We start from the raw sequence: 144,179 nt of genomic DNA on the forward strand, positions 1-144,179 counted from the left end.
CTAGCGTTCTTCCTCAAATAGAAGCCTGCAAAAAAACTTGTTTTTGGTAAATGTGAAGGATATTACAAGGTAAAAGTACATCTATCCTTGAAATTTTTGGTTTGAAAATTCATTAAAACTGTAAATATGGGGATTGAAAGATTATGAATTATGTTGTACTCACTTTTGTTTTAGTTGGAATCGAAAATTTAGCTAGCATGTTGATATGGCGGCTTAATTGCAATGTGAAGGAGATGAGTTTGTATGAGTAAAGGTATTTTTGAAAAAATGTATTGAAAGAATCTATTTTGGTAGCATATGTTTAAATGGGTCTAAAAATGTAAAGATGCCTATCTATTGAACCAGTTTTATAAATTTTCCAAAAATAAATCTATGTAATTTTAATTATATAAATTCAGAAATTTCTTGTGAGGATTTTTTCGGGGATCTACCAGGGGTTTTTTCGGTGGCGGGGCGGGGATCCCCATAATTCGAGGATAGTAACCCCGCCCCTACCCACATTTAGTCTTCGGGCACCTACCCCAACCCAACCCAAATATTTTGATGATTCTCAGCATACGTTAGTTCAAATCCCTATTAGTTTCGAGGATCTTTGTCTTATTGTCACCCTTACGGTAAGGTTTCACTTGCTTGAGAAGGAGAAGTAATATTCGTTAAAATAAGTTTTTTTTAAAAGAACAAGAAGCAGAAAAAACAAAGAATCTAGTTCAAAATTAATCTCGAACGAACGCCAGCAAGGTCTTCTTGCAACACATCAACAATAAAAGAAGGGATGCCCTCCAGTAAAATGAGTCCAAGCTGACTATGATGCGCTTCTTTTGCAAGTCTATCCGCAACACGTTATTTCAAAAATAAAAATACCTAAATCTTTCACCTCGTCATTTTCAATTAAAGATGAAAGATATATTAACAATGTTAAAAGGCACATTTATATAAAAGCATCACTAAACCCTAATTGAATGATTTGCTTTTAGAACTTTTAATATGTGTTTACTAAACACTTATCAGTTTTATGTGGCAAGTAAAGAGAACTCGTGTTATGCTTCCACAGATGGTGTAGTGCGTGATGAATGGGGAGCTGGCTAAGTGGTTTTGCCTGTAATGTAGGCATTTGTACTACTGCTCTTCTTGAGCTTTGAGGGTTTATTACGGCTTGGAGTTGGCATGGAAGAAGGGCTTCTGACTCGTTTTAGAGATTGATTCTCAATTCGTCATTTACCTTCTATATGACTTGGACCAGCCATCACATATGTATTTTTAGTTGATTAATGGGTGCAAAACTCCCCGTCTAAATTAACAGCGGAATGAGCTGTGCTTGGACGGATCATTTTTAGATAAAACCTGCCGGGTCCGGTCCTGCCGGATCATGAACAGGTCATAGCAATGCCAAATTGGCTCTTAAAATTGCTTAGACTATAATCAATTCTTTGAGGTTATTAATGGTCATGTTTGAATTTTAGTAATCATAATGTGGTGATTTTTATGTTATATTTCGAAGATTAGTGACCATAATGTAAGGTGGTGGTAAGTTAAGTGGCCATGTATGTAATTTGTCCGTAACCTTAATGTCCAAAACCCTGGAACCCGACCAAAACCCTGAAGAATTCAAATCCAATTATCTTTGGGTTAGGGGATTTCGGAACCGTACGCCTCATCTCCCGTCGCCCGTCGCTGAGGACGAGAAGCGTAGAAGAGTTATTCGGCCTTTTTGCTTCTGCCTTCTCCATCTCTTCGGCGAAACATAATTTAATTGAAATCGAAGGTACTATGAGTTATCCATCGGGGTTTTCTTAATTCTTTTTCTTAGTCCTTGTTTATGAAGCAGATTAGGTGTAAATATTGAATAATTAACGGTTTAAACTTTTTGTGAAGTGCTATAATTGCTCAAATTCTTCGTTTCGTTATATTTTTGTACTTATGGCGATATTTACTTCAGTTAATAAAACTAGAAAACTAGAAAATCACGAGCTGTATATTGATAGTGGGATTTCCCCTGAGTGTCCGTGAGGTATTGCTTTTATGGAAAATCAGGTTAGGTCGATGTTTATTATCATTTTTCTCTCCGGATTTTAGATGTGGATTTGTTGAAATTACTAGGGACTGGTTGTTTAAATGTTTCTCCCAGTTAATTTACTTGTGCAAATGGGTTGTTTGATCATAAAGAAGTGAAATGAAGGTTGATTGGTTATAAATTCTAACTTCTTAGAAATTTTCAGTGGAGAATCATGGAACCTACGTATGGACATTCAACAGAAAAATTAGCTTCAGGGGATGCATTAGATGATAAGAAAATTATTCTTAATAATCCCTTTTTGCATGATCTTCTATGATGGCATTAATGGTTTGCAGGTTATCTCAATTATTGCAATGGTAGCACTGGCAATTTTGGTTACAAATCTTGTGTTTTTCAATTATTCCCTCTCCAACTATTTTTCTAGGCTAAGAAGGGGTTGAGAAGTGGGAAGCGTTTCTTGAATCAGTTTAAGTTGTTTAAAAACTTAAAATCCCCCTTTTTCCGAGTGCCGTTAGTCTTTTTTCTTTAACCAGATTTTCAGGCATTCTTCCAATTATGGTATGTGCAGTTTGAGTTCATGATATGTGAGCCTGTATGTAGTTTGAGCTGATATACAAAATTAATGTTTGATGGAAGTACGTAGGAAAAATTGTGTTCTGAAACAATTTTGGAAACAGGTTGAACCGTATAGTGATCTATTTGTGTTTGGGGAAGCCTCAGCCCCTTCCGCCCCTGTTCCAGAAATGAGAGTCAAGCTGTGAACAAGGACGGAAAAAAAGTACACATTGGGACGACAGAGGAAGTGTTCTCTTCACTTTTGCGCGATTCTGTGCATTGTAAATGACTGATTAAGGAATATGCTTTTTATTTGATGAGTTGTTTTCTCGTTTCTCTTCACAAAATTCCTCACCCTTTCCTATTTGTTATCTGCTCCATCTTTAGTTCTTTTTTTCTTCGGATCTTCATTTTCCTTTCTTTTTATTGACAGGCTTCATAGCTTCTCTGGTGTTTACACTGCTTGGATTACAATGCAAGGATTGAATGTAACTGAAGCTGATTTGGTGGTGTATGTACATCCATGCCAAAGCAAAAATGTCCCTGAAGCTATACTTCGCGAGCTCAGCTCCTTACTCTTCAAGTTCGTCCTTCTTATCCTCGTTCCTTTTCTTTCCTAACGGGTTTTGCTTATTGTTGGTTGCTTATTCTTATTTTCAGCTGTCTATTTGTCTTTAAGTTTTGTTTATTTATTTTGTTTGGTGGTGCTGCAATTAAATTTGAAAACTGTTGATGCTTTAAGCTGAAAATTGAACTTTTGGATGTTATCTTTAGAAATCGTTAACCTTAATCTCCTATGTAGCTAATCTTTTTTCTTATTGCTTATTCAACTAACTGTTGCTGTGTTTTCCTTATTGCGATATAGGTTCAATGAAACTTTTGATGGTGTTGTTTTGGCTTATTCTGTCGATCCTCCGGATAAAGTAGCCAGAATTCTTTCTGGTGTTCATCCATATTTTGGTGTGAGACTGAAAGCTCAACTACTGCTTTTCTCTCCAAAGCCAGATATGCAATTAGGTACTTCATCTATTTTCATTACTTATATATTTAGTTGATTTCAATTCAATAATCCAATCATTTTGTTTCGCTTTTGCTATACTTTTTAGCAAGTCAATCACATTTAAACAAACAATTAAATAAAACTTAATTTCTCTGCTTTTGTTTATAGAATTGAGTCATAGTCTCATAGACGAAGAATGGCAGTCTCTTTGGTTTTTCTGCAATATGGCTCTAACAATTAGTCCTTCACAATTGATTTTTGTCACTTACAGAGGGGAAGGTAGTGAAAGTTACACGAGAATCAATTCACACAATTATTCTTGGATTTTCATCTGCTATTATAACAGATAAAGAGATCCGTGATGAATTTAGATATAAACGTGTAGGTAAATTTATGTTGTTTTTCTCTGAATTCCATAGAATGTAGCTTACTGTATATACCATTAGTGAGAAAATCTCTTATACTCCCGGTGCAATACACTCGTCCAATCAAATAATGCCACTTGTACATGTTTATTTCTCAATACCAATTATTTCCCATGAATTGGTGTGGTACCGTCCTGCTTTTGATTGGTTGGCTGTATTACACTCAGTGTATAGTAGAAGTTCTCACCATTAGTTAAGTTCTCACTTAGATACATTTTATTTTTTGACAGAAACATGGCAAGGGTTTGTACGTTAGTCAATTAGACAAACATCATGCGATAAAGGTTGGAACTGTGATACGCTTTGTAGTCAAGAGGTTGGTTATTCTGCACGTGTACTGTTTTCATTTCTATAAAAATATTGGATTGCAATCAATTTGAAATGATTATTATTCTCATGCATGGCTTTTTCCATAATGTGTGAAAATATATTAGAATTAAATTTGATTTATGATATACCTTATTTTATTAACTTGACCTGTTTCATATATGATTTGACATGGTTTGGCGAAAGCTATATTTTGGCTCCTGTACTTGCCTAAACTTCTTTAATGAGCCCCTCTACTCTGATTTGGAATTAGTTACAGATTTATTAGCCAAATAGTTGTTAAAAGCGTGCCTTACACAAGGCTCAAGATAGTGAACCTTGATTGCACGGCGCAGTTTAAAAGGTTCTCGCCTTGTGCGCCTCGCTTGGGCTTTGGAGCTTGAGTCAAGGCGCGCCTTAGTAACATATACTGTTTTCACTAAGGTTTTTTTTTTTGGTACTTTTTTGTGTAAAACAAATGGTGAATAATCTCAACCACTAAAAAAAAAAAGGGCGGCCCGGTCGCACTACGCGTCCCCGTTGAGCGAGGGTCCGGGGAGGGGTTCCACCACAAGGGTGTATTGGGGGCAAGCCTTTCCCTGCCAATTTATTTGGCAAGAGGCCGCTCCTAAGACTCGAACCCATGACCTCTTGGTCACACGACAACAACATTTACCGTTGCGCCAAGGCTGAACCACTCAACAACAACAACAACAACAGAGTCTTAGTCCCGAAATGATTCGGGGTCGGCTAACATGAACCATCATATAAAAACCGTGAAATCAAGTCGTGTCAGCGACACAAATTCGCTCCCTCCACTCTGTCCTATCCACTACCATATTTTCCTCAATTCCCAGTAAACTCATATCACTCTCGATCACCCTCCTCCAAGTTTGCTTAGGTCTTCCCCTACCCCTCACCACTACATCCCTTTGCCACTCTTCGGTTCTCCTAACCGGCGCATCAAGCGCTCTACGTCTCACATGGCCAAACCACCTTAGTCGATTTTCTCTCATTTTATTCTCAATAGATGTGACCCCTACTTTTGTCCTAATTATTTCATTACGCACCCGATCCTTTCTCGTATGACCACACATCCATCTCAACATACGCATCTCCGCCACCGACATCTTATGGATGTGGCAGTGTTTCACTGCCCAACACTCCGTACCATATAACAATGCTGGTCTAATTGCCGTCCGGTAGAATTTTCCCTTCAATCTATTAGGCATGCCGGGGTCACAAAGGAAACCCGTAGCACTCTTCCACTTCGACCAACCAGCTTTAATCCTATGAGCAACATCTCCATCTATTTCTCCATCCGTTTGGATAATAGATCCTAAATACCGGAAGCAATCCGAGGCCTGAACAACTCTCCCATCTAGGGTGATTGTCCCTGCCTCCCTGCTCCTATGGCCGCCAAACTTACACTCCAAATATTCTGTCTTACTTCGGCTCAACTTAAAGCCTCTAGATTCTAGAGTTTGTCTCCATAGTTCCAACTTCCTCTCCACTCCTTCTTTCGTCTCATCGACCAACACAATATCATCTGCAAACAACATGCACCATTGTATACCATCTTGAAGTGAACTTGTTAGTTCATCCATAACGATGGCAAAAAGAAATGGGCTTAGTGCGGAACCTTGATGCACTCCAATCGTAATAGGAAACTCTTTAGTCTTCCCAACACTAGTACGTACACTCGTGCATACTCCCTCATACATGTCCTTTATGATGTCAATATATTTCCGCGAAATGCCTTTCCTTGTCAAGGCCCACCAAAGTACTTCCCTTGGTACCTTATCATATGCTGAACCACTAATCTAATTTAAATAAATTTAATCTCAACACTTGATCTACATAAGAATATCAAGAAACGTAAATATAGAAAGAAGACTAGAGAGGGATGAAGAGTAGAGTCACGCAAATAATAGTCTCCACTCATACAGAAACTACGACTCAAAAAACAGAAGAAACTGCAACGTAGTGAATGGTTATTAGTTTAGTAGCATTAATTAGGTACTTAGGTTAAGACGTTAAATGTATGGTAATGTCTCTATGAAGTATGAACTTAACTTCGTGTTTTTGACATTTAGTATTTTGTTTTTATGTGGTTTTGTCTTGCTTGTGTGATTATAAGTGTGCTTTTTTGGTTTATGCTTTAACTAGTAATAGAGTATGTATCATATATATTTTTTATTTTCCGCGCTTCGCATTCCTCAGGCGCGTGCCTGGAGCCTAGGCTCCAAGACCCCTTAGCGCTTAGTGCGCCTTGCGCCTTCAGCAACTATGATTAGGCAGGGGCCAAATTATGCAATAAATGAGTGTAGGTGAACTTATTGAAGAAATTTAGGCGAGTACACAGCCAAAATATGGTTTTTTTTCCAGATAGTTAAACTTCAACAAAAATAAAGTATCACCTGTAAAATTCATTAATGCTCTTGCTTGGTTATGGTTAATTTATTTATTGTCATTTGTGAATCTTTTTGCAGGTTGGATGAGGAAATAATGCTCATTTCAGGATCATTGATTCCTGTTCACACTGGAAGTGTTAGTTGGTTGGATGGGGATAGGAATAGTAGTAAAACTCACAGGTTTTCTACTCTAAAATTTGAACAAACTTGCTTGTTTATTTATGGCATAACACTCGATTTGTCTCCCCAAACTAAAGCTTCAAAGTCAATTAGCACCTTCAACTATCAAAATCATCAATCATGTCCCTAAACTAAGAAAAAATGATCAATTGAGTCCTCATAAAAAATTATTCAGTTGAACAGTTTCAGACCCTTTTTCCCAAACCGATTTTGAACCAACACAGAGATTATTACTGTCCATGTTAAATGGTCACATTTTCTCATTTTAGGATATGATGAAGTCTCAATCGATGATTTTTGCTTAGTTCAAGGACCTAATTAATGATTTTGACAGTTTAAAGTCCTAATTGACTTTGAAGTTTCGGTTTAAGAGGTCAAATGAGTGTTATGCCTTTATTTATTTGCAAAAAATATAAGTTCATGGATTGATTTGATATTTGATTGATGATATTGTAGGAGTAAGAAAAGATCAGAGCTTGATGGAGAAGTTGAAACGCAAGAGCATATGAACAAGTCAAAGAAGCATAAATATTTGTGAGGTTAATTAAATTTTGTTGACTGCTTTCTCCACAATCATTTTTTTTTCTGTTGTTATTTGATTGAATATAAAGATAAACATATTAGGAGTCGTTTTGGATAATTTTATTTTTTCTGAGGCTTTTTGCCTAAGCCTGTGTTTGGATAGTAAAATTTGTGGTTACTCCCGGAGATTTAGGTCCTGTTTGGGAATTAGCTGTTAGCTGATTACATTAGCTGTTTGTGTAGACATGTTTGGTAAAAATTAGCTGATTGGTAATAGCGGTTTGTGCAAAAAGATGAATAAGGGTATTAATTTTGGCGCAGGAGAAGAGGGAGTCTATCTATTAGGGTTGAAGAAGTCCATTAATTTTAATATTACAAAATGCTAATTGAAAAAGCTCATTTTAAGAGCTTTTTCTAAATTAGCGTTTTCATCCTGAAACTCTCTCCCAAACCTCTCTCCACCAAACACTCCAATTAGCGGTTTCAGTGGTTAAACCTCTAAAGTTTGTCAAAACCGCTATTTTTATCCCAAAACGCTCTTTACCAAACATGGTCTTAGAGTGAGATAGAGGTGGATGGAATGAAATTAGAGGTGACAATTTCATGTTTCGTGTTAAAATCGTGTTATCTTATTATATATGTTCCATATGGTTTTATATGTTATAAATGCTAGAAAAATGATTTCCGTGTCAATCATGTCGTGTCAGTCGGATTGGCTTTGTAATCGTGTTTTAGTGTCAGAAATTGTCACCCCTAAATGAAATTGGATATCTTGACTCTTGGAGGATGCCTTTTGTAAGTTGTGTTCAAGTTAGGGCTGTAATCGAGCCGGGGCCAACTCAGACTCCGCTCGTATTGATATGAAAGTTTTTCGAACATAAAACTGCATAGTTTTTAAACCTATAAAACTAAATTTTTCACACGACTATGTTGTTTTACATTTCCCCTCTATAGAAATGTTGTTATTAAAAAAAATAATCGAATGAAGTTTGCTCACGAGTATATTCATGAACATTATAATCGAGATTGTCCATGAACCTATAATCGAGTCTACTCACGAGCTTTCAAAACCGACTCGTTTATAAATTGACCCGAATGCAATCGAGCTTTTATTGAACCGAACATCGAGCTGTTCATGAATGGCTCATGAACGTCTCAGCTCATTTACAGTCCTGGTTCAAAGGACTTGAATGGGAAAAAAAAAAATTTGGTGAGCCACCATTTAGGCGTTAGACTATTAGATCCAAGTTTACAGGAATATTCATATGGATCTTAATAATCAAGTGAATTTGGTCATTCACCGTTAGATCTAGGCTTATTAAATCTAAGCTGCAGGATGCTTTGAATCTCAATCTTAGAATTCTAATAAGACTAGATCTAATGGTGCATGACCAAATACTGCATGGTCATTAAGGTCCATGTGATCAAAACCGCCAGGCTTATTAAATCTATAGTTGCTTTCACGTGGAACCTAATGATCATGTAAATTTGGTCATTTATCGTTAGATCTAGGCTGATTAAAATATAAACCTTAGGATGTTTTGAATCTCCCTCTTAGAATTTATTTAGCCTAGGTTTAACAGTAAATGACCAAATTTACGTGGTCATTAAGGTCCATGTGAGCACAACTGATTAAATTTAAGCTTTAGGATGGTTTTAGTCTCCTATATAGTTTCCTATATAGGTTTCTAATAAATTTAGATCTAATGGCGACTGGTCAAATCATATGAATGATCAAAAAAATAAATTTGGTGAGCCACCACTAGATCTAGGCTTATTGAATCTAAGCATCGAGATCATTTTAATCTTCACTTTAAGCTTTCAATAAGCTTAGATCTAACGGTGACCGGCTAAATTACGTGATTACTATAGTGATCAGAGACAATTGTGTCAATGCATTGTACTGTTACAATATTTTTCCGTGTCCAACATTAGGGGTAAGTTTTTAAAAAACGATATGAGAAAATCTACCAAGTTATATGAAAAAATAAAATAAAAGACATTCCAAGTCTATTAAATTTTGGATCTTTTATTTGGATATATTTAAGGGAAAAGTATAAAAATAAACCTTGTGGTTTGGCCTATTTTCGAACTGCACCCTTGTGGTTTAAAAGTTTACAAGTTGGTACCATGAACTTCATTCCGTTAGCAAACATATACCAAATTGACTAATGGTGTTAAAAGTCAAAGAGAAAAGAGTTAATTTGGTCCTTATATTTATTTATTTTATAAATTAACCTTTTTATTATCTAATTATCACAAATAATCCCCAAAATAAAAATTAAAAATCAAATACACCATCTTCTCAATCTCTTTAATTTTTTATTTTTATTCTTCTTTCTCTCCCTTCTCTCTCTCCTCTTTGTTAATTTCTCTCTCTAAAATCAATTGAATTTCTCCCTCTAAAAAAGAAACAAGCTCTCCAAATCAATATCAAGTCTTCTAAGATTTGAAGCATGAGTAACATTAACATTTCCAAAAGAAAACAGTCCAAGGTCTGCTAAATCAAAACAAACTCTAATCAATAACAGAAATAGAATTAGAGTGAGAGGGGAAGTGAAAGGAATTGGGTGGAATTAGAGTAAGATTAGGAGATGGAAACAAGGAATTAGAAGAAGTAGAAACAGAGGAAAGATTCATGTGAAGTAAATGATAACCTAGCTTTCCCCTCCAACTTCCTCGATGTTTTCTTCAATTGATCACACAGAAAGAGAGAGAGAGAGGAAGAAGAAAGTAAAAATGGATTCTTTTGGAGATGTGAATGACTACAGACAAAAATTTAGCAGACCTTGGACTGTTTTCTTTTGGAAATGTTAATGTTACTCAACCTTGAAATTTTAGAAGACTTGATATTGATTTGGAGAGATTGTTTCTTTTCTAGAGAGAGAAATTCAATTGATTTTAGAGAGAGAAATTAACAAAGAGGAGAGAGAGAGGAGAAAGAAAGAAGAACAAAAATAAGAAATTAAAGAGATGGAGAAGATGGTGTATTTGATTTTTAACTTTTATTTTGGGGTTTATTTGTGATAATTAGATAATAAGGGGAGTTAATTTATAAAATAAATAAATATAAGGACCAAATTAACTCTTTTCCCTTTGACTTTTAACACCGTTAGTCAATTTGGTATATGTTTGCTAACGGAATGAAGTTCATGGTACCAACTTATAAACTTTTAAACTATAGGGGTGCAGTTCGAAAATGGGCAAACCACAAGGTTTATTTTTGTACTTTTTCCTATATTTAACCCTCAATTATTTATTTTTGGTCTAATTAAGCTCTTGCTTGTCAAATTAGTTAGTGTGAACACCTGAATTAGTTAAAAAGACATTATTCATTTTATTAGTATCTGAAATTATATATTTTACAGAATGAATTAAGGTTTTTATAATTTCCTATGATCGGGTTACACATCAAAAATTGCTTTCAATATGAGAAAAATACAAATTTGAACACAAATGGATATCGGTTTGGTCATTTGGAGTTTAATGTTATAAAAGATAAGAGGTTTAATGTATCTAAATAAAAGATGAAGTGATCATGGCGCTTTTGAGCGGTAAAAACACCTAGAAGAACAAATTAGAGAAAATTGGACGGATTTTTAATTTTGAGCGTTTAAGCGAGGTTTAGAAGGTCTTGATTTTTAACATTGATTTTGTGTCGTGCTTTTGAATCACATGTAATAACCATGTGTCTTATATTAATGGAGATATTTAAACATATACGTGGGTATATTAATACTTTTCTAAATATTTTGTGATATTTTTAAATTGGTAAAAAACATAATTAAGCTCTTGAACTGTACATGTTTTAAGAATCAAATCGCTGATCAATTATTTTTCCACATTGAATACCTGATTATTGATTTTATTATGGATTTGGCTCTTATTTAACTTTTCCGTTGAGTTTAGGAGATGAGAAGATCGATTTGACGATTCTAATGTTGAAAATTATAAAATGGGAGAGGTGAAAATCGAGTTTGGAAGAATATACTGGAAATTAATTTTTACAATTTCGTTTTATCTTAATTTTTTATCTCTCCTAGTCAAGGAATCTTATTTTTATTTGTCCATGTCAATAAGTTGAATCGTCCTAACAATGTATGCAGTCCAAACTCAATGAAAAAGTTAAATAAGGGTCTAATCCATAATAGAATCAAAGATTTAATATGGAAAAATAAATGATCAGGGGCAAACGTTAAAATAGTCAAAGTTCAAAAATTTAATTATGCTTTTTGCCTTTTTAGTAAGTTTTTTTTATGGATTTAAATGAGTAAGTTAATCATGATTATTCAAAAGTAGATCTGTTCATGGGCCGGGTTTAACCGGGCTTTACATATAATTATCTTGTCCAAGTCCAACCCAGCCCACCTATATTTATATCAGGCTCGGGCCGGGCTTGACTATAAAAAGTAATTCCCAAGTCTGGCCCAACCCGTCCATCTAATATGCTAATATTAAAAAAATAATTTTTCTAATGTAATTATTTTAGGACTTTAGAGTAATTTAATTTTAGAATACACCACCAAATTTAGTAACAGGAGTAACAAATTTTTTTTTAAAATACACTACATATATATATACAATTAAAAATATTACTATATAATATAAAATCGGATCGGGCTGGGCTCACTTAGGATTTTGAGAGCAATCCCAAGTCCAACCCATTTTATGTGCGGGCTTGGACCGGGCCGGACCAAAGATCAAATATCAATGTCCAAGCCCAACCCATGAAGGACGGGTCTGGGTGGGTTGGCTTGCCCAACGGGCTCATGAACAGGTCTAATCAAAAGTCTTCCAATATCGGGATTCTTATAATATATTTACATATCTCATATAATGTAGGACAAAGTACAAAAGATGCTTGTGATTTAATTTATTTGTAAATTATAGTTTAAAAGTGCAATCGCCAAAGCCGACTATTCGAAAAGCAAAGAGGTCTTTCTCTGATCCTCTATTTGTTACCGGCTCTGCTCAAAGTCATGAGCTCATCTCAAACAAAAGATATAGGGGAGAGCAGGCCCAACTGCTTATAGCAGATTCATAAAACAAGAGAAATATCTCATTGTCTTTTCAGGCGGATGATCACTCCCCTGGCTTGGCCCAGAGCTCTCTTGTTGGAAAATAAGCCACTCTAGCTCGTCTTTTATCACATATCACAACCGCAGGGTAAACTAATAATTATTTAAAGTAAGGAATATGGTGTTAGGAATTCGTTTCAATATACCATTTTCACTTTAAAATGAAGAGTAAACCAAACCAAACCAAACAGACTCCAAAAATCTCTTAAAATGCTCTAACCCAATTTAAAAATTGGAATATAATCGTGTAATTGTTTACCAATGTTCTATCAAACTAGTACAAATATAACTATTTCTCAAATTGTAACTCAAATTTACAAGAAACACATGTAGATTAACAAGAATATTCACATGGACTTTATTGACTAAATAGATTTGATTATTCACCGTTAGATCTAGGTTTATTAAATCTAATCCGTAGGATGCTTTAAATGTCCACTTTAGAATTCTAAACAGCCTAGATCGAATGGTGAATGATCAAATAATGCATGGTCATTAAATCTAGGTTTATCAAATATTGCATGGTCATTCACCGTTAGATCTAGGTTTACTAAATCTAATTCGTAAGATGCTTTGAATGTCCACTTTAGAATTCTAAAAAACCTAAATCAAATACTGTATGGTCATTAAAGTCCATGGGATCAAAACCGATAAATTAATTAACGTCTCTCTCTTCTCTTCAACCGAACATGTAACCCACCTTTCATTTTAAGAATCAACGAAACCACATAAGGCGGGTTCACCATCCTCTCTGCACTCGCACCTCCATCAACGGCTACAATCTCGAACTCATAAACCACAGCCGCTACTATTGCTTTCATCTGAACATACGCCAAATCCTTCCCTAAACAACTCCTCGGCCCACAATGAAACACAGGGAATCTAAATTGATCCAACGGTTCATATTTCCCATCTCCGTTTAACCACCTCTCAGGTTTAAACTCCCTGCAATCATGGCCCCACACTCTCTCCATTCTCCCCATCGCATAAGCTGAGTAGTCAGCAAACCATCCCTGACCCACATGGGTCCCATCTGGTAACACATCATCATCCACCGTTGATCTTGAGTTTATCGGTACAGGTGGAAATAACCTCATCGTTTCTGATAGAGCCGCATGTAGATAATCCAGCTTCTTCAACTCATCGTAACTGAGTATTAATATCCTCGACGTAGCTTCCGCCGCCGCCGACGACGATGACGATGACGCTGCTTCAGTTAATTCGCGGTGAATCGACTCTGCAACATGAGGATTTCCGGCGATTAACCAGAAAAACCATGTCAAGGCGGTTGAGGTTGAATCTTTCCCGGCGAGAACGAAGCTGATGATTATATCTCTTAGAAACTTGATCTTGTGTTGTTCGTCTTCAAATTCCATAGTTGAACTTAAATGTATGAATCTTGATAATAGATCTTGATTATCGTCTTCTTCATGTAATTTTGATTTGATAATTTCCATGGCGAAATCATTGATAGTTTGAATAGCTTCTTTGAGTCGTTTCTCTGATCCGAGATTGAAGAATCTTTTGAGTTTCCAAAGAGGTGGAAACGGAGCTAAGAATCTAGAAAAGAAGCAAATCTCAACAGCATCATCAAAAGCTTTAGCGAAATTCAAATTAGGGATAAATTCAGGATCAACACCAAATGCGAGTTTACAGATGTTTGTAAAAGTGAATCTACTCAACAGATTCTGAAGATCGAAAACGGAATTATCATCGCAAAAATTAGATAAACAAGGAAAGAGGAAATCACTCAATTCGTAATTAACAACATCAGAGACGAAGAATCTGAGAGATTTAGTGTTGAATTCGTAACTAGAAATCTTACGCTGAGTGATCCAGAGATGAGAATCGACATTGAAGATGCCATAGCCAAGGAGTTCAAAGAGGACATTGAGGAACCGAGAGCCTTTTATGTAGTTTGAGAAGTTAGTAACAAGGAGATGCTGAAGATTGTTAGGGTTTGCAGTGCAGATGCCATGAGAGAGGTTGAGGAAGGAATTGACTTGGAGAGTTGAAGATGGGGTCTCGGAGAGCATCTCGGTGACCCAATCGTGGAAGCGGTGGCGGTTCCGGAGGAAACCAGGGAGGTTTCCGATTATAGGATAGGATTGTGGAGATGGAGCAGTTGTTTTTGGAGAAGGACGGCGAGTAGAGAAGAAGAGGAGGAGGAAGATGAGGAATGTGATGAAGAAGATGAACAAGTTGAGTTCAGACATTTTTTTTAATCAGAAATTTAATATTTTTGGATATTTTATGTGGCTGTGGAGAATATAGTGCATGGATAAAATTGGATTTCTTAATTATTATTATCCATAGTTTTCAGAATATAACAGATTTTCAACTCAAAAAATGTCAAACAAAATTTAAAATGTATTAAGTTTGAGGATTGATAGTGAAGTATTGCATTTTTACATTATCCTATGATGATAAAGTTTGGGCTTAACCCCTCAACTTATCCCAAAAAAAAAAAAAAAAAAAAACAACTTGATTGGCTTTCTGAACTTTCAAATTATTCCGATATCACATTGAACTTGCATAAAATATTCAGTTAGCCCCTTAAATTTGCATAAAATGTAATCAATTGATCACTCGGTCGCAAAAAGTAAGTTAAATGCGGAAGATGTATTGTACGAGTCTTAAAAAAGTAAAAAGACCAAAATCGGGGTATGCGGTTCTGATATTAGAGAAGGCAAGTTGTATAATTGAGCAAGTAATAATTTCATTTTTAATTTGTTTTTTAATTACGTTTTAAGATGCGTGGAATACATTTTCCGCATTTAACTTACTTTGTTGCGACTGAGTGATCAATTGATTACATTTTATATAAGTTTAGGGGGCTATTGGTACACTTTGAAAGTTTATAGAGCCAATCAAATTTTTTGGACAAGTTCAGGGTGCAAATGATATATTAAGCCTAAAGTTTGAGATACCAACAACAAAGATATTGGAATAGAAATACAATTAAGGTGTTATACCCATTTGTGTCGTTAAACTAAAGCTTCAAAATCAATTAGGATCTTAAATTATCAAAATCATTAATTATGTCTTTGAACTAAGTAAAAATCATTAATTGAGTCACTATCCTATTCTAAAATCAGAAACAGTGACTATTTGATAAAGACTCTAATAATATTTTTGTTGATTCAAAATGAGTTTGAGAAAGAATATATGAAATTGTTCAACCGAATGATTTTCAATAAGGTCTCAGTTAAAGATTTTTGTTTAGAATGGGGACTTAATTGATGATTTTTAGCTAGTTTAAGGATCTGAATGATGATTTTGATGGTTTAGGGTCCTAATTAACTTTGAAGCCATAATTTAAGGATCGAAATGGATGTTATACCTAAAATTAAGATAGTTGAGATTTTGGATAGTTTTTTTGAAACACTATATCTTCATTAGATGAAACAAGTACGACAAAGAAAACATAAGGAATAAAACCTTATAAGATCCATAAATGGACTAAAAATATTACAAAGAGTAAAAATAATCATAAAATATATTAAAAACACAAAAGAACAATAGAACATATACTTCTCGTCAATCAAAATCTATAAAAAAAAAAAGCATCTGCAATCCAATAATCATTATCTAGGTCATTTCGAACATTCAGATGAAATCTTTTCTTTTGTTACAACCACGTAGATCCATTGATCCATGGACAAGATAAACCATTTCCACTCGTGCTAAATTCGAAAAAAGTATAAACGATAAAATAATGGAAAGCATATATAATTTAGACGAATAAAGAGATAAAATGAAATGTATGAACACCAACGGAAAAGAAAAATAACAACAATAAAAAACACAATAAATCTAACCGGTTGGAGGAGGAAGAAGGAAGACAAACTTCCCTCTTCCTCTTCGAAGTGATTCACAAAATCCCATGTTGTTATGATTAGATAGGTAAGTATAAAATAATATATTTTATTATATTATGTTAATATATTATTTGTCTTCTGAATTTGTAAAAAAAAAAAGTTTGATTGATCTCTGAACTTTTAAAATATTTCAATAGTCCTATTCAATTTGTATAAAATGTTAATTAGGCTTATGAACTTGTGTAACATGTAATCAATTGACAACTCGGTTGCAAAAAAAATAAATTAAATACAGAAGATGTATTGTATGCGTCTTAAAAAAAACGACCAAAATCGGGGTAATGCGGTTCTAATATTAGAGAATACAAGTTTTATAGTTGATCAAAATAACTTCTTTTTTAATCTATTATTGAATTATGCAATAACATGCGGCGCGCGAGCGTACAATATGTTTACCGCATTTAACTTAATTTTTTTTTTGTAATAAAAAAATCAATTGAAGCTAACTGAATATTTTAAACAAATTGAGAAAGCTATCGAGAAATTCTAAAAAATTCAGTAGTTTAGACAATCTCATGGGTAAATAATTCAATGTCCTCTTTGATCTCCTTGACTATGGCATTTTAATGTTGATTCTCATCTCTGGATCACTCAGCATAAGATTTCTATTTTTTCAAAAGATTCAATAAACATGAAAAAAAATAATAGTTCCAGAATTAGTTATAAGTGTCATATATTCTCAAATAAAGTTAAAATATTGTGATATATTATATTTGGCTTAATACATAATTTGCCCTTCTGAACTTGTCTAAAAAGCTTGATTGGCTCCCTAAACTTTCAAATTATCTCGATAGCCCCTGAATTTGTATAAAATATTCAGTTAGCCATCTGAACTTGCGTAAAATGTAATCAATTGATCACTCGGTCGTAAAAAAAAAGTAAATTAAATGTGGAAGATATATTCCATGTATCTTAGAATGTTATTACATAATTCAAAAATAAATTAAAAATGAAGTTACTACTTACTCAAATATAAAATCTGCCTTCTCTAATATTAGAACCGCATACCTCGGTTTTGATCGTTTTACTTTTTTTAAGACTCGTGCATTATATATTCCGCATTTAACTTACTTTTTTGCAACCGAGTGATCAATTTATTACATTTTGTGCAAGTTAGGGGGCTAAATGAATATTTATGCAAGTTGAGGGGCTATCGGAATACTTTAAAAGTTCAAGGAGCCAATCAAGCTTTTTGGATCAGTTGAGAGGGCAAATGACGTATTAAGCCATTATATTTTAAAATAAAATGCAGAAAATATTTAAAATATAAATAAAAGTTAAAATTTATCAATTTATTTTTCTCCTTTTATAAAGGGCTAGATGTTTCATACTAGTTTTTGCTATAAGCCCAAAAGCCCAAAAGGACAAACAGAGGAAAAAAATGATAGAGCTCAGTATTCACATTTTCTAATCATCCAATCAGAGATGATTGTGATGACCCCTCATCACAGCACAGTGAAGTTATCATCATAGCTCTTATAAGAAATGCACCAGCCGGGAATCGAACCCGGGTCTGTACCGTGGCAGGGTACTATTCTACCACTAGACCACTGGTGCTTCATGTTTGTTCAGCCAATAAAATAGCATCTTTAGTTTATTTATTGCTGAGATAAGCATAATTCAATATATTCAGAAATCATTAGGTGGAGGGTAAATATTATTTACATAATAGTCATTTGACTCTCTAAACTAAAACTTCAAAATCAATTAGATCTTTAAACTATTAAAATCATCAATTAAATTCATAAAATAACAAAAAATCATCAATTGAATACATATTTTAAACAAAAATTATTAATTAATACCTCATCAAAAATCATTCAGTTAAACAATTTCAAATCTTCAAATTCGGATCTGTACTGTGGTGATGTACTAATCTACCACTAGACCGCTGGTACTTGTTGTTGATGAATGGATATTTATTAATTATAGTTTGGGTAAGTTTAATAGTTACCCTTCAATGGCTTACATAAATAAATATAATGTTTGTTGAAGTGAATTGAAATATTCCGTTTAAAAACTGTAAATTATATGCTCGCCATTTATATAAATTTTCTGTCAAACGTTAAGATATTTTATTTATTTTCATTATTATTATTAACAAAAATAAGAATCTTATTAAATTACCCTCAAACCAACTAGGAATAATAGAGGAAATAAATATATTATCCGTAGACATGATATACTTAGATATTAAGTAGGCAATCTCATTCGCAAACCAAACAACAAAAGCTATTGTAAATTCCACCTATTCATGGAGAAGATCACAACACTCTTGGATAATACCCCGAAACTCAGGTTAGTCTTGCTTGGTTGAATACAAGATATCCACAGCTACCTTTAGTGACGAATACAAGATTCGTCGATTGGGAAGACCGATTTTGCACGTGCGTGTTTTGTTAAATTAAACTTGCTCAAATTTTTTTCGTGTGTATACGTATTATAATCTGAGTGGTCAAGAATAATTTTTAAATATCACTGTAAAACTTCTAAAAATTAAGCTAGATTTTGTTTAAGATTCCTAACATGTAATTTTTTTTTTGTATTTAACAAAAAAATTGGATTTAAGGTAAAAATTATAAATTTGGATTTAGGGAAGACCTAACAGGTCCAAAAAAAAATTAAAAATTGGATTTGGGAAGGACCTAACACTTTGGGCCATGTTGAGGGTTCTAATTCAATACCCCATTAATATTTTTTGGAGACAATGGGACTAGAACCACCTTTGGTCAGGGTGGTTTTGGTAGCCGGAGGGGCCTAGGCCCCCCTATCTACGCCTCTGCCTTCACGTCCACCTTAAAGATAACATTCTACATATCAAGAGAAATAAGTCGCAATAAACTTTTGGTATGTTTGGTAAATAGAGGTTTGAGATAAATTAGTAGTTTTGAATCACTTTTAGAAGTTTGACTAGTCAATTAAAGGTTTGGTGAAAAATGTTTTCAAACAGTAGATTTGATTCAAACCGCTAATTTAGAAAAATCTAATTTTAGTAGTTTTTTCAAATGGAGGAATGGAACATTTATATTAAACATTTTTTAATTCCTAATCATTATTCTTAATATTGCCTATTTTTTTTTGGTAGGAAAGGAAAGAAAAAAAAAACAAACAAACAAAACAACTCAACCCGGGATCAGCCTAGAAAAACTGACCCCCACCACATCCTCCAAGATCAAAGAAGAAATGAAGCCCGGTGGAGAAGAAAAGGTAGAAAGACCCAACAAACCAGAGTGCCCTTCCATTGCAAGACGGTCCGCGACGCGGTTCTGCTCCCTATAAATATGAACAAACTTAATAGACTCAAAGGAGGACCCAATCCTTTTAATGCCTTTAATAATATTCAAGCTATTCCGGCAAACAGACTTGCCCTCAGAAATCATTTTAACCACTTCTTGGTTATCTGACTCAACCAGAAGCTTCTTCACCCCTAGATCCTTAGCCAGCTTCAGGCCAGAGAGAATCCCCCAAAGCTCTGCAGAAAAGGAAGAACCAATACTCAAATTCTGAGAGAAGCCAGAAACCCACCTGCCTCCATCGTCTCTAAGGACCCCTCCTACAGCAATTCTCCCGTCTCTCAGACAAGAACCATCAGTGTTGAGCTTAACCACACCTTCACTCGGCCTACACCAGCCTAAAAGATTGACCTCCTTCCTCTGAACCACCCTAGCTAAGGGGTCCTCACCAAAACTCTCAACCCAGGTACTAATCTTCTTAGAAAAGAAATCAATGACATTTGGCATAGAAACCACTCCTCCTCCAAAGATCTCCTCGTTCCGCCACCTCCAAGTCTGATGGCATACCGCCACAAAAAGAAGAACACCTTGATTCCCAGGCAGAAGAATCTCATTAATACCATCAACAAACCAATTATTTTCAGAATGGGCTAAAAAGGAAGGAAGCACATCCCTAGGGAGAATTCTTCTCCAAACCTCTAAACTTTTCTCACAATCCCTAAGAGCATTAAATATGTGAGAATTTATTTATTTTTTTTATTTTTTTTTTATTTTTGTTTGAAAATGTAAACAAATTGAAATTAATTGAATTGAAATCTACCAAAATGAGGTTTTATACATTTTTGAGAGATTTTAATTTCAACAATCTATATCAATTCAATAATATTTTATAGTTTTTATTTTTATTAAATTTTCAAGTATTATTTTTTCAATTGAATGTAGACTAATATTTATATTAAACTACCATTTTTTATTTAACTTTCATGTATTAATAAAGTTTTAAACTATAGGATATGTATATGACGATTTTTAAGATGTGATAAAAAAATGTGATATATGAAATCCTAATTTATTGCAAGAAAATTGTTAATAATCTTATTGTCAAACATAAAAATTTATATGTTCCACAAAATTGTGTTTGTTTAATTAGAAACTCACCATAAATTATTAAATAATAAATAATAAATATAAAAAATTGATTCTTTATTTGTTTCTGAAATAATATTACCAATCAGTTAAGTTTTATCAAACAATTAATCAAATATGTTAAACATAAATATAACTAGTTAACAGTTAACATCTAAACTCTGTTTGCTAAACAGAGCAGGTGTCTTGACACCATTGCTTTCACTAAACACACATCAAACAACCCTGCATAATAAAAGCTTAGCAAAAACACAAAGCTACCATCACTTTTCCTAACAATATCCACCGCTAGAAAAAAGCTTATTTGCATCGCGTTATCTAGAAACACAATACAACTAAGTCAATTGATTGTTAAAAAATTTCATCAATTGTGTTGAGTCTATATATTGAGCTGACACAATTTCTTAAATCAATTGCGTCGGCCTTACATAAGGCCAGCAAAATTGATTGATATATTAGTTGCGTCACTCGTTTAAAATGTGTGACACAATTTATGTCAATTGAGTTAGCTTTCATTAGGAGCCGATACGATTGTCCTGTAAATAACGAGATACAAAATCGCGGTTACAAATTAAATCCCTAAATTTTCTATTTCTCGTAAAATCTCTCAAACAGTCGAATTCTCTCATTCGTCTCCTCCATTGACCATCGTCACTTCAAGCGACCGCCACCTGTCGAGTGGCCACCGTCACTTCAAACAACCACCACTGACCGAGCGACACCGATTCTTGAGCCTCCAAAAAGTCCTCTCATCCTTGTATAGGCATCTCCTTATCTTTGCAAATTTTACTTCATCAATCTCCCTATTTTCAAAACTACAATCCTCTACTTAGCTAGGATATATAAATCTTATCTTCTACTTATGCTAAGATATATAACTTTTATCCTCTACTTATGATTGCCAAGTATGTTAAGATACATTATATTAAGTAGGCCTAATATATCATTTGCTTAGTGTACTTATCCAAAACTTCAACTGCCTCTAAATTTTCAAATGTTCTAAATGATCTTTTATTCTTATACAATTGTATTCAATAATCCTCTATTTCGCAATAGAATTTATTGAAAACCTATTGCAATCTATATTTGGCTTTAAAAATCTATTACACACCTATAGATGGTTCATTCGGACCTCCTATACACAAAATCGTTGATATTTCGTTTTTAATGAACGAGGTGGTATGCGTGTTATGGAAAAAAAAGCACGGGAGTTCGTTCGGTATGCCACCTCATCCGCCAAAGACGGAAAATCAACGATTTTATGTGTAGGAGGTCCGAATGAGCCAACTATAAGTGTGTGATATATCACAAGAAATCAGGTTGTTTGTGACAACAAATATTGTCACTTGGATTCCAATCAGCCGTGTCTAAAAATACCACTGCCGAAATCAACCTCCCAACCAAACACAGGCTGCTTCTCGATCCCTCTTCTGCAGGCACTACCAGACCCAAATCGATGCCAACATCTTCTTCTCCTTCGGCGCTGTCGTGCCCTCCCCTGTTCTCCATTTCCCCACTTCTGTGAATCTGCTCCCAAATCAATTCGGTACAGAAATCTCAGCCTTCTTCCGATTTGAATCGCCTCTTGACCCCTGGACGAAGACGGCGAAAACAATCCTGAGGAAGAATAGATTCCGTCGTTCGCTCAACCCTTATCCCCTAATCCCGACTCCGGCCACCCCAAAACTCACCCCCCAACTCCGATATTAGACATCCGGAGAGGCTAGATGGATCCGGCAATGGACGATAACTAAACAAACCCTAAAAAATAAGAGGTCGACGGAGACTAAGACTCCCACAGGTCGACGGAGACTCCTAAAAAAATAAGAGGAATTCTAAGTTAAAATTAGATAATAATGTTTTAATAAAAGTTTTAAGTTGTCAAAAAATTAAATTTTACATATTGTGTTATAACTATTAATTGAAACAAAAATATTTCAAATTTTTCTATCACAAATTAATAAATAATTTGTGACAATAATATTAGATAGTTACAAAATTATATTTTATAACAATTATAAATATATTGTCACATATTTATAATATTTTTATTACAAATATTAATTGTAACAAAAATATTTAGTTATAACTAAAATTTATTGACACAAAATTAATAAAGAAATTGTGATACTTTCTTTTAACTAGTCACAAAATACATATTTGTGATAATAATAAATGTGTTGTAACATTTTTTATATTTATTGTTACAATTATAATGGTCACATATAAATTTTAGTTACAAGTAAAGACTTCTTGTTATAAATTCATTTATTTATTTATTTTTGAAAAGAATTCATTTATTTATTTGTGATAATTTTATAAAAATCGTCACCCATTTAATTTTTGTGACAATTAAAAAATTAATATCATAAATAATATGCATTTTGTTACAACAATTTATGTGACGGTTAAATTATTGTCACATAAACAAGGATTTCTTGTAGTGATAGATTTTTAAAACCAACTATAGATGTACGATAAGTTTTTAAAGGAAACTATATATATATATGATAGGTTATTTTAAAAATTAAGGGTGTCATTAGATAAAACTTCTCAAATTTAAATGTATATATATATATTAAACCTTGTTTTATATGTTATTAACGCGAGAAAAAAATGATTATCATGTCACTCATGGTGGAATTGTCTCCCTAAATAATGTTTTCCAATGAGAAATTGCTATCTTCCTTTTTCATCTAGAGCCACGTGTCTCTATTTCTCCAAGATCTTTCTCCCGCGCGCGGTGCTCATTTTTTCTCATCTCTGAACAGTCAGGGTCTCTCTTCCTCTTCCTTCTTTTCTTTCTCCTTCACGATTCCATTTGCCTCTCGTAAAAGGTTGTTTTCTCTTTAACTGAACTTTCTCTCTCTAATATCCGATTTCCTTTTTTCGCAGGAAAATCTCCGCTGTTATGGTTAATTTTTATTTTTGTTTCCTCTCTTCTTTTCGTCTTTGATTTGCACAGGAAGGCGATTCCTCGCGCCAAGATCTATTCGAACGAACCGGTAAGCTCTTCCACATTATAATTATTATGTTATTGTTTTTCTCTTGGCTGGCTGGTTCTGTTTGGTTGATGAGAAAATCTCACTGCAGAATTTAAATTTTCATTTGAAATCTGTGGTTTGGATTTGTGATTTTTCTTTCCTTGAGAGCCATCGTGTGTTTTTGTCATTTCTATATAAGCAAAATCTGTAATCTAATCAAAGCGAGGAAAGAATGGATAGTAGTTTCAATTATGATTCAATAATTGCTTAGAAATTTATGCGTCTCTTTAATTTCTCGGAAAATAGTTATGTTTCTCTTCTCTTTCCCAAATTTCCTGAGTTTCCATACAATCTTGAAAAGCTAACTTAATAATCCATCTCCTCTGCCTCCTCTGTTCACTAGTTACGCAGGGAAGCTTACTGCTAGTAATTGATTGATAATGTCGTCTCTGAAATCGGGCCAACATACGGTGACGCGGAGTCCTTCTTGCATCAACGCCGCCGCCACCTTGTCCACGGAGGTTTTCGACGATGAGGATGTCCCTGCTTCTCTCGGGTCCATCCGCCCAATTCTCCGCGTTGCTAGCGAGATTGAACATGAGCGTCCCCGCGCGGCGTTTCTCTGTTAGTACCTTGCCATTTTATTTATTTTATTTTTTCCCGAGAGGAGCCATTTTGTTTACTTATTTATTCCCTGGATTTAGGTCGGTTTTATGCGTTTGCGAAATCGCATAGATTGGATGCTCTCTCAATTGGAAGAGACGTTAGACGGTTCAAGACATCCTTGCTGCAAAAACTAGCAAGGGTAAATTTCTAAATTATTTAATGCCTTCTGGTTCAATTATAGGATTAAACCTCTGTTTGGTGTCATTTTAGGAGATATATAGGGGGGAAGGGAGTAGTTTAAACTTATTTACATAGAAGGGGCTGTTTTTCTACCGTGGTTAAGGGGTTGTTCCCATTCCGGCGCACTAGGCGCCGGAATGAGTATCTTCTGCGCAAGTCAAACTTGCGCAGAGATTCCTAATAGGAATAGGTACCATTCCGGCGCGTGTGGCGCCGGAATGGTACCATATACCTGACAAAAGCTGCGACTGGTAGTCGCAGCTTTTGGAACTCTCCATCACGGCGCTCTGCACGCCGTGATGGAGACTATGCACTGCGCAAAGCTGTGCCTTGCGCAGTGCTGTGTATTCACGGGTCATTTGACCCGTGAATAATTATATTCTTCCCCCTTCTCCTTTAAAGAGAGAAGGAGGAAGAAGCTGAAGGCAGAGTTTATCTGCCTTCCGCTACAAAATTTTTTACCTGCTATTCCTCTTCTTTCTAAAAAAATATCACTTTCAATCCTTCTACTTTTTAATTCTTCATTTTCAGGTATGTCTTTTAATTTTGTTAATTATATTTAATTAAGTAAAACTTATAATTATACTTAAATATCTTAATGTATGTGTTTAATGTTTATAAATTATAACTTATGTTTAGAAAATTGTTTAATTTATGTGTTGTTATGCTTAGAAATTCTCTTAATTTATGATGTCTTATGCTAATAATATCCCTCCCTACTTTAATTTCGACTATGCTTGCAACTCTTATTTGAATTTCTTGTAAAGCTTTAATAATCTAACCAATATTAGGATCAGTTTAATATGGATCAAAACATAATTAAAATCCCAACTATGTCACTAAATTGCAAAACAAACTTATGAATCCAAAAAATTAAGAATTTAGTTTTGTCACTAAATTATGAATCCAACTATGTCACTAAATTATGTTTATAAACTCAAAAAATATATATAGTTTTGTTAAGAATTTAGTAATTAAATTGCACCAAATTGTTAAATGTAATGTAGTTATTAATATTAACCATAATTATACTTATAAACTTTACTAATTTTATGAAAATGTATATAGATTTGTTAAGAGTTTAGTGATTAATTTATATGATATTGTTAAATGTAGTGTATTTATTAATATAAACTCTAAATATTTAAAGAAAATATCTTAATATTTTTAGAATTATGCTTATAAACTGTAAATTAATATATAGTTTTGTTAAGAATTTAGTAATTAAATTTAACAAAATTGTTAAATGTAATGTAGTTATTAATATAAACTTTAAATTGTTTAAAAAAAACTAATAATATTAACCATAATTATACTTATAAACTATTAATTTTATGAAAATGTATATAGCTTTGTTAAGAGTTCAATAATTAATTTAGATGATATTGTAAAATGTAATGTTGTTCATTAATATAAACTTAACTTGTTAGGAAATCGCTTATATTTCTTTGAAGTACTGTTATAAACTCTAAAAATGTTATAAAAATACTTTCATTAAAAATAGAAATGTTATAAATTTATATAATATTTAGAATTATTTTTGTAAACTGTAAAAATATTTATAAATTGTATGTATTAAAAATGATAATGAAATTTTAATGGTATACTTGATAAAAGTAATGTGGATTGTGATTTATTGTCCATATTATTTTTAAATACGCCTACGAACTCTAATAATAGTATACAAAATTATAGTAACCAATATCTTAAAATGGTATAATAATGTTAGAAAATGGTAGATGTTAAAGTTATTGATATTTTATGTTTTATACATATAATGAGAATTGTCATATTATAATTTATAAAATGATGTATGTTGTGATTTTGTGCAGTTACTAACATTACATATTATAAATTCCAGCGCCAAATTGAGGTTAGTTAATTCTATCAAGTAAATATTATAATTTTAATATTATTTATTTTATTATTAATATTATATTTATTGTTAATATTATTGTTAAATTTTGTCTATAAACTCTAATAATGATTTACAAATGTTAGTCAAACAAAATTATAGTAACTAATATATAAAATGGTATAAAACGTTAGAAATGGGTATATGTAAGTTATTAGATTTATTGTTAATTTGGGAGGTATAATACAGATGTTTGATAAAAAAAATTTGCACCAAATAATGTGTGTTGTGATGATTGATATTAGTATAGGTAAAGTTAATAATATTTTAATGTAGGTAAAGTTAATGATATTTTAAGCCATATATATTATTGATATGAAGTTTATATTTGAACTGTGTAATTATATATTATTGATAAATATATATAGGTACAAGATAATGTCTGATTATATCTCCTACATAATTTATTGGGGTGGAAAGTTAGATCTTTCTACCACTACTTTGCAATACGATGCTTCATATAGTACGACAAGGAACAAACGTTTGAAATTTCATAATAGGCCGACATATGAGGCACTGGTGTCCAGAATATCAAGAGCAATAAGATTGGACGAAGATGAAAAGTTGACCCTCATTGTATATAAGTCACCTGGGTGTGGAGGATCATTAATGACCTTTTCATATTTTATGATATGTGCTGACGATGACATTGAAGTAATTTACGATAACTTGAGTTATATTCAAGGTTATCGCAATGTCGAGCTGTATGTTGAGTTTGAGCGGTTCACAGTTGAGAATAATGACAGATTAGGGGTCACCATGACAAACACAATTACTGATGAGAATCATCTTCAGATGACTTCTAATTGGGATGGTCATAGTCCATCAAATGTTGGTGGCATATATGATAATCCACATGATATGTCAAATGATTTCCTCCATTATGCAATGAGTAGTCCATTTGAGGTTGGTCCGAGTGTTCCATGTAGAGTCGGACAAAGTAGGTTAAACAAAGTTCAGACATATGGCGCAAGCAGTAGTGGACATCAAACATATGTCGCAAGCAGTAGTGGACATCAAACATATGGCGGAAGCAGTAGCGGACATCAAACATATGGTGGAAGCAGTAGCGGACAAATGGCGATGATTGAAGAAGTCGATATGGAAGAAGATGTTGATTTGGGTTGTATATCACCCGATGAACTTGGACCTGAAGATGATGATTTTGATCTTGCTGAATACAATGATGATGAGCTCAATGATGCACATGATGGGGATGGTAGAAGCAGCCAACCTGGGGTAGTAAATGTGACAATGGGAATGCTTGATTTGAATGTAGGAGTCCCTGAGGTGCCCTATTTTCATGGCGCACCAACAATACCGCCATTATCAGAATTTGTGTTTCCAGCTTCTCATTATATGAATCTTGCAGATTCAGACATTGGGTTGGGAGAACCGAGCTAAATTGATGGTATGGCAATATGGGATGGAGTATCCGAGCTGAAGGTAGGCATGGTATTTGTTGGGAAGCAAGATGTCCAAGCGGCAGTTAAGAGATATTCCATTAAAAGGAATGTCACTTTTGCTACATTAGAATCAAAACCCCAGAAGTATGCTGTGAAATGTATTGATGGAACCTGTCGTTGGAGGATGAGGGCGATTCTAAAAGAAAAACTAGGGTATTGGCTTATCACTAAGTATGGGGATCCGCATACTTGTATCGCATCTCTTCTCACACAGGATCACAATAAGCTCGATTCTAGCATAATAATGGGTTGTATATTGGAGATGCTTCGTGAGTCACCATCATTGCGAGTGAGTGCTATAATTGGGAATATAAGAACTCGATATCAATACACGATTTCTTATAAGAAAGCTTGGTTTGCCAAGAGCAAGGCATTATTGGCGATTTATGGAAATTGGGATGAATCATACAATAAATTGCCTCGCTACATGAACGCATTGAGTCATTACAATCCTGGTAGTGTCAGCGTGTTGATCGTGAATGAAGAGTCGAATTATCGTGTTCGCGTCTTCAAAAGACTTTTTTGGAGTTTCAGGCCATGTATTGAGGGGTTTAGGCATTGTCGTCCAGTTATAATGGTTGATGGTACTTTTTTGTACGGAAAGTATTGACACACATTATTGATCGCAACCGCATTCGATGGGAATCGACATATTCTCCCAATTGCTTTTGCACTAGTTGAGAGTGAGAATAAAGATAGTTGGGGATGGTTCATGCAATGCATACGTGAACATATCACGCAACGAGAAGGTCTATGTGTTATTTCCGATCGACATGTTGGAATTTTGTATGCAATGAATAGTGAAAACCATGGTTGGAGAGAACCATTGGCATACCATCGATATTGCCTTCGCCACTTCATGAGCAATTACAACACAAAATTTCACAATGTGACAATTAAAAATCTGATATGGACCGCTGGTACGTTGTCTTTCCATTAATATGTTGATATCTAGAAGCCATTTATTTCACTACTTAACTTAACCCATTTTTCACATAGGGTCTGAACCACAACCGCGGAAATTCACGAAGATAATGGATCGTATTAAGGTAATGGATAAGGAGTCATATAAGTGGATCATGGACAAACCGCTTGATCGATGGACTGTAGCATTTGATAACGGCACAAGATATGGAGAACACACCACCAATATAGCAGAATGTGTTAATGGTGTTTTGAAAGGGGTGCGTCAAATGCCCGTTAAAAGCATCGTGGAGCACACATTTATGAAGATGGTGTATTACTTTGACCTGCGACGCAAAATGTTTCATAAGTTAATTGGTCAAGGTAAGTGCAAGAAGTTCTTGGTTAGCAATGTGAAAAAGGCAAGTGGGCATAAAGTGACCAACTATGACAGCCGCACTGGGCTTTGCCATGTCCAAACGGGGTATGATCCATTAACAAAAAAGGGGAACAACACACAAAATGTTAACTTGCAGAAGAAGGAGTGTACATGCAATAAATTCCAAATGTTCCGGTACCCATGTTCTCATGCCATTGCATGTTGCTTGAATCTCCACATTGATTGGTGGCAGTACGTTGATAAAGCGTACTTATTAGAGGAGAATCTAAAAGTGTACCACCATTCATTTCAACCTATGGCACACGAAGATTATTGGCCAGAGTTTCCATCTGCAAAGGTTATTGCGAATCCAAATACTAAACGAAAGAAAAGAAGGCCAAAGTCAAGCAGAATAAGAAATGAAATGGATGTGAGGGAGAAAGGAACAACTTCGTATTCATGTAGTATATGTGGAAAAGACGGACACAACAAAAAGACATGTGTTGCAAGGGCTACCACTTCTACTTTGCCTAATTGATAGTCAAAGTTGTAATTGCATAATTTGTTGTTCGCCTTACAATATTTTTTGTAAATCAAGCACTTTTAATGTATGTGTATTAACTCCTAATTAAGCATGCTAATTTGGTATATTCATCATTTTTGTATTTTTATGGAATAGGTAATGGCAAATAGGCAATACAATCATTTCAATAACGGAGAACGATAAGTACGTTGATCCCACATGTGAAACATGGTATGGTCGAAAAAGACTGTTTTCTACGGTCCGAAGTTCATATTGGATGGGGCCCACCAATGCGGGACATATTTTTGAAGGATATCACAGTACAGATGTTCCTGCAAATTGCATTGTTGATGAGTATACACCACCTGGGTGGATGCGATTATGGGAAGTTAGATGTGAGCTTGAAGCATATTGTATATGTCACAATTTACCTAGACCTAGAGTCATATCATCAACATTGCCGAGGCGAACAGTTCAAGACATTGAAATTGTGAAAGAACAGTTGCAATGTGAAATTGATATTATGGAGATTCGCCTAGATAAATTACATGGTGAAGAAGTCACAACTCCTGAACCGTCAATTATAACATCAGATGTCAATTATAACATCAGATTTATCGTCTGACAGCGATGAAGACTTTCGAGGCTACTTACCATCTTGTTTGCCTCGTTGTTGTTACCACACGTTTCGTCTTTAGGATATGGTGAACATGTTTGTGTCATATCTTATTTGCTTCCGTGATATTTTATAATTGAAAGACTTATATTTTATGAATAATGAAAGATAATATATTGTAATTGTTCTTGTTTAAATTAGAAAGTAATCTCTTTATGTAGGTTTATTGAATATGCCGATAACATATACTCCTGGTGATATATATCGATGGATGGGACGAAAGTGGGCACTTGATGATGATTTTGTGTATCCTCTAGATCCGAGACAACATAACGCGGAAAATGTCATGTGTATAATGCAAGAAGAGTGGGAGTATCGAGTCAATGAGGCAGATGTTTTACGTGAAGATGCAACAACTTGGGGGGTGCGCAAGCCTTGTTTTAAGTCCATTAACATGCCTCGCACGACCAGTAATGAACTCCACTTAGCTCTTCATAGAATACGAGAAGAAAATAACCGTATTAAGATCAGACTAAACCGATTTGAAATGAGAAAACTAGCACGTGAATATGCTGAAGATGGTGACATAAATGAAGCACGTATATTCATGAGTTATGCCACAAGTCCAAATAATAGATCTGATATAGAAATGTCAGATGAGGAAATATGAAAAAAATACAAGCTTGTTTGTTAATTAACTATTTTCTATCATCAAATGACTATTTTGTTTGGTGTGGTTCTATGATGCAATTATGTGTATGATTTAGTTTGACTATGTTAGTTTGCATATATTCTAACATTATATAAATATTGAAGGTTGTTTAGGTGGAGGGCGATGACAACTAGAACTATTAACTGGTTGTTGGCGCCATTCAATGATGACTACCAAAATTGTCGTATAAGTGATCCACGCGAGTATTATTGTGGTTTGAGACGTGAATGGCCATACAGGTTTGCCGAATCAGAATTGCTAGCCAATGACTTACGTTCCTTGGGTGTTCAACTTGTACACCGTAGGTCTTTAAATATGCCAAGACGAAATGTCCGTGACTATGAAATGGCTGTGAAACGAATTCGGAATGAGAATAATAAAATGTTATTGAGGCGAACACGATACTATATGTTAAAATTGGCCAAAGAACATGCGATAGCTAATGGGAGAGAGTTGTCTTCTGTGTATGAACAAAGAATTTTATCAATTCGGCGCTACCAATCTGATGAGGAAATATCAGACGAAGAGTGAATAGTTATTTGTACTACAACTAATATATTTCAATTATGACAACTTTTTATAAATGTGAAATTAAGTTAAATTTATGGAATAGTCAAAGACCACATTTAAATGTGAAATTAAGTTACACTAGTTAGTCGCTCTTTTTTTAAATGTGAAATTAAGTTAAATTTAAATTGTACCAAATAAGTAACTATTTTCACTACTCAATTAAAGCTATGAGAATGAAATAAGGTACTATTCTCACTACTCAGTTTAAGGTACTAGAATTAAATAAGTTACTATTCTCACTACTCAATTTAAGCTATAAGAATGAAATAAGGTATTATTCTCACTACTCAATTTAAGGTACTAGAATGAAATAAGTTACTATTCTCACTACTCAATTTAAGTTGTATCAAATAAGTTACATTTAAATTAATACTCTCACTATTCAATAATGTCCCCCAGTTCCACAATGAGTGTTATACCGAATTCTATTACTTACTCTACGACCTTGTACGGCTGTTGGCCTTTGTATTTCTTCTGGGGCAACTTCTGATTCGTTCGCTATATTAACCACCCCTTAATTTTGCCAATAAAAAAAATTAATTGTATTAGTATAAATCATTGTAAATGAATTATTTAAATTTTGACTAGATCACAAATTTATTACCTGAATTTAACTCACTTTGCCCTTGGTCAAATCCAAAAAGTCCAGGACCATCAAAAAATTGTTGATCGCTAGACCCAGTGTTTGAAGGACCTCCATGATCATGTATGTTATAATCAAATTGGCTTGATGATGCAGCACTTGCGTATGCTGCAAATGCATTTGAACCAGATGCATATGCTGCAAAGGCACTTGAACCAGATGCATGTGTCCTAAATGCGGGTACGATATGATCATGAGGTGTATTGGTATACCCCTCATTATTACGCTGGGAATAATCAACCGGATTAAATTGTGGACTTGTATATGTCTCCATTGGATTAAATTGTGGATTTGGATACGTCATCATTGGATTTTGTGGATTTGGATAAGCCATTGGTGGTGTTGGGGTTGGTGTACTTTGGTATACTTGTTGAGAACTAGTTTCACCATACATAGGAAACAACATTGGGGGATCAATTTGTTGGATTCCGATAGGCGCCGGAAGATTAGGTATTGGTTCAACACGATCCTGAAAAGTACGCCGCCTACGTCTACCTTCACGTGTAGGCTCGAGAACTCTTGGAAAATTCAGAGTTGGGGGAGCACGTTGGGGAATATATGTATCAGCTAAGTTATGCTCTTGATTTAGAGCTCCAATCAAACTAGCTGCTCGTCCCCTAATAGCCTCTCTATTTACTTGTTGCTCAGGCAAATGATACATTGCCTGAAGACCATCTCCCTGTAAATTGAAACATAAGAACACACATTACGAATATATATATATATATATATACATTAAATCATTCAATATTTTATACATATACGTATCATTGCACCCCTGACACCTCCAGTAGGACTTATCCATCTTCTAGTCCGCAAAACATACCATTGCATGTATTCAGATTGAGGACCAAGTGGTCCTCTTAATCTCTGTGTGGTTGCTATAGAATTGTGTCGATCATTCCATTTCTCAATGAATACCCGATGTCGAACATCCCAAATTTCATCGGTATTATTGTGCAACTCAATAGTATGGAGCGACTGCACCTGCAACGGAATCCCTGGAATGGGTTGATCCATACCAAATTGTCGAAGACATCGATCAGGTTGATGATATTCGACAATTTGAAAACAAATTAAGGGTGCAACAGAACGCCACACTGATTGTCCAGCAACGCAATATGGTGGCAAATGATCGAGCACATTCTTGTATGGCTCCCAGCACATCTACAACATAACACAAAATTATCGTCAACATATTTATGAATATGATACATGTAATTTAAAAAAATTTACAAAGTCCAAACCTCATCTTGTTGTTGTTCATCCAAGGCCCTTCGAAATTCTTTCAAATCATGTGCCAACGCCAGATATTTCATATCTGGTCCTTTCCACCTACAATTTAAACAAATACACATATAACGATTTAACCAACTACACATATAACAACTTTTAATTAAATATTTACCTAAAAGAGTATGGCTTATCCATTGCAAAATGATTTTGTACACGAGGTGCAATCCTAGGAATTCTTTCACATGCCCACACTTGTAATAATTGTAAGCATCCACTGATTTGTGCAGTATCAGGTTTTGTTGCTTTACACATTTCTCTGTACAAGTGAGCTAGAGCAGCTGCACCCCATGCATATTCACCTGCCTCATCAAAATCGTGTAGTAATGCCAACCACATAAAATGCACATAACCACTGTTCTTCCCTCCAAATAATAAACCACCAATGACACGTAACAAGAATGCTCTTGCATAACATTCAACCGTATCTTCATCAGCATTAGGTGCCAAGTTTTGAAAATGTTCAGCTAACCATGATAATCTTATGGAGTTTCCCTTCATAGAACGTGGGGGAGGTACAACTCCTAAGTACAATTGACAAGTTAGTGGAAAGTCAAGGTTCGCAGTACCAGTTACTGCATTCCCATCTACACGTAAACCCGTCAATACCTCCACATCTTGTAAAGTAATGGTGGCTTCACCCACTGTTAGATGAAAAGTGTGTGTTTCTGGTCTCCACCGTTCAACCAAGGCAGTTATTAAGCTATAATCAACGCTTATTCCACCGACCTTTACAATACCCTCAAAGCCGGTCCGACGTATATAATTAAGAATTCTCGAGTCTACATTTGTATACATTTCACTGTTTGTTCCAACTTGACATCGCAATACTTTCACTCCATCCTGACCACAGTAGAACATGTCATCATATCAAGTTAAATATATCATACTTAATTTTGAAATAATTATTATTGGTTAATTTCTATTTCATTGATTACCTCATTTTGCCATATAAGTTGGGATCTATGAATACTTTGCATGTGTAAAACATCATCTAGAATTGGTCCTGGTTGCATTATTTGTGCTGCTCTCCTTGCATTTGCCATTTTAATATATGATACGCCTATATGATAAATAATCATAAAGTACAAAATCATTTATTAAACTAAATATAATCAAATTAATAAGAAAGTTCAAACTAATTTATTACACTTAATATAATAAGATTACATTACATTATTAATAAGTAGACTTAAAGTTCTCCCTATTACAATAATCGCGTTGCGATAATGGGATTGATTGTCTAACTCTACACATCATTTCTCTATATAATAAATTTTGTCTTGGGTTATCATCCTTGCAAACATATTCCAAATGAACTAAATTTAACGCCACCATTTTATAGTTTCTTACATTTATTGCTTCTATTATTTCATTATATGTTTTTTTGTATCTCCATGATAAACCTTCATACAAAATCTTTAACTTCCATTTCTCACGACCAACAGGATAACCGGTATTTATAATATCTTGGATTTCACTATTAATTCTCGTAATAAATTCCACTAGACTTCTACCACGTTGCATTTTCATCTCCTTCATTTTTTTTTATCTTTTGTCTAGCTTTTTCCTTTGCATAACGAGATACACATGCACGTGGAACTAGATATGATTTAGCCATCTATAAAACAAATAAATCATATAATGTAAGTTCATCATACCTTTTTACTTAATATTTTTAAATAAAACATAAAGTTAATTATAAATAAATATTTTAAAGAATTGATATTTTGAATAAAACATAGAGTTAATTACTTAATAAGTCCATTGTAATTATAAATATTATAAACTTATAAGATTTTCTAAGTATGAACTAATATTTCTAAGCATATTTATAAAATAAGAGATTTGTTAAGCATGCATTGACATTTCTAAACATAGTTATAAATTAATATATTTTTTAAACATTAATTAAATTTCTAACCATAATTAATAAACTAAGAGATATTCTAAGCATAAATGAAATATTCATAAATTAATATTTCTATGTATACTTAAGAATTAAGAGATTTTTTAAGTATAAATTAAAATTCCTAACCATAATTATAAACTAAAAGATATTTTAAGCATTATTTTATTTTGACATATTTCTAACCATAATTTTTTAAACTAAAAAATATTCTAACCATCATTATACATTTTGAGATATTCTAAGCATAAATTTTATTTGCTAAGCATAAATTTTCTAAACATAAATATAAATCAAAAGATTTTCCACATATAAATCAATATTTCTAAAGATACTTATAATTTAAGAGATTTTTTAACCATAAATTAATATTTCTAACCATAGTTATAAATTACAGATTTTCTAAGCATCAATTAATTTTTCTAAACATGCATATAATATTTCTATATATAAGTTATAAATTAAGAGATTTTATTACCATAAATTTATATTTATTAGCATAAGAACACATATATTAAGAAAATTTCTAAGCATAAGTTATAATTTATAAAAATTAAACGCATAAATTAAGATATTTAACTATAATTATAAGTTTTTCTTAATTAAAAGACATACCTGAAAATGAAGAATTAAAAAGTAGAAAGACTGAAAGTGATTTTTTTATGTAAGAAGAGGAAGAGCAGGAAAAGGAAGAGAGGAAGGTGGGAAAAAAAAAATTGGTAGCTGAAGGCAGAATTTAATCTGCCTTCAGCTTCTTCCTCCTTCTCTCTTTAGAGGAGAAGGGGAAGAACGGGTCAAATGACCCGTGAATCGAAGCACTGCGCAAGGCACAGCTTTGCGTAGTGCATAGTCTCCATCACGGCGTGCAGAGCGCCGTGATGGAGAGTTCCAAAAGCTGCGACTACTGGTCACAGCTTTTGTCAGGAATATGGTACCATTCCGGCGCCACACGCGCCAGAATGGTACCTATTCCTATTAGGAATCTCTGCGCAAGTTTGACTTGCGCAGAAGATACTCATTCCGGCGCCTAGTGCGCCGGAATGGGAACAACCCCTTAACCACGGTAGAAAAACAGCCCCTCCTATGTAAATAAGTTTAAACTACTCCCTTCCCCCTATATATCTCCTAAAATGACACCAAACAGAGGTTTAATTATATATGTTGTTTTTTATTTTAAAAGTTACACTCTGTATAAAACAATCACTTTTCAGAAATTGTATACAAAAAAAATGGGGTAATTGCTTGATATAATGTTCAATTTTAAAATCTTTCAGCAATGTCCTTTTTGCAAGGTAATATGAGAGCATGAAAGAGTTGTTGTGTTGGTGATATCAACTTAAGATTTTGAAAAATATTCTATACATAAATTTTGATACAGGCATCATGCCTGATTTGGATGACTTTTTTTTTTTTTTGAGATAATTGAAATAGATCTTTTTAGATTTTATTGGATTATGCATAAGTAAAGAGAGTTCTATCAGAACATAACGCATCCTATACATTTGTTCCTGAGATTTCTATAACTCACAAATGATCAATTTTTTATATTCTGCTGAAAAATATCGATAACAATTTGTTCTATTTAGAAGTTTATTACCGAAGTTCACAATTTTAACCCCATGTATAAAATTTAGCCTTACCTTGCCAATTAACAACAGATCCCCTCTGAAACATACTCAATCTACAAATATTTATGAACTATAGCACCGTCAAAAATGTATAGAAGCATCATTTACTTAGCTGCCCTTCCTTCTTTTTATACGAAGCCTTTTATAGAGTTGAAATATAAAAACATATTCTCTTTATGCCTCCTTCCTTCTTACTGCAAACATCTAATTTTTTTTTTCATTTCTCATAATTCTTGAGCCAAGCCCATTCTCCTTTTTCTTTTTTTTTTTTTAAAATACCCAAACCCATTCTAAGAAGGAACCATATTTCCGGGATTAACACATCACCTTTCTATTTTTATAACAAAATCTAGCTTGTTACAAATTGTAACTTACAATATTTTGTTAATCCATGTGTATGATTCATTCCTTTTCTGGTACCGATGTGTATATTCATTACAATTTTCCACAACTTGTTTTTACACTTTTTTTGTTTAACATTAAGAAAATTCATGTGAAATCTTACTCAGGACAACGCGTTTAGTGTTGCTGCACGGATTAAAGAGACTGATGAGCAGGAAATTGAGAGCGTTTATAGGCAGTACTATGATCAGTATATTACCTCAGTTGACCAGGGAACCAAGGACGATAGGTAAATGAATAATCAATGGCATATATTGGTGTTTGAATTATTGTTTATTACTCTCATTTTTTCCCTGTTGAGTAAATCCTCGCTAATTTCTTTACAGAGCTCAACTTGGAAAAGCCTATCCAATAGCAGGAGTTCTTTTTGAAGTTCTTTGTTGTGAGAATAAGACAGAGAAAGTTTTTGAAGTTCCTAAAGGTATGAAATGATATAAATATAATCCTAACGTTACAAGCAAGATCAATTTTTACCCGAAAATTTGAAAAACCTGTTTTGACTGTTATTTAACTATCAAATAGGATATTTTAAACAAATTTGTCGATAAAAACAGTTTCATATGTGTTTTTTTTTTTTAACTATATTAATATCACAGTAATAAAATTAACTTATATACAGCAGATTTAGTTTTTAGGATTTTATTATAATTTTTGTAATTTTGTTAGTAATACACTAAATATTTTAAACATAATCGATATTTGGAATGTCTAGAATGACAGACGGTTAATACCACTCAAACCAGTTTTTTTTTTCTAATTTTGGATAACCTAAGGCTAAAATTGAGAAATTTGTACCATTTTATAAGTTAGCTAAATTTACACTTTTTTTAAAACGTTACACTTAAATTTGTTCTTTATCTTTTCATTTTTTCTTTCGGTTCAATCTTGTATTGGTTCATTCTGAGTATGGTTCTTGCATTTAGGTTTGAGCAGATTATAGCTGCAGCTAGAGATGTCCAAGAAAGGAATGAAATTTTACGCACAACACAACATTCTCCCCCTGGGTTCTGCTGTTTCCTGAGAGGAGGCAAGGCCATATGATATCTCCCTCTTTCTGCATGTATGAGGTTTTACATTGTGTCATTTAATATGTTGTTCAAGCATATGTTCATTCCTAGAGTTTAGGCGTTAAGGACGAGAATTTCTATGGTGGACCGGGTGCAATGGATCCAACCAATAAAAAGAGAGAAGCATACTACCTTATTAGAAAATGATTGGTGTAAGGAAAGAAAGTGTCCAATTGCCATGTTTTTATTAGCAAGGTTCAATGGACCGGGACCATTGTAAAATTTCTCCGTTAAGGACATGTCTTTTGTGTGCATCCTTGGTGTTCAGCAACTCCTAATTTTTTTTTGTCGTGTAATAATACATCCGATTAATAAAAATTGTTTCCCATACCACTAAATGGCAGATAACTAGTGCAAAGAAAGAATATATACACACGTATGACATTAATTGACCAATCAGGTGTATTTGTTCCCGGAATACCGTAATTTCTTTTATCGCGGGTATGGCCAGTGTTGTATCTAGGATTGTTTGGTTGAGACCCCGAGTTGGTATGAATGTGTTAAATTGACCTTTAACGACCTCAAAATGAAAATATTCAAGAGTTAAAGTTGTTCAGAACGATATTTACTATGAAACTATTTTTTTTTATCTTTTAAAATCACAATTTTTGGAGTTTTTTTCTCTCAAATCCAATTTCCTTCCCCTAATCAAACACCACCTAAAGTTTTTAGAATATAATTAATTCTTTTTGGAACCGTCAGCGGTCATTTTGAGACGTTGATTGAAGTTCAGTGGTTATGGGTGTAACAAAGTATAAAGTTTAGTGATTTTTATGTTACATTTTGAAGTTCAGTAATCATACTGTGAAAATTGGTAAAGTTTAGCGACAGGATGTAATTTACATCTTATATATTTTTAGTTTGTAAAAATGTAAACTCCGGAAGTATGTGTGATTTGGTAAAATAGAACACATAATTAGCACATGAACAAAATTTTTTTTGTTACATTGGTGGGAAACCCCGAAAAAAACCTACCTACTAATTAGTCGAGGGAGAGAGATCCCCCGACCTATTACTAAGGAGAATATTATGGATGCTTGCAGGCGACACACCACACTCGTGATGACTCAAGGCTACAGATCCCGCGAAGTTAGTCATCCAATCAGCTGCGCGATTACCTTCCATATAGACGTGCTGAAGTTTAACGGTCCAATTTCGTGCCAATAGCTTTTTGCATTTCCTGAATAACCAAAAGTACTGATGTCGAGATTCATCATACTGCATAAGTCGCACCACCACCTGAGAATCCAGTTCCATAATAATCTCTCGAAAATCGTCTCTGCAAGCAAGTTCTAATCCGAAATATAGCCCCGATTATTCGGCTAAAACCGCCATGCAAATCCCCAAATTAGCCTAAAAGCCCCCACTCCACTGACCATTGCTCGCGCTCTCCATGTTATCCTTGCTTGCTCCATCGGAGTTAATTTTAACCCAACCAGTTTCAGTCGGCTTCCAACTCATATGAATCTCCAATTGCATTCTCTGACTACACCTTTAACGATGGAGAAAACATTGCAAAAAGAAAAAGCTTGGTCGCGTAGCAACTCCGGATAAAAAAACAGCAACTATTTTTATTTATTTTAGGGATAAATATTTAAATTTAATTCTAACGTTTTAAAGGAGTACAGATTTAGCTTAACGTATGAAATTGTTCAAATTTAACCCTATATTATAATAACTGTTATTTAATTGTCACTTCAAACCTTCCAAATGTTAATTATGTCTATGATATTTTATGTTACTAACACAATTACAAACTATATGTTAAAATGCTAACAACCAAGCCTTCTACGTATAAGTTAACCATACTTTTTTTTATTATTAAAGTGTCTAAAAATATTTACTATGTTATTAATATGGTTACAAATAACTAATAAAAAATGCAAGGAACTGCTACAATTTATCGATAAACTTGTTTGGAAAGTTCGAAGTGATAATTAAATAACAGTCAAACTAGTCTTTTCAATTTTTCAGTACGCATGGCTAAAATTGATCTTGTTTGAAAATGTTACTATTAAATTTTGATCATTTCGTATATTAGGGCTAAATCTGTATCTCTCTTAAAACGCTAGGTTTAGAAGAATAGTTGACAGACTATTATATATTGGTTTCACAAGACCAGACATAGCCTATGTAACAACAATTATCTCATAATGTTACAAGATTAAGTGGGTGAATTAGTGAAGATTTTGGAATCATAGGAAAGAAACCAATCTTAGGGTCTGTTTGTTTCACCTGCTCCTGTTTGTTGTTGCTGTTTGCTGTTTGATGTCTGCTGTTACTGATAGGTAACAGATATTGGTTGATTTTTCTGTAAAAAGCAGTTGTTTTGAATTTTTACCAAACATTTTTTTGTCTCATGTTTAGACTTAAAAGACAAAAGGCAGTTCTAAAAATTGAAAACAAATGGGCACTCACTTTACTATAATAATTCAGAAGCAATTATAATTGCTCAATCGTGTGGCAGATATGCTTGCGGGGTTTGGTCGAACAAGTCACCCTAAAAGATGGTGGAATACTGCTCCAAGTTTTTATTCTAATTTTCTTAGTGACATGCAAATGGCCGTCTAGCTTATAGATTTGGTTAATCTCTCTTTCTTCTCCCTTGTATGAATTTTTGGCTCCTTTTTAATAAATTGGGTCGGGAGTGGTGGTTCTATAGGGGATGCCAACATAGTTGGGATGTCCTGCTTCCACTCGCTCTCCTCCTCACCTTTAATTAAAAAAAAATCATAGAAATCGCTAAAAATCTTGTGTTTCATGACACAATTAAACATGTTGAAATTGATTGTCGTGTGATAAAAGATCACACACAATCTGTATATTCAAAATTTCAAATTGCAGATTGTTTCATAAAGGCTTTGAGTTCTCACATAATGATGCCTTTCACGATTCAAATGGAGATCATGATTATAACATAACTTTCATCTTGTGAGGGGTGTGAAATATACAGAACTACAAGATGAAGCTCCAACTGAAAGTAATAGTAATAACAGAATGAAGAAGTCAGAAATTGTAAGCAGTTGAAGCAGTTATGAATGGCGGGAAAATTAGGTGTAACAGATTAATTGTTATAATAGAAAGGTTTGTAGCTGATAATTGATAATGAATTCTAGAACAATACATATAGTATATAAGTAAGATTGTATAGTATAATTTATAATTGCTTAAGAGATTTAATATAAAATATATCATATTCTTCATTTTTTTCAAAGTTGTACACCACATATGTGATTTACCTTCATTTCTTACGTTAAATGTATCTCTGCACTTATCCAAAAATATTAAGAGAAAATTCAGATCGTTTTTTTTTTCACAAAACATTTTAGATTAGAGTATATTTACTTGCTTCAAAACCCAAGGTAAATAGGGATAAAAATAGAAGGATCAATGTTATAAAATTTAGGCAAAAAGCATCCTGAGACCCCTGATCTTTCATTGTTTGGTGCATTAAGCCCTCGATCTTTTATTTAGACACATTAAGCCCATGATCTTTCATCATTTGGTGCATTAAGCCCTCGATCTTTCATTTAGACACATTGAGCCCTTGATCTTTCATATATGGGTGTATTAGGCCCTTCCGTAAATCAATTAATATATAGGTTTATTAAGGGCATGTTTGGTTAGGTTTATATAACTGCAGCGTTTCGCATTTTCTCTGGACACTGCAATATTTTGGAGCTTTTCACGAAAAGCTCTTTTCATGAACAGTTGTTTGTAGTTACTTGTTATTGATAAAATTACCCTTCTTATTTCCACAAAATGTGCTTCAATTTTAACATTATTTTTATTTTTAGAACATAATTATCGAAAAATAAGGTTTTATTTTTTTATTTAAATTATTTTTATTAATTTGTATAATATATTTTTTATTTTAGAATTTGTTATTTTTAGAACATCATTTGTTGTCACACCAAACATGCCATTAATAAACCTATATATTAATTGATTTATTGAAGGACCTAATACACCCATATATGAAAGATCAAGGGCTGAATGTGTCTAAATAAAATATCGATGGCTTAATGCACCAAATGGTGAAAGATCAGGGGCTCAATGTGTCTAAATAAAAAATCGAGGGTTTAATGCACCAAATAATGAAAGATCAGGGGCCTCGGGATACTTTTTGCCTAAAATTTACAATAAAGATTCTTCTCAAACATATATTACAAATGAAAATGAAAAAGAAAACCTGAAATTATTAGTTGAGTTATTGGCTTAATAGATTTAATTTTATATTTTATATTTGTGTTGTTAAATTTATTTATTTTTATTATAGTATTGGGCAAAAAAAAAACGTATGTGGTTTGCAGCGTTAGAAAAAATTATCTCCAAAAAGAAATTGTTAGCTAAATTTGATAATTTAAAAAATCATATCACCTTGTTGAAAATGCTTTTGTATCTCTATCAAACCTCGAAAAAATGAAAATTATTAAACATAGTTTTCAATTTCAAAAATATATTTAAGATTGAGTATTTAGTAAAATATGATAACTCGCACAACGTGCAAGGTGTTCGACTAGTAATTAATTTATTATCAAAATTAGAGATGATAAAAGTATACACGTTACATAATTTTAGTATTTAGATTTAGTTTAGTAGGTAATGTATCATTTTTAGGTTAAACATGAAAATGAAACGTAATTTTTTTTAAGTGGAGTTAGAGTTGACATGCTAACTCGAAAATGACACAAATATGTTTACAAGTCGTCTTTTGTTTTTTACTTGAATTATATTCTCTCATATTTTTACATGTTACGAAACATTTGGAGTTGGGTTAAGGTTGACTCGTTTGACACTAAACTTTTTGAGTTGGGTTAGGGTTGATCCATTTGACACTAACCCAAAAATTGACACAGCAGGAACACGAACACAACATAAATTTATATGTGAGCTAAAAATACGATACAATGTATCATTTTTAGGTTAAACATGAAAATGAAAATGAAACGTAATTTTTTTTTAAATGGAGTTAGAGTTGACATGCTAACTCGAAAATGACACAAATATGTTTACAAGTCGTCTTTTGTTTTTTAGTTGAATTATATTCTCTCATATTTTTACATGTTACGAAACATTTGGAGTTGGGTTAAGGTTGACTCGTTTGACACGAAACTTTTTGAGTTGGGTTAGAGTTGATCCATTTGACACTAACCCAAAAATTGACACAGCAGGAACACGAACACAACATGAATTTATATGTGAGCTAAAAATACGATACAAAATCGACAATAACCAGATTAGGTTAACACGAATATGACACAAAATGTTTCAAGTTGGGTTAGAATGGACTCATTTAACACTAATTTGAAATTAACACGACATAAAACCGACAATTGAAACCTTTAATCAAAACCGAAGTCTGTAATTTGCACTCATTTTAAAAAGCGTGTGGACTTGCCTAAGCTTTTGGGCTTTTACCTAAAAATCATAATTAGTATAAAATTACAAAAAAAAAAAAATCATATTATCAAAAATCATTCTAAATATCTCGCTCTTTTCTATATATTACAAATAAAATATAATTTTATAGTCTACTTTATAAATTCTAGATCCAAATTTATAAATTTTAAACCTTAAAAATTAGATTTTAGACTCATAATTTATAAACCTTAATTCTTAAAATATATTAAAAAATATCTCGCTCTTTTCTATATATTATACATAAAATGTAATTTTATAGTCTACTTTATAAATTCTAGACCCAAATTTATAAATTTTAAACCTTAAAAATTAGATTTTTAGACTCATAATTTATTGGGAAAATTACACAGAAATTCATCTTTCAAAAACTATTTACAACTATGTCAAGTCATAATTTTAGATTATATCAAACTAGTAAAATCAGTACTTTTAATATATTTTAAGGATTGAAATTTACAAATTAGAAGTCCATAATATATTTTTTAGGGTTTATGATTTATAAATTGGAGCCTAGAGTTTTTAAAATATAAAGAATAATGACATATTAAGAATTAAGTTTGGTGACTTAGTGTAATTTTGTACTTAATTATGATATTCATGTATTTGACCCTAATTTATTTAATATATTAAAAAGCCCAAAAAGTCTCAAAGGCTAAATATATGAAAAAAAAAGCCCAAACAGTCTGAAAGCCCATAAATATGCTCTTTTCTATATATTACAAATAAAATATAATTTTATAGTCTACTATTTAATATGTAATAAACAAAAACAAATTAGAGCTCAGGTAAACTACAATTCTCATCCGGAAATCAGATGACGGTGATGACCCCTCATCACAAATTGTCATTATTCATCATAGCTCTACGAGAAATGCACCAGCCGGGAATCGAACCCGGGTCTGTACCGTGGCAGGGTACTATTCTACCACTAGACCACTGGTGCCTCATGCATTTTAGCGTATATTTAATTTATTTATTCTCTATCTTAATTGTAATGGATAATTCTCCCTAGCAGCATGGCACATACTTTACCTATTAGTAATGGAGTAATATATATATTGTTCAAGTTAATTAAAATATTTTTTCTGTCAAAAAAAAAAAAAAAATTAATTACAAAATTTGGTTTTATTTTCTTAAACACCAAAATTATATGCTAGCGTAGGGATGTCAACGGGTAGGGTACCCGCAGGTAATGTCAATCTCAGACTCTTATCCTTTTATTTTTTAATTACCCGTACCTTTCTCATTACTCTAACGGGTATGCTTTTTGCATCTCATACCATTTCCATTTAATTCGCGGGTACCTTTATCCGTTAAGAATCAATAAATAAAGCAAAAAATATTACAAATTTAACTAAGTATAAATTTAATAAATCATCTATCTAGGGATGGCAACTGGTAGGTACCCGCGAGTAGTGTCAATCCCAAACTCTTACCCGTTTATTTTTTAATTACCCGTACTCGTCCCATTACCCTAACGGGTATATTTTTGCATCTCATACTTTTCCCATTTAATTCGCGGGTACCCACGGGTACCCTTACCCATTAAAAATAAATAAATAAAATAAAAAATATTAAAAATTTAACATAATATAAATTTAATAAATCATTTATCTAAAAATTGAACAAATTGAAAGTAGCTTAGTGGTATCACTCAATGGTTGAGAAACAAAAGATTGGGGTTTAAAATCTCAAATATTACATCTAAAAAACAATAAATTTTTTTAATATATAAAAGAATTATGACGGGTAACGGGTACCGGATGGGGGGGGTATTCCCATACCCATCACATTACCCTAACGGGTAATTATTTTGATCTCATACCCTTTTATACAGGGTACGGGTAGTCCCATTAGGGTCGGATAGTACCGGGTACCCGCGGGTACACTACCCGTTGCCATCCCTACATCTATCTAAAAATTGAACGAATTGAACCTCAATGAATAAGAATAAATTAGTTTAGTGGTATCACTCAATGGTTGAAAAACAAAATATTGGGGTTCAAATTTCACATCTTACATAAAAAAAACAACAATATTTATTAATATATAAAAAAATTATGACAGGTAACGGGTACCCTGAGGGTATTCTCATACCCGTACCATTACCCTAACGGGTAATGGTTTTGATCCCATACCCGTCTCATACCCTTTAATGCAGGTTACGGATAGTCGCATTAGGATCCGGTAGTGTCGGGTACCCACGATCCGATTTCTATAAATTTTTAGTCAAAATTTAATATATGTTTGTTGGTAATAAATGACTCATACACTAAAATCATATATTATCATCAATGTTAGTAGTATATAAATTTAAAAGATGATGTAAAATAATAATGGTAGTGAGTTTAATCTTCGGGCTATATATTTTTGTTCAAATTCAAGCCCGAGACATTGGTGGAATCCTTTTGCAACAAGTCTCGCCTTATACGGATCAATAGTGTTATCTGAATTAAGCTCAACGTGAAACACTCACCGACAACTAATAATATACATTGCTGAATCGGAAGGCATGAATTCCTAAGTACTATTTCCATTCAACGCATTATACTTTTGTTTCATATCTTCTTGCTAATGTGAACTTTTTATGGCATGAGTCAAGATTGTAAAAAACGCTAGGCGCTAGTTGGACGGACAGAACCTTTAAAGATTAATTTGGGATTAGTTGAGGATTAATCAAATTTGTATTTTTGTAGTTTTTATTTATAAATCAATAAAATTGCTATTAAATTCAATTAAATTGTGTATTATGATATTAAAAATGTGTATATTTATAACATATATCTTTAAAAATGTGTAAACATCAATATTTCAACAATAATATCATTGAAACAACTCAAACAAATAAAAATATAATATTCATAAGGTAATATAATTCACGAAAAATTATTAAAAAATGTCATTACACTCTTAACCATATCATAAAAACAAGTATATAACACAATTAAACCAAAATATGCGAAAATGACAAACACAATTCACGAGATAATGTTCAAAATTGAATTATAATAAAACAAAAAAAGCCTAATATAAAAAACACATTTTGTTCATCATAGCTTAGGCAGCTAAAAATCATATAGGGACCAAAAAAAGCGCTAAGAGGAACTAATCAAAGAAAATCAGGACGAACTCTCGATTTTGAACGTCTAAGCGGGTCTAGGTTGTCCAGGTGGTTTTAGTTTTGAACAGTGGCCTAATTATAGCACGTCGGAGTCAGAACTGCTGCTACTACTTGTAACCATTTCGGCTTTAATTTGCTCGTGTTGCTGCGTGTGACCATTGGATGAGCAGATTCTGTTTGAGGATGAGGAATATGATTTTGAGTAATTGAGTGGGGAAAGCATGGTTGGTGATATGGGTGTTCAAAAACCGAACTGGACCGAAATAACCGATGACCGAACTGATAAAAAATGAAGTGATTCCGCAACATTTTCATAATATGGTATCTTGGAAGGATAAATTGCCATATGTTAGACATTAATTTTTTTATTATAGGTAAATAAATACTTTTCACTCTCAATTTTTTATACAACATGTATTTTATATTTTATTTTTATAAATATGTTTAAGTAGCATTTAAACATTTTTGTACATGGTCAAGCCCCCCAATGTTTCGGTCCTAACTCTACCACTGAGTAAAGATAATAAAGTTACAATTATTACTTATAATTTATAAACACGACTCGAACTTTTTATATCGTTACGAGTCATCTTTAGTAGAGATGGTAAAATAAAATGTGACTTGTATACACATTGTGTTAACATACTAATCCAAAATTGATATTAAATTAATGGTTAAAAATATTACCGTATCTTCTTATACTTTTAAAAGCCAATATTAACATATGTACATAGTAAAATTATATGTGAATCGGAAACATGGTATGAAATCAACACTAACCCAATTAGATTAACACGGCTATGACATAAACTTTTCGAATTGGGTTAGGATTGGCTCGTTTAACACTAACTTGAACATTAACACGAAATCAACATGATATAAATCTGGCCATTTTGGTTTGGTTCAGTTTTAAACCGAATTAATTAAAAAAATGAAATAAATAAATAAAAATCACTATATTTCACCATTAAATTTACCTCAATAATAAAAAATTTGAAATATTTTCAAAATATATTCATATTAGCTTATTATTTCAACAACAATAATCAAAATTAAACTTGTAAATTCAAATATATGTGTATATATAAAATAATATAGAATATGTGTAATTTGATGCAGTTCGGTTTTCTTACATTTTTGCCAAACAGAACCGAACCGAAAATCGAAATGCATCAAAAAATATAACCGACGTTGAACCAAAGTGTCAAAAAAAACGAACTGAAAAACCAAATTCAACCAGTTCGGTTCGATCTACGGTTTAAACCGCTCCGATGCTCACCCCAACTCACAAAAGTGAAATAATCCTCGCAGCTCTATTGAAGTTGCACCAGTCGGGAATCGAACCCGGATTTGTACAAATTAGTACAAGAAGCCGTAGATATACTTCTTGTCATATTGACTACCATACCATCAGTAGTGTTCACATGGACCCTAGTGACCATGGTGAATTTGGTCATTCACCGTTAGATGTAAGCTGATTAAAATCCTAAGGTGGAGATTCAAAACATCCTAAGGCTTAGATTTAATCAGCTTACATCTAACAGTGAATGACCAAATTCACATGGTCATCAGGGTCCATGTGAAAAATACTAACCATAATATATCACCTTGTTGGAAATGCTCTTACATTCTATTTATTAAAAATCATTTTCAATTTCAATAATATATTTAAGATTGAGTATTTATTAAAATATTATAACTCGTACAACGCGTAAGGTGTTCAACTATTAATTAATTTATTATCAAAATTAGATGTGACAAAAGTACACACAGTCCCATTACATGATACATAATTTTAGCGTTTGGATTTAGCTTAGTAGGTAATGTGTCATTTTTAGGTTACACGAAAATGAAACGTAAATTTTCGAGTGGGGTTAGGGTTGACATGCTAACTCAAAAATGACACAAATATGTTTACAAGTCACTTTTTGTTTTTTATTAGTTGGCTTATGTTCTCTCATATTTTTACATATTACGAAACATTTGGAGTTGGATTAAGGTTGACTCGTTTGACACGAACTTTTTGAGTTGGATTAGAGTTGACTCATTTGACACTAACCCAAAAATTGACACAACAAGAACACAAACACAAACACAGCCTGAATTTATATGTGACCGAAAAATATGATACAAAATCGACAGTAACCCGATTAGGTTAGCACTAATATGACAGGAAATGTTTCGAGTTGGATTATGATTGACTCATTTGACACTAATCTGACATTAACATGACATGAATCAGACAATTGGCACCTCTAATCAAAACCGAAGTCTGTAATTTGCACTCATTTTAAAAGCGTGTGGACTTGCTTAAACTTTTGGGCTTTTTACATAAAAATCATAATTATATATAAAATGACAACTAAATCATACTATCAAAAATGTCTATACGTAAGAAAAAAATAGTATGACACGATTTTTTCTCTCATGTGTGAGAGGTGTGGTCTCTCCTAAGTGAGGGTTGTGCCGGTTGTATCGCCGATTGTAACTGCTGCGATCGTGGTTTCTGGGTCGGCTCCTCCGACGATCTCATCTTTACGGTGGTGGGCAGGTCAGTTATCCTTCATAGTTTCCTGTTTTTTGGCTGTTTGGCGTCCTCTCTCTGGTCTTCCTGTGCTCGATTTTCTCTTTGTTGCTCGAAGCTCTATATTTGGTCTCATGTGCTCGGGAAATTATTATCTTCTTGTCTGTTACCATGGAGGAATCCTTGGGTAACCTCAATCTCTCTGATGGCGAGCAAGACACCCTTGATTTATCAGGCCCTTCCTCTAATCCTTCCGCTAGGAATCTCGATCTCCCATTGGTTGGGCGGTTTCTTACTGACAAAACCATTAATGTTGGGGCTATGAAGGCGAGGTTGGCATCGCTCTGGCGTTCGGGTAGGGGTGTGGCAATATCGGAGGTGGATTCCAACTAATTTGTGTTCGAATTTTTCCATGAAATTGACAGGGCTCGTGTAATTGCTGGCGGCCCTTGGTCTTTTGATAATCATCTGCTGGTAGTTACGGAATGGTGTAATGAATCTTCTCCTGAATTAGTTTCCCTTTTTCAAGCAGCTTTTTGGATTCAAGTGTATGACCTTCCTGCAGGGTCGATGTCTGAAGTTGTGGGGAAGCAGATAGGGAATTTTATTGGTGCCTATCAGGAGTATGATATGAATAACAACTTTGGATCCGGAGGCAATTTATGAGGATCAGGGTAATTGTGGATGTGAGGAAGCCACTTAGGCGGTGTAAGAAGATTCGTAAGGGCCAAGACAGTTGGTCGTTTATTACTTTTAAGTACGAGAGGCTTACATCTTTCTGTTATATATGTGGTTTGCTTGGCCATACTGAACGTTTTTGTGAGAAGATTTTCTCTTTAAAGCCAGAGGAGATTAAATGAGAATGGGGTGAGTGGCTCAAAGCCCCGATAAAAAGGAGTGGGGATTCAGTATCAGCGAAGTGGTTGCGAGACCCTGGAGGGGTGTCGTTGTCTGGGGATAAAGCGAGCTTTAGCCCACTTATTCTGTCGAGACTGCTGGACTCGACCTCGATGACGGCTGGGGTTGGATCAGAAAATATTGGTCTGAATACTCTGTTGCTAAATTCTACTGTTACAAAGGCGGCTGAGTCGAATATGATCGTAGATGGAGAGGGGGGTGGGATGGAGCTTGTGGATGACCGTAAACGTCGGAGAGCAGCAAATTCAGCAAAGATCCTGCAGGAAGTCGTAATCAGTGACATTAATGGTTCCTCGAGGATACCTATTTTCGAGTCATCAACAGATTTAGGATCCTCTATTGTATCTGAAGCGGCGAGGCATGAGATCCAGGTCCGCCGGATCCAATGATTTGCCTTAGCTGGAACTGCCGAGGTCTAGGCAACCCTAGGGCAGTTCGGTCACTCGGGGATATTCTGAAGTCGAATAAACCTTATTTAGTCTTTCTTATGGAGACTCTAGTTACGAAGGGATCCATTGATAGTTTGGCTCAGAAGTTTAAGTTTGAAGGTTCGTTTGCTGTAAATTGCACCGGTCACAGTGGGGGTTTGGCTTTATGCTGGAAGAAAAGTGGTTCTGTTTCGATCTCCTCTTATTCTGACCATCACATTGAGGCTCAGATTCATGATGAGGAGCAGGGAGACTGGAGATTTATTGGTTTCTATGGTTATGCAAATAGGAATCAGCACCATCACTCTTGGAATCTTCTTCAGTAGTTATGCTCTACTTCTATTTTGCATGTTGTGTTTGTGGGAGATTTTAATTGTATACTTGCACAGTCTGAAAAGTTTGGAGGCCCGGTTTACCTGCAGGGTCTTATGGATAGATTTAAAGAAGTGGTAGTTTCAAATGATCTTACTGATTTAATTCTGTAGGGAGGAGAGTTTACTTGGGAGCGCAGTCGGGGAACTGCCTTCTGGATTCGGGAAAAACTTGATCGTGCACTAGCATCCGCAGTATGGTGCTCTCGTTTTCAAGGCTACCATTTGTCAACTGTATCAACGCCTTATTCTGATCATCTCCCTCTTCTTCTTGAAACTGAACACAATTTGGCTACTATGAGACGTCGACGATTTAAATTTGAGAGGGAATGGTTGCTTGAAAGTAGTTTTTCGGAATTCGTTCGAGCCGAATGGCTGAGTCGTAGTGGCATTAATCTGGATACAAAATTGGCAGCTTGTGCCAGTAGTATGGAGCAATGGGGGAGAGAGTATAGAGCTCGGTTCAGTAGACGGGTTGCGGGCTGTAAACGTACTATTCATAGGCTGATGGATAGAACTGACCCATCTTCAATAAAGGAGTTTTTTGAGGCAAAGAGACAGCTGAATATTCTATTAGAGGCTGAATCTGTTCATTGGCAACAAAGGGCGAAAACTTTCTAGTTACGAAATGGAGATCAGAATTCCTGATTTTTTCATATCTCTGTTCGTGCCAGGAAAGAACAAAATGTAATTCATCGGCCTCATGATTCTACAGGTATTTATACTTCTGATGAGGTTGGGCTTAATAATTTAGTCTATGATTATTTTGCCTCTGTGTTTGCTCCCTCTTCTGTTTCTTCTTTTGGGATTGTTGAGGCGGTTCCGTCTGGGGTCACTACTGAAATGAATAATGCCTTGACCTCTCCTTTCACTTATGAGGAATTTAAAGTGGTTGTTTTTCAAATGCATCCCGACAAGTCTCCGGGTCCGGACGGATTAAGCCCTGGGTTTTTTCAATTCTTTTGGGCTGATATTGGTATGGAGGTTTTTCAAGCTTGTGCAGGTTATCTGTCTCAGTTTGAGTTTCCAGCAAATCTCAATGATACTATTGTGGTGCTAATACCTAATTTTAATCATCCTGAATTTATAAAGGATCTAAGGCCAATCTCATTATGCAATGTGCTTTACAAGCTTATTGCAAAGGTTTTAGCTAATCGACTAAAGTTGGTGTTGCCTGCTGTTGTCAGTGAGTATCAGTCTGCTTTTGTTCCTAGAAGGGCTATTACTGATAATATTATGATAGCTTTTGAGGCTATTCACCACATGAAAAGAAAGAACAGAGGTTCAGTGGGAGACGTGGCTCTCAAAATTGACATTAGCAAGGCCTATGATAGGGTGGATTGGGGTTTCTTGCAGGCTGTTCTTCGATAAATGGGTTTTCATGCAACATGGATACGGTGGATGATGTTGTGCGTCATTACTGTGGAATACTCAATTTCTGTAAATCAACGGTTGGTTGGGCCAATTAATCCAAGGCGTGGGTTTAGACAACGAGACCCACTCTCCCCCTATCTTTTCATTCTTTGTACTGAAGTTTTATCTAGAATGATCCAGCAGGCTGAAAGAGATGGTCTTATCTAGGGCTATAGAGTTGCAAGAGGTGCTCCGTCTGTAACTCATCTATTCTTTGCAGATGATAGCTTCATTTTCTTCAAAGCAACTCAGGGGGAATGTGAGCAGATATCTAGTATCCTCCAGAGTTATGAAGCTGCGTCGGGACAAGCGGTTAATTATCAAAAATCTGGAATTTTCTTCTCTCCCAATGTTTCAGTAGCTACGAAAGCGGATCTAAGCAACTCATTACAGATCTTTGCGCCCCTTGATACTGGAAGGTACTTAGGGTTGCCGTCTCTGGTTGGAAGGTCCAAAACATCTATCTTCAGTTTCTTAAAAGACATGCTAAAGAAGCGACTGAGTACTTGGAGTCTTCGTTTTTTGTCAGCTGCTGGGAAGGAAATTCTCCTCAAGACGGTTGCACAAGCTTTGCCAACATTCTGTATGAGTGTCTTTCTTCTCCCCAAAACCATTTGTAATGAATTACAGAAGTTGATGAACTCATTCTGGTGGGGTTCGAAGGTGGGAGGCAATCGCCGGATTCATTGGTTTGAATGGTCCCGTCTCTGTGCGAGAAAAGCGGAAGGTGGGCTTGGTTTCAGGGATCTGCAGAACTTCAATCTGTCTCTTTTGGGCAAGCAGGGTTGGAAGCTTCTAACCGAACCACACACTTTGGTAAGTAGAATTATAAAAGCTAAATATTTCCCTACGGAATCTTTCCTTTCCTCTAGACTGGGCAATAATCCTAGTTATGTCTGGGGGAGTGTGTGGCGTTCGATTAGTATTCTTAACTTGGGAATCAGATGGAATATTGGGGATGGTAGATCTATTTCCATTTGGCGGGATCCTTGGTTAAAGGAGAACGAGGATTTTTGTGTGCGATCGCCAGTACAGTCAGGGTATGCTGATGCAGTGGTGGCTGGTCTTTTTATCCCTGGGACACGAATATGGGATCGAGGTAAACTTGCTAGACTCTTTTCTCATTCTGAAGCTGCTGAAATTGGGAGTCGGGTTATACCATTTAGACAAGTGGAAGATAAACAGATATGGCACTTCACGAGATCCAGAATTTATTCTAGTAAATCCGGTTATAGAGTCATTACTGAGACCCGGGTGACTAATTCAATTGCACATACTGGTTGGAAGCGGGTTTGGGAGACGGAGCTTCCACCAAAAATTAAATCTTTCTTGTGGAAGATTGGAACCGGGTGCCTTCCTACTCGGTACCGTATCTCTGCACGCCGGGTTCCTATTCCAATTCAGTGTCCATTCTGTTAGTCGGAGGTTGAGAATGAATTTCATCTATTTGTGACTTGTATTTTTGCCCAGGAGTGTTGGTTAATTAATGGTGTGGATACTGCTGTTTTTGACCAGGAACACTTTAGCCAGGCCTTATTGCTTACTTTTGCTAATTCTAATATGGAATTGCGGGTTAAAATCGGGTTAACATTGTGGGCTATTTCGTCTTAGCATAATGCATTGATTTGGAGCTCGAAATCTCAACTTCCAGGACCCGCTATTACTGCTGTAAATTTCTTTGTAAATGAATGGCGTAATCTGCAGCAAAATGCCCGTCGGTCTGCTGGTTTAAATAGTAGCAGCAGCAGCAGTTCAGTTCCGGTTCTTTGGCAGCGGCCCCCTTCAGGCTGGATAAAATGCAATTCCGATGGAGCTGTTTTAAATGAACAGCAGCGATGCGGTTCAGGGGCGCTTATTCGAAGTAGTGATGGCTCGTTTATGGCAATGCACAGTGAGCTGTATCCTTTTATTGCTGAACCTCGAGTGATAGAAGCACTTTCGTTGCGGACTGCCATTGCTTGGGTTATATCATTGAACTGTTGTAACGTGATGTTCGAATGTGATGCCAAAGACGTTGTTGATAGTATCAAAGCCAGGAAAGATGACAGGTCTGAGTTTGGAGGCATCATTTCGGATTGTAAACATCTCATTGATCATAGAAATGATTTTGTTGTTTCGTTTATTTCGCGTGTAGCGAATGGGGCTGCTCATGCTATAGCACGTCAGGCCCGTTCCAATGCTCACGTCTTTAACTCTTTTACCGCCTCTAGTTGGTTAGGTGGTGCGCTTTGTATTGATTCGGTTCCTATTTCGTAATATATCAGTTCGTTTGTCTTCAAAAAAAAAAATCATACTATCAAAAAATCATTCTAAATATGTCATTGTTTTCTATATATATTACAAATAGAATATAGTTTTATACTCTACTTTAAAAATTCTAGACTTCAATTCATAAATATTAAACCCTAAAAATAGATCTATAATTTGATAGTCCTTAAAATATATTAAAAAATAACGATTTATTTAATTTGATAGTCTCAAATTTTTACATTGTTTTAAAAAATAAATTTCCTTAAACTTTTTTAGGAAAAAGAAAATCTACGATTTTGTAGATCTATAATTTGTACTCTAGAAAGCCCATACCATAAATATATAATATAAAAAAAAGCCCAAACAGTCTCAAAGCCCAATATTATATAATAATAAAAAAATAGAGCTCAGCTACACTAATTCTCATCCGGAGATCAGACGACAGTGATGAACCCCTCATCACAGCACAGTGAAGTTATACTCACAGCTCTCTACGAGAAATGCACCAGCCGGGAATCGAACCCGGGTCTGTACCGTGGCAGGGTACTATTCTACCACTAGACCACTGGTGCTTCATGCTGCACAGCGTTATTTAATTATTTTACCGTATTCTGCCATAATTGCAATAGATAATTATCCATAACAAGATAGCACATCTTTTCAATAAGGGTAAATTACACATATGAGCTTTACTAATTTTAATATCATGACCACTGTAACTTTAATTCTTAACGGTATGAGTACTGAACTTTATACTGTTTAATATCGGTGGTCTGCCTTAAAACGACAGTTGACGACATCAAAATAAAAAATTCAAAGAGTTAATGATATTTTAAGGAACTTTAATTCTTGAATCATTTAGGTGTTGTTTGGTTAGGAGAGAGAGAGAGAGTGAATTTTTAGAGACAGAAAGCTAAAAAAAGATGATAAAATGTGGTTTCATGGTAAATGTCGTTACGAAAACTTTAATTCTTGAATATTTTCATTTTGAGGTCGTTAACGGTCATGTTTAGTAGTTAGTTAAAGTTGAGTGGTCACCAATGTTAAAAAGTGTAAAATTCAGTGATCATCCCGTTAAGAATTGAAGTTGATTGACCACAATGTTAAAATGGGTAAAGTTCAGTGACGGTAGATGTAATTTCAATAAATCAGTTTCTTATATAAGTTTTTTTTGGAAGAATTTTTTATAGAAGCTATGTTTATTTTGTTTTTGACAAAGTAAGTCTTACTTTACGAAGCACCGGTTACTAATATATATCATATTGTTGAAGTTAATTAGATATTTTTCTGTAAAAAAAGTTAATTAAATAATTTCGTTTTATTTTCTTAAACACCAAAATTATATGCTCGCCATTTCTATAAATTTTTAGTTAAAATTTAGTACATGTTTGTAGGTAATAAATCATATATCATTAGTTGATAAATTTAAAGTCAAATTAATATTATAAACTTTACATAATAAAATCAAATTTTGGTTGATGTTTATTATTTGGATGTTACAGTATTTATTTTATAGATTCAGTTTAGTTTTGAATTGATGCATAGATTTTCTTTAGCACGATCATCTAATATTAATACTAGGGTTAAGGTGCAAAAATACCCCTAACGTTTTGGGTCAGGAGCAATTTTACCCCTAACGTCTAAAATGGTGCAATTTTGCCCCTAACATTTGTAGCGAAGAGCAATTTTACCCCCAAACATTTGTAATTTGGGTCAATTTCAGACACTGTTATAAAACATAGATATTCTTATTCTATTATTGTCTAACTATAATATATCAAAAAAATATAAACTAATCAGCGATTGAATTGATAACTAAATTAAAATCTCTACTAGAAATGATGAATTGAATTTAGTTCGGTTTTAATTGGCTTAAAATCAAACTGAAAAACCATACATAAAATAAAAATTCAAAAATAAATCATATAGTTTGACCAATTTGCAAAACCAATCAACATAGTTTAAAAGTTTACAAACAGAGATCTGTACTTTTTGGAGTTTACAAACTCATACATTCTTTCAAAAATTGTTGTCGTGACTAACTACCCCAAAAGGGACGACTTGGAACAATTAAAAAGACTGACTTTGCAAATTATTCAAAATTCAAAATCTAATTTTGCAAATTAACTAAACTACAACCTAAAAATTGACTCATAAACTTCTAAACTTTTAAACGACGAGAACTGGTTTTGCAAACCGATCAAACCACAACGTTTATTTTCGTAATTTTTCCGGAAAAAAAGATATAAACTAACATTAAATTGGATCAATGTGAACTCTTACATTGAAGAAGATACATTAAACAAACAAATATACATAATTTTTGCTGCTTGAGAACCAAGATTCTGAAAAAGCTCTGGAAGCTGAGATATGTCAGCTTAGTCCTCTTGCTAATCTCATGCTTCTTTTTATTGATCATGGGCTTGGTGTTAATGCCATACCCGAGCTGCAGCCATTCTCTTTGCGGTGTTTGTAACAGATTTCATGCCATTCTTATGTAAATCTTTCTCGATGTCGAGCATGTCCTGAGGCAGTTCTATGTCACGGAAGAGCTGCTTAACTTCATTATCTACACAAGGGTAATCTACTTTGGTGGAATTACCCGGCACCTGAGCTGCTGCCCTTCTCTTTGCGGTGTTTGTGGCAGGTTTCATACCATTCTTCTGTAAATCCTTCTCGATATCAAGCATGTCCCGAGGCAGAGAACTGCCTCGAAAGAGCTGCTTAAGTTCATCATCTACCTTAATTACTGCCCTAGGGTAATCTACCTTGGTGGAACAGCCCTGTACCTGAGCTGCTGCCCCTCTCTTTGCGGTGTTTGTGGCAGGTTTCATACCATTCTTCTGTAAATCCTTCTCGATACCGAGCATATCCTGAGGCAGTTCTATGCCTCGAAAGAGCTGCTTAACTTCATCATCTACCTTAATTACTGCCCTAGTGTCATTTGGGTAGGCAATGTCCTCCTGCGAATCGAAGTTTGACAGCAACAGAATCTGCCCTGCACTTTTTTAAGGCCTGCAAACATAATAGTAATTTTACAATCCTCAGTATGAAGAAACAACTGGAACTTTTTACATTTAACTAAAAACAAGTGCCTTATAGTGTGCTAGTGTGATACAAGCAATACAAACGGACCAGATGAAAAGCAAGATAACAGAAATAATTCTAGCCGAATGGATTATGAAGATGAAGAAGGGGAAACAAGTGTAGAATGGAAAGATCTTAGAAATGAGATTTTCTCTTTCACGTATACTGAGATTTTGCTTGCATAATTGAGGCGACATTCGACTTTACTCCCTCGTAGATTCATTCATAGAGAATGATACAAAACAATAACATCAACATGCCAACATAAACACGAAAATAGTTTTTTAATCATACCTGCAAATCCTCCATCCCAGTTGGGTATGCATCCTTGAGATCAATGACAGCAATGCCCTCAGGAAATTTCCGTATCATGCTTGGACTGCGAAAAATCGAACAACATAGAATATTATCTTATAGGAAGATAGAAGAAAATAAGGTAGTAAACTAGTAACTAAACCTGAACAATGCTTAATTAAGGACCAAATATCTAGCAAACCTATCAGCTCCGCACGCACATGATCTTGAGACTCGCCTTATAAGCGACCTACTAACATGAATTGCCGCCGCCTAATTACAAAGTATAGGGACTTTTGTGCATCATTTTGTATTGAATAACCTTTGATAATTTTATCCAATCAATCTCCCGAAAATAAAATATAAATTCTTATCACTAGACTACCATATTAAATAAGTTGCAGTCAGCTGCTTACCTCATTATCAGCATCCCGCCATGATTTATGTGCCACTTAGCCACCAGGATTACTTGACGGGAAATTGCTAAAAATATCTGATACATTCATCCCTTTCGCACTAAAATAACTTAACAACCATAATACTGCAGAATGGTTAATTGTAACCCCAGCTAAATCAATGGCATTACACTTCTTGTCATTAATTTGCTCTGAAAATTTAGCCAAACTGTCAATCAACATAGCGGGATTTGACACAACCCAGGTAGCCAAAGTTGTAGCAGCGAAGTCCTGGAACACATTATTCGGCAGTAACATGATTGCGCTAACAAGCTCAGCTGATGGTGCACAACTACTGCACAATGTAAGAAGACCTCCAACTGCAATGGCACTAATATTTGGATCAAGATCATCACAGTACAAAAACTGTAAGATGATCTTCTCCACCTCGACTTCGGACACTGCAAGCTCCGATCTCATCAATGCCCAGAATTTATGCTGCTCCAAAGAATCCCAAGTCATTGATCTTTTTATCAAAGGGAAAATGATTTCAGTGCTCTCCCCGAACGCAAAGAACTTTTTCAACCCAATCTCAAACTGTAAATTAACAAAATCAGTATGATCCAACTGATTAATAAGAAACCTGATAATGTTTTCATCACCCATACAAACATCAGAAAGATAACGAAACATGCTGCTGAAGAATTTTTTTGCCTTTTCACTTTCCCATTGCAAACATAAAACAATGTCACCGAGGATAAGTTTTGACAGGGATTTGGCATCTTTGTGCAAGATTGTCTTAGAACACTTGAGAAAACATTTGTAAGCAGCAAAAGCATCTTCTACCAACTTAATAATCAACTTCTTGTCCATGTCAGCTGTTGGGACAACTTCTTCATGAGAAGGTTCTGTTGTACCATTAAGAAAAGAAAAATAACCATTGACATGAAAGATCAAGAAAGGCATGCCAGACTCGCACAATTTAGCAGTACTGTTGTCAACCATGCAATCACCCGAGTAACCTGCCACATGTGCTTCATAAGCTAGCTGTGATGCATAATATAATAAATAAGCTCCTACAGAAAACCCCCTTCTGGACCAGAATAAAAGCATTCCTTGTATTATCTCATGCTGGGAAAATATAAATGTACGAGCAATTAAGGATGTCGCTGACCTAATCTGAAAGCAAGAAGCACTAGGATCGCAATCTGGAGGAGCAAACAACTGCCAACCAAGTGATTTAAATTGATCTTCCATTCTTGAGCATAAGTTTTCAGGAGAAAATGAAGCATTTAGCGGTGATTGATTATCAAGATTCACAAATGACAAAAGTATTGCTTCCAAAATCTGGAGATTGATTGTATTTGACTTCATCGTAGCACTACTCAAATTTTGCATCAAACTCTCTACTACATCATCTTGTATTTCACAGGAGCTAAGTAATGGACATTTGGTAACCAAGTCACCTGAAACAGTAACAGAAGTACTAAGAGGTTCAGTACTCAGTCTAACATCCACTTTGCCTGCAGTAGGTTGTTCTACAGATGGTGCTTGAGTTTCAGGAAAGGATAGATTTTCCGAATTAAAATGTGGTGCAGCGCAAAGAGGAAGGACTGGCAGTGATTTGTTAATTGTTCCAGCTTTTGAACTTGACAATAATCTCCCAAGTCTCTCTTTTAGAAAGGGAGAAAGTGCATTACAAGATGTCAAAACATCCAGGGAGTGAACAACTCCTTTCTGGACAAGTACATTGAAAGCTGAGGACAGACCCCTTATACTTACATGAGAATGATCAAGATCATAATTTTCTCCAAGTAGCAACAAAAATTCAAGAAGAGAGTGGGTCATGTCAATATATTTGGGAATTGAGCATATCATCAATAGCATACCTGGCTCAATATTCATTAGATTATCAGTTCCTTCATCAAAAAACAGCCGGTCATAAAATAAAGCCAACTTCGCATTGGCTTGGACATGATTCTTTCTGCATGTTTTCAGTAGCCAGCCTATAACAGCCCATCTTGGTATGATGTCTGATTGAATAATTTCATTAGATGGGTGGTGTGCACAACATATAAATCGAACAATATCAACTATGAGAGTCTCTCTCTCTGGAGCAAAAAGAAACTTCTTAGTAAACCATGACTGATGCCGCCTTTGACTCCCAAACTTAACATGTGTCAGTAAAAACCTCAATTGAGTTTCCATTTCTGGAGTTATCCGAAGCAAAAAGTATCGACTTGAAGTTCTGCAGCTATATAGTTGAGAAATATCTGAAAAACCAGGAGTCTTAAACTCACCTGGGTTCAGTACCAAGTCTTTCCATATGGGCCGAAATGCAGGGACATGAACCAAATCTTGCAGTAATCTAATAAGGTCCCTCCCAATCTTCATACACAATAGAAATTGCTCTCTCAACATCTTAATACAAAACTCAATTTCCAACAGTTTCAACGACTCTAGTTTTGCATTGTTCAATATCCTACAATGATCCGCTAGCAATCTCAGATAGACGTAAAGTGCACTAGTCAAAAAGAGTGGCGCTTCTTCTAGTAAACAATGCCATTCGCTAAGGAAAAGGCTCACCAGCTCAAAACACAAATACAAATTCCCATCACTAAAATCCCCACCAATAATTTGCCTCAACAGGGACACTAACAATCCATCAAAACCCACTCCTAAAACACCCAACATTTCTTTAACAACCCAAATTAACTGAAGCTTTGCCGACTCAACAAGTTTAACATAAAAATCATTGACGAGATTGACAATCCGGCCAACAAAAAAGGTATACCCATCAGTAACAATAGCATGTAGATACTTAATATGGGTTTTGGCCAACTGCGGTTCAGTTAAAACCCCATAAAGGATGGCACGATTGAGCTGTAAGTATTCTTGTGGGCTTGGAATAGCCAGGGAAAATGGAGGTCTTAGTTTGGGTTCAAACTCCTCAAAGGCTTGTCTCAAACATACTTCTAGCTGAATTTTAGCTTCATAAGTACCAATTTTAAATAGCTTTGAGGCCATAATACATTCACCTAATGCCATAATAAGAAAGAAAAGAATTAAAATAGGAATTCATAATTTTATATGAATAAGATGTGACAAGAGCAAGGAAGAGATGCACATTTGAAGTTCACCTGTTAGGCAGTGAAAAGTGTCTCAAGTGATTAATAACCTTCCACCAAACTTGAATTGGCTGGCAATTGAATTTCAGCTGCAATGGTTTTTCCCCTTCTTCCTTGCTTGTTTGCTTGATAACCTTTGATTCTTTACAGCTATATCATGTTCAAAGCACTGGTAAAAAGCACTTCCAACAAATAAGATAACAAGTTACTGCCTCTTAATGGCACTAAAAGTTGGCTATTTTCTAACATGATGTCTCAATATAAAAGCACCAGAGTTAGTAAGATAAGTAGTTATTTGTTATTAATTTTTTGTTTATTTTATCTATTACAAAAATAAATCAACACATGTGTAGCTTAAACTAATAAATTCAATACTAGTCATAAAAATCAGATTTACAAGATTTATTTCAAATATAAAAACTTACAGCACAAGGGAAATATACCAATGACAAGTAAATTCATGCAATATAGTCTTATAACAGAACAATAAAAGGAAGCAAGTTTTATTCCCAACTAGTTCAGATCAGCTATGGGTTCATTCTTGTTCGTTGTAAGATCCTATAAAAGATCTACTAAACACAAGTCATGAATATTTTTCAATAATTTCCATCCAACTTAATCTCAGTCTTGTCATGCCTAACTGTCACTTCCATTAAACATCCCAGTTGAATTAGATGTAATTATTATGAATGCAATATAAATAAATTGAATGTAATTACAGTGACAATATTTGCTCTTCATTTAGATATGTTTTCTTTTCCGAGTAAAAAAAAAGGTACCAACATTTACTGAACCTTCAGCCAAGAAATTTAAAACAGAGGTTCACCCCTTAACAATGAAACTGATTTAACTGTTCACAGGGGCAAGGACTACTCCTTTTTCCATCACCTTTACCAATCAAAGTATCGATGAATTCACATAACTTCACAAATCCTACCTATACTATACAGGCAAAACAAAGTATGTACATACCAATCCAAATTTCACAATAGAAACAACAGCTAAAATTATTAAAAGCACGGGCAAGTTATTATGAAGGATGGGAGAGATTGATTTTATAGGCAACAATAAGAAGTCACGTAATAATAGGAAACATTTGGGGATTTTGAATAACTATCTTAATTTGGTGAAGGAAAGTAGCACATTCACAATTGAGTTAAACGATTAACCCTAGTTCGAAATTTGATAAACCTTGTACCAAAGAACAGGGATAACGGCGAGCGTACCAATCTTAGAGAGGACGAACCGCAAATGGGGGGAACGGAGAGGGAGAGCTGTTGCAAACGGAGGGGAGCCGAGGAGCAGGTGAGTGGAAGGGATGAAGAGAGGTAGAGAAGCATCCGGGGAACGGACCGGAGCCGAAAGAGAGGTCACCGGATTTGTGAACGTCGATGAGAGGGAGAGGTGAGAGAAAGAGAGAGAGGAGGGCTTCGAGATTTAGGGATTTGAATTTTGACCAAATACGGAAACGGTGCGTTTTGACTATTCCCTCCCTTCTACATAAAATCTGACCAATAGAAAAATGACAAAAATAAACACAAAAATTTAAAGAAAAACAACGACTCTGCTGGGGATCGAACCCAGAATCTCTGGTTTCGTAGACCAGCGCCTTATCCATTGGGCCACAGAGTCACTTGATGATAAGGGCTTGTAAAGAATTAATATAACTATTATTACATAAAGGGATCATAACATTTCAAGCGAAGTACAGATTTAGCCGTAACGTATAAAATAGTGCAAATTTAAATTTAATATTTACAAAGAAGATCAATTTTTGCGATGAGCTATCAAAAATTTGAAAAAACTAGTTTGACTATTATTTAACTGTTACATCAAACTTTCCAAATAAGTTTGTCGATAAATTAAAGCAATTTCGTACTTTTTTTTATAACTACATTAATAATACAGTAAATATTTTAGACAATTTGATAAAAAAAATTATGATTAACTTATAGATGTCATATTTAGTTTTTAATATTTTAACGGAATTTTTGTAATTTTATTAGTAGTATACGAAATGTTTTAGATATAATTGATATATTGGAAGGTCTGAATATTTAAATATTAGTCAAAACAATTTTTAATTTTTCTATAACGTAGAGTTAAAATTGATTTTGCTTCGAAACGATAAGGTTAAATTTGCATCATTGCATACGTTAAAGCTAAATCTGCACTTCCCTTAAAACATTAGGGTTAGATTTGGTCTTTATCCCCTACTTAAATTCAAGACTTAATATATCATTTACCCCCTGAAATTTCAAAATGTCCCAATAGCTCCCATCAACTTGCTTAAAATGTAATCAATTAATCACTCAGTTGCAAAGAAGTGAATTACATGCAGAAGGTGTGATATAAACGCCTTAGAAAAGTAAAACAATCAAGATCAAGGTATGAAGTTCTAATATCAGAGAAATGACAAGTTTTACAGTTGAACAAGTATGAATTTCCTTTTTAATATGTTGTAATCTATTATGTGAATTATGTAATAATATTCCAAGACGCCCACACCTTCTACATGCACCTTGCTTCTTCTTTTTTGCAACCGAGTGATTAGTTGGTTGCATTTTAAACAAGTTGCAGGAGACTATCAGGACACTTTAAAAGTTCATGGAACTAATCAAACTTTTTGGACAAATTCAGAAGGTAAATGATGTATTAAACCTAAATTCAACTATCCACACCAATCTGTTTTTGGTAAAAACTTTAATAATAAATTAATTTAGATTTAACGTAAAAAAATGTATTATTTTAACCTCAATGTTTGTGAAATGTTACGATTATAGTCTTGTATAACGGAACTTGGACTAAATTTGTAGCATCTTGCAAATGTTGAGGCGTCAACCTCCGTTACGTGGGACTATAATTGCACCATTTTGTTAGATGTGGTTAACCAAAAAACAAAACGAGCACAGAAAAAATATATAAACAGTAAATAGAAATCAAAATAACAGAGTTAGACAAATCTGAGACATGTATTAGCAGTCTCATTAAGACAGATTTCGTCGCTATTGACGATCGTCTCTCAGTATACAACAGATTACACAAGCAAATTCTTACCCTGTGTAAATTCATTATCACTGGAGCAAGGGAATAAGAACATGAACAAAACAGACAACATACAAAGTGCAAAGAATATTTTTTCCAACAGTTTCTTAATCTGACAGTTCCATTCTGCATAAATAGAACTCGAAATGATATGTCTTTTCACGAACAAATATGACACAACAAACACGACTGTTCACGAACGGACATGGCTATTTATAAAAGGATGTGTTTGTTAGTATTTTAAATTAATGATATAATTTTATTCAATTTTTTCTAACACATTTTACAAAAAAGTGAAGCTAAAATTGTGCTATTTTACATATTGGGGCAAAATTTGCACTTCCTTAAAAACCTCAAACCTATTTTGGTATCTTATCTCTAAATAATAATAGTTTTAATACATTAGGAACTCCCCGAAATTTTGGTTTAAAAAAACAGATTGGTCCCATTAAAAATACAGAGTATCTTATTAGCCCCTTAAACTTCCTTAAAGTGATTTATCGGCGGTTTGAACTTATTTAAAGTTACCAATTGTCTCTCTAACCTCGTGGATATCCACTATAAAATGATGTACATTTTAATTTTTCAAATCATATCTTACTCTGTCATGTCATGCGTGTTATTTTTAAGCAAGCTTAATAATAAGTTAACCTTAATAATAGGCTTAATACATCATTTGCCCCGTGAACTTGTCCAAAAAGTTTGATTGGCCCCTTAAACTTTCAAAGTGTTCCAATAGCCCCCTGAACTTACATAATATATTCAGTTAGCTCCCTGAACTTGCGTAAAATGTAATCAATTGATCACTTGGTCGTAAAAAAATAAGTTAAATGCGGAAGATGTATTTCACGCATCTTAAAATGTTATTACATAATTAAAAAAATAGATTAAAAAGGAAGTTATTGCTTGCTCAACTATACAACTTGTCTTCTCTAATATTAGAATCGTATACTCCGACTTTGGTCGTTTTAATTTTTTTAAGACTCGTGGAATCCATCTTCCGCATTTAACTTACTTTTTTATGACCAAGTGATCAATTGATTACATTTTACGCAAGCTCAGAGAGCTAACTGAACATTTTATGTAAGTTCAGGGGGCTATCGGAACACTTTGAAAGTTTAGGGGGCTAATCAATCTTTTTGGACAAGTTCAGGGGGCAAATGATGTATTAAGCCTTAATAATACAACTGAAAACTTGCATAATGAAGGAGTGAATGCAATCTAATTTAAACTAGTCTTAATTAATTGATTAATTTCAAGGAAGTTTAGTAATTAAATTATTTTTAATTAATTAATTAATTAATTTCATGGAAGTTTAGTAATTAAACTAGTTTAATTAATTGATTAATTTCAAGGAAGTTTGAGTAAACAATCTATAAATTGTGTAGAGAAAAGATAAACAAGTAGGAAATCAAAATGGCCACTCTAATTGCTCCTAAGGATTTTTCTCCTATTGAAGATGCAGAAAATATCAAGAAGGCCTGTCTCGGTCTGTATTCACTCTTTTTTTTTTGTCTTAGTTTAGAATATAGTCAAAGATAGACAGTGACAGATTCAGAATTCGCTAACAATAGGTGTTTGTGGTGATCTCTCGTGATTTATGGATGCTAAATTGATGTTTTTTTTAGTATTTTTACATAAAAAAAAGCAAATGAAATTTTCAATGTTTTCTGACGACTACTGGATGCTAAACCCCCTAGTTTCCCCTTTCCTAGATTCATCCATGAAGTTAGAGGTGGGGGGAGGAGTGTGTGATAAATTGTGGGGCTCTTAGCCGTTAGATATGATTAGAAGGATGGTTGCAGGCAGATATACATTTAGAAGAAAATGAAACTAGAGCGTTGTTTTTCGTTTCAATATATGTGTATTTGAAAGCTATTTTTTATATATGAATTTATCGTCTCTTTTTAAATAATTAATATATTTTTGTAAATAATTTTGGATTCAACTTAGTAAATTAATTATATTAATAATTTGTTTTTTTAATATGTATTAACTCAGGATGGGGAACAGACGAGATGGCGATATTATCAGTGTTGGGACATAGAAATTCATTTCAAAGGAAGCTAATAAGGATAGCTTACGAAGAAATTTACCAAGAAGATCTCATCACTCAGCTTCAATCCGAGCTTTCTGGAGAATTTGAGGTTTAATTTTATACTTACTCAACTTAATTTTTTTTAGTTTAATAAATAATTTAAGAAAAAGTAAAAAAAAAATTTACATAATTTCACGAATTCAAAAATAGAGAAATATTACATTTCTCGTTGCAAAAAGATAATATGTTTTAGCAAAAAAAAAACACTTTTTGGAGGGTCGTCCTTATAAATTATGAGATTTTAAGTTATGGAGCTTTAACTTTAGTGTTGTACCTTAGAATCGGGTCTGGATAGCTTTATATGTGAGAAAGACACATCGAAAATGTATTCTTGTGTAATAAAAATATATAGACGTAATGTGGTCAATGCACGTTTTTTTAGTGTTAAACATAATTGTTGAATTTTTAACAAAAATCATTATTAACTAGGATCCAACGTACAATAATATTTCAAAAGAAATTGAATGTCTAACATTTAACTTCACTAATATCCGGATAAACTTTTCATACCATTAAATTATTAATGTCACTTCAGCAAAAAAAAGTAACAATTTAACGTGACACGTTAGTAAAATTAACAAGTCAAAATATCTTTTTTGTAATAGAAAATTAAAAAAACGTCATTCCTTTACTTGTGAATGTACGAAACCAACTGGATTTTTTTTTTTTTTTTGCAACAGAGAGCAGTATGTCTATGGACATCAGATTCAGCAGATAGAGATGCAATGATAGGATATGAAGCACTGCAGAAAGCCACACCTGATTATAGAGCATTAGTTGAAATTTCATGCTCAAAATCACCTGAAGATCTTTTGGCTATGAAACGTGCTTATCGATTTCGTTACAAACATTCCTTGGAAGAAGATGTTGCTTCTCACACTACTGGCCACATTCGGAAGGTACTATTCTTTAATTCATATTTTGTTACAGATTTACAATCTTAATTTCATTTTCATCCCACATAATTCACGAATATCTTAAAGATATTCTCATTCCTGTCACACACACACACTCTACACACACACACACACACACACATACACGTGTGTGTGTGGAGTGGTATAACCTCGTTTTGAACTATAAAAAATACAATTTAATAGAAGGTCAAATGGGTAACACTGATTTAGTCGAGCTTGATGTTCACATCTAACTTTTATGGTAACTAATAGACTTAACATGTGCAATTATAATCAATTTATAGTTCAATAAGGGGTTAATTAACATAAATAAAAGAACACTCCGGCCTAATTTTTGAATAGGGATGTCAATAAATTGTTATTTCATAACCGTGTTATGTGATTCATATATATCATATAATTAAATATAATATAAGTGCAAAAAAAAATGGTAATTATATCAAACGGGTCATATTAGTTTATCTCTACAAAGAACGTTGTATTATCAGAAACTCACAGTTCTAACTACAAATAGCGATTTGATTACCAGCTATTTAAAGTACTAATAATGATTTGATTATTGTTATGCAGCTGTTAGTTGGAGTAATCAGTGCTTATAGGTATGAAGGTCCTGAAATAAATGAGAAAACTGCAAATTTGGAAGCTGAGATTCTTCATGATGATATACATGGAGATGGAATCACCTATAATCATGATGAGCTTATTAGAGTTTTAACTACGAGAAGCAAAACACAACTTAAGGCTACTCTTAACCGTTATAAAGACATTTACGGCACATCCTTCACCAAGGTATATTATTACAATCCAAAAAATTGAATAAATAAATTGAAATATTTCTAAAAATTTTATTATATATATGACCTTTTAAAGATATGATATGTCAGTGAGATAAATTGGATAATTTAGTTGTCGGTCTTACGATAGCGACAAGTCGCTACATGGATTCTAGTGTATTACTAAAATAGAGAGAAATAGGGAATTTATTCCGAGGATCTGGTGCTCTAAGAACCTCCACGTAAAAATTGATACGTATCGTATATAATGTCAACGCATGTCAATTTGTATGTGATGGATCATTGGAGCACCGAGTTCCAGAATAAAATCCTTAGATATAAAGTATTTTGAAGAACTCATTTTATGTTGTAGATAGTTTTTTATATTTATAGGTTATACAATGTGAATAAAAACCATATCTCCTCTAAAGTTAGTATCGACAGTCAATTTAGTTCAAATTAAACTTTATGACCATTTTGACCTTAATTTAGCAATTGATGGATTGTCTTATCTATATTGGGCCTATAAGTTGGTGGGCCAGTTTAATATGGGCCATAATCACTTACTATTTATGATATATTAGATATCATAATGTAACACATTAACTTATTTATTTATTTATTTTGTTACCTCTCACCCCTGTTTTAAGAAGCGTACCAATTGAGCTATACTTCTTTAATATGTAACCTATTAACTTAATAATATGTAAATATACAAAATCAATCCCTTACAAAGTTATGATAGTACATTTTTCGTATTATTTTCCAGATACAATCAAAAAAATTCACTAATTCATTTTTTATTGTAGGATTTATCAGGTATTCCGGTCAATGAATACTTAGCTACATTGCGTATGGGGATTCGATGCATTAGAGATCCGAAAAAATATTATGCAAAGGTAATTACATTTCTTCTATTTTTTTTTTTGGATTTTGTTGATTAAATCTTCAATCTTTTGATTTAATACATTAAGCTCTTAATTAATTATAATTGGATATATAGGTGTTGCGATGTGCGATAAATGCGGAAATTACAGACGAAACAGCTTTGAGTCGTGTGATAGTAACACGTGCGGAGAAAGATTTGATGGATATTAAGCAACTTTATCTCACTAGAAATAACATTTCTCTTGAAGATGCTATTTCCCAACATACTTATGGAGATTATAAGACATTTCTTTTAGCCTTATTGGGCAATTAAATGACTTAAAAAATATTATTATATTATTATATTGTTGTTTCTTCAATAATAATAGGATTAAGTAATGCTTAATTACTACCTATCCTAGAATAATAATGGAGTTATAGTTTTAATTATTTATGTTTCCAATTACTACAAATTATAATAAATTTATTATTAATTTTAGTTACATATTTGTTTTTTCCTTTAGACTTGCTTTGTTTTATATAAATGTTTTTTTCTTAACCTGAGAAACTCAGAGAAGATTGTAAAAAAAACGAAGGAATGAAATCATTATTATTTCATATTACTTACAATGGTTATCGGTATCCTTATATACAAGAAACGAATACAATTCAACTAATACGTAAAATAGATTCATAACCATCAATAGAAACTGTTATGAATGAATGGTTATGATTTGAGCTTTTTGTTGATGATGAATGAATGAATGGTTGAGATTAGAAGATCCTTTCACACCCCATCCTCAAACAAAAGTTGATGTTGACGTTACATCTATTAAACCCATATTGGATAAAGCTGGCATCATATGTTCAAGGCTGAGAGATTTTATAAAAAGGTTTGCTAAATATTGTTTAGTGGAAACGTGTGGTGTTTGAATGAATCCAGATGATATGTGTTCCCTAATGGGATGACAATCAATATCGATGGCAATCGATATCAATATGTTCTGTATTGTTATGAGACACGAGATTTTGAGCCATGCAATAGCAGATTTGCTATCACAATGCAATGTAATAGACAATTTGATAGATATGTAAAAAATCTTGCAGTATATACCGAATCCATTTCAGCTCACAACTAGTAGAAGTGATCATGCTTCTATACTCAAATTCAGATGATGAACGACTAACCGTGGCTTGCTTTTTGGTCTTCCATGAAATAAGAGAGGATTCAAAAAACACACAATATCTAGTTAAAGATCTTATGGTGACTTTGCACTACCCAGTCAACATCACAATATAGCTTGGAAAGAAAATACCACAACCGATTGTTCCTTTAAGGTATCTTAAAACGTAATGTGCATCCTATTGACGATTCTCATAAGGATATTGCATATGTTGACTTTACTGAGTGATAAACGTGAGATCAAGCATAGTAAACTGCATATATAACAATCTGCGCACTAGCCTTCTATACATAGTTGGTTTTATCAAAGGAATGCGAGGTTTTGTTAATATAGTATCATGTGCCATAGGATTTGCAAAAATGGTAGCTTTATGTATGATTTTTTTTTATTTTGTGCTTTTCTTAGTAGTCATTTGTGAACTAGTTAAGCTTTATATAAGTGTAGTTAGGAACCTAAAAGAGATGAGTCTTTCGTCAATTGTTTCATTTTAGAATTTAAGTTTTATGTGCTATTAATTTTTTGAAAAATCAGTCGGGAATTAACTTCCCTGGCACACTAACATCCACATCCACATCCAAACGGGTCAAGATTGAAATTAGAATCCACACGCATCAATGTTGAAATTAGTAAAGTCTCAAATCAAAGAATTAATTTAACTAAAAACTTACGGTAATAGTTAGAGTTTGAAAATAGCTTTTATTATTATTTTTTACAGTAAAATTATCGACAAGATGAATAGTATCTAACTCATTAGTTTCTCTAGGATGCTTATAAATATCTAATCAATATATAATATTAAATTTATTTTTCATTATATTACTATGTTCTACAAATATAATATTGTGAGAACAAAAAACCCATTTAATATTGTTAATATTTTTTTGATATATCCTCCAATTTTTTTTAATAAAAAGCAAGGAAAAAACCAAGCAATGGATCCAAAATAAAATATAAAATGAAAATATTCAATACAAAACACGAAAAAAAAATTAGCCCAAAAAGAAGGGTTAAAATATAAAAGTATCCCTAACGTTTTAGATCATGAGCAATTTTATCCTAATGTTGGAAGCCAAAAGCAGTTTTACCCCCAACGTTGATAAATTGGGTCAATTTGAGAAATAATTCAACAAATTGTCTCCTCAATCATGAATCTTGTCATCTACACTTCACATATGCGTTATTTTATCATTAACAAATCATAAACATATGTTGGGATGTGAAAAAAAAGAAAAAAAATATTAAAAATATACTGTCTTTTGTACGAATTAGAAAAAAAATTCAAAAAATTCACCGAATTTATAAATATTAATCTCCAATTTTATTATTAAATTATAAAAAACATTATATCATTTTTTAGAACAAATTGATATGCAATTGGTGCAAAATAAAGAAAAAAAATGACTGTATGTTATAATAGTGTCTGAAATTGATCTAATTTATCAACGTTATGGGTAAAATTGCTCTTGGCTACAAAAATTAGGGGTAAAATTGCACCATTTTAGACGTCAAGGGTAAAATTGCTCCTGATCCAAAACGTTAGGAGTATTTTTACTCTCGGCTACAAACATTAGTCTAAAAAAATTTTACATAGAGTTTTGTTCCCACCTCCCTCAAATCCTGGATCCGCCACTGGCCACCAAATATGTGAAGGGGAGACAAAACCACAACGAGCAAGTGCATCTACAACCCTACTCCCCTAACAAAAGATGTGAGTAACAACCGCATTCATTTTATCACACAGTTGAAAATAATACTGTCAGTCAGAACTGAGATGCCAAGATATAGGTAAAGATTTAATCTTAAAAAGAGTGACAATATTTGTTTCAAAAAAAAAAGAGTGACAATATTCAAGCCAAAGGTTATGTCACCCATGTGTCCAAAGCCATATTAATTGTTAAAAAGTCAGCAAACTGTTCTGCTTCATATGCAAGAGTCGAGAGGATAGGGAAAGCAAATGCCCTTTGCAGAAGCCACGAGAATTGAGAAAGAGACCTCAAGCACCACCTGCCCCAATGTTGAACCATCTGTGTTAGCTTTTGTCCAATTAGAAGGCGGTGTTTCCAAAGAACTGCAATAGACCAAAAAGATAGCAATAGACCAGATAAATGAAAATGTCAAAGAAACTGTTGTTCTGCAAAAGTATTAAAGTTCCAATTCTTGCCGATTGAGTCTGAGTTGCGAATAAGGTGCCAAAAAACAACATTAAAAATGGATAAGGTGCAAAAATACCCTTAACGTTTACCATCAGGAGCAATTTTACCCATACGTCTAAAATGGTACAATTCTACCCCTAACGTTGGCAGTAAAGATCAATTTATCTCTAACATTGTCTTGTTGGATCAAACTATCTTCTCGATCATGCATCTTGTCATCTATACTTCACATGTTAGTCATTTTATCATTCATTAATAACGGATCATAAATATATGATTAGACGTGAATTCTTTTCTTAAAAAATAAAATAAAAATATTGTCTATTGTATAAATTGAACAAAATAATTTTAAAATATTTCACCGAATTTATAAATTTTAATTTTCAATTCTATTATTAACTCACAAAAAAATATGATTTTTTTTTAAACAAACTGATATACAATTATTACAAAATAAAGAACAAAATATTTGTGTTTTACAATAATGTCTGAAATTGACTCAACTTGCCAATAGATAAAATTACTCTTGGCTACCAACATTAGGGGTAAAATTGCACCGTTTTAAACATTAAAGGATTACTCCTGACCGTAAACGTTAATGTTAAAGACATTTTTACACTTTATCCCTATTAAAAACAATCTTCTAATTCGATGCACTCTTATGTTTTTTTAGTTTTGTTTTCGATGTTAATAAATTTTATATTTAATAATAATTTACATAAAAATAATAGAAGGGATTAGAAATTCTCGATAGAGATCAAGGATACGGTTTAGTGCATTTTGAACTAAAAGTGTGGTTAAATCTAAGCTTAAATCTTTAAGCCTTAAATCTAACTTTTCATCCAAGGATAAATAAATTTGGATTCATAATCCTTCGAAATAATATCAAAATATTATTTCTGACACATAATCAAAAGCTATGATAACAATAATATTCACATGACTATTACCTTTAGATCTAGCTTTATTAAATAAAATCCTAGGACGGAGATTCAAAACATCCTAATGATTAAATTTTATAAGGTTCAATTTAACGGCAAATGACCAAATGAATTTCATTCAAAGTGCATCTGAACATTACTGCTGTTCATAATCCTTCAACGCTAACTCATGATTATAGTAATAAATGTGCAATACAAGGTTCAAACAAGAACGTACGAGCAATCATCGGTCCCAAACTTCCACCTGCATAGACTCCATCGGAAAATTCAGATTCATAGTTAAAATTCCCATGAAAATTCTGGTGTGTTTGTTGCTTTGGTATGCTCACCAATATAAGATATCAACGAGAACTGGAAGATTCTGCCATTCCCATGAATCCGTCTTCGAGCATACCGAAATCAGAGCAATATTGCATACAGTTCAAAATATGTCTATCTCTGCTATAAAATACACCACATTGATGATAAAACTCAATCAAAAACATAAAACAAAATAAGCACCTTATTCTTTTCGTTGATAACATTCTGACCAGGATCCAACTCGAAGTTATCCAAGAACTTATCAAACTATTATACGAGTTAAGAGTTAAAAGAATCCATTTAAAAAAACGCAGCAGCAGCAGCCATAGGTCTTAAATAGAAGAGTGCTGAAAAATGGATGCAACAGTGAAAAAGAAAGATACATACCTCTAGGCTTAATGGAGAATGTGTGTTCATATTTCTTCTCTATCTCTGTATCTCTAAAAACAGAAAATATGGGTAAACTGAATCGAGAAAGCAGAAATGGATAAAAAAAATCAGAAAAGGTAAAATATGGAAATCTAATTACTTTAGTTGTAACATTACAATGAAACGTGATGCTTCCTGTGAACGAGCGTATTCTGTAGCAAACAAGTACTTAAAATCACCTAAAAACTTGTATCTCCAAAATGATAAGGTTCAACCTATAATTAACATAAACTTTGATTTCGAAGAGTTTCCACCTTTCGATAACTACTACTCTTACTATCTCTGTATCTCTAAAAACAGAAAACAGGAAAGCAGAAATAGATAAAAAAAAAAAAAAATCAGAAAAACACAACACTCCTTCCAATTTTAACAACGACAAGTACATAAAATGACCTGAAAACTTGTATCTCCAAATTGATAAGGTTTAACCTATAATTACGGAAAATTTGATTTCGAAGAGTTTGCACGTTTTGATAACTATTACTCTTAGAAACTCGAGTTCAGTTTTGAATCACATTTCTATTACTTAAGAAAATTAGAAATCATTTTTTAAAATAAAGCGCATTTATAAAAGCAAAAAAAAAAAATGCTATTAACTAATCAATCCATTATTCGTCTTATATCCCTAAGGGTTTTCTAAATCACCTCCTCCAAAGCTTTTACACAATTTTATTCATCTTCTATGTAAAAAGATAATAGATGCATCCTTAAAATTATAAAATTGAATAAACTACATTCCTATATTTTTATTATTTACATATTTCTTTGGGGAATACATTGCTGTTTCAATTTCTGTTTTCGTAGAGTTCAATGAGAGAAACCACGTAATGTAATTAAACTCGATTAAAAATTAAGTTCTTACGATTGATCTGGAGTCCATAATCAATTGGAAGCAACCAAGTCCTCTTCATCGTGCAGATTAGGTACAGAGCACATAACATGTGTAGAATCTACACATACAAAAACAAATATGTTAGCTTGACTATATAACGAACATACATACAGGTACTATCTGCATATTTATCAGAAAAAACAGATTAGTTCACAAATTGATAAGAATCACCTGCACTTCACAAAGCCGAGCCTCAATTCTTCTCCCTATAGCCCAACGAATCACCACATGACCCTGCTCCTTTTTCCGTCTAAAACATACTCACCGAACCTTAGGCCCATTATGGGACTGCTCCTTATCATCAGACTTAACAGAAAACACTAGATGCTCAAATAGCATCAAATCAAATATACAAATAGCAGAAGCCATAGACAAAGTTGTACAAGTAAGACACATTCTTAAAAGAAAAAGATTATAATTAAGCTCAAAAGTCTCTTTTACGAGCAAAAACATCCTATAAAGAGTTGTGAATATATACAATCAACTAGTGGTTTCACATACTTCATAATAAATATTAAAGTACAAATAATTTACAATAGCAAAACATTCACGCACTTCTTAATAAACATTAAAGTACAAATAATTTACAATAGCAAAACAATCATTTGTAAGCAGGTCTTGAATATGAAATTTCAGCTCATCTTTCTGGCTGCTTATCCATAAACATATAAATTTACAGTAGTTTCAGGATGTAATTATTCTCTATTACCAGAGCTACTGTGGTATTATCTGCAGAGAAGCCCTTGTCACGCATTTCATGGATTAGTTGTGATGCCCTTGAAAAATCCTTGTGCCGGAGAAACCCATGGATAATGACGTTATAAGAGCAATTATCTGGTGAGATGCCATTCTCTTCCATTTTTCTGAAGACACTGTATGCTTCATCCATCGATTTTCCTCTGCTTAGTCCATCAATTATTATATTAAACGTGTAAATATTGGGCTGCAATCCATCAATAGAAAGCCTTGAAATCAAATCCTTTGCATCTTCAACCCTTCCATCTTTAAACAAGCTATCGATTAAGGTATTGTATATGCCTGTATCAGGCTTGAACTTGCTCATTTTCATTCTTTCAAATATGTTCAGTGCAATTCTAAGCTGTCCACATTTACAAAAACCATTTATCAAAGTTGCGTAAGTTACTATATCTGGAGCACAAGCACTTGCATGCATGTATTTGAAAAGCTTTAGTGCTGCCCAAGGGTACCCAACAATGCATAACCCATAGATAAGAGAAGTATAAGTATGACGATTGGGAATTATACCTTTATCAAGCATTTCTTTCAAAACCTCCACTGCATTTATCCTTTTATGCTTACAAAACCAATTAATCAAGATACTATAAGTCCGAACATTGGGCTTACAATCCTTCTTTACCATCACATGGAACACTTTGTTTGCTCTAAACATAAGTCCATGTAAGCCATACCCATCTATTAAAGAACTATAAGTTACAACATTAGGCGCTATACCCCTTCCAATCATCATGCTGACCATACACTGAGCTTTCACTATCATTCCTTCTTTAAAGAGTTCATCGACCAATATGCTGAAAGTAACTACATCTGGAGCTACATTTGTATCCAACATTCTATTGAACAACATGAAAGCTTCTTTCCAATTGTTGGACCAGCACAGACCATGAATTAAAGAATTGTAGGTAATAACATTTGGAGCTACATTCCTATCCAACATATCATTGAACAACACTAAAGCCTTGTTCCACTTACTAATACAGCAGAGACCATGAATTAAACAATTATACGTGATAACATTTGGCGAAATACCTCGACTCTTAAGCTTCAAGAAGATGTCAAATGCTTCTGTAACTAAGTTATGCTTGCAATGACCATCAACTATAGTATTATAAGTGACCACATCAGGCTCACAGCCTCTCTCCTTCATTCTCTTCAGCAAAGAAATAGCAGCATACATATTACCAATTTTACTGAGCCCTTTTACAATAACATTATATGTATATAAAGTTGGTTGATAACCTAAAGCAGATACCTTATCAAACAAATCTACTGCATCATCGACTTTACCATCAATACATAACCCATTTATCAAAGTATTGAAGGTTATGATGTTAGGTTGAAAACCAAGCTTTAGAGCTTTAGCCAATGCAGAGAACCCACAATTAAGACGCTCTAATTGGCAGAAGCAATTAATTAGGATGTTAAAAGTATAAAGATCAGGCTTAATTCTCACCGATTCCATCTGCTTTGACAACAAAAGGGGAGACTGAAAATCTTTCATTCTGATGAGTGCAGACAACAATTTGTTGAATTCAATGACAGAAGGCCGGGGCTTCATACGAAGAAGCTGATGAAAGGAAGCGATAACTTCAGTGGAGGCAGCGCTTGAATTGTGAGTATGAAACGGAGAAATAGAACCCAAAATCTGATAAAACAAAGGGGGAAGAGGGGAATGTGAAGACGGAGAAAGAAGAAAGCGTCTTGAGATGGAAGTAAGCATGGTGGCTGGAGTTGATGATCTGAGACTGAGGGACCAATTTGGATAGCAACGGCGGCGATCTGAAAGTGAAACCTAATATGACTGCAATGAAGGTTTGGTTTTGCAATTGGAGAACCAATAAATCGTTTTAAATTTATAAGTAAATAATATTTTAGGCCTAATGCTTCCCGAGCCCCTTAACTTATCTAAATTGGTCATTTTACCTCCTCAACTCATCGAATATTCTATTTACCTCCTTAACTCCATAAATGTGGTATTTCTCACCCCCTCAACTTGTCCATTTATTCCTCTCAACTCATCGAATATCTTATTTACCCCCTTAACTCCATAAAAGTGGTATTTCTTACCACTTATGATCATATTTAACCTCTTAACTTCATAAAAATGGCATTTCTTATCCATTTATAGTAGTCAAAAAAGTTGAAAAGAGAAAGAACGAATAAAAAATACAAATAACAAGAACATTAATATAAACTAGTTAAATACATTATATGCAGGGATAATGTATCAAAATAGGCATATGATTTTTGGGGAAGTATCAATTTAGGTTCCATTTACAAAATAGCATAAAGGCATATGATTTTTGGGGAAGTATCAATTTAAGTTCCACTTACAAAATAGCATAAATATAGGTTTAACGTTAAAAAAAATTATCAATTCAGGCTTCGATAACAGATTGTAAGGGATGAAAAATACCACTTTTATGGAGTTAATGGGGTAAATAGAACATTCTATGAGTTTGGGGAATAAATGGACAAGTTGATGGGGTGAGAAATACCACTTTTATGGAGTTAAGGGAGTAAATAGGATATTCGATGAGTTGAGAGGGGGTAAAATGATAAATTTGGACAAGTTAAGGAGGTGAAAAATACCATTTTTATGGAGTTAATGGGGTAAATAGGACATTTGATGAGTTAGATGGATAAAATGACCAATTTGGATAAGTTAAGGTGGCTGAAGAATCATTAAACCAATATTTTATGATAACTTATTTTATTTTTTATTTTGAAAAGTTTTATAATAATAAATCATGTTTTCTTGACTTTCTTAATTTGTTTAAATGAATTTATTTAAAATAATCAATTAGTTTTTTGAATTTATTTATATTGAATTAAAATAATAAAGGTTTCGTTTTATCCAATTATATCTTATCATAAATTTGAAGAGTTAATTACGTGATTTGAAGTAATTTTATGAGACTAACAAGAGACTTTATAAATTTAACGGATTAATCGATTTTTTTGCCCAGAATAATAATTTAATTGCCAACTATTTAAAGTACCAGTAACGATTTGATTATTGTTATGTAGATGTTAATTGGACTAATCAGTGCATGTAGGTATAGAAGTCATGAAATTATGAGAAAACTGCAAATTTGAAAGCTCGGATTCTTCATGATGATATACATGGAGATAGAATGACCTCTAACCATGGTGAGCTTACTAGATTTTTAACTATAAGAAGCAAAATATAACTTAAGGCCACTCTTAACCGTTACAAATATATTTATCGCACGTCCTTCACCACAGTCTATCGTTACAATCCAAAAAATTTGAATAAATAAAATGAATATTGCTAAAAACTTATGATATACCTAACGAGTTTGAAGATGTGATATGTTGATTTATTAATAGAGTTAGTGAAATAAATTAGATAATCCAGGTGTCGGTCATATGATAGCGACATTACATAGACTATAGTGTATTACAAAAATAAAGAGAGAAATACATAATTTATTATGAGGATCCGATCTTTTAAGGACCTCCACGCAAAAAATGATATGTATCATAAGTAATGTCAATATGCGTGTGATGGGTCATAAATAATGTCAATATTGTCCCTAAAGTTGACAACAATGGTTAATTTAGTTCAGATTAAACTTTATGTATCAATTTCAAGGTTATAAGAATCAGATTGAACCAGCCGGTTCAATCGGAACCGTCCACTACTCCGGTCCGAAGAGAGCTATATTTTATTATAGCTGAAAACCGGTCAGAACCGCTCAAATCGGTCGGTTCAACCGTTCGAAACCGGAGTGAGCTATATTTTATTATAGTTGAAAACCGGTCAAAACCGCTCAAATCGGTTAGTTCAACCGTGAACCGCTTAAACTGATCACGGTTAAATGGTCTGACCATGGTTGCTATTTAATTAAAAAAATGGAATTTTGCTAACAAGGGAATTTGAACCTAAGATTTCTTAATCTCAAATATACTTCTCAACCATCATACTAATGTACAACTTATATTATTTATCAATAATTAATAAATATATAATTATATTTACAACTTAATATTTTAAATATTATTTAATACTATTTTTTCTATTTTATGTTTTGATAATTATTTTATTTTTCCAATATTAATGTATTTTTTAAACTTTTTATATTTATATTACTATATACTACTATCTTATTATATTTACATGTAATAATAATAATAATAATAATAATAATAATAATAATAATAATAATAATAATAATAATAATAATAATAACAACTATTTAGTTTAAGAAGTATATATTTTTAATTTTTAAATTTAATATCTCTAAAAATTAATTGATATTAAAGAAATATTTTTATTAGTATAAATTTTATAATAATGTTTTTTTTTGGTAAGAAGGGAAGAAAAAAAACAAACAAACAAAAACCTAATCCGGGATCAGTCTAGGAAGACTGACCTCAATCCTATCCTCAAGAAGAGAAGGTAACAGAAAAGAAGGAGGAACGGAAAGGGTAGAAACACCTAACATCCCCCATGCCCAGCAGCTGCCAAGCGACCCGCCACGCGGTTTTGCTCCCTATAAATATGGGAGAAGGTAAGAGAATCGAAGGCAGGACGAAGCCTCAAGATGGCTTTAATGAGATTCTGACTCTTAATGTTAATATTTACTATTAACATTAAGATAAAATATTTTAATGTTAATATTTACTATCAAGCGATCCGCCACGCGGTTTTGCTCCCTATAATGTTAATTTTTATTTCACATTATAAGATTAAATGTGAAATAAAAATATAGTATTTTATAGAATTTTGTGAACCTCAATTAAACTCCGACTGAATCCCGATTGAACCTTTAATCATTCATCGTTTGTCGTTTCCGATTTTGTAACAGGTCTGAGATCAATTTAGTCCTCAAATTAGCAAATTTTGATAAATTAGTCATAATTTTATAAATTTTAAATATTAAAATTCATTGCTTGAAATAATTTATCAAAATTTACCAACTTGAAAATTAAATTGATATATAAGTTTTTATTCATGTTAAATTAATTTAGCCACCATTTAATGACCATTTTAGGATGGATTCGCTTATCTATATTGAGCCTGTAAGTTGGTGGGCCAATTTAATATGAGTCATAATCATTTACTATTTACAACGTGATATTTCAGTAAAATTAACAAAGTTAACGTGTCATTATAGCAACATTAATAAGTTAGCAGGTTATTAATTTTTTTTTTTTTTGAAGCTAAATATCATTAATGAGCCAAAAGCCGGCAAAAGTTTAATACAGAATGAGGAAACCCACTAAGGATAATATCAAAGTAACTCTGACTAGCAAATTGAGAGGTCGCTCTAGCAAAAGCATGAGCTAAATCGTTTGCTTGTCTTCTAATGAAACGGATAGTGTAACCGCTTTGAGATGATAAAAGTGTGCGACACTGCCCAATAATATCACTAAACTCAGACTGATCCAAACTTCCTGAAGTAATAGCTTTCATAGTGGTCAAGGAATTAGATTCAAATACAATTTTACTGTAACCCGCCTTCATGGTCCATTCGAGTGCATGTAAGACCGCCCAAGCTTCCGCCTCCCTAACTTCCATAATTCCTTCCACCAGATTTGTCTGGGCCGAGATAAAAGCACCATGTGAATCTCTAAGTACTGCACTACCTCCTGTTTTTCCAAGAATTGTAAATATGCTTGCATCTGTGCAACAGGAAACAACATCAGTCGGTGGTCGGTGCCATAATTTCTGACATAAATCTTCTCTAGGTATCGTGGAAGGAATTATACTCCGCTCCCTAGCCGTTTTCCAGTCTGTTAGACAGCGCCTACTCCTACCAACGACTCCAACGGCTGTTGTGGATTTTTGATTCCAAAAGTAGTCATTCCTCGCCTCCCACCACCGCAGCAATAAAAATCTCAAAATTCCTTGCATCAGCTAATCTGCAAAAATAGAAAAAGAAACCAGCAAAGTTATTTGCATCTAGGCTTGATTGTTCAATTAAATTAGCAAGGCCCGCCTCTCTCCAAACTTCCAACACTTTTGGACATAGCAAAAATAAATGCCAATTATCCTCCAAGTCCCGAGTACACATAACACAATCATCCTCTATGTTAATCCCCCGACTCCTAAGCCGATGACGAGTTGGGATACAGTCACAAACAAGCCTCCAACAAAAATGTCTGACTTTAAATGGCACATTAGCTCTCCAAATCTTTTGCCAATCCCCCTCCATTCTATGATGTGTACTACTTGGAATTTCCTCCATTCCAAGGCGGTATGCACTACGAACCGAATAACATCCATTACGGGAAGCATTCCATATAAATTGGTCTTTTCTTCCAGATACACGCGGAGTTGACCGGATGATGGCCATTACATCTTGTTCCGAGAATATTTCTTGTAATAGTTCAACATCCCATTCAATTGTTCTAGGGATAAAAAGATCACTTACTTTTAAATTTTCCAACCCTTCAACCATTGCATTAGAGATCGTCATAGAAAGTGAATCTTTTAACCATGGATCTTTCCATACATTGATAGACGTACCATCTCCAATTTTCCACCGCCCCCCTTTTTGCAACAATAACTGAGAACCCAAATACTTCGCCAAATATAGCTTGGTGAGTGACCCATCCTAGCTTTTAGAAAATCCTCATTTGGATAGTATTTTACTTTAAAAAATTTACTGACCAAAGACTCAGGGGCTGACTGTAACCGCCAATCTTGTTTTCCGAGCATTGCTAAATTAAAGGCAGTGAATTCTTTGAATCCCAATCCACCATCATCTTTATGAATACATAATTTATCCCAAGCCAACCAATTTATCCCTCTTGACCCAACCCTCTTATTACCCCACCAAAATGAATTCAACATCTTTTGAAGTTCTTCAGCAGTTGAAATAGGAAGCATAAAAACACTCATAAAATAAACCGGCAAAGCCTAACCTGCTGCTCTGATTAGAGTATCTTTACCAGCTTTAGATAAAGGCTTAGATCTCCAAGATTGAATTTTCTTCCATAGTTTATCTTTTAACAATGCAAATATTACCTTCTTCTTTCTACCAACGAGTGAAGGTAGACCAAGATATCGACCTGTGTTGATAGGTTGAGAAACTTCCAAAATAGATGAGATCCCCTCTACCAGCATTGGATGTACATTATTACTATACAGTATGCCAGATTTAGAAAAATTGATGGCTTGTCCCGAAGCATGCTCATACAAATTTAGCAACTTTTTTAATTCCCTACACTCCTCAACATTAGCTTGAACAAACAGAAAAGCATCATCAGCAAACAATAAATGAGAGATTGAGGGTGCCCTTTTATTCACTTTAGCTCCATGAATAACCCCCCTACTCTCTGCATCCAACAACAAAGCAGACAGCCCTTCAACACATAATAGAAATAAATAAGGTGATAGTGGGTCTCCTTGTCTCAAACCTCTCCGGGGGGGGGGGGGGGGGGGGGGGGGGGAAGGACCAACAATTTGATCATTAACTTTAATAGAATATTTAACTGATTTAACACAGAGCATTATATATCCAATCCACACCTCTGAGAATCCCAACTTCATGAGAACTTTTGACAAATAATCCCAACTCATTCTATCATATGCTTTGCTTATATCTATCTTAAGTGCAACCTCCCCTTTTTCCTTCCAATATTTCTTTTCATACTATGAATTATTTCAAAAGCAATCAAAATATTATCATGAATAGATCTACCTTTAATAAAGGTAGATTGAGATTCTGCTATGAGATTAGGAAGCATTTCTTTTAATCGATTTGCAAGGACTTTTGAGATGATTTTATAAATCACATTGCATAAAGCAATGTGCCTTAAGTCCTTCATAGACAAAGGTTGATCACATTTCGGGATGAGGGTAATAATTGAATCATTTAAAGTAGGAGGGAACTTGCCTATCTCCAACCAAGACTTACCTGCTTGAAAAATCGCGGGACCTATCAACAGCCAAAATCGTTGAAAGAAGCCAGCATTAAAACCATTCGGGCCGGGGGCCTTATCCGGGTGCATGTCAAAAAGCGCCACTCGGAACTCATCAAGGGTAAATGGTTTAGATAACTTATTATTATCTAGAGGAGTGACCTTTGTTTTGATTAAACTGCAAACGGATGACAAATCGCTACACCTACCAGCATCATCAAACAAATTATTAAAATACGAGATCGCCTCTTTGCATAACTCATCCGTACTCGACGCCCATCTCCCATCATCCCTCTGTAATTTCACAATTTTATTCCTCTTTTGTCTACCATTTGCATAAGCATGAAACAATTTCGTATTTGAATCTCCATCTCTAAACCAATCAATTTTTGCTCTCTGCCTCCAATGGTCTTCCCATTTTAGAAGTCTATCAATCAATTTTATTCTTATTGCTTCATATTCTTCAGCCGCTGCCCCAGATTCCGCCTCTCTTAATTGATCAAGTCTAGCTGAGCACTTACTCACCTCCTCACGCTCAGCACGAAGTAAATCCCTGCCCCAACGATCAAGTGAACTTGACACAGTATCTAATTTATCCAGCAACGGCATAAAATCGGCCTTATTCCAGCTCTCCTTCACTGTTTCCTCCAATGTTGCCTCCCTAAACCACTTCCTTTCAAACATAAATCTCTTACACGGCCGACTCTCAATATATGTAAGTGTGTTTACCAGAATCGGACTATGATCCGATAGGGGAGCCGTGATATTAAGCAAAGAGGCTTCAGGGAAAAGAAGTAGCCAGCCAGAATTGGCCATTGCCCTATCCAGCTTTTCTTGCACTTCATTCCATTTACCTCTATGCCTGATCCATGTAAATGGATAACCCCTCCAAGGTAAGTCGAGTAAACCACAATCACTTATCGCTTCTCTAAAGCCTTGAAAACACCAGTCAGGGTGATCGTGTTCACCTTTTTTATCTTCTGGAGAAAGTAGATCGTTAAAATCACCAATAATCGTCCATGGTAATGACGAAGCGAAGGCAATAGAGCGCATCAAGTCCCAAGAAACTCTTCTTCTAGCCCTCTCCGGGAATCCATAAAATCCAGTTAATCTCCAGTTCCCTTTAATTGAATCCGTAATTTCCATATCAATGTGATTATTAGAAAAAGATAAGAGTGAGCACTCCCCAGCCTCTCTCCATAGAATACACATCCCACCACTACGTCCTACACAGTCAACCACAAAGCAGCCAGCAAAATTAATTTTACTCTTAATGAATTCAATACGTGCTTTACACACCAAAGCCTCAAACAAAAACACCACATTTTGTGAACTCTAATTAGCTCACAAACAACAGGAATTGCCCTAGCATGTCCCAAGCCACGGCAATTCCAACTCAAAATTTTCATATGGCTGGGCAGACCCCATCGATCGGGCCTGCCGGTGATCCGTTTTTTGGAACGGTCTCCATATTAGTAATCTTCTTATTTTCTGTAATGTTTCTCTCATGTCCATCCTGTTCATCGCATGCCATCATGCTATTTGATTTGTTTGGATTAACACTCACTGAATCTACATTTATCCCTTCTGTTTCCGCCCTCCTTCTTTTTCTTTCCTCTGGGATAATTAGCACCTCATCCATAACCATCGCATCAGAAGACCTACTCTCTTCCTCTCTCCTAGTAGCCGTAACGCCAAAGTTATGGGCTAAGAGAGATAAGTTACTAACTTGCGTGATTGTTTGCTCCATTCTTCCTTGAAAATCTGTAGCATTCTCACCTTCTTCTCTCAACCATCTTTCTCCTCCAATTGCATTGAGGCGTCTATTAGGTGCCCGGATACTTGCATCCCAGTTTCTTACCACAGAATCCAACGGCTGCTCAAAAAACTTGGAACAATGCCTATCGATATGTCCAATTATCCCACAAATGAAGCAAAAGCAACGCAATTTTTCATATTTAAAGGTTGCTCTCAGCCAATTGCCCCCTAACTCTCTTAACTTACTTCTCTTTTTTTAGAGGTAATCTAATATCAATTTTTACCCTTATTCTAAGAAACGTTCTCTCAACTGACCATTTATTTTTATTATCTGAGGCAATATATGTACCAATAAAATTTTCCAGCACCTTCTCAACAGTTTCAGAGAATAATCCTGCATTCAAACCATGCACCTACACCCAGATATTCACAAAATGCAAAGGAACAGTACTTGGTTCTTCTCCTTGGCCAATTTCTTGTAACACAAAAATATTATTATCAAATGACTATGAACTACCTTCCATCACCCAATGGAAATCATGTTTATGGTAAAACCTAAATAAAATCAGCCTCACTCTTAAATCTTAAATCTGTTATGGTTATACCTTTACCCGGCCTCCACAAGCTTGCCATTCGACTCTTAAATATATTGAAATTAAAATTTTTGTCCGTATTAACGAACCAACTAGACACAGTGCATATGAAATCTCTTCCGGCTGATCTCCAATGTCAGGGAACTCAAGTCCATCGTCAATCAGTTCCGTTTGAACTGATGGTCCTTCCATTATTGCAGCCTCCACTCAAGGATCAGACAAGAAGAATAAAAATTGTTTCAACCTTCAATCAAAATTACACATCAAACCCAGTATGATAATTTGTTATTAGCCACTTAATGACATGTAACAAAACACTAAATATAGAATGTATCATTCATCCACCCAATTTCAACATTTTGGACAGTAATAATTAGATTAATGTAAATTCTTTCGAATCAGAATACGAAATGGTCTATTCACAGCCGCAAGTAGATCCAGATTCACCCGCCGGAATCATAAACCGAACCTTCCCACCGCACACTGATCGGAGCCGCCGCAAAGACATATCGGAACTGTCGCAACCAGATCGGAGTTGTAAGAAGATCTGAGCCGTAATCAGATCGTAGCCGCCGCACAAAGATCTGAACCGTAGACAGATCGGAATCGTATACAAACCGGCGCCACCGCAAGCAGATCGAAGCCGCAAACAGATCGGAGCCCGTTTCACCCACCGCTCGCAGATCGGAGAACAGAGCCCGTTTCACCCACCGCTCGCAGATCGGAGAACAGAGCCACAGATCCTTAGACGAAAACAGAGAACCACGGAAGCACAGATCCGCCACCGAAGAAGAAAACACAGAAAAAAAATGCCAATCAGTAAAATATGGGTATAGAAACCCTAGATTTCATTAGTTTCATTTTTAATAACTTATTTTTTCTAAAGTGCAAAACACTCTCTCTTTTGTAGGGGTGTTCATCGGTCGGTTCGGTTTAAAAACCGAACCGAACCGAAATAACTAAAAACCGAATAGCCTTAAAAATAAAAACCGAACCTAACCAAATAATAATAAATAACCAAACCAAACCGATCGAATTATTTCGGTTTAGTTCGGTTCGGTTATTCAGTTTCCTTATATTAAAAAATTTCATTAATTATTTTTATGTAATGTTAATATTATTATTGGGTATTTACTTATATATATACAACAATTTTTATTTTTATTTTTCTTTTTGGATTGAAAGAAAAAAAAAGAATAGAAAGAAAAAACATAGAAATTTTATATAGAAACGATTCCAAATATGAATTAGTGTACAATTGTACTAAATTGGTAGATAAACATTAAATAGACCAATAATATAATCAGTTACAAGCAATCCAAAAACTATGATGCTTAACAAATAATATAAGTCTAAATCAAATATAACTTAGACAATAGATGACATATACTAATTATATAATAAATCAAATTTCTAATTATACTTAATTTATTTCGGTCTGTTCGGTTAATTCGGTAATTTTGATTTAAAAACCGAACCGATCGAAATATTATAAAAATAAAACCGAAACCGAACCTAATAGACCGAAAACTAAACCGAAATTCATCGGTTCGGTCGGTTATTTCGGTTCGGTTCGGTTTTTTGCACACCCCTACTCTTTTGAAATAAAAATTAAAAACATAACATTCCACTATTTGTAAATATAGAAAACCACGTGGATTTTTTTTTAAAGACTGTTTTATTTTATCTGCATTTCAAATTGCATTTTTAATAGTTTGAATTTTTATGAATATATATTTGATGTAGTTATAGTTAGGACTCTAATCAAGCCGAGTAGAGCCGAACTTTTCCTATTCATGCTCGACTTGACAAAAAATGGATGAACTTGAGCTCGAGTTTAACATCTTGTTCGTGAGTTGCTCACGAGTAGCTCGTTTATTTGTTCGCGAGCAGCTCATTACTTCTATTCATAAACTTTGCTTGCAAACAACTCGTTAGTTATATTCATTAATTACTCATTTGAAATTTTTTAAGGGTTAATTTCAAATGAAAACCCATTATTTCACGTTTTTCTTTGCAGGTCATTAAATGTGGTTGGCAAAATTTGACCGTTAACAACCTCAAAATGAAAATTTTCAAGAATTAAAGTTGTTTAGTACATATTTACTATAGAACCACATTTTTTATTTTTTAAAATCATCATTTTTTAAGTTTTTATCTTTAAACATTAACTTTCTTTCTCATAAAAAACACGTAAATGACTTTAAACCTAAAAAATTGAAGAATTAAAATTGCTTAAAATATCATTTAATTCTTGAAAATTTGCATTTTTAGGTCGTTATCGGCCAAATTTGGAAAACTGAAAATTTTACTAACCACACCGATCTGCAAAAAAAAATATGAAATCACATGGTTTTATTTAAAATTAACCCTTTTTTTACCAAAAAAAAAACCTAGTTTTGTAAACTAAAAATTAAATTTAATAAAAAAAACTACATAATTTTACCTTTCCTCTTATATAGAAACACTATTATAAAAATAATAACTGAATCAAGTTTGCTCGCGAGTTTATTCATGAAAATTATAATCGAGCTTGTCCATAAGCTTGTTTATAAAATTATAACTAAGCCTACTCGCGAACTTTCAAATTGAGTTTGAAAGTGCTCAAGCTCGGCTCGTTAACGAATCGGGTCAAACATGATCAAACTTTTAGCAAGCTGAACATCGAACTGCTCATGAGCGGCTAGACTCATTTACAACCCTAATTATAATAAAACTAAAAAAACTATTTTCAAACTGTAAAAAAGATGTATGTTTAATACATCATCCACCCTTTAAAGTTGTCCAAAAAAAGATGGCATTACATCCATTTTGGTCTCTAAACTAAAGCTTAAAAATCAATTAGAACCCTAAACTATCAAAATCATCAATTAAGTCCCTAAACTAAGCAAAAATAATCAATTGAGTCTCTATCCTATCCTAAAATCGGAAACTGTGACTATTTGATATAGACTGTAATAATATCTATGTTGATTCAAAATGAGTTTGAAAAAAAAAATGTATGAAATTGTTTAACCGAATGATTTTCGATAAGGCCTCAATTGAAGATTTTTGTTTAGAATAGGGACTCAATTGATGATTTTTAGCTAGTTCAGGGACCTAGTTGATGATTTTGATAGTTTAGGGTTTTAATTGACTTTGAAACCTTAGTTTAGGGATCCAAATGGATGTTATGCCAAAAAAGATTAATTGACCTCTTTAACTTTTAAAATGTCTTAATAGCTCCCTTAACTTGCTTAAAATGTCTCAATAGCCATTTCAACTTACTTAAAATATAGTTAATTAATCACTCGATTGTAAAAAAGTAAGCTTCAGGTAGAAAGTGTGTTGCACCCACTTTGAAATGTGCTTTACATAATTCACATATTAGATTAAAACATATTAAAAACTAATTCTTACTTGCTCAATATTAGAACCTCATACCTCGACCTTGGTTATTTTATTTTTTCAAGGTGCGTACAACATATCTTCCACATGCAACTTATTTCTTTGCAATCGAGTGATTATTTGCCTACATTTTAAGCAAGTTGAGTGGGTTATCAGAATATTGTAAGCAAGTTCATAGAGTTATCGGTATATTTTAAAGCTTTAAGGGCCAATCAATAAAAATAAATATGACAAAAAGGATAATTGTGCAAATAAATTGTTTCAGCATATTACCGTGTCAGAAATTAATAACGTTAACCAGAAATTACCAGTAGTTTAAAGTACTAATAATAATTTTATTATTGTTATGCAGCTACTGGTGTTAGTCTATCAAAGAAATATCTAAACTCTAACGATTTCAAAGTCTTAAGGGGCTCATTTGTTACAGTAGCAAACGAGTACTTAAAATGAATTAAAAACATGATGTTTCATGTAAAAACTTGTATCTCCAAATTGATAAGGTTCAAGCTATAATTAACAAGTTTCGAACACATTTCGTTAACTACTACTCTTAGAAGCTCAAAATTCGGTTTCGACTAACATTTCTATAATTTAAGAAAATTAGAAACACGCTTTTAAAATAAAGCCCATTTAGAAAAGCAAACAAATGCTATTAACTAATCAATCCATCATTAGTCTTAAATCCCTGATGTTTTCAAAATCACCTCCCTCAAAGCTCAAACTATCAAAATGAGAATACATTGTTGTTTCAATTTCGGTTTTCAAATTTCGGTTTTCAATACTTGTTAGCTGATTCCTAAGTTTCCAAATTTAATTAAATAAAAATGATATTTTAGAAGTAAGACAAAATCAGAGCAAAGAAGACTCTGCATTTTATGTTCCTTTATCCAAGAAGTCTCAAGTCATAGGATATGATATGCGAACTCATGGAAACAAACAACTGATGCAGTAACAATAACAAAGAAGGAAAAATAGAGATAAAAGAAACAAACAGTAGATAATCGCAGCAGCAGAGAACTTTGATTCTGTCCCAAGCATAATGAACCAGAAATTGATAAGAATCACCACATTGATGATAAAAAAAAGGACATTATCAGTATTCAAGGTAGGTAAAACTCAATCAAAAACATAAAACAAAAAAAGCATCTTATTCTTTTCGTTGATAACATTACCCAGACCAAGCTCAAAGTTATCCGAGAACTTATCAGATATGGACCTGCTAACTAAAATCCTTCACCCCTCGACTATTATATCACTTAAGAGTTAAAGGAATCCATTCAAAAAAACGCAGCAGCAGCAGCAGCAAAAATCAGTCATAATTAGAAGAGTGCTAAAAAATGGATGCAACGGTGAAAAAGAAAGATACGTACCTGTAGGCTTAATAGAGAAAGTGTGTTCACATTTCTTCTCTATCTCTGTATCTCCAAAAACGGAAAATATGGGTAAAGTGAATCGAGAAAGCAGAAATGGATAAAAAAATCAGAAAAACACAACACTCCTTCCAATTTTAACAATGACAAATACTTAAAATTACCTGAAAACTTCTATTTCCAAATTGATAAGGTTTGACCTATAATTAACAGAAACTTTGATTTCGAAGAGTTTGCTTCGATAACTACTACTCTTAGAAATTCGTAGTCAGTTTTGAATCACATTTCTATAAAAAAAAAGGGCGGCCCGGTCGCATTACGCGTCCCCGCTGAGCGAGGGTCCGGGGAGGGGTCCCACCACAAGGGTGTATTGGGGGCAAGCCTTCCCTTACCAATTTAATTGGCAAGAGGCCGCCCCTAAGACTCGAACCCGTGACCTCTGGTCACACGACAACAACGTTTTACCGTTGCGCCAAGGCTCGCCCTCTGAATCACATTTCTATAATTTAAAAAAATTAGAAATCATTTTTTAAAATAAAGCCCATTTATAAAAGCAAAAAAAAAAAATGCTATTGACTAATCAATCCATTATTCGTCTTATATCCCTAAGGGTTTTCTAAATCACCTCCTCCAAAGCTCAAACTACCAAAATGAGAACCATTTATTCCTCTATCGTAACCTTCTTTTTCCTCTTATCCAGCTTTTACACAATTTTATTCATTTTCTATGTAAAAGATAATAGATGCATCCTTAAAATTATAAAATTTAATAATATACATTCCTATATTTTTATTATTTACATATTTCTTTGGGGAATACATTGCTCTTTCAATTTCTGTTTTCTTAGAGTTCAATGAGAGAGACCACGTAAATGTAATTAAACTCGATTAAGAATTAAGTTCTTACGATTGATCTGGAGTCTATAATCAATTGGAAGCAACCAAGTCCTCTTCATCGTGCAGATTAGGTACAGAACCTATAACATGTATAAAATCTACACATACAAAAACAAGTATGTTAGCTTGCCTATATAATGAAAATACATACAGGTACTATCTGCATATTTATAGAAAAAACAGATTAGTTCACAAATTGATAAGAATCACCTGCACTTCACAAAGCCGAGCCTCAATTCTTCTCCCTATAGCTCAACGAATCACCACATGACCCTGCTCCTTTTTCCATCTAAAACATGTTCACCGAACCTTAGGACCATTATGGGACTGCTCCTTATCACCAGACTTAACAGAAAACACTAGACGCTCAAATAGCATCAAATCCAATACACCAATAGCAGAAGCCATAGACTAAGTTGTACAAGTAAGACACATTCTTAAAAGAAAAAGATTATAATTAAGCTCAAAAGTCTCTTTCACGAGCAAAAACATCCTATAAAGAGTTGTGAATATATACAATCAACTAGTGGCTTCACGTACTTCGTAATAAATATTAAAGTACAAATAATTTACAATAGCAAAACATTCACGCACTTCTTAATAAACATTAAAGTACAAATAATTTACAATAGCAAAACAATCATTCGTAAGCAGGTATTGAATATGAAATTTCAGCTCATCTTTCTGGCTGCTTATCCATAAACATATAAATTTACAGTAGTTTCAAAAAGTCATTATTCTCTATTATCTGCAGAGAACCCTTGTCACGCATTTCATGGATTAGTTGTGATGCCCTTGAAAAATCCTTGTGCCGGAGAAACCCAAGGATAATGACGTTATAAGAGCAATTATCTGGTAAGATGCCATTCTCTTCCATTTTTCTGAAGACTCTGTATGCTTTATCCATCGATTTTCCTCTGCTTAGTCCATCAATTATTATATTGAATGTGTAGATATTGGGTTGCAATCCATCAGTAGAAAGCTTTGCAATCAAATCCTTTGCATCTTCAACCCTTCCATCTTTAAACAAGCTATCAATTAAGGTACTATATATGAATATAGAAGGCTTGAACTTGCTCATTTTCATTCTCTGAAATATGTCCAGTGCAATTTTAAGCTTTCCACATTTACAAAAACCATTTATCAAAGTTGAGTAAGTTACTACATCGGGAGGACAAGCACTTGCACGCATGTATTTGAAAAGCTTTAGTGCTGCCCAAGGGTGCCCAACACTGCATAACCCATGGATAAGAGAATTATAAGTATAATGGTTGGGAATTATACCTTTATCAAGCATTTCTTCGAGAAGTTCCACTGCTGCATCTATCCTTTTACGCTTACAAAACCAATTAATCAAGATACTATAAGTCTGAACATCAGGTTCACAGTCCTTCTTCGCCATCACCTGAAACACTTTGTTTGCTTTACGCATTAGTCCATGTAAACCATATCCATCTATTAAAGAACTATAAGTTACAACGTCAGGTACTATGCCCCTTCCAATCATCATGCTGACCATACATTCAGCCTTCACTATCATTCCTTCTTTAAAGAGTTCATCGACCAATATGTTGAAAGTAACTACATCTGGAGCTACATTTGTATCCAACATTCTATTGAACAACATGAAAGCTTCTTTCCAATTGTTGGACCAGCACAGACCGTGAATTAAAGAATTGTAGGTAATAACATTTGGAGCTACATTCCTATCCAACATATCATTCAACAACACTAAAGCCTTTTTCCACTTGCTAATACAGCACAGACCATGAATTAAAGAACTATAAGTGATAACATTTGGCGAAATACCGCGACTCCTAAGCTTCATAAAGATGTCAAATGCTTCTGTAACTAAGTTATGCTTGCAAAGACCATCAATTATAGTAGTATAAGTGACCACATCAGGCTCACAGCCTCTCTCAGTCATTCTCTTCAGCAAAGAAATTGCAGCATACATATTACCAATTTTACTCAGCCCTTTGACAATAACATTATATGTATATAAATTTGGTTGATAACCTAAAGCAGATATCTTATCAAACAAATCTACTGCATCATCAACTTGACCATCCATACATAACCCATTGATCAAGGTAGTAAAAGTTATAATGGTCGGCTCCAAACCAAGCTTGAAAATTTTGGCCAAGATAGAGAACCCACAATTAAGACGCTCTAAATGAGAGAAGCAATTAATTAGGATGTTAAAAGTATAAAGATTAGGCTTAATTCTCACCGATTCCATCTGCTTCGACAATAAAATGGCAGACTGAAAATCTTTCATTCTAACGAGTGCAGACAACAATTTGTTGAATTCAATGACAGAAGGTCGGGGCTTCATACGAAGAAGCTGATGAAAGGAAGCCATAACTTCAGTGGAGGCAACACTTGAATTATGAAACGGAGATATAGAACCCAAAATCTGATAAAATAAAGGAGGGAGAGGGGAATGTGAAGAGGGAGAAAGAAGAAAGCGTCTTGAGATGGAAGTGAGCATGGTGGATGGAGTTGATCGGAGACCGAGTGACAAATTTGGATTGCGGCGGCGATGTGGGAGGGAAATCCCTGATATAACTGCAGTTGAGGGTTTGGTAATGTTGCAAATTGCAATTGGAGAATTAATGGAAATCCCTAATATATATAATTGACCATTGATTTTTGTTTGATAGTAATAAAAATAATTTTATAACTAAATAATCTTTAATAATTAATGAAAAATTATAAAATAGAAAAAAATATTAATTTAATACAAATCCAGAACTTTATCACAAAAAAAAAAAAAAACGATTATTTTCGATTTAACATCTTGTAATTCTCTTTTAAAATGATATACATTTCAGTTTATTTAAATCTAATCATATTCTTTATTACGTACTTATGAAGTTAATTATATCATTTTTCGGTACAACTTTATCGTCTTTACACGCTGAATTAATATTAATTCTATTTTCAATTCGGGTTGTTCGTGATTGTGGATTTACTGCTTTATCAGTAACTTCTGACTCTGTATCTGCGATCACATTAATAAGAGGTGATCAGGTTATAGCTAACTCTTTGGGAGTAATTATTGGGGATATTTTGGAGGAGGTAAAATCATTTTTGTCAATTGATTTTGTTCATGAGAGGCGGCAAGCTAATTCGGTAGCGCATAATTTAGCAGCTTGGGCTAGCTCTCTTTCTCAGTTGGAAATTCTTATAAAAGATTTTCCTTTGTGTGTTTGTTCTTGTATTCAAAATGATTGTGCTTGGTTTGTTTCGTAATATAAAGTTCTGTTCATCAAAAAAAAAAAAATTATATCATTTTACAAAAGTTCAAAAAACTCACAAGACACTTTATAAAAACATCCCCAATACATTATATTACATACCACTCAATACTATCCCATTGTTAATAAACTTTTATTCTATTAAACTAGGCTTAATATATCATTTACTCCATGATCTTATCTAAAAAGTTTGATTACCTCTCTGAACTTTTAAAGTATCTCAATAGCTTCAGCCACTTACGCATTTTAGAGGATTAACTGGTCATTTTATACAATTTCAGTGGGCTATTAAAATATTTTGAAAGTTCTGAGGGCTAGTCAAACGTTTTGGACAAGGCCATGAAGCAAATGATGTATTAAGCCATTAAACTATCTCCTCAATCTTTAAGAAACACTATAATCACTCAATTATATAAGACCTACTAATTAATTTAATAATATATTCTATTATTTTTAATAATAATAAAAATTAAAATTAAAACTAAAAATTCATTTTTAATTAATAAGTTAACATGTCATTATAGCGACATTAATGGTTAAATTCATTTTTTTAAGAGTTGAAGTCCTTATTTTTTCTAAAGTGTAAAACGAGGAAAATTTTAGGGTACTTCTGGAGTAATATTCCCGATTAATAAATCTAGAATATATGTACATATATTTTTACTTTCCACCAATCATGTCCAATGTTGTGGTATTCAAAACGATTTTCATTGATTAGGAGTATTACTTTAGAAATACTGTAAAATTTCTCGAAAAACGCATTTATCTTTTTTGCAATAAAAATTTAAAAACACAACATTCCACTAAGAAATAGACTTGTTCACAGGCCCGGTTACTCACCCGGACCGTCCATGCCCGTGTTCCCTGGGTCAGGTTTGAACATGAAAATTTGTCTCTAGACCCAGCACGACCCAGGCCCGCTAAAGCCCGTCTTTTTTTACGGGCTTGGAATTTATAAAAATAGCATGGACCGACCTGTCTATTAATATTAATTAATAAATTTATATATTTAGTAATATTTATTTTTAAGTATATTTTATTAGTAAAAATTATATAAATATATTTAGATAGGTTTATATGGGTTTGGGATTTGATTTTTGAGTCCGAGTCCACACTGGCCCCAGCCCGTCTAAATTAATAGTGGGCTGGGCTGGACTTGGACTGAGTATTTTTAGATAAAATCCTGCTAGATCCGGCCCAACCCATGAACATGTCTACTCAGAAATATAAAAAAAACCACCTGAATTATTTTAAAAGAATATTATTCATTTTTTGAAATAACATTCTCAGTACTTCAAATTTTTATACATATATATTTGATGTGGTTATAGTTAGGACTGCAATTAAGCCGAGCTAAGCCGAGCTTTGCCTACTCATGTTCGACTAAACAAAAAATGGATGAGTTTGAGCTCGAGTTTGACATCTTGTTCGTGAATTGCTCGTGAGCAGTTCATTTATTTGCTCACGAGAATCTCATTACTTCTCTTCATTAATTATACTCATTTGAACTTACTGTAACACAAAACTATCTACTTTTGAAAACTAAAAATTAAAGTTTTACAAAAAAAAAAAAACTACATAATTTTACGTTTCCTCTTTTGTCAAAATACTATTATAAAAATAATAATTGTACCAAGTTTGTTCACAATGAAAATTATAACCGAGCTTGTTTATAAACTTATAACTAAGCATGCTCGCGAACTTTCAAATCGAGTTTCATCGTGCTCAAGCTCGGCTTGTTTACGAATCGGGCCAAAACATGGTCGAATTTTTAGCGAGCTGAATATTGAACTGGTCATGAGTGACTCGACTCATTTACAACCCTAATTATAATAAAGGCTTAATACATCATTTACCCCCCTCCCCCGAACTTGTCCAAAAAGTTTGATTGACCCTCTGAACTTTCAAAGTATCTTGATAGCCTCCTCAAATTGCATAAGATGTTTAGTTGGCCTCCTGAACTTGTATAAAATGTAATCAATTAATCACTCGGTTGTAAAAAAAAGTAAACTTATACAGAAAATGTATTGCACGCGTCTTAAAATGTTATTACATAATTCACAGAATAAATTAAAAATTAAGTTATTACTTGCTCAACTATAAAACTTGTCTTCTTTAATATTAGAACCGCAAACTCCGACCTTAGTTGTTTTACTTTTTTTTAAGACGCGTGCAATACATCTTCCACATTTAACTTACTTTTTTTACAATTAAGTGATTAATTGATTATATTTTATGCAAGGTTAGGGGGCTAACTGAAAATTTTATGCAAGTTGAGGGGAGTATCTTGTTGAAATTTTAGGGGTCAATCAAACTTTTGTGACAAGTTCAGGATGCAAACAATGTATTAAGCCTATAATAAAATAATACAAATCTATTTTCAATCTGTAAAAAAAATGTAGGTTTAATACATCAGTCGCGTTAAAAAAAACTTGACTGGTCTCCTGAACTTTCAAAGTATCTAAATAGCTCCCTCAACTTGCTTAAGATGTCTTAATAGCCATCTCAAATTGCTTAAAATATAGTCAACTAATCACTCGATTGTAAAAAAACTAAGTTGCATTCAGAAAGGGTGTTACACCCGCTTTGAAATATTATTACATAATTCACAGATTAGATTAAAACATATTAAAGATGAAGTTCTTGTTTGCTCAACTGCAAAACTTGGCATATCTAATATTAGAACATTATATCCCGATCTCAGTCATTTGAATTTTTCAAGACGCATGCAATACATCTTCCGCATGCAACTTATTTATTTGCAATCGAGCGATTATTTGTCTATATTTATACAAGTTGAGGGACTATCTCAATATTTTAAACAAGTCCATGAAACTATCGGGATATTTTAAAAGTTGAGACGACCAAACAAACTTTTGGGCAAATAAGCCGATGTATTTACAGGTGGCAATGGGGAGGGGATTATCTGAAAATTGCGGGTATCCGAACCGACGGGGATGGAAAAACCCGTAAAAATTGGGGATGGGAATGGGGACAGGGAAATTTTTTCCCCGAAACCTAAATGGGAATGGGGACGGGGATTGCTATATCCGTCCTGTGGGAATCACCGCTCTGTTACCGTGTAAATTTCCGTGGGGATCCCCCGAATAAAATTATTAATTTTAATTTCTAACCATTATCTTATATCAATGTATCATATAAATTAGTAACAAGATGACAAAATATATACAAGGCCTATATATATATATATATATATAGATGAAATATTGAACTTTACTTGATCATACATTGGATTCTTCTAACTCATATCAGATTTTATGTTTATAATTTGTGATTATTTAGATTCTCCTAATTCAGATTTGTGATTTAAATTCTTCTAACTCATATTAGACTTTACACAGAGTATTATTAGGTTTACCATTTTGTATTTTAAATTCTTCTAATTCAGATTTGTGATTTAAATTCTACTAGAGGTATTATTAATTTTAATTGGGTTTATTTCGTTTTGAGAAATAGCTTAATTTCAACAGAATACAATTAGTTTATTTAAATTTGATTTATTTTAATTGTCGATTACAAAGAGTATTATTAATTTACTGGGCATGAGGATTCTCCGAAACCGTATGGGGAGGGGATGTGGATGAAAAAATCTCTGAATCACTTAATGGGGATTCTCCAAAATTGTCCCGTAAATATTTGGGGACAGAATGGTAAATGCATAACCGTCCCTGCACCGCACCGTTGCCACCCCTAGATGTATTAAATAAAAAAACGTAATTTCATAAAAAGGTGGAATAGGCAACACTCATTTAACCGAATTCGGTATTTATAACTAACTTTTATAGAATAATATGGGCTGAATAAACCAGTTTCATTTTGAACTTGTCCAAAAAGATTGATTGGCTCCCCTAAACTTACACAGTATCTCGTTAGTCCCTTAATATTGTTTAAAGTGTCATGATTAAGTACTTAATCTATAAAACGTCATAAAGATATACACAACAGAAAGTTAATTTATTTTAAAGACTTAGAATCACGAATTAGGCCTTCATTTTTTAAATTTTGTTTTTTTTATAGATTTACACAAATAGGATTTGAGGCTGATTCAGGGTTTGAGCTACAATTGCCAATGGGAATTCCTAAACAAGTAAACTACCTGTCTGAATCTCATGAGTGGAACCAGCACATGCTTAGAACAAATAACAGAAGGATCTGTACTCCGAATGAATTCGCTGCTGAAGCAAGCAATTGGATAACATCCCGAAGGAAACCAAAGAGAATTAACAGAGATTCGCGTCTGATTGGCCGTTCTCGACCCCCCTCATCATCATCATCTATATGAATCTCTTATTTTGGAACTGCAGGGGGATCATGAATGAAGGAACCCAAAGAGCCCTTAAATTGCTCTGTAAAACTAATCACCCGGATTTTCTCTGTTTGGCTGAGCCCATGGTTGTATTTGACAGAATTGCCTCTAACTTCTGGAACTCAATTGGAATGAAACGCATTGACCACAATAGCAACAATTCCATTTGGGTGTTCTGCAAATCTGATATCAGCACTCGTTGCTCTTCAGTGATCAGACAAGAACAATATATCACTATCAGGTACAATCAAATTCATAATGATTTCCAAATTTCTTTTGTCTATGGAGATAACAGTGCTAGCAGGAGAAGGATTCTCTGGAATTCAATCCTTGAAAACTCAGAAGGTGAAAAATGGATTATCCTGGGAGATTTTAATGCGATCACTGGAGCTCATGAGAAGACAGGAAGGTCCCCGCCAGAGAGCAGCTGTCGTGAGTTCAGAAATTTCATCAGCAATGGGGGTCTGACTGAAGTTGAAAGCTCTGGTCTTTATTACACTTGGTCAAATGGAAGAAGGGGAATGGATCACGTGGAAAGCAGGTTTGATAGGGCACTGGTTAATGATAACTTCATGGACTGCTGGGATAAAATATCTTGCTCTGTTCTTCCCCGGAATAAGTCTGATCACTGTCCGATTGTCATTTCCTACGCCAATGGAAGTGCTAAAAGAAGCAGGTTTCGCTTTCTTTCTATGTGGACAAGACATGACTCGATGAGAAATCTAGTGGCTGATCACTGGTCCTCCAGTAATATCTCCCTCCCGCCAGCTCAATTGTTAGGTCACAAACTGAAAACTCTCAGGCATAAGATTCGAATATGGAATAAAGAAGTTTTCGGACGTGTTGAAAACAACATTGCTGCGGCATTGGCAAGGCTTGAGAATATTCAATCAACTATATCCAGAGAGGGACTATCTGATGAACGGTTTGATGAAGAATTAGTTGCACAAAATGATCTTGATATTCAGCTGCAAAGACATGACTCTTATACAGGGACAAAAGTAGGGAAAAATGGCTTGCCGCCGGGGACAGGAATTCATCTTTCTTCCATCGATCAGCCAAAATCCGCAAGGTTCAATCCTCCCTTAACAAACTTCTCATTGATAATGTGATTGTTAATGACCAGAATGTGGTCGCCCAGCACGTGGTCGACTACTATGCTTCTCTCTTCACTGGAAGTTTGAGAAATGTTAATCTTGAAGCTGTGAGAGCGGTAGTTCCTCAATGTGTCACTGATACTGATAATGATTCCCTTACACAAAGGCCCTCGCATGAAGAAATCAAAAATGCCGTATTCAGCATGAACAAAGACAGCTCTCCTGGACCTGATGGGTTTAGAGGTAACTTCTATCAGAATTATTGGGACATTGTTTGCTATGACGTTGGTCAAATGGTCTTCAGTTTCTTTGATTCGGGATGCATGCTCCCTGGATTAAATTCCAGCATTATTGCTCTGATTCCCAAAGTAGAAGGAGCCAATGAGATTCATCAATTCCGTCCTGTAGCCATGGGAAATTTCTGCTACAAGATTATCTCAAAAATTATAGCAGACAGACTTGCTCCAATTGCTTCCAGGATCATATCTGACAACCAATTTGGATTCATAGCAGGTAGAAGCATTCATCACTATATAGCTGCGGCTTCTGAAGGTATCAACATGCTTAAAAAGAAATGCTTTGGGGGCAACATGGCTCTCAAGATTGATATTAAAAAAGCCTTTGACACACTAGATTGGAACTTCTTATTAGCTGTTCTTGACTCCTTTGGGTTCTCCCTGCAGTTTAGGAACTGGATTCTGGAAATTCTGAGATCGGCCAGAATATCAATCTCTATTGGGGGAGGCATAAAAGGGTTCTTCGGATGCTCTTGTGGAGTCAGACAGGGAGACCCTCTCTCCTCCATTCTTTTTGGAATTACAGAAGACTTTCTGGGCAGGCAGATCTCAAATTTAGTGGCGGAGGGCAGATTTGATCCAATGAATTACACTTGTTCTGCTGCTTTTCCTTCTCATTTGCTATACGCTGATGACGTGATGATTTTTGCAAGAGCTTCGACAAAAAACATGAACTGCATCAAGGATCTCTTTAGCATGTATGAGGCCTTATCTGGGCAAGCTGTCAATTGGAGCAAATCTCAAGCTCTATTTGGCAATTACATAGCCGCTGCGCGCAAATGCAGGGTCTCCAACATCTTAGGCATTTCACAGACTAGTCTTCCGCTCCAATATCTGGGTGTTCCACTATTTCAGGGAGCCCCTAAATCTCGCTTCTTGAATCCTATGATTGACAAATTTCTTAGTAAATTCAGTCTTTGGAAAGGGCAATCTCTTTCTTTTGCTGGCAGGCTCACCCTGATCAAGTCTGATTTGACCGGTGCTTTAGTTCACTCTTTTCTGCTGTACAAGTGGCCGGCCTCTCTTATTGAGCGTGTTAATAGAGCTGTCCGTAATTTCCTTTGGATAGGAGATAAGGATCAAAGGAAATTTATTGTTGTCCCCTGGAAGACGTGTTGTCAGCAGATCATAAATGGCGGATTGGGTATCAAGGACTTCAGAATCTTTAACTCTGCTTTGCTTGCTAAATTTAGCTGGGATCTTATACAGGGTAACGACTTTATCATCAATTTGATCAGATGCAGATTCTTTGAAATTTCTGGCATTCCTAAGAGATATATCGCAAATTCTTCAATTTGGTCCTCGATAAGAGCCAACCTTGATCTTATAAGAGAGGAATCAGTCTGGTGGTTTAGTGAAGACTCGACATTAAACTTCTGGACTGACAGATGGATTAATCCGACAGTTGCGGATCAGATTGGGTTACCAAGGAAATCTCAAACTAAGCTTTTTAATACTATCCAGAGCTTCAAGATTAATGGGGTTTGGAATGAATTAATTGGCATTCCGGTGTATATTCAGGCCAACATTAGACAAATTGAAGCTTTTGATGGTGACGATCTCTGCATCTGGAAACCTTCAGATTCGGGCAAACTCACGGCTCGACTAGATTATTTGCACCGCCTTTAGGGCGAGCCAGTTGCTTGGAGCAAATTCATCTGGAACTCCTCTGTCCCCCCCCCCCCCCCCGTCGTGCTGCCACCTGCTGGAAACTGATCCACGGTAAGCTTCCTCTTCAATCCCGTTTACAAAAGCATGGTTTTCTTTTGGCTCATCGTTGTGAATTATGTAAAAAGGGTGAGGAAAATGCTGACCATTTATTTGTGAGGTGCGCAATTGCAAGAGAACTGTGGAATATTATTTTTGTGGCCTTTAATGTCCACTGCACCCTCAGCTCCTCCTTTGCTGATTTTTTTTATTTGCTTCGAAATGCTCGTGTAAGGCGCTGCTGGCGAAAGAAATGGATTTTCGCTGTAGTCACATGCACTTGGTACATTTGGTTTGCTCGTAACCGCGCTATCTTTGACGGTGAACTCCCTTCAATCCAAATGCTAAAGCACAGGCTGCTTCTGTTGATCTTTAAGGGCTGCGCAGACTCTGTTGCGGGTATCAGACCGCCTCCTGATCCAGATTTTGTAATTGTTCACTGGGTCCCCCCGCCTATAAACTGGCAGAAGGTCAACACGGATGGTGCCTCCAGTATTTCTGGCAGTGCCGGGGCTGGTGGTGTATTTAGAAACTACAGAGGTTTTGTAATTGGCTGCTTCGCTTTTCCCATTCAGAATGCTCCAGCATATATTGCTGAACTCAGGGCAATCATTCATGCAGTCAGAGCTGCGCGGGATAGGAATTGGCGGAACTTATGGATTGAGTCGGACTCCGCTTACGCTGTGAATCTGCTAAATAATAGCCAAGAGGATGTCCCTTGGAGGATCAGACGAGACTGGACAGACTGTCTTCTTCATCTGTCGATGATAAATTGGAAAGCCACTCATATTTTCAGGGAAGGGAATCAGGTTGCTGACAGACTTGCGAGCCACGGACAATCTACCTCCTCGATTTTCTGGTGGAATTCGGCTCCACAATTCTGTCAGACTTTGGTGTTTAATGACATATGCAACATACCGCATATACGTGTGATGTAATCTTTTTTTTTCTTTTGTTTCCTCCCCCTCTCTCTCTCCTCCCCCCTTTCTTCTGTACCTTTTTTCCTTTTTTATTAATAATAGGGATGTTGGTTGTGCTGGGGGTGCCAACCTAGTTGGGATGTCCAGCCCCCCTTCGAGTCCCAACCTTCATTCAAAAAAAACTTTGTAATGCTTGTCAGCAAGGTAAACAGACCAAAAAGTCTTTTCATAGCAAAAATGTTGTCTCAACCAAAAGACCATTGGAATTACTACATTTGGATCTTTTCGGACCTATCCAGCCACTCAGCATGGGAGGTAAGAAATTTTCCTTAGTTATTGTAGATGATTTCTCTAGGTATACTTGGATCATCTTGCTGAGTAGCAAAGATGAAACGTTTGAGATGTTTACTACATTAGTCAAAAAGCTTGAAAATGACAAAGACCTAAGAGTAGCTCACATTAGAAGTGATAATGGTGGAGAATTCAAAAACCAAATGTTTGATGAATTCTGTGAAACTAATGGTATTGACCATAATTTCTCTGCCTCTAGAACTCCTCAACAGAATGGAGTTGTTGAAAGGAAGAATAGGACAATAGTAGAAATTGCTAGGACAATGCTGAGTGAAAATAGGCTTCTAAAGTATTTTTGGGGAGAAGCCGTCAATACGGCATGTTATATATTGAATAGGGCCTTGGTAAGACCTATATTAAAGAAACCTCCTTATGAACTTTGGAAAGGACGAAAGCCCAATATTGGATACTTTCGTGCCTTTGGGTGTAAATGTTTTATACTCAACACTAAGGATAATCTGGCAAAGTTTGATGCCAAAGCTGACGAAGCAATCTTTATGGGGTACTCAACAAACAGCAAAGCATATAGAGTTTATAATAAAAGAACTCAAGTTGTAGAAGAGTCAGTCCATGTAGATTTCGATGAAACTGACCCTACAGGTAAGACAACTCAACCCATGGAGGATGAGCCGAACTCAGCTCATACTGAGCAAATTGGAGGTGATGAGCCATCAGCACAAGAGCTGACCAAAGGTAAAATCGAAACTGAAATTACCTTTGCTGACCAATCTGTCCTTGTAGAGATTGTAGAAACACCTCTCCCAAGCAACTCAACATTACCTAAGGAGATAAAGATTCCAAGAGGACACTCAGAAAAATCCATTCTTGATGTTGCGGACAACAAAGTGATGACAAGAGAGCAGCTTAGAAAGTTCCTCAGCAACGTGGCATTTGTTTCAGTACATGAGCCCAAGAACTTTGCTGATGCTGAGTAGGATGAATATTGGATCAATGCCATGCAAGAAGAACTTGACCAATTCACCAAAAATGAGGTATGGGATCTAGTACCTAGACCTAGGAATCAAAAACCCATAGGAACCAAGTGGGTCTTTAGAAATAAACTAGATGAGCATGGAAATGTAATTAGAAACAAAGCTCGACTTGTAGCTCAAGGGTACAGTCAGCAAGAGGGTATAGACTATGGAGAAACGTTTGCACCAGTTGCTAGGCTAGAAGCTATACGTATATTGTGTGCCTATGCTAGTTTTATGAATTTCAAACTATACCAAATGGATGTAAAAAGTGCATTTCTTAATGGCTTTATAAACGAAGAGGTATATGTTAATCAACCTCTTGGGTTCGAAGATCCAAAATATCCGAACCATGTTTATAAACTCAAAAAGGCCCTGTACGGCCTAAAGCAAGCTCCAAGAGCTTGGTATGAGAGGTTGACCAATTTCCTGCTGACCAGGAACTATGTCAGAGGAAAAGCTGACACAACCTTGTTCATTAAGAAAAAGGGTAAACGTACCCTACTTGCACAAATCTATGTAGATGACATAATATTTGGTGCTACTGACGAATCCTTGTGTCAAGAGTTTAGCAAACAGATGCAAACTGAGTTCGAGATGTCCATGATGGGTGAACTCAACTTCTTCCTTGGGCTTCAAATTAAGCAAGGTAAGAATGGCATCTTTATAAGTCAGCCCAAGTACACCAAAGAAATGTTAAAGAAATTCAGCATGGTGGATTGCAAACCCATATCAACCCCCATGGGTACTGATACTGTCCTATGCAAAGATGAGAAGAGTAAGTCAGTAGATAGTAAGCTCTATCGAGGTATGATAGGTTCATTACTTTATCTCACAGCTAGTAGACCTGATATACAGTACTCAGTATGTTATTGTGCGAGATATCAAGCTGACCCCAGAGAATCTCATCTAACAGCTGTAAAAAGAATTTTTAGATATTTGCAGAGCTCGGTTGATGCAGGTTTATGGTATCCAACTTCAAATGACTTCACACTCATAGGATACACTGATGCTGACTATGGACGGGATAAGCTAGAACGCAAGAGTACTTCAGGAGGATGTCATTTCTTTGGAAGCTGTCTAGTATCCCGGTTCAACAAGAAGCAGTCATCAGTTGCTCTGTCAACAACCGAAGCTGAGTACGTCGCTGATGGAAGCTGTGTTGCACAAGTCCTATGGATAAAGCAACAACTTGAGGATTATGGGGTTAAAACAAAGACAATAGAGATCAGATGTGACAACAAGAGTGCCATTGATCTATCTAAGAATCCAGTCCAACACAGCAGGATGAAGCATGTTAGCATAAGACATCACTTCATCAGAGATCACGTACTAAAAGATGAGATCAAGCTGACCTATGTGCCAATAAATGAACAGCTTGCAAATATCTTCACTAAGCCCTTGGCACGAGAACAATTCAATATACTAAGGGAAGCCATCGGTATGTCAAATCCACTCTAAATAAACCTATATGAAAAATTGAATGTTGAATGATTGCCATGTGAGTGGAAATTTGAATGATTATACAAATGCCATGCTGAGTAAATAACAATAAGAAACTTCTACTCACCAAGCTTGAAATGATCACCCCATGCTGAGTTGACATATACATTGAGTGATTATACTGAGTAGACACAAATGTTGAGTAAATATCCTGTGCTGAGTAGATAACATATTGAGTAATCACCTTATGCTGAGTAGATGTACATGCTGAGTGATTAACGTATGTTGAGTTATTTCGAGATACAAAAATCTTGTTCACAAAAACTAGGTACTCAACATCGCGAATGCTTCGAACTCTAGCAAAATCAAGTAGAAACCCACTCGCATAAAATAAATACCTACACGTGTAACTACTGGCACTTTGGAAAGACGTACATTAATGGCAAATCCCATGCGCCGAAGATGTCATAAATGACAGAATCTCTGTCGGTTGAACGTCCCTAGGTAAAACGGCTAGTTAAATGAATAGGGCCGCCGTAAATCTATATAAATTATGGAAGGATCCCCACTCATTACTCTTTATGCTTACGATCTTCTGTAATCGAACCCTTCTCTCTCCCTAAAACCTAAAACCTTCATCTGTAACAATGGCTTCCGGCAAGAACGAAATCCCTAACGTCACCACTCAGCTTGGCCAAACCTCTGGCAAACCCACTCAAGCTGACCCCGCTGGTTCTTCAAAGCAGATAGAAAGGAATATGATCAAGGTCCATAAGAAGGTCAACAACTTGGAGGTTCTGAAGTGTAGATGGTTTTCTCCAGGATTCGTCACTTCTGAGAAACCGTTTTGTGACTGGATCGAGAAGAACCAATGGAAAGGACTCTTCTCACTCACCGGAAAAACCTACTCTAGACTGGTCAGAGAATTTTATTCCAACATGTTCGTCGATGAAGACGATGCTGACTATTTAGAGACTACAGTCAAAGGTAAGAAAATCACCATAATCCCTGCCTATCTAGCTACTCTGCTAAACTTACCAGAAGAAGGAACGGAGTTTAGGACCACAAAAGAAAAGGTGTCGAAGGAAATGCTTAAGAAGATGAAGGGGTTCTGTAAACCCAAGAATCATAAAGGTGAAATACCCAGCTCCAGTATGGAGCAAGAACAGAAGATGGCTCACTTTATACTGACCAATTTTATCTTCCCTAAGCTAAGCTCAATTTCCTCTGCTTCAAATTTTGAACAGTGCTTCATATGGCACATGTTGACCTACTCTCCACTCAACATGCCTGTCTTTCTGGTTGGGGCTCTTCAAAGAAGTGGAAAGAAGCTGAGACTGGGTTCTCTGATTACCAAGATCATTGAGGACCAGAAGATTGAGACAATAAATGAAACTGAAAGCTGGGGGGGAATGAGATAACAGCCACTTTGCTGGAAGGATTGCTATACAATCAGCCTTTAAAAGGATTTGAAGAGGTTGAAGATGAAGAGGAAGAAGATGTTGATACTGAACAGGTTGAAGAACCTAAGTCAGCTGAGCCTGAGAAGAAGAAGCAGAAAAGAAAGGCCATTGAGACATGCTCAAAAGACATCAATACTGTCCCAAAGAAAGTATGACTGGTGTCTCGAGAAAAAGTTAAAGCTGACCAGGCTAAGGAGAAAGCTGTGTCGGCAGAGAAAAGAAAGAGGCCAGAAGTGCCTGAGGATGAAGAAGAAGAAACTCCTGAATCCCCTTTGATGAAAAGGAAGAAGGTGCACACCTTAAAGACAGTTGAAGCTGATCCCCTAGATTGGGTTGTACAGTCCATAGGTCATGGGATTGACCAAGAACAAACTGATGTTGAGCCAGTCAAAGATGTTGAGCGAGAACATGCTGTACAAGAAAAGGAAGCTGAGAATGAAACTCTTGTTGAGGAAGAAGCCCATGCTGAGCAGCAAGAATCTACTGATGCTAAGCAACCTCAGGATAATGCTGAGCAGAGAATAGAGAGAGAAGACAATGTTGCTGTTGAGGAGCATGCTGAGCAAGATGAGCATCCAACTGTGGAAGAAGAGACAGTTGATACTGATGAGGAGAACATTCATGCTGACCCTTCTCCTCCCAAAGAAAAAAGGTTTAAGCGGCTCAAAAAGAAAGCCCATAAGGCTCCAGCTCTTGACCTCCTTGCAGACTCTTCTCTTGAAGAACCATTTACTGACCTGTCTGACCTACAGTTCAAGTACTTTGCACATGATCCTGAGTCTCCATCCAAAGAAAAACAAGCCTCTGTTACTCAAGATGAGGAACAAGCCAAATCTGTTGAAAGTCCAAATCCAGCTGCTCAAGATGGAACAAATCCTGCTTCAATTTCACCCACTCAAGTTGAGCAGGTCAACATGACTAACCAAACTCCTCCTCCAACACAGCATGTTGATGACTCATCTTTTGGAGCAAATCTACATCAAAGTCCTATCACCAATCAAGATGATCAATCTGGCAAACAGCCAACTCCACCTCCACCAAGCTCAATTCCAGCCTCTGAGGCCAATGCTGCTCAATTCACATACTTGGATGCTACTGAGTCAGGATGACAAATCATTGCCTCGGCTCAGTCCTTGCTTCAAGATTTGAACCCTCCTCAAGCTGATGCTACTCGATCATCTCATACTGAGTCATCCCAAGTGTCTAGCATCACTCAGCTTCTCAATGAAATAAGGGGACTCAAGGATCTTGTAAGTGTAATGACATCTATTCAAAGCCAGCAACCCAGACAAGACCAAGTAGCAAAGCTAACTGAATTGATGCTCAATATGGTGAATCATCTGAACTCGCTTGAAGGCAAAATCCAACAACTATCGGAAGCTAATCCAGGGTATGCAACTTCCATTGAGCTTCAAGGCTATTTTGCTAAGTTAACTGCCGAACTGACCAAATCAAGCGCATCTGGCAATCCTGAGTATGCCACCTCTGCTGAGTTGCAAAACTACTTTGCAAAGATGACTACGGATCTTACGAGCACCCGTGAGTTAGTTTCTTCCACTTCTCAGTGTACGGTTGAGCAACTAAGTGAAGCAGTCAGTCTACTCAATATCAATAAAGCACATATGAATATGGATCCCAATGATAAGATGTTGAGTCTCTCCCAAGCCATTCTCGGAGCCATGCGTATAAACAACGCTCAACGCGTTTTCTTTGATCAAGGCATGTTGAAGATGTACCATCAAGCCTATGCCCAACTCACCAACTCTGTCACCTGGATCAGCAAGTCCCATGAGTGCATTTTGAGCATGCTGAGTAGTTCTCTACGAATTCCTCGGTCAATTCAAGATGATAGTATACCTGTCATTGATGGTCTGAGAGAAAGTACTAACCGACTTTAGCGCTACTCACATATTCTCTCCACTGCTGCTCGAAAGGAAACCTTTCTCTACAAACCCGATGATGGCAAAACGGGGGAGAAGAATCCAGAAGGAACTCAGCTTGCAGGTGGTGCATCCGGGAGCAAAGATAAAGGCAAAGGAGTATATCATGCTGATCATCAAGCTCAGGTCAATCTGAAGAAAAGGAAGTAGAACTAGCTTGTACTAGATATAGTCTAGTCAATGTTTAGAACTTAGCATAGAATCTCTCATATATGTTTTTACTTTATCTTTTTGCTTAATCTATGTCAAGTACTATTTCCTCAATCTGGTCGATAAACTTGAACAAACAAATTAAGAAGTAAAACATACTCATTATACATTAACACTAAAATACTTAAGTAATAAACTGAGTAACTACATACTTCTAATATTTTTGAAAACTGACTTAAATCAAATTAGCTCAGACCTTGAAAAATCTAAACATTAAATCAAGTCAGTATACACAAATGTCTTAAGGTTAATTCAATTAAATCTTGGAAGGTTTAGAATTAAGGTAAGACAATATGTGCAACCCTTACGGGGGAGATATTTCAAAAATAAATCAATCATGGGGTAACTTATAACCGAGTTCCATAATTATGTATTTTGCCAACATCAAAATGGGGGAGTTTGTTGAAACACCTTTTCACAAGATTTTGATTTGACAAAATCATCCATGATTAAGAGGCAATTAAATTTAAATTCATTGATTTAATTGTACTAATGTGTTTGTTCAATATTGAGTGCAAATATATATATAAAGTTAAACAGGACAAAAGTCAGCATAAGCCAAACTGAGTGGAACGGAACTCAGCATGAAAGGATGAAAGCTGAGTAGAGTAGAACTCAGTATTAGAAGCCTCCTTCAAAGATGCCAGAACGAAGCTGACTAAATTAGAAGACTCCTTCAGAATTGAATAAACAGAACGGAGCTGACTAAGAAGGAACTCAGCATAGAAGTTGAACATTCGAAGATAACGAATCGAGCTGAGTGACAGTCAGGACAGCATGAATGATCCGTTCACTAAAGGACAAAGTCTGCCAATCTTCTGCACCAATAATTGAAGCCTCGAAAATACACAGAAGACTAATCCCAAGAATCATGGGTCTATGGATTATTGGTAAAAGACAACTGGCACAAAAAGACAAGTCTGATGCAAGAAGACAAAACCTGACGCCTGAAGAAAACAGAGGAAGGGAATGGCAGAACAGTCTGAATCTGACCAGAAGATGTTCCCTAAAAGAGCCATTTTGGACACAACGGCTAAACCAATTCAAAATGATCCAGGATGAGATTTCCATCTATAAAAGGACAATCAAGAACCTTAGATCATTGCCGAAGTATCAAAAGAAAAATACAAGAGAGAAAATCTTCAAAGCACTCAAATACAAAAAGATCTTACACCAACGTTTCTATTCTCTGTGTAAATGGTAGATTGATTGTTTTGTAATCATCTAAGGTGTTCTTTACTTGAAAAAGAACAAGTGTGTAATCAATAGGAATATTGAGAGTGTTGAGCTGAGTACTTGGTTGTAAGTATTCAGTGGTAGAAAAATCTAAGTGCTGGGTTGTAGTACTTAGTAGGAGCTGAGTAGACGAATAGAGGACGTACTCTTGCATACTCACTGCCTTGTAAAGGGTTTGTGCTCTACCTTGAAAGAGCTTAGTATTGGATTGAAAATCCCAGGAGGAACTGGGACTGGACGTAGGCAGAGAGGCCGAACCAGGATAAGTCGTGCTGAGTAACTTCTAAACTCTTTCTCTCAATATATATATATATATATATATATATATATATATGCGTGTGTTGCTTGTTATATTTACCCAGCTTATAAATTGTTAAAACTGAAACTGAGTAAATCTGAGTGCTAAGTTGGAAGCTGACCTTTCAAAGTGTCAATTCCCAACTCTCAAGTCAAGCAGTCTTAGTCAGCATAGAACTAAAACTGTCTGACTAATCAATCGGTCGTGCTGACCAACACGCTGAGTTATCAAACTTTTAAAATAACATTAAGTCAGCATAATTAAAAGTGAAAAAGTTACATTAGTTCCTAACCCCCCATTGGAACTAATTACTAGGGACCAACAAACTTTACATTTTTTAATACCGGTAGCCACTCAACTTTAACCAACTCTTCAAAATAACCGTTAATGGTCTCAAAATGAAAATATTCAAGAATTAAAGTTGTTCAGAATGTCATTTACCATGAAATCATATTTTTTATTTTGCAAACTCAATTTTTTGGAGCTTTATCTCTCTAAAAATCCATTCTCTTTCAACCAAATAACACCTAAATGACCTTACAACTAAAATTTTCAAGAATTAAAGTTCCTTAGTATATTATTAACTCTTCGAATTGTTTTATTTTAAGGCTGTTAACGGTCGGCGTTGAGTGGCTACTGGTGTTAAAAAATATAAAGTTTAGTGATCATACTATTAAAAACATCTCCAACAGCCTCTTAAATTGGCTCTTAAGTTAAAATTTAAGGAGGAAGAATAAAAAATCAACCTCATACTATTGGTAAATATAATAAATAATAATTTTAATAATAAAATAATAAATAAATAGTAAATATAAAGAGTATTGTTGGAGATGATATATCTAAGTCACCCTTAAATCACTAAGAGTCAATTATTTATATTATTTTTAAAGAGTGTACTAAGAGTCTCTTGTAGATGCTCTAAGAAATGAAGTTCAGTGGCCAAAATATTAAAATAAGTAAAGTTCAGTGGTTATGGGTGTAATTTACCCTATAAGTTATTAAACATCATTAAATTCACTAACTAGATTTAGTCCCTATATTTTGACAAAACACACTGTTTAGTCCTTGTATTTTCAAAAACACATGATAAAGTCATTAACGTTTTTCTCGGTGAACTGTTTAGTCCCTAACGTTTTTCTCGGTGAACTGTTTAGTCCATGCCGTTAGACTCTCATGAAGATTCTGTTAGTCAATTTGGATTTGCGTTCTTCTTTTTCTTTATTTTCCTTTCCTTTAAACTCTAATGCATCTGAAATCAACTTTAAGTGTTTTTCTTCTTGATTTTCTTCTTAATCGTTCAAATTTGTAAGCATTGGATCTGTTCTTTTTCTTGTTCTCCATACAACATAGCTTCTTTTTTTAAATTAGATTTCCTATTCTGAAGTTTGAAGGTAAATAGTAAAGGGTAATTTAGTCATTTCCGAAATCATAAACGGTAAAAAATCTAACAAACAAACGGAAGGAATAAACAGTTCACTGAGAAAAAGGTTAAAGACCTTACCATGTGTTTTTAAAAATATAGAAACTAAACAATATGTTTTGTCAAAATATTGGGACTAATAAATTAATTAGTCTTAAAAAAAAGAGAGGGTATTTTTGTTTTTTTGAGAAAAACTTATAAGAATACTTTTAGAAGCGAAAGGTTTAAATAATATAAAATTCACAAACAAGACAAAACATCAAATTGACGGAACAGAATAAAAAGTAAAAAGAAAAAAAGCATGGAAGCCAAGATGGCCAAATTCTTCGAGTCCGTCGCCAATTACTTCACCGGCGAACATCAGATCCCTTGGTGCGACCCTGACATCGTCGCTGTAAGCTCTTCTTTTCATATTCTCTTTCTTTCTGCCCCGTGATTTTTACTGCTTTCAGATATCTCCGTTTTATCACCATCAGATTCTCCTTCATTTTCTGCACAAATATTGTTTCCTCCAGAAAAAAACGAGCTGCATTGCTTTTTCCGATATTACCAGAAAATGAAATTGTATCTATATATCTTTGTGATGATAGAAATTGTTTCATTCAATTTTCATCCTATTTCATAAATATATGATATGTTATATCAGTTGTGGATTTCGATTATTCCTTGAACTCCTATTCTGTTTCGTAAATTATAAATCTGCTTGTAATTAAATTATATTGCTTGAATCTAAGATGAAATGCTTTCTTATGTTTACAAATGAATATGATATTGACAATGTTGCATTTATTAGATTTCTTTGATTATCATTTCTTAGATTTTTGTGGTTTTTCTGAAGAAAACCTATTGATAATTCATACCAGAGTTTGGATAAACCTTTGAACGTCATTAAGCAAATAAGTTAGATCATATGTATATAGAAATAGAACTATAGGCTTGACGGAATTTGAAAGTTGTCTTTCTTCCTTGTATTTTGGGTGATATGATGAAATGTTATCATTTGGTAAGTTGTCTCTTCTTGCCTTCCGTTTTCTGTTATAATACATAATATTAGAATTTTTCTTAGATATTATTAATGATGATGATTATTGTAGTTAAGAATTCACTTAATTTGCATCTTCTTCTATTAATTGTTGTATTATTGTTATCATTTTGGGGATGTAAACTGGGCGGGACAGGGAATGCATTTCCCATCCCCGTCCCCACCAGTTAAACGTAGACAGATCTGTTTCCATCTCCGTCCCCGCAGGGATCCCCATTCCCCGTTTACGGATGTTTCAAAAGCTTTTCCCCATTCCCATTCTCTGTTCCACCGGGAATCAACGTTTATGTTTAAAAGAAAAAAAGTAATGCCTAAAACTTTTAACAATCAATAGCTAATAATACCAAACATCAACAATCATTATCAAATTTTCCAAACCACAACAAACTAAAAATGGAAAACAACCAATCACCAAATTAAAATATACTTAAATCATCCAAAAAAAATCAACTATCACAGGGAATAATCGGAGATCCCCATTGGGGATTAAGAGCGCGGAGACGGGGATCCTCACGAGGTGGGGATACCTATCTGGTTTTTGCTATATCTATTTAAATGTTGTCTTTTGTGGTTTTTGGATCTAGTTTTTGAAGATGCAGCTTAGTCACTTTGCTAAATAGTTAAAATTCCTTGCCCCTTTTGACTAGTTTCTGCAGCACAGGTTCTAGTATACTGTCATGTAATGCTTGTTTTCTTTATACATGTGTATCCACAGGGTTGTGAGCAAGAGGTTCATGAAGCTCAAAAGGAATCCTCAGATGAATTTAAGAATGAAAGTCTTGTTCGTTTATCGTGGGCTCTTGTGCATTCGAGAAGACAAGAAGATATACATCGCGGATTAGCTATGCTTGAATGTATATGACTCTCACTCACTATAAATTATATCACAAAAGCATTAGCAATAGTACTGGCCTTATAATTTCTGGGTGTTCCATTTATAATTTAATATTTTGCAGCTTCTCTAGGCAACCTTACAAGCCCTCTGAAATTAAGAGAGAAGCTTTATCTTCTAGCTGTTGGATATTATAGAAAGGGTGATTATACAAAGAGCAGAGAGCTGGTGGAAGAATGTTTAAAGGTTTAATCACTATTTCCTTATTCTTTCAACTTGCAAATTATTATCTACAATTGCTATTTTACATCATTGATTTGATTTTCTCTTCTAATTTAAACTTGTATCTCCACTTTTTTTTTTTTTTTTGGGATAAATTACATTAGTGACCCCTCAACTTAGGTCTTACTTTTTCTATGGCCCCTTATCTTCAAAACGAGACATAAAAGTCACTACACTTTTTGCCCTTTACTAACATAAAAATCTTATGAAAATAAATGACCTTTGACGATCTCAAAATGAAAAAGTGAAAAAAATTAAAGTTGATCAGAATCACATTTATCATAGAACCACGTTTTTTATTTTCTAAATCACCAGTTTTAGATTTTTTCTCTCTACACAACTATCTTTTCTCTTTTAATCAAACAACACATAATGAACTCAAAACCAAAAATTCAAAAATTAAAGTTGCTTGAAATATCATTTTTATCCGCTCTATAATGAAGAGTTACCTATTATTGGATTGGTCAAAGGTTAAAGGATTATGTTAGTAAAGGCAAAATTAAGTGACTTCTATGACCGGTTTTGAAATTGAGTGACCATCATGTTAACAAGGACAAAGTTAAGTGAATATGAGTATAATTTGCCTTACTTTTTCAATTGAGGTGAATATTGAGTCACTAAAAAGTTAAGGTCACTACTCATCCTGAATACATTGTATTCAGGTATATTTCTACCTTAACCTGCAAAATGGAAAATGATGATCTTCCACAAAGCAGCTTCAATTATGTCGAAAGCCTTAATAAGGCTGTCTTGAGTGCTAAAAGTATCTAGTCACTTACATTAGATTTCGAGTTTGATTGTAGCAGATCTAAATTGGGAGAGGAGATACTTAAACGGTGATTTAACAATCTTAAACCGATTTATCAAATATAACTAAACAAAAAGTGTGCATTTTAAGATCCTATTGGGGTGGGGATGGTCTCCGTGGGGTGGTGATAGAGTTCCCCATTCCCGCCGCATCCCTGTCTCTCTGGGGAATTTCCCCATTACTGTCCCCTCCCCATTTGCAACGGTAGCTTAAATCAAAAGTTAGCTTGAGCTTTTTAAGCTAGGTTTCGAGTCCGAGTCCTAGTGTATGTATCACATTCTAATTGGGAGAAGAGTCGCTTACAGCGTGATCGAACAAACTCAAACCTCTTAATTGGATATAATTAAAGAAAAACTGTGTATTTTAAGATTCAACTCATTTGAAACATTGAATCATGAGGATATATGTTCTTGTTGTAGATGGAACCTGAATGGAGACAAGCACAGTCCCTAAAAAAAGCAATTGAAGACGAAATAAAAAAGGGTAAACTGCCAATTTTCAAAACTTAACTGTCTCTCCTCTTCTTCTATTATATTCCCAAATGGTAATGTTGTTTGTGAATTTACTTTTTTGTCCTCTCGCAGATGGTATAATAGGCATAGGCATTGCTGCTACAACAGTTGGATTATTTGCTGGTGGGATTGCTGCAGCTTTTGTACGAAGACATTAACTCCACCAGGTAAGATGGTCACCTTTGGGGTCGTAATTTCGGGTTTCGCATCAAAATCGGAGTTTGTTATATATATGTTATATATGATGTAAATATTAGAAAAATGATAACTGTGTTCACTGTATCGTTTCAATCGGGGCCGACTCTATAAATCATATTGTTGTGTCCTGGACTGAAATTGGGGGGAGATGCTCACAGTTCATCTAATTTATGAATACATACAAATTAAAAATATATGTAAATATAAAATTAGATAAGGTGCTCCCAGTTCATCTATTTATGAATTGGTGGTTGTATACCTTGTTTATATTTTGTGTATATATGGAACTTTTATTAATTATTTTGTATCTTAATTTTTATTTTTATCTATTTTGTGTTCTCATTTTCTAATTGGTAAATGATATGGTGATATGTGGTATTTTTATTTCTATCATTTAGCACCTTTTTTTTTTTTGTGTTTTTGTTATATTTACCTTTTGCAAGCTGTAATTCTGTTAGCCACGTGTTTTGCTGAGATTAGCTCTGTTTTTTCATTTGTCACCAAGCTAAACGACTATTTGTACCAAAGTGGTTATGAGCTCATTTTTATGAAAAGTAATAGCAGCTTTCTCTCTTCTCTCCTTTAGATTCTTCTTCTTTTATCAAATATCTTTTACCAGAATCATTTGGTATCAGAGCAACTTCCTGGCCACCTGTTTTCACCCGCCATATCCAAAATTAGCCATGACAGAAACCAGAGCTCAAGAGCTGAAAAAAAAATGGAGGAAGACCTAAAATCCCTGGTGGAATGTTATTTGAGAATAACAAAAAGCAAGAACAACTTGTTACAGAACTTCTAGCTAAGCAACAAATCACTATAGTTACAGAGCTCAAAACATCCATTGTAGATGAGCTTAAGACTCATATTTCGAATCTCCACCCAAACAGAGACACCACTATACCCAAAACATCTTTCACTACAAACCTAAACTCTCAAAATGCAGATCAACCTCCATACCAGCTGTCTACTCGTTTTACCAAGGTGGAATTTCCACGGTTTGACGACAGTGATTTAGAAGGATGGCTATTTCGCTGCGATCGATTTTTCCAGATCGATCTAACTCCAGTGGGATCTTGAGTCAAACTAGCTGTGCTGCATCTAGAAGGGCGAGCACTGGAATGGCATCAATCATATCTGAAGGGGAGAACCCAATTAGAAGATCCACCTTGGGCAGAGTATGTCAAGGCGGTGACGAGGCGATCTGGGGAATGAGTGTATGAAGATCCTATGGCGGATCTCAAACGATTAACACAAACTGGTGCTCTACTTGAATACATGGGGGCTTTTGATATTTGCTCCCATAAGGTTTCCTTGTCTGAAGAGAATTTGCTTAGTTGCTTCCTCAGTGGACCCAAGGATGAGATAAGCTACCCATTGCAGATGTTTGGGCCAAGAACACTGCAGCGGGCCTATGCCTTGGCTCGCATACATGATGCTTACCTCAATGTCACTAAGAATGGATGAACCCAACACCACAAGTCGATACCAGCATCCCTTGCACCTACAAATTCACACAATCCCAGAACATCACCACCCTTATTACCCACTCATCCACACACAGCTAAATTACGGATTACAAACCCCCAATCCAGTACCAAAAACTTCCCTCAACCCTTCCCCAAAACAGGGATGCCTCTGCGAACAAGAAGGCTCACTGATGCAGAGCTCGCAGACAAGAGAGCAAAAAACTTGTGCTTCTGGTGTGATGAAAAATTCATTCCAGGCCACCAGTGCAAAAAGAAATATCCACATGATCATGGTGCAGGAGTGTCCAGAAGGGGATGAAACTGAACTTGACTTAGGAGACCTGGAAATTTCAGCAGAGTCACCATCAATATCCTTATGTGCAATGGGAGGGGCATTGGATTCAATACCTTAAACAATGAGGCTCACTGGCATTCATAAACGGAAATTTCTGTAGATCTTGATAGATTCAGGTAGTACCTATAACTTCCTTGATTTAACTTTGGCTAAAGGGCTAGGATGTCAATTGAGGTCCATTAGCCCCATTAAGATTACGATTGCTGATGGCCATGAATTAGTATGCCAGTATTTGTGTGATTCATTGGAAAATGCAGGAGCAGAATTTTGTGGCAACTTTCCTAGTTATAGGCTTAGGGGGTTGTGAAGTAGTTTTGGGAGCTCAATGGCTTATGACCCTAGGAAATATTATTTGGAAATTTAACACTCTTACCATGACATTTCAAATTGCTTCACAGCAATACCAATTACAAGGTACAAACAACTCCTCAATTAAAATGATTAGTGAAAGCATTATGTTGAGAATGCTTCACCATGGAAACACTGCTTTTCTAGCCTAAATACAACCTATCTCAAACACTCAACTACAACCACACACTTATCCTTTACAGCTTGCCCCATTACTTGATGAATTCAAATTCATATTCAACAAAATCACCACCCTCCCACCAGAAAGAACCCATGACCACCAAATACCCCTTAAGGAGCGAACATCACCTGTCAATATTAGGCCCTATAAGCACTTTTTTCTTGATGTCATTGAGCAGATGGTGAGAGAATTGATGCAAAATGGCATATACAACATAGTGTTAGTCATACTCTTCTCCAGTGGTGTTGGTGAAGAAGAAGGACAACACATGGAGGATGTGCATTGACTATAGAGAATTAAACAACAAAACCATTAAGGATCGGTTTCTCATAGCAGTAATAGAGGAACTGTTTGATAAACTCCATGATGCATCAGTTTTTTCTAAAATTGATCTAACTTCTGGGTATTACCAAATTCGAATGCATCCAGCTGATATTCATAAGACTGCTTTTCGGACACAGAAGGCCATTATGAGTTCGTAGTCATGCCCTTTGGGCTTACTAATGCTCCGTCAACTTTCCAAAGTTTAATGAATGATGTTTTTAAACCATACTTGAGGAAGTTCGTTGTAGTCTTTTTTTGATGATATTTTGGTTTACAGCAAAAATATGGAATCACATTTGCAGCATCTCAGTCTGGTCTTTATCAAGTTACAGGAACATCAGTTATTGGCAAAGCAGAGCAAATGCAGCTTTGGTACCACTTCTGTGGAGTACCTTGGTCATGTGATTCAAGCTGGTGGAGTTTTAACAGACCCTAAAAAATTGAAGCTGTAACTCTATGGCCAACCCCCGATACTCTTAAGCGATTGAGAGGATTTTTGGGGCTTGCGGGGTACTATAGGAGATTTATTAAATAGTATGGCATTATTAGCAAACCCTTAACCGATTTGTTGAAAAAGGATAATTTCAAGTGGATTGATCAAGCACAAGAAGCTTTTAATGGACTGAAAGTTGCTTTAACAACTGCACCAGTTCTTGCCTTGCCTTCTCCTGACAAACAATTCATCATTGAGACTGATGCTTGTGATGTGGGAATAGGAGCAGTGTTGATGCAGGAAGCACACCCTATTGCTCACATAAGCAAAGCCTTGGGTCTTCGACATCAATCGTTATCTATATATGAGAAGGAGCTTCTTGATGTGGTCCATGCAGTGAACAAGTGGGATCACGATATAGCTCATAGGCCCTTCCTCATTCGAACGGACCACAAAAGTTTAAAGTTTCTTTTGGAACAAAGGATTACAACTACCCATCAACAGAAGTATATCGCCAAATTATTTGGCTATGACTTCGAAATTACATACAAGAAAGACAAGGATAACAGTGCTGCTGATGCACTTTCCAGGGTCCCAATTGCTGAGCTTGCTGCACTCATTGTTTCTACTCCAGTTTGTAGTTTGTTACCTGAGATTGAAGCCAATTGGGCTCAGGATTCCCACTTGCAGAGTGTCATTCAGAAACTACAGCAGTTGAACACTCCTAACTTGGAACCATATTCAATGCAAGGGACACTTTTGAGGAGGTAGGGAAGATTGGTGGTGGGCAACAATGGTAAATTGAAGGACAAACTCATACAATTGATGCATGATTCAGTTCTTGGGGGCCATTCAGGGATGCAAGCTACTTATAAAAGGCTACAACTGCTTTTTTATTGGAAGGGGATGGAGAAGGATGTAAGGAATTATGTCAGGAACTGTATGGTTTGACAAACTTGTAAACGAGAGAATAATTCTACTGCAAGACTCTTGCAGCCCTTGCCAATTCTTGAAAATGTATAGAGTGACATCAGTATGGATTTCATTGAAGGGTTACCTAAGTTGGGGGGAAAGGAGGTAATTCTGGTTGTTGTTGATAGGTTGAGCAAGTATGCCCATTTCATCGGTTTAAAGCATCCTTACACAGCTGCTAGTGTAGCTCAAGAATTTCTTGATTCTGTTTTTAAACTCCATGGGCTTACGTCCTCGATAGTAAGTAATAGGGATACTATCTTTGTCAGTCATTTTTGGGAGGAGCTTTTCAAATTACAGGGAGTGAAATTGCTGAAATCAACTGCTTACCATCCCCAAACTGATGGGCAGACTGAAGTGGTAAACAAATGTTTGGAAACTTATCTAAGGTGCATGGCTAATGGGAATCCAACCACGTGGGTCAAATGGCTTCCTCTAGCAGAGTGGTGGTGTAACACCAACTACCATACTTCAACAATTGACACCTTTTGAAGTGGTTTATGGTAGGGGTGCACACAAAAACCCGGAAAACCGAAAAACCAAACCGAAAATAAGGTTAACCGAAACCGATGGATTAGTGTACGATTTTTAATTTTAAAAATAATGGTTAATGGTTACGGTTTTCTTGTTCCAAAAACCGCGGTTAACCGAAACCGACCGAATTTTAATTAAATATTAAAAAAAATATAAAAATAAATTTATTTATATGGGTAAACAATTATTTAATCCTTATAGTTTTTCATATCTCATTAATCAATCCACTATTTAATTATAAGGTCTCTATTTTTTTTTTACTTTTAATGGTTTGGCCCTTCTATCAAATATTAAATACGTAAGTAACTCTCAGTTGATTTGTTACTGTCTCTCTAATCTAATTTCAGTTTATGCGACTTTTTTTTTCTTTTATATTTCTGGATGTAGAAACAAGGATAAAATTTTACTACTTGTTTTCCAAAACTTTATAGTCATAAGTTTTATTAGGGGCATTTTGCCTTTTTTTTTGCCGTTTAATTATTCTTTAACACATTTTTAGACGGAGATTCGATATACGGACTAAACAATTTAACGGAATCAAAACTGAAGGATCATAATGCATGTACATATCCTTTTCCGCAGTTAATCTCTTCAACTCGCTATTGACCCGCCGTCTCCCTCACAATAAAAATTAGAATTCTTTTATTATTTTTATTTCTATTTACTAATGGTTAGAAACCGAAATAAAAGGTTAACTGACCAAAATAATTGGTTAACCGATTAGTGGTTAACCGAATTTAATGGACTAGTGTATGGTTAGTGTTTTTAAAAACCGATTAAATGGTTAACCGACCGAATTAACCTTAATGGACTGGTTAACCGACCACGTGCACCCCTAGTTTATGGTGTACCTCCCCCGATTCATCTGCCTTATTTTCCAAGGGATTCAACAATTGAGTCGATGGATCAATTCCTGTAAGATAGGGAAATGGTGCTTAAGGTGATGAAGGAACAACTTATGGGAGCACAACATCGCATGAAGCAACAATCAGATTTGCATAGAACTGATAGGGAATTTTCAATTGGAGATGAAGTTTTTGTTAAATTACAGCCTTATAGGCAGCAGAGCACAGTATCAATGGTAAATAAAAAACTATCCCCCATGTATTATGGGCCATATGTGATTGAAGATAAAATTGGGCAGGTGGCCTATAAGCTCATGTTACCCCCAAGGTATGCCATATATCCGGTCTTTCATGTCTCACAGCTCAAGAGGAAGGTGTCGACTCAATCTTGCGTTTCTACTCAGCTTCCCCATATTCAAGGAGTTAAGGTTATTCCTGTAGTTGTGCTAGATCGAAAGATGGTGAAGAGAGGACATCAAGCTGCAACAAAGATTCTAGTTCAATGGTCAGACAGAGCCCCAGAAGATGCAACTTGGGAGTTTGCCTTCGACATCCAAAAGAGGTTCCCAGCTTTTCAGATTGCTGAACCTGGAGGTCAAGGTTCTTAAGGGGGGAAAATTGATATGTGGTATTTTTTATTTCTGGCATTTAGCACCTTTCTTTTGTGTTTTTGTTATATTTACCTTTTGCAAGCTGTAATTCTGTTCAGTTAGCCACATATTTGGCTGAGATTAGCTTTGTTTTGTCATTCCTCGCCAAGCTAAACAACTATTTGCACCAGAGTTGTAATGAGCTCATTTTTATGGAAAGTACTATCCTTTAGATTCTTCTTCTTTTATCAAATATCTTTTACCAGTATCACATGGCAATTTAGATTGATAATAAAAATATATACAAAAGTCCTAATGGCCCTGTCTGGGAATTAGCTGTTAGCTGATTACATTACCTGATTTGACTAGCTGATTTGACTAGCTGTTTGTGTAGACCTGTTTGGTAAAAATTTATTGATTGATAATAGCGGTTTGTGTAAAAAGATGAATAAGGGCATTAATTTTGGCGCAGGAGAAGAGGGAGTCTATCTATTAGGGTTAAAGAAGTCCATTAGTTTTAATATTGCAAAACGCTAATTGAAAAAACTCATTTTAAGAGCTTTTTCTAAATTAGTGTTTTCATCCCAAAACTCTCTCTCAAACCTCATCTCCACCAAACACTCCAATTAGCGGTTTCAGTGGTCAAACCTCTAAAACTGGTCAAAACCGCTCTTTTTATCCCAAAACGCTCTTTACCAAATGATGTAAGTTTCGTCTAGCGGTGTGTATGTTTGTATGGATGTTGGTGTGATATGTGAGTGAGCTATGGGACTATGGATGTGATCTTTATAGATATTCTAAATGCACTAGATGACACTACTTAGGGGCAAGTGTACCCCGTCGTATCAAGTAATAATCCGGTTAAGACCGGGTATCGAATCCACGGGATTTATAATTACAAGTATTAGACTACTCGGGTTCGTATGTTATTTAAGCGGTGATTACTTTGGGGTAAAGTAAGACACAATTACACACTATTCCTAGCTATTGGCGACACAGATTTGTGTAGCTAAAACTCTATGAAGTGGGATGTGTACGATAAGTTATAACTACGATAAATAACGACTCTAAATGTATACGGAAAATGGTTTATTCTTGCAAAGATGACCAAGTATAGTAAGACTGACCCGTGAAGTGCTTAGACTACGTGATTCCTAGTCAAGGCGTGTCTAATGCGGGGGAACTAGAAAATAGGGCCCGTAAGTTCCGTGGCTTGTCAATTCTTACGGTTTCCGGAGCGTCACTTCCGGTAAGGCAACACCTATATAATTCCCTAAAGATAGCTCGGATGGCGGCGGTAATCGCGTGCTCCTACACAATAGTCAATTATCAATATCAAAACAAGCAATAACCATCAACACGTAAAGGGAAATAGAGATTATGAATCATAAATTATAAATATGGAAAGTGTATAGATGAAATACAACCACGCCTAGTACATAGGAAGAGTACAAGCTAATTAGCAAGTAAAAAGGGAGAATCCGCCCTTGGAACTAGCTAACCGGACTCAAAGCCGTCTCCTAGGTCGTAGAGGTGGAACTCTCGAGCTTGGTGATGAATGATGGAGCGGAACTTCGATGGAACGTCGGAGCAACCGAACAAGCTCTCGAGGGGGAGAGTTTAACTACAACAAACTTGAATCTAAATTACAAGGAAAGAAAAGAGTATAGTATAGCTCTCTAGTATGTAATTGGTATCTAATGAAGTTTAGGAGCTATCTATTTATAGACATCAAGCAAGGGCAAGTTGGTAATTTCACAAAGTACAAGCATGGAGCAACATTATTTGGTGCAGAAACCCATGATACGCCCCGCGTGTAGAGGTTTACCCCTCGCGTACTTGCCCATTCCGTCAGAAATCTCCTGCGTGTGGACCAATTCCGTGTTTACTTGTCTCAAACACGCCCTGCGTAGCTGGAGTACGCCCCGCGTGTTTGAGTCTCTGAAGTTTATTACTAGAATTGGAGTGTTTTACGCCGCGCGTAGATGAGGTACGCCCCGCGTAAATGTGTCCCTGATCCTTTTATGTTGAAGAACTGTCTTATACGCCCCGCGTATAGAATGATACGCCCCGCGTATGGATGGTTGACTCTGGGAGACAATGCAGTCTGACTTTCAGGATTAGGCCAATTATTGCCGACAAATGTCATACGCCCCGCGTAAAATGGCATACGCCCCGCGTATGCTGAGTCAATTCCACGTGGTGCCTGCGGATAAGGCAATTATTTCTGGCATCATGTTTCACGCCCCGCATAAGGGTTTCTACGCCCCGCGTATGAGGTAGATTTTTGCTCATTTCTTGCACCTGAAATACAACACTTAAGAGCCGAGTTAGCTTGACGTTTTTATTTCCTCAACTAATAAAAAATGAGGGAATTAAAGTAAAAGTACAAGATTTATTTTTATTTCTTTATTTCTTCAAAATACTTTGTTTTCACAATTAAACTTATTTATTTTATCCGAAATTAACCCGTAAATCACGCAAAAAGATAGGGGTAAAATACCCCTATCAAACCTCCTCGGACTTTAAAGTTTTACTTGTCCTCAAGTAAAGGAAATCGAAAGACAATGGATTGAGAAAATTAAGAAACAAACCGAAGGTTGGTTTTTCCAAGTGCGTGATTCTAAAGTTATGGTTTTGTACAAAGGTTTTGGCAGGTGCCTACACCGACAATTGAGTATAAAAACTTGTTCGAAACCTCCATGATCAAGATTTAAAGGCAATATCAACAGGAGTTGATTATCTTTTGAGAAACCGATAGTACCTCACCAAGGGATTTCACTCTTACGCTCAACTTTTGGTGGGTTTGTATTTTATCGCTCTCCTTTGCACTTACTCGAGATCATGTTGAATTTGCATTTTCATCCGGGCTTTTCCTCCTACATTATGGTTAGGCAACATTAAAAATGAACCCGGAGGGGGGTTGTAATGTGGGTGGCTTTTTAGTGGTTAGTTTAAAGAGACTCAAGTTCCAAAACACCGACTTATGCTCGCACCGTGTTTTACTTCGGCCTTAGCGAATTTTACAAGATATACTTCAAAATTGCTCGGGTGGAGCTTTGAGAATGCCTTTTTGTTTTTATTGTATCCTTTGTTTTGATGGGGGCACAAAAACAATATTTTGAAGACTTTTGGTGCTCGTTTGTTAAGGCTGCGACTTTTTCCGAGTGATTTAGGTGCAAAGTGCTTTTGTCGGTATTTGAACAGGAGGAAAAAGGGTTAAATGTTAAAAGGGTTTTAACAAGAAAAAGTTGGTTAATAGGCTCAAGGGGGTTTCCTAATGGTTAATGAAAAACGAGAAAAATAAATCAAGAAAAATTAGCCTAAGTGGGTTCGGTTTATCATCTATTGCCTTTTTACCAAGAATAAGTGTACTTAGCCCGGTATTTGATGCAAATTCTATGAGTCGAGTGAAGTCAAAAGCTCTCGAAAAGTTGTGAAAGAAATAGAGTTCTCGTACGAACTCTTTTAGGCTCGAAACTATCTCACAAAAATTCGGGTTTAAATTGTGTACTATCGAGTCTTCGCTAGACTCTCGAACATCCCGTTTTTATTGCTTTTTTAAAGTTCATTATGGAGGTGACAATTGGGTTAAGACTCAATGTTTTAGTTTGGTACTAACCTAAGCTTTGTACAAATTCCATAATTTCAAAATCAAGACTAAAATTTCTTAGTTGAATCATTCCTTTATGTTCCGACACTTTTATTTTTGATGACAAATAACAGAACTTTAATTAATTTCCGAAGGAGGGGTAGAGTGTCGGGAGAATTTAAGAGAAACAATAAATTAGTTTAATTATTTTGTTGTTTATTTAATTTTTATTTTTGTTTTTGTTTAGTGCAAAACAAACGTTTAGTGCGGGGTTGCACGTCCCTCCGCGTTATTTAAAATGACGCCTATTCCAAGGGCGTCGCAAAAAGAAAGGAAAATAAAAACAAAAACAAAAATAAAGCGAAAAAGAAAGAAAAAGAAGACCCTTAGTGGTCAGGGGTTACGCGGGGCGTGCCCACAAGGGCGCCCCGCGTAACCACCACGTTCTGTGGTGATTTTGGGCAGAGGCTCAAATACGCGGGGCGCAGGAAAGAGGCGCCCCGCGTGTTTGAGTTTCTGGACCTTTATTAAATGTAAAAACGAAGGGACGCAGGGCGTGCCATGGGGTACGCCCCGCGTGGTTTTATTACAAGCAATAAAAGAAACAACATACACACGAAACTGAAACGAAAAGCACTAATATATTGAAAACAGAAAAGACAGTACAAGAAACAACAAAATAAAGGAAAATGAAACAAAGGAAAAGAAAGCACAAAAAGAGAATGGAGCTAAGGTTGAGATGGAGGCGGATTGCCATGGAGGTTGAAGTACGAAGCGAAGGAGGCGGTGAGGGCGTCGAAACGAGTGTCGAGATGAGCCCGGTCCTCCCGCTGTTGTGCCTCGAGGGTATAAAAGCGGGTGTCAAAATGGGCTCGATCACGACGTTGGTTGTCCTCGAGGATATCCAACCGAGCATAGAGGGCATTGAAATCGTGAAGCGGTGGGGGACTAAAGTTGAGACCCAAATCTGAGTCCGAATCCCCCCCCCCCGCATCGGAGTTGGCAGCTCCCGAGGTTTCATCCGGACCGGAAGTAGGGGTGGTTAGGGACTTAAAAGCATTTTTGTCTATGGGTCGAGGCACAAGGCGTGGGAGGTGCTCAATGGCGACGGGACCAATAGTGGAGAGGGCGAAGATGGTGACGAGGTGGCCAAACCCGAGCTTAGCCTTTTTTCGGATGGGTGTGGCACGGGGGTGAAGAGCTACATGGTAGGCAAGGTCGTAGGTGAGCCCGTTGGCGCAACAGTAGAGGGCCAACAACTCATGTTTATTGACCTTGGTGGACTCCGACTTCCCCGTGAAGTAGAAAGAGATGAAACGGTGAAGCAATTGGAGAATGGGGTCACGAATACTAGCCGGATGGAGGTTGGAGATGTGATAGTCGTTGGACCCGGTGATGGAGGTCCAAAATTCGGGGGCGGAGACACCGTCGGGCCAATGGATGACGCTAGACTCCGCTTGGTGAGTGAAGTGGGTGCGGAGCCATTGAGTGTCAATGGTGAAGGGGCGGTTGTGGAGGCAAAAGTTGAAGAGGGCGGCTCCGGGCACATTGTTGGAGGTGAGGGAGGTGAAGAACTCAATCACCAAGGAAGGATACACGTGGTACTCCGTGGTAAACATATCGTACCACCCGAGGGCACGGAGACGAGCTTCAAAAGGCGTGCCGAGATCGTATTGATCGAGCACGCTTCGTTGGATGTAGGGAAGCTCCATGACGGTAGCGGCACAAAGGGCTTCGTACCGGAGGGCTTCCTCCTTGGTGAGAAGGTGGAAAGGTGCCCGGTATAAGCGGGTAAGTGGTGGAGTGCCTTCCCGGTCGGGTTGTGGTTGTTGATTTTGGGTAGACCGGGAAGAACGGGAGGTGCGAGCTCGGCGAGCTTGCATTTGGTGATCTAGGGGGGTGTTAACGGCGGCTCGTTTACTTCGGGTCATGGTGAAGGGGAGAAATGGGGAAGACTTGAGAGAAGATGGGAAAGGTGTGGGAATGGTTGGAGAGAATAGTGAGGAAAGAAGAGGAAGAAAAAGGGCTTATTTATAGGAGAGAGGTGGGGAATCCAAGAATAGCTCGGATTCCCAGAGGGGTACGCGGGGCGTGAATGGGCCACGCCACGCGTATCCCTCCCCCTGAAGTTATTCGACGCAGAATTGTGGAGGTACGCGCGGCGTAATTGGGGTTACGCCACGCGTAACGGACCTTCTGCTCTTTTTTAGGGCAAAAAGAGGGAGAAACGCGGGGCGTAAATGTGGTTACGCCCCGCGTATGGGATGAATTATTATTATTTATTTTATTATTATTAGGGGATTTATGATTGTTTAATGATTTTTAGTTGATTTTATGATTTTTATGATTTATTTGTGACCCTTTTTAATTTTTTTATTAGTTTAAAATGGTGAGGTAGTTAATGGAAATTTATTGTGGAGGGAGGTTAAAAATTTGAATTTGGTGGAAGATGATTGGATGGAAAGGGAGGTGGAGTGTGGAAGTGGAAAAGGTGTATGGGGAAGAGTGGTGATTAGAGGTTTGGGAAGTGGGGAGTTGCCATGGGGAGTTGTGATTCACAACTCCCCGAGGATACGCGCGGCGTACCATGCGGTACGCCCCGCGTGTCCTTTATGAGGCATTTATTACGGAAGGGGAAGCATACGCGGGGCGTAGATGTAGATACGCCGCGCGTAGCGTGATTTTTTATTCATCAAAGAAAATGGCAGAGATATAATCACGCGGGGCGCAATAGTTTGTACGCCCCGCGTATTTGTAAAATTTTTGGATTATTGTGGGATTTGTTTTTCTTTTGAGTTTTATAAAACAAAAAGGACGAGGACAACAACAAAGATAAAGAAATAAAAATAAGACCAACACAATGCAAAATAAAGAGAAGAAACAATGTTTATGATACATATATACAAATGGTTCGAGGGATTCAAACCGATGCTACGTTTTGAGTCGGAGTAGCTCGACTTTCTTATTTGGCGGCTTATTGCAAGATGTCCGCGTTGGAGCTTGACGGGTCCGAACTCCTATTGTTGAGGAGTGTTACCACCTGTCCGGATTCCCGGTTCTTACCCCGCGGATTTTGTTCAGTATTTGCCGGGAGGGTTCCTAGTGGCCTTTCTTGTTGTTGACGGTTCAGGTGGGCCACTTGGCGACTAAGATCCCTACAAAACACTTCGCTATCGGAAAGACGGGTTAATATGTCCTTCAACAAAGATGTGACCGATTGGTCATGTATATTGTTGGAGGGCGGAGCGTTTCGATTTCCGGGCGCGGCTTGTGATTGTCCGAGCCCGTTTTCTCGAAATTCTTGCTCAAAGCCGGATGGGGGCCTCAACACATTATTATTGTTGCCATATGATAAGTTCGGGTGTTAATACCGAGGCCTCCATCCGCTGTTATTATTATTATTGTGGTGAGAGTAGGAGTTCGAATGGGGATTATACCTTTGGTTACCTCCTATGAAACTTACATTTTCGGCATCGCCGGCGAAGGGGCTACCGATTTGGCAATTGAACGCATCATGGTCTCCACCACAGTGAGTGCACAACATGACCTGTACACTTTTATTGAGGCTTAGTTGGGAAATTAACGAGTCAAGCTTTTTGTTCATTTCAGCTATAGAGTTTTTCGGAGCCTCTTTCTCCACAGCGAATGTCTGGTGTCGCGACGGGCCGGCAAGCCGATCCTCTTGCCATTGCACACTTTTCCTCGCGAGCTCGTGAATGAGCTCGTAGGCCTCACTAGCTGATTTCCGAAATAGATCCCCACCTGCAGCGGAATCAACAGTCGCATGGTTAGTGGGGGTTAACCCGTGGTAAAAGGTGCTTACCAAGTCGTGCTTTGGGATGTCGTGGTGGGGGAAGTTTCGGAGCAGCTTCCGGAATCGAGCCCAAGCTGCATGGAGGGCCTCGCATTCCAACTGCCTAAAGGATGTGATATCGGTCCGCAACTTGACTGTTTTGGACGGCGGGAAATAGTAGGAAAGGAACTCCTTTTCGAGTTCTTCCCATGACGTGATAGATCCCGCCTCGAATGAGTGTAGCCACTCCAACGCATGTCCTGTCAACGAAAAAGGAAAAAATTTTAGTCTTACAGCCTCAACGGGAACACCATTTTGTCGAGAAGTATCGGCACACATAAGAAATTTATCCAAATGTTCGTTGGGGTTCTCATGGAGTTCCCCTCCGAATTGACCGCATTGTTGAATTAGTTGGATCATCTCGGTCTTGATCTCATATGTGTTGGCCGGAATGGTGGGGGCAACAATGCCGTTTCGGTTTTAGGGACGATGCGGTGCAAGGATTTCCATCATTGAACGTGTGTCATTGGCTCCGCGGATGTTGTTCACGGGTGGCCTTGGGTTTCCGTTGGGCTGGTTGGTCTCGACGTTGGGGTTTGCCATTCTTTCTCTACGCAACCTACAAAGAGTACGTTCAATTTCGAGATCAATAGGTACGAGAGAATCACTCTTAGATCGGGTGTGCATAAAATAAACGAATAACAAATTATCAACAAAAAGAATAAGGTTAGTAAACGTATATATAGACAATTTATACAAAAAGAATGCTTAAACTAACAATGAAACGTTTTTGTCTAATATTGTAGGAAATTATAAATCCCCGGCAACGGCGCCAAAAACTTGATGTAAGTTTCGTCTAGCGGTGTGTATGTTTGTACGGATGTTGGTGTGATATGTGAGTGAGCTATGGGGCTATGGATGTGATCTTTATAGATATTCTAAATGCACTAGATGACACTACTTAGGGGCAAGTGTACCCCGTCGTATCAAGTAATAATCCGGTTAAGACCGGGTATCGAATCCACGGGATTTATAATTACAAGTATTAGACTACTCGGGTTCGTATGTTATTTAAGCGGTGATTACTTTGGGGTAAAGTAAGACACAATTACACACTATCCCTAGCTATTGGCGACACAGATTTGTGTAGCTAAAACTCTATGAAGTGGGATGTGTACGATAAGTTATAACTACGATAAATAACGACTCTAAACGTATACGGAAAATGGTTTATTCTTGCAAAGATGACCAAGTATAGTAAGACCGACCCGTGAAGTGCTTAGACTACGTGATTCCTAGTCAAGGCGTGTCTAATGCGGGGGAACTAGAAATTAGGGCCCGTAAGTTCCGTGGCTTGTCAATTCCTACGGTTTCCGGAGCGTCACTTCCGGTAAGGCAACACCTATATAATTCCCTAAAGATAGCCCGGATGGCGGCGGTAATCGCGTGCTCCTACACAATAGTCAATTATCAATATCAAAACAAGCAATAACCATCAACACGTAAAGGTAAATAGAGATTATGAATCATAAATTATAAATATGGAAAGTGTATAGATGAAATACAACCACGCCTAGTACATAGGAAGAGTACAAGCTAATTAGCAAGTAAAAAGGGAGAATCCGCCCCTGGAACTAGCTAACCGGACTCAAAGCTGTCTTCTAGGTCGTAGAGGTGGAACTCTCGAGCTTGGTGATGAATGATGGAGCGGAACTTCGATGGAACGTCGGAGCAACCGAACAAGCTCTCGAGGGGGAGAGTTTAACTACAACAAACTTGAATCTAAATTACAAGGAAAGAAAAGAGTATAGTATAGCTCTCTAGTATGTAATTGGTATCTAATGAAGTTTAGGAGCTATCTATTTATAGACATCAAGCAAGGGCAAGTTGGTAATTTCACAAAGTACAAGCATGAAGCAACATTATTTGGTGCAGAAACCCATGATACGCCCCGCGTGTAGAGGTTTACGCCCCGCGTACTTGCCCATTCCGTCAGAAATCTCCTGCGTGTGGACCAATTCCGTGTTTACTTGTCTCAAACACGCCCTGCGTAGTTGGAGTACGCCCCGCGTGTTTGAGTCTCTGAAGTTTATTACTAGAATTGGAGTGTTTTACGTCACGCGTAGATGAGGTACACCCCACGTAAATGTGTCCCTGATCCTTTTATGTTGAAGAACTGTCTTATACCGCCCCGCGTATGGATGGTTGACTCTAGGAGACAATGCAGTCTGACTTTCAGGATTAGGCCAATTATTGCCGACAAATGTCATACGCCCCGCGTAAAATGGCATACGCCCCGCGTATGCTGAGTCAATTCCACATGGTGCCTGCGGATAAGGCAATTATTTCTGGCATCATGTTTCACGCCCCGCGTAAGGGTTTCTACGCCCCGCGTATGAGGTAGATTTTTGCTCATTTCTTGCACCTGAAATACAACACTTAAGAGCCGAGTTAGCTTGACGTTTTTATTTCCTCAACTAATAAAAAACGAGGGAATTAAAGTAAAAGTACAAGATTTATTTTTATTTCTTTATTTCTTCAAAATACTTTGTTTTCACAATTAAACTTATTTATTTTATCCGAAATTAACTCGTAAATCACGCTAAAAGATAGGGGTAAAATACCCCTATCACCAAACAGGGCCAATGTATATCAAAAATTTTAATTGGAAGATGATTCATTCAAAAGGTGTCTGACGAATCTCAAACCAAAATTTTATTTTCTTTCTTAAAATTAAAACAACTCAACCAATTCATTCGGTTTAGGGTAAATAATTTATCAGTACTATTCTTTTTACCTAACATGTTGTTTAGTTCCTCTATTTTAAAAAACGTATTATAAAGTCTATATCCTTTATTATTTTATTATTGTTAATCTTTTGATCATTTTGTTTATTTTTTAAGATTTGTAATTGTTATATTTTTTTAATCTATTGGTTCGAATGTGCCTTATCATCCGACCTTGGTCCACTTCCTTTAGGACTTTCGACTAGAAGGACAAAAAGTTTAATTTACTTTTAAGTTTCTTTTTAGATTACACTATATATATATATATATATAGGGGAGAGATCAAGTGAGAACCTCCTCTTAGGTGAGGACACTTTCTTAGGTAAGAACCACTAAAACTACGTAGTTTTGAGTCTAAAAATTAAACAAAAAACACTGCTGCCATGGGGGTTCAAACTTTGGACCACTCGTTTACACTCCAAATTACTTACCACTAAGCCAATTAGTTTCCTTCTATAATATGTGCCGTACTAATTAATATACCATCGCACTGTAGCTTTCATTGTTTAATATTTGACGCATGCACTTATTAATATTGATTAAATATGCATAATAATGAATTATTAATAGAAAAAAAAAGAAATGTGCATAATAATGAATTATTAATAGAAAAAAATGTGCATAATAATGAATTATTAATAGAAAAAATTCAAGAACATGCTCCAAATTCTTATTTATTTAATTCCTTTATATTTTGTAATTTATGTTATATAAGAAATATATTTTTTTAAACATACTTTATAACATATAATTTAACTTTTTTTTTTGAAACAACATATATTCTAACTTTTAAAACGCGAACTATGAAGTTTAGAACGTACGACATATTTTTTAGAACATACGTTATGTTTTTTAGAAAATTTGTTATGTTTTTTCGAACATGAGTTATAAATTATATTTTTGAAAAAAATGAAAAAACGATCCAAATATCTACTGATTTTTTTAGAACATTATACTTAATTTTTGGAACACAAACTACAAACTTTATAACATACGTTATGTTTTTTAGAACATGTGTTATGTTTTTTCGAACATGAGTTATAAATTATATTTTTGGAACAAATGAAAAAACAATCCAGATATCTACTGATTTTTCTAGAACATTATACTTAATTTTTGGAGCACAAACTATAAACTTTAGAACATACGTTATGTTATTTAGAATATGAGTTATAAATTAAATTATAGAACAAATGCAAAAATGGTTCATATATTTACTATTTTTTTAAACAACAATTGTTTTCCTTATCCATTATGGAGCGCGCTGATTAATATACCATTATCCATGTAGCTTCTATTGTTTAATAATAGACATATGCACTTATTAAATATCGATTAAATGTGCATAATAATAAATTATTAATAAAAAAAGAAATGTGCATAATAACGAATTATTAATAGAACAAAAAAATCCAAAAACATGCTCCAATTTTTTATTTATTTAATTCCTCTATATTTTTTGTAATTTATGTTTTTAAATGTTAAGGACGGAATTCTAAATAATGTTACATAATTCTAAACTTTATAATTTATGTTCTCCAAATTAAGTATAATGTTTAAAAAAATCAGTAAATATCTCGATCATTTTTGCATTTGTTCTATAATATAATTTATAACTCATGTTCGAAAAAACGTAACGCATGTTCTAAAAAACATAACACACGTTCTAAAGTTTATAGTTTATGTTCCAAAAATTAAGTATAATGTTTTTAAAAAATCAGTAGATATCTGGATCGTTTTTTCATTTGTTCTATAATATAATTTATAACTCATGTTCGAAAAAACATAACACATGTTCTAAAAAAACATGACGTATGTTCTAAAAAATATATCGTACGTTGTAAACTTTATAGTTCGTGTTTGTTCTATAATATAATTTATAACTCATGTTCGAAAAAACATAACGTATATTTTCTTATATAACATAAATTACAAAAATATAGAGGAATTAAATAAAAAATTAGAGCATGTTCTTGTATTTTTTTTATTAATAATTCATTATTATGCATATTTAATCGATATTAATAAGTTCATGCGTCAAATATTAAACAATATTTAGAACATCGTCCTTAACATTTTAAAACATAAATTACAAAAATATGGAGGAATTAAATAAATAAGAAATTAGAGCATGTTCTTGTATTTTTTTATTAATAATTAATTATTATGCACGTTTCTTTTTTTTCTATTAATAATTCATTATAATGCACATTTAATCGATATTAATAAGTGCATGCGTCAAATATTAAATAATAGAAGCTAGAAGTGCAGTGGTATATTAATCAACGCGCGACATAACATATAAGAAAAGTAATTAGCTCAGTGGTAAGTAATAAGGAGTGTAAACAAAGGGTCCAAGGTTCAAACCCCCATGGTAGTAGCATTTTTTTTTAATTTGTGGACTCAAAACTACGTAGTTTTAGGTGGTTCTCACCTAAGCAGTTCTCACAAGAGCCCTCCTATATATATATATATATATATATATATATATATATATATATATATATATATATATATATATATATATATATCAATGTAATAACAAATATTAATGAATAACATTCGCACTCATGTATTGTATAAATTCAAATTTGATTGAATTAATCATGTTTCTCAAAACACATGAAAAAATATATTTAGATTCGAAATAATCTTTTGGATCTAACATATTTCACGTAAACATTTCTCGTGTCAGGTATAGTAATTAACTGGATCTTCTACATGTTTCTATCAAAGCCGTTTGTCGCTGAGGAGGTAAAAGCTGCGTGTTTTAGCATGCACCCGGACAAAAGCCCAGGCCCTGACGGTCTGAATCCTGCATTCTTTCAAAAATTCTGGAACATCATCGGAAAAGACATTACAGATCTCTGTCTAAATATCCTTCAAGCGGGCCAGCTCCCAAGTAAAATGAATGACACATTACTTGTATTGATTCCAAAGAAGCCTAATGTCGAGGCCCCCATGGTAGTAGCATTTTTTTTTAATTTGTGGACTCAAAACTACGTAGTTTTAGGTGGTTCTCACCTAAGCAGTTCTCACAAGAGCCCTCCTATATATATATATATATATATATATATATATATATATATATATATATATATATATATATATCAATGTAATAACAAATATTAATGAATAACATTCGCACTCATGTATTGTATAAATTCAAATTTGATTGAATTAATCATGTTTCTCAAAACACATGAAAAAATATATTTAGATTCGAAATAATCTTTTGGATCTAACATATTTCACGTAAACATTTCTCGTGTCAGGTATAGTAATTAACTGGATCTTCTACATGTTTCTATCAAAGCCGTTTGTCGCTGAGGAGGTAAAAGCTGCGTGTTTTAGCATGCACCCGGACAAAAGCCCAGGCCCTGACGGTCTGAATCCTGCATTCTTTCAAAAATTCTGGAACATCATCGGAAAAGACATTACAGATCTCTGTCTAAATATCCTTCAAGCGGGCCAGCTCCCAAGTAAAATGAATGACACATTACTTGTATTGATTCCAAAGAAGCCTAATGTCGAGGAAGTTACAGATCTAAGGCCAATAGCATTGTGCAACATCATCTTTAAAATAGTATCCAAGATGCTAGCTAACAGGTTCAAGGAAGTTCTTCCGTTAGTCATTTCACAAAATCAAAGCGCGTTTATTAGAGGAAGACTTATTTCAGACAATGTCATTGCAGCTTACGAGATAATTCACCACTTAAAAAAACAAAAGACAAGGAAAAATTGGCATAGCTGCGTTAAAACTGGATATGAGTAAAGCATACGATCGGGTGGAATGGAAATTTTTATGGGACATGTTGTCTAAAATGGGTTTCTCTGATATCTGGATTAATTGGATGCGGATGTGTGTGGAATCGGTCAGTTACACGATAGTACAGGGAGGTAGAGAAGTGGGGCCAATCATTCCGACCCGGGGTTTAAGGCAAGGTGATCCGCTGAGCCCTTTCCTTTTTTTGATATGTGCTGAGGGATTATCGGCACTTCTGACAGCTAAGGAGACATCAGGTCTTATTCATGGATGTAAAATAGCGCGCATTGCACCGAGTATCTCTCATTTATTCTTTGCTGACGATAGTTATCTATTTTTCCGAGCTAACAGTGAGGAATCTACAATAATTCAGTAATGCCTCCAATCATATGAACGCGCATCTGGACAATGTATTAATCTAAACAAGTCAGCGTTATTTTTCAGTTCCAACACAAGCGAACCAGCGAAGCAAAACTCATGTGACCTGTTGGGAATCCCGGAGGTGCAGGAACTCGGATTCTATCTTGGAGCACCTGCCTATGTGGGGTGAAGCAGAACACAGACCTTTGGGTATCTAAAAGACAGGATTCGATCTCGGTTGAATAATTGGAAAGAGAAGTTTCTTTCCCATGCAGGAAAAGAGATCCTAATTAAGCCAGTCCTTCAATCAATCCCCACATACACAATGAGTGTGTTTCTCCTACCAAAGCAATTCTGTGAAGACATTGAACGGTTACTGAACCGTTTTTGGTGGCGAGCTGATAATAGTGCTACCTCTGGTATCCATTGGATGAGCTTTGACAAGTTGTGTATTCCAAAAAAATTTGGAGGTCTAGGCTTTCGAAGAATACGAGAGTTTAACCTTGCCCTGCTTGCCAAGCAAGCATGGCGTCTGCTTCAAAATCTGAACTCTCTGGTTACCCGTCTTCTAAAGGCTCGTTATTTCCCCACTGTCGATTTCCTGCGTGCAGAACCCGGTCACAGCCCCTCATTCATTTGGAGTAGCATTCTGTCAAGCAGACATGTGTTATTAAAAGGATTAAGACGGAAAATCAATGATGGTCGATCGACGCGCATCTGGGATGATCCTTGGATCCCGAACCAGGTAAACCCCAAAGTCTCAACATTATATACTCATGAATTACCTACAGGTAGTGTCCGTGATCTACTGCTCCCAGACAATCGATGGAATCAACCTTTGATCCAAGCCACTTTCAACAATAGGGATCAACAGCTGATCCTCTCCATTCCAAGGCGGAGATTTGAATCTGACGATACTTGGTATTGGGGATTCGAAAAGACGGGAGAGTATACGGTAAAATCAGGCTATCGTCTCCTCAATGATTGTTTACAATACAGCTCAGATAGCAAAATGTGGAATGAATTGTGGAAACTAAAAGCTATTCCCAAAATCAAGAACTTCATATGGAGGTGTTTGTCTGGATGTTTACCGGTAATGGCCAACTTGCAATTACGTCACAACAGCCTTTCCCCTCTTTGTCCAGTATGCAACGAGACAGACGAAAGTGAACTCCATACGTTCATTCAATGTTCATATGCTAGACAAGCATGAGTCGCTTTCTATGGAGATAATCGTATGGATTCAATGCAAGACTTAAAGACATGGTTGGAAGCAATTATCCATAATTCGGGTTCCAACTTCGCGTGTACTGAAATATATATGCTTTGGTTGTTATGGAAGAACAGAAATGGGAAAGTCTGGCAAAATCTACTCATACCTGTAACTGATATGATTCAAAGTGCTGGAAAAGAGGCTTACGATTGGCGTACAGCTTGTGAGATGCGGCAATCTGCACTTCAAAATCATGGAAATGCTGCAGAAATTTGGAAGAAACCGGATACAGGCATCACGGCCTGCAATATAGACGCTTGGGTATTTCAGGATAGGGGCTTCTCCTCCTTTGGATTTCTACTACGGGATGATAAAGGGTGTTGTATGTTTGCTTGTCATGGGGGTCTCTCCGGATTGTTCGATCCAATCATCGCGGAAGCCATGGCTGTAAAAGAGGCGCTCTCATGGTTAAAGGGTAGTGGAATAAGTAATGTGGAGCTCAGATCAGATTGCCTCTCAGTAGTACAAGCTATTCAAGGGGTCAATGGTGCATTAACATATCTATCCGACATTATTACTGATTGTATTTTGTTAATTAACGAGTTAGATAATATATCTATCTCATTTGTCAAACGTTCAACGAACTGTGCCGCTCATTGCCTTGCAAGATCAGTCAGTTCTGGGTCTATTCGTGAGGAGTGGTCCTGTGCTCCTCATTTTTTGTCCTCAATTCTTTCTACTGATATCAGCCAATAAAGTTCTTTTATCTTCAAAAAAAAAAAAAAACTAGATCTCTAACAAAATGATACTTAATCTCTATTTGCTTAGACACTTATGGAACCTTTGATCCTTAGCAAAAAACTATAGCAGATTAACTATAACTATTAATCATATTGGAGTATGCGAGAGATTAATACTTAAATGGTTCACAAGTCATTTTAACTATACTACATATTGCATTGCAGACGAGTATCACACATATTCAACTCTTCTAGTAGATAGGGAAACACAAGTTTTCTCACTACTCAACGAGTATGGCACCTTAGCCTAACGAGAAAACATAGATATACGTGGATTTTCTTATATCCAAGTCTCCTACCCAATCCACATTTCTGCATTCTCTTAATTTTAGATTATTTCATTGATAACATAAAGAGTAATTTGTAGTTTTTTAAGATACCTAATTATCCTTTTCATGTTTGCCTGATGTGCTTGTCTAAAGTTGGACTGATATTTACTTACCACCCCAATGCGTGATAGATATTGGGTCTTGTACACAAGATATTGTACATCAGACTACCTACAACACTAGCATAAGGAATATTTATCTTATGCTCAACATGTTTTTGTGTTTGGGGATATATTTCAATGTTAAGGCTCACATTTTGTCCATTGGGATATCTACTGGTTTGCAATTTTTCATACTAAACCGCTCAAAAATCTTATTGATGTATGTCTCTTGAGACAATGCCAACAATTTGTTTGAACGATATCTTCAAATATTAACTTGATGTTAACCAAGCTTTGATTTAGTTCACGTATCTAATGTAATTTTCAGCTATGAGAATATCATCAACATATAATGATAAAATAACAAATTTACTTCTAGAGCTCTTTGTATAGACACAATGTTCTTCTTAAATTACTTTGAAGCCATTAGATATCATTTTGTTATGAAATCGAATATACTCTTATCTCGAAAGAATGTTTAAGACCATAAGTCGATCTTTTCAATTTGCAAACTTTTATTCTACCTTGCAGAGCCGGCCCTGAACCTAGGCCAGGAGTGCCCTGGCCTATAACCCATGGCTGGAGGGGGTCCCAAATTTTTTATTAGGTGTGTATATAAATGGAGTAAAAAAAATATACAAATATAAATATTATTTAAGTTTTAAGGCTCAAACAAGGGAAAATTATAAAATTGGGTCAAATAAAAGACTCATTTATATATTTAACTCATTTACCCAACCTACTACATATCTATACTATTTTTGTGTGACTTTTCCAAAATACCACAACCTTTCATCTTCCCCTTTCTATTCCTTACAATTTCTCTTCCCCTTTCCATTTCCAAACCTTTGATCTTCATCTCTTCCTTTATATTACGAAATCTGCTCCATTTTCTTCATCACCATGTCTTTCTCTTCTTCCTCTCTTCCTCTCTTGATTCTTCATCTTCCTATTGCTAGAAAATTAAGTCATGGTTCTTCATCTTCTTGTTTCTTCTCATCTCCTGGTTTCTTTCTTCTTGTGCGGATCGAAGAAATCGTTATTCGATGTTATTTTCATTGTTTCTCTGTGTTTATCATATGGTTATTTATGATTTTAATGGCAAAAGGCGGAAAAAATATAAGTATCTACTGTTTTATCTTATTTTTTCAGAAAATCACTTCGCAAAATGGGCTTTAGCGAAGGTCGGCAAGGAAAAAGAGGCTGAAGCTGAAGATTTTACTTCGCAAAAACGTATTTTGTGAAATCTGCGAAGAGAAATGTTCATGATTTTTACATTCACAGACTTCGCGAAATCTCATTTCGCGAAGTAAAATTGTCACATTTCTCCTTGCAGACTTCGCGTAATCCATTTTCGCGAAGTAAAAGCGTTCTCTATCTTACACATTTCTCTTCGCGAAATCCTCTTTTCGCGAAGCCAAATCGTCATTTTTCTTTGGATTTTTCTGAAGGTGGTTGAATAAATAAGATCCTTTCAAGAAGGCGGTGTACTAGGATGTAGAGGATAAATTTTTCCTAGATTCTTTTCTGATACAGGGAGAAATTTCCATCAAGATTGGTCACATTGACTTTGAAATGATTTTAATGTTATTATTGTTGCAATCTTGTTGTAAATTTTGATAATGTTTTGATTTTAATGTTGTTATTGGTTCAATCTTGTTGTAAATTTTGATAATGTTATGACTTTAATGTTAGAATTATTGTTGCACTCTTGTTGTTGCCACTTTGCAGATTTCGCAATATGCGAAGTCTACGAAGATAATACTGCTTAAAAACATGTTTTTTTTATCTTCGCAGGCTTTGCATATTGCGAAATCTGCGATTTCCGCAAGTGAACGGTTTCGCTTGTAGTAATAAAATATCGATCCCACAGAGAATGTTTGATAATTTGATTAGAAATTATTGTCTTGATTACATTCGTTTTCTCGAGGTTTATAGGAAATCGTTAATGTGTGACATGAGAGAGACTCTTTGATGTTATTTGGCTCATCATCATCTTGTGGGGTGATTAAAAGAGTCATGCCTTCGATATTGAATCGGCGATGTTCGACATTTTTCTCTTAGTATGACATGGTTCTGAATCTTGATAAACATATCTCGTATATTCATCGTAATTCATAATGCTCCCACTTGGACTATATTCCATACTCCCACTAAAGTCAGGAATCACACTCTCATTGAAGATAAGATCTAGATAATTCAGCTTGTTTTAGGGTACTGGAACATTTATCTTGTTACTCAAAATTTCTCCCACTCGAATGGAGAGATTCGCTAGTTTCTATTTCCTTATTATATAAAGTGAGATCATGGTCAACCTTGCCTAACTTAGGGAACTCATTCTCTAAGAAGACAACATCTCATGATTCGAATTCTATCACTTTTGCTTCATTATTCTCACCCACTAAGACATATCCCTTTCATACATTTGAGTATCTTGTAAAGGTAATCTTTTTATTTTTACCTCTCAGGCCTAGCTTTCCAAACCTGCTCAAGGTACCGTGAGCAAAAACTGAGCAACCTCATATTTTTAATATAACTTAAAATGGATTTACCACCTATCCATAACTCATAGATTAGAAGTGACAAACTTAAAGGCCACTCGATTAAGAACATAAGTAGCTATAAGCAAGACATTTCCCCAATAAGAGATTGGTAAATTTTCTTTAGCCATCATGGACCTAACCATATTAAGAAGAGTTCTATTTCTCCTTTCAACAATATTTTTTTTTTGTGAAATTTGAGGAATTGAGGGCTCTATCCCTTTTTCATTACATAAAGATTTAAATTCACCTAAATGATACTTCTGACCACAGCCAATTCTCTAGCTTTGATCTTTACAGGGTTCATAAACGTTTTGAAGCAACTTAAAGCTTCAGATTTTTTGGAGATCAAATAAACGTGACTATACCTAGTATAGTCATCAATGAAATTGATGAAATATTAGGCTCATGCATTTCCCTCACATTTATCGGACCAAAGACATCAAAATGGATTAATTGCAAAGGATTTCATCTCTAGTTTTCTTTCCGAATTGTTTTCTAAATATATTTTTATTAAAATTGGTCAATTACATATCTAAAATAATCAAACCATTTTAAATTTAACCATACCCATAAAATGTATCTTCTAAACACAACTTTAAGCAATTATCGTTAAAATAAAAGTTGAAACCTACATTCAACATACTTGTGATAGAAACTATATTCCTTCAAATCTCGAGAGCATACAAGACATCATGTATGAGAAGAGTTCGACCACCATGTAGAAATAATCTATAGGTTATAGATCCCCTAAACTTTAATTCTTGAGTTGTTTCCCACATACATTATCTTAATTCAACTAGGACTCATCGAAACTTGATGAAGGCATCTCGATCCTTCATTACGTGGTACGTGGCACTTCAGCCTCAGATTTGTAATCTTTGGAATAATGCCATTTTAATTGGCATATGAAACATTTCACTCGTGATATGTTTAGATTCATATTCTTATACCTCTTGTTCTCTTTATTTTTCAGATGTGAGAGGTTGGTCGAAAGTCTCGAATAGAAGTAAGACGATCCGTTTTATAGATTACGACAACCAAAGTATCATTAAAGGCAGGAGGAAAATGGCATGGCCTTAGTCACTGACAACAACCATTACAACCATCTATCCTAATGAGGTGCCAAATATTTTGGAAAGTGCAGGTATTGAGGCCATTAGTACCAGGTGACTTATCTGGATGCATATAGAAAATTTCCATTTTAAACTCCTCAAATGAAAAGGAAATAAGGGCTTCACCCTCTGCATGATCAATCGAGGACGCAATACAATCAACACATGGAACACGTCCATCTCAAATATGTCTTGAAAGTAAGTCGAAGTGTGCTGCTCAAAAGTAGCCTAATTTTCTATCCAGATGTCATCAACATGAAATCCAATTTCTACGCTTTCTAGAGGCTGTCGTAGCATAAAAAACTATTATTATCTTCTCCTTGGAGCTATGAGGCTTGGATCGCTATTTCCAATAGGCTTCTTCTTGGGAAAGGCAAGTCTCAAGGTTGTGACGATACTGTAAAACCATGCCCATAGAACTAACAATAGAGTTTTGCATAGCATGGAGGAGATCTTGCTCACAATCCCTAACTTTATCTCGGAACCTCAAACGGTAATGGTGCCCCCATATGGTATTATCCATGAAAGGGCGACTGGCAATGTTATTCCAAGTGTACTCAAATCGAAACTTGCAACCCTTATAATATACAAAGAGAAGTAGATAACAAAAGGGATTGTGTTCCGACACATTAGAGACAAGGCATCTCAGGGAGGCCTCAAGAAACAACCTGAGCCAACTATCAGAGACCATGCAACGTTCAAGTATCTTTTCCACAAAATTATATGAATCTCTTCCTTTCTCCCATGTAAATTCATACTCTTCCAGGTGAAAGACTAACCACAGTCTCTTGGAAACCTCGAAACAACCACTCAAGACGTGTGTGGATGTCATTCTTCTCACTAGGGCCTAAATATCATTGGAGTCCTTAATTATTGCAAATTTTTTCACAAAGAAAAGA

The 144,179-nt window shown here is 35.1% G+C and overlaps 8 protein-coding genes, 6 non-coding genes and 1 pseudogene across 20 annotated transcripts; 4 read left to right on the forward strand and 11 right to left on the reverse strand.

Annotated features, from left to right (window-relative positions):
- Nucleotides 1–1,581: 1,581 nt before the first annotated feature.
- On the forward strand, nt 1,582–7,623 carry LOC136231896 (uncharacterized). Of its 2 annotated transcripts, XM_066020903.1 has the most exons (8): nt 1,582–1,762; nt 2,692–2,850; nt 3,003–3,152; nt 3,435–3,586; nt 3,841–3,950; nt 4,225–4,310; nt 6,793–6,894; nt 7,351–7,623. In XM_066020903.1, exons 3-8 carry the CDS (start codon nt 3,043–3,045, stop codon nt 7,430–7,432), a joined length of 642 nt encoding a protein of 213 aa, XP_065876975.1. In that variant the 5' UTR covers nt 1,582–1,762; nt 2,692–2,850; nt 3,003–3,042; the 3' UTR covers nt 7,433–7,623. The 2 variants fall into 2 exon arrangements, with proteins under 2 accessions (XP_065876975.1, XP_065876974.1); XM_066020902.1 differs by lacking the exon at nt 2,692–2,850 and having other exon boundaries at nt 1,584–1,762.
- Nucleotides 7,624–12,705: 5,082 nt separating this feature from the next.
- Nucleotides 12,706–14,785, reverse strand: LOC136233763 (cytochrome P450 94A1-like). The gene has a single exon (XM_066023455.1). The coding sequence runs from the start codon at nt 14,708–14,710 to the stop codon at nt 13,154–13,156; it is 1,557 nt and encodes a 518-aa protein (XP_065879527.1). The 5' UTR covers nt 14,711–14,785; the 3' UTR covers nt 12,706–13,153.
- A 3,076-nt stretch (nt 14,786–17,861) lies between these two features.
- On the reverse strand, nt 17,862–17,932 carry TRNAG-GCC (transfer RNA glycine (anticodon GCC)). Its single transcript has one exon. It is a non-coding gene; the product is annotated as a tRNA-Gly (tRNA).
- Nucleotides 17,933–23,449: 5,517 nt separating this feature from the next.
- LOC136233281 (callose synthase 5) lies at nt 23,450–31,713 on the forward strand. 4 transcript variants are annotated; one of them, XM_066022900.1, is made up of 6 exons: nt 23,450–23,530; nt 23,650–23,759; nt 24,142–24,362; nt 24,443–24,543; nt 26,417–26,457; nt 31,203–31,713. In XM_066022900.1, the coding sequence occupies exons 3-6, from the start codon at nt 24,179–24,181 to the stop codon at nt 31,627–31,629; spliced, it is 753 nt and encodes a 250-aa protein (XP_065878972.1). In that variant the 5' UTR covers nt 23,450–23,530; nt 23,650–23,759; nt 24,142–24,178; the 3' UTR covers nt 31,630–31,713. The 4 variants fall into 4 exon arrangements, with proteins under 4 accessions (XP_065878972.1, XP_065878971.1, XP_065878973.1 ...); XM_066022899.1 differs by having other exon boundaries at nt 23,497–23,591; nt 23,720–23,759; XM_066022901.1 differs by lacking the exon at nt 31,203–31,713 and adding an exon at nt 30,608–31,067 and having other exon boundaries at nt 23,497–23,591; nt 23,720–23,759.
- A 13,098-nt stretch (nt 31,714–44,811) lies between these two features.
- Nucleotides 44,812–44,897, reverse strand: LOC136234529 (small nucleolar RNA snoR114). Its single transcript, XR_010691404.1, has one exon. It is a non-coding gene; the product is annotated as a small nucleolar RNA snoR114 (small nucleolar RNA).
- Nucleotides 44,898–44,906: 9 nt separating this feature from the next.
- Nucleotides 44,907–44,977, reverse strand: TRNAG-GCC (transfer RNA glycine (anticodon GCC)). The gene has a single exon. It is a non-coding gene; the product is annotated as a tRNA-Gly (tRNA).
- Nucleotides 44,978–55,462: 10,485 nt separating this feature from the next.
- On the reverse strand, nt 55,463–55,549 carry LOC136234528 (small nucleolar RNA snoR114). Its single transcript, XR_010691403.1, has one exon. It is a non-coding gene; the product is annotated as a small nucleolar RNA snoR114 (small nucleolar RNA).
- An 11-nt stretch (nt 55,550–55,560) lies between these two features.
- Nucleotides 55,561–55,631, reverse strand: TRNAG-GCC (transfer RNA glycine (anticodon GCC)). The gene has a single exon. It is a non-coding gene; the product is annotated as a tRNA-Gly (tRNA).
- A 1,670-nt stretch (nt 55,632–57,301) lies between these two features.
- LOC136232695 (uncharacterized) lies at nt 57,302–63,414 on the reverse strand. Of its 3 annotated transcripts, none has more exons than XM_066022056.1 (5): nt 63,190–63,414; nt 61,976–62,113; nt 58,857–61,873; nt 58,441–58,525; nt 57,302–58,074 (listed from the first exon to the last, which is right to left on the reverse strand). In XM_066022056.1, the coding sequence occupies exon 3, from the start codon at nt 61,860–61,862 to the stop codon at nt 58,893–58,895; it is 2,970 nt and encodes a 989-aa protein (XP_065878128.1). In that variant the 5' UTR covers nt 61,863–61,873; nt 61,976–62,113; nt 63,190–63,414; the 3' UTR covers nt 57,302–58,074; nt 58,441–58,525; nt 58,857–58,892. The 3 variants fall into 3 exon arrangements, with proteins under 3 accessions (XP_065878128.1, XP_065878125.1, XP_065878127.1); XM_066022053.1 differs by having other exon boundaries at nt 61,976–62,132; XM_066022055.1 differs by having other exon boundaries at nt 61,976–62,145.
- Nucleotides 62,735–62,843, reverse strand: LOC136234521 (small nucleolar RNA snoR74; annotated as a pseudogene).
- A 108-nt stretch (nt 63,415–63,522) lies between the features above and the next one.
- On the reverse strand, nt 63,523–63,595 carry TRNAR-ACG (transfer RNA arginine (anticodon ACG)). The gene has a single exon. It is a non-coding gene; the product is annotated as a tRNA-Arg (tRNA).
- Nucleotides 63,596–66,424: 2,829 nt separating this feature from the next.
- LOC136232002 (annexin D8) lies at nt 66,425–69,997 on the forward strand. Its single transcript, XM_066021035.1, has 6 exons — nt 66,425–66,497; nt 67,010–67,155; nt 67,787–68,005; nt 68,594–68,812; nt 69,606–69,695; nt 69,800–69,997. The coding sequence occupies exons 1-6, from the start codon at nt 66,425–66,427 to the stop codon at nt 69,995–69,997; spliced, it is 945 nt and encodes a 314-aa protein (XP_065877107.1).
- A 3,789-nt stretch (nt 69,998–73,786) lies between these two features.
- On the reverse strand, nt 73,787–78,132 carry LOC136232466 (pentatricopeptide repeat-containing protein At1g63330-like). Its single transcript, XM_066021645.1, has 2 exons — nt 75,734–78,132; nt 73,787–75,620 (listed from the first exon to the last, which is right to left on the reverse strand). Exon 1 carries the CDS (start codon nt 78,039–78,041, stop codon nt 76,236–76,238), a length of 1,806 nt encoding a protein of 601 aa, XP_065877717.1. The 5' UTR covers nt 78,042–78,132; the 3' UTR covers nt 73,787–75,620; nt 75,734–76,235.
- A 14,601-nt stretch (nt 78,133–92,733) lies between these two features.
- On the reverse strand, nt 92,734–94,809 carry LOC136232467 (pentatricopeptide repeat-containing protein At1g63400-like). Its single transcript, XM_066021646.1, has 2 exons — nt 93,506–94,809; nt 92,734–93,241 (listed from the first exon to the last, which is right to left on the reverse strand). The coding sequence occupies exons 1-2, from the start codon at nt 94,713–94,715 to the stop codon at nt 92,934–92,936; spliced, it is 1,518 nt and encodes a 505-aa protein (XP_065877718.1). The 5' UTR covers nt 94,716–94,809; the 3' UTR covers nt 92,734–92,933.
- An 18,606-nt stretch (nt 94,810–113,415) lies between these two features.
- Nucleotides 113,416–117,137, forward strand: LOC136233310 (mitochondrial fission 1 protein A-like). Its single transcript, XM_066022937.1, has 5 exons — nt 113,416–113,557; nt 114,921–115,059; nt 115,162–115,283; nt 116,547–116,610; nt 116,712–117,137. Exons 1-5 carry the CDS (start codon nt 113,465–113,467, stop codon nt 116,795–116,797), a joined length of 504 nt encoding a protein of 167 aa, XP_065879009.1. The 5' UTR covers nt 113,416–113,464; the 3' UTR covers nt 116,798–117,137.
- The last annotated feature ends 27,042 nt before the right edge of the window (nt 117,138–144,179 follow it).

The sequence above is a fragment of the Euphorbia lathyris genome, chromosome 6 (assembly GCF_963576675.1).
Source record: "Euphorbia lathyris chromosome 6, ddEupLath1.1, whole genome shotgun sequence".
NCBI classification, from domain to species: Eukaryota; Viridiplantae; Streptophyta; class Magnoliopsida; order Malpighiales; family Euphorbiaceae; genus Euphorbia; species Euphorbia lathyris.

Coding starts and splice junctions, on each gene's coding strand:
- LOC136233281 (XM_066022900.1), top strand. CDS start 24,179: ATGTCGTCTCTGAAATCGGGCCAACATACGGTGACGCGGAGTCCTTCT. Junction 24,363..24,442: donor TCCCCGCGCGGCGTTTCTCT/GTTAGTACCTTG, acceptor CCCTGGATTTAG/GTCGGTTTTATGCGTTTGCG. Junction 26,458..31,202: donor AATTCCAGCGCCAAATTGAG/GTTAGTTAATTC, acceptor TAAATATTGAAG/GTTGTTTAGGTGGAGGGCGA.
- LOC136231896 (XM_066020903.1), top strand. CDS start 3,043: ATGCAAGGATTGAATGTAACTGAAGCTGATTTGGTGGTGTATGTACAT. Junction 3,153..3,434: donor CTCAGCTCCTTACTCTTCAA/GTTCGTCCTTCT, acceptor ATTGCGATATAG/GTTCAATGAAACTTTTGATG. Junction 3,951..4,224: donor ATGAATTTAGATATAAACGT/GTAGGTAAATTT, acceptor ATTTTTTGACAG/AAACATGGCAAGGGTTTGTA.
- LOC136232466 (XM_066021645.1), bottom strand. CDS start 78,041: ATGCTTACTTCCATCTCAAGACGCTTTCTTCTTTCTCCGTCTTCACAT.
- LOC136232695 (XM_066022056.1), bottom strand. CDS start 61,862: ATGGCCTCAAAGCTATTTAAAATTGGTACTTATGAAGCTAAAATTCAG.
- LOC136232002 (XM_066021035.1), top strand. CDS start 66,425: ATGGCCACTCTAATTGCTCCTAAGGATTTTTCTCCTATTGAAGATGCA. Junction 66,498..67,009: donor TATCAAGAAGGCCTGTCTCG/GTCTGTATTCAC, acceptor GTATTAACTCAG/GATGGGGAACAGACGAGATG. Junction 68,813..69,605: donor ACGGCACATCCTTCACCAAG/GTATATTATTAC, acceptor TTTTTATTGTAG/GATTTATCAGGTATTCCGGT.
- LOC136233310 (XM_066022937.1), top strand. CDS start 113,465: ATGGAAGCCAAGATGGCCAAATTCTTCGAGTCCGTCGCCAATTACTTC. Junction 113,558..114,920: donor GCGACCCTGACATCGTCGCT/GTAAGCTCTTCT, acceptor GTGTATCCACAG/GGTTGTGAGCAAGAGGTTCA. Junction 115,060..115,161: donor CGGATTAGCTATGCTTGAAT/GTATATGACTCT, acceptor AATATTTTGCAG/CTTCTCTAGGCAACCTTACA.
- LOC136232467 (XM_066021646.1), bottom strand. CDS start 94,715: ATGCTCACTTCCATCTCAAGACGCTTTCTTCTTTCTCCCTCTTCACAT. Junction 93,242..93,505: donor CGAAGAAATGCTTGATAAAG/GTATAATTCCCA, acceptor GCTTGTTTAAAG/ATGGAAGGGTTGAAGATGCA.
- LOC136233763 (XM_066023455.1), bottom strand. CDS start 14,710: ATGTCTGAACTCAACTTGTTCATCTTCTTCATCACATTCCTCATCTTC.